This window comes from Typha latifolia, chromosome 11 (genome assembly GCF_019914945.1).
Source record: "Typha latifolia isolate L0001 chromosome 11, TyphaL0001v2, whole genome shotgun sequence".
Classification (NCBI taxonomy): domain Eukaryota; kingdom Viridiplantae; phylum Streptophyta; class Magnoliopsida; order Poales; family Typhaceae; genus Typha; species Typha latifolia.
Genome location: NC_133096.1, coordinates 3,632,554 through 3,776,732, shown reverse-complemented (window position 1 = coordinate 3,776,732; position 144,179 = coordinate 3,632,554). Strand labels below are relative to the sequence as shown.

The window sequence follows — 144,179 nt, the reverse complement described above, 5'->3', positions numbered from 1 at the left end:
TTCTTCGATAGACATATTTTCTAATTTTCTTTCTCTAGCCATGAACTTTGAACCTTCAAAGCTCAAACTTTCTCTTTCCATCAAATTTCTTCACCTCCAACCGACTTTCCACCATTGAGGCATTTCTTCGAATATTCGGTACTCATGTTGTAAAGCTCTACTATCACTTGTAGGAAAAGAGGAGTAGGGTTCTTTCTACATATCAGTAGAATTAAAATATTTTGAACACCAAAATATTAGTGCTACATACCAATTCTTCCATAAACATCTTCTCTGATTTTCTTTCTCATTTAAGTAGAGCCATCTGTTGACCTTGTAGCACTAGTAGATCATAAACTTTGAACCTTCAAAGCTCAAACTTTCTTTTCCCATCAAATTTCTTCACCTCCAACCAACTTTCCACCTTTAAGGCATTTCTTTAAAAACCTTGCACTCATGTTCCAATGCTCAAATACCACTTGTAGAAAAAGAGCTGATGTGACCCGACTTATGGGTCAAGTTGAGTCAGATCGAGTTTGTGTTGCTTGGTTCATTTGCCTATGTAATTGTTTTTGTATTTTGCTTTGGGTGACTAGGATGGGGCTTAGGCCACCCAAGCCATCCCAGCTACAGGTAGCCACCAAATATGTGGTGGCACCTAGTTGGAGCATTATTGATTATTTGGTTTATCTCTCTCTCTTTCTTCCCTCTCATCTTCCTCGAGCAACCTCACCTCTTCTTCTAGCTGATAGCTCGGGCTCACCTGTTCTCTCCAACTGATCTCCCTTCTTCTTAGGACCGGTCCACCTTCTCCCCCATCGTCTCACCTGTTCTCTCCAACTGATCTCCCTTCTTCTTAGGACCGGTCCACCTTCTCCCCCATCGTCCTTTCTCTCTATCTTCCACCTCCATTACACCATACACACTATTTTTACCCTAGCCTTAGAACCTCCATTACACCATACACACTATTTTTACCCTAGCCTTAGAACCTCCATTACACTATCCACACTATTTTTACTCCAGCCTTAGAACCACAACCCTCCATTAGCCTTGACCAAACTCCACCCATACACTGAGCTCCCTTCCATCCAAATCCACCCCTTGAACCAGGATCATAACAAGAACCAAAATACTTCTAACACCAAAGCACTTGGTTCTAGCAGACTCACCCATGGCGTGCAAATATATGAAGAAATGAGAAAACATAGGAGAAAAGCATACAAACATAAATACAAAGTGTCCTTGTCATAATATCCAACTAAGCTTGGAGACAATAGACTAGCAAAATGTCATGGAGAGCAAACTCACAAATCCCTCTCCTCTATTGTAAGAAGAAAAAACAGGACATAAATCCTCTCTTATCTATCAACTCTCTCACATTTGGATACACCTAAGCTCTCGTACAAATGTCTCTCACTTAAGTCAAACCACATGAGTCAAGTAAACTCAAACCAATATAATTCACCCTATGAATATATTGAACCAAACCAAATGAGTATTTGATTTGAACGGTGAATTTGATATCATAAACCCAAGATATAGTAATATTTTAGTGTCCTCCCTCAAGTTAGCAATGAAGCAGTTATGAACGGCTCTCAAGTGAAAGAACAACTTGTCGCTGTCTTTCAAACTCTATTTAGCGGGGTGAAAATATAAATCCTTATCATGTCCACCATAGTAGTCTAGATACCTATAGCTACAGATTGAATGGATGTATTTTGAGTGTTTCAAGTCTTAGACAAAATTTAATTTCTTTTTTATTTACAAGGCCATGAGTGATTGACTCAAGTTACCTAGCAGTAATAAAATCTCTATATGCACTAGTATCTCGAAAAGTTGAATACGAGTTTCCCATCTTTCGGATCTCAGAAACTTTTGTGCACCACCTGTATTAAAACAGTTGACAGTGAGTATGGTTAGGTTGAAGGCCTTACTCAAAGTATAAATCAGCTTGTGTCTGAATTAATAGTTCAGTAGTCTATGCTTTAGTACGTCGTCTGATATGAGAACGCTGCAACACTTCCTGAGGCTTAAAAACAAAATCTATAAGCACTTTCTTTGTCTACAAGTTTACCTTGTTGTTGGCATCTCTTGAACAAGAAGATCGCTCTTGAGGCATTCCAGAGTCTAATTTCCTATTCATAGAAGTGCACGAGTATTTGTCCTGGGCTTTGTTGAGCTATGAACTAGTTTTTTTGTTACAAACTTGCCGTATTATTAGGTTTGGCAATAATCCAAATGTCATTCATGGGCCATACATGACTCTAACCAACTTTCCAGATTTGTCGTATCGTGACATCCACTATTATGGGTAGAGGCCAAGTGGCCAACTGAATCATGAGTCACTGGGCCACTCCTCGAGATCCAACAGAAAAATCTTGGGCTAGGCTAGAATTTAAATTTAGGGTTAATTACGCTAACATCCCCTGAACTATACTCGGTTTTCACGAAGACTCCTAAACTTTTTTAGGTTACAATGTCACCCTTAAATTTTAGAGAAATTTCAATGTTATCATTCTATTAGTGCGCCATGAGAAAAATTAGGCGAGTTAGCTTACGTGACACTTATATTTCTTAGAAATGACCTAGATGCCCTCATAAGTTCTTTAATTAAATTAAGATAAAAAAATATATATATTCTTATAATTAAATTTAACTTATTATCAAAATTTACAGTCTTTCTCCTCCATCATCCTTCTCCCTTCACCATCGCCGATAGCCCTTGCACCATCGCCGACAACCCTTTCATCATTGCTGGTCATCGACATTGCCTCACCATCGTTGGCTTGCGACAGCCAGGAACTAGCCGGCCAACCTCCTTGTCGTCGGCTTGCCCGCCTGCCCCCTTCCCCTGTCTCACTGTCGGCATCATTGGTTAGGGGCAATGCAGGCGGATCCGACTGCAGAGCTTCACGCTTGCGGTGATGGCGAGGAGCCAAGCAGGCTCGTCAACGGCAGTGAGCGAGGCCGTGCTCTCCAGCCTCACCTTCTTGATCGGGCGCCCATGCAATGGCAGCGAGCGAGGCTGTGGGACGGGGAGGCCGCGACGAGCTCGCCACCATGCCACATGGGATAGGAGGCCGTGGTAAGCTCTGCCGCCGCGCCCCGTGGAAAGAGGAGATCGCGACTCACTGCTGCACCACTTGGGAGGGGAGGCAGCGGCACGGGAGGCCGGTGGATGGATATATTAATTAGAGGTATAGGGGTATAGTTAGTCATTATGCGTTTTCCGCGACTACCGTTACCTGTTTCACTTTACCCCAAAGTTAAGTACGACATTGTAACCTAAAAAAGTTTAGAGTCTCCGTGAAAACCAGGTATAGTTCAGGGGGTGTCAACGTAATTAACCCTTAAATTTATCATTAGCCATCCTACTAGGTTCATTGAATCTGGACATCTACTGCTAGGTTCTTAATAGGCTGGGCATTCTTAGCTCTTATATTCTCCAACTCCAGATTCATTGTATCGGGACATTACTACAAAGTTCATCTTGGGCTTGGGCCTATCATAAGGCATCCTGAGCGGACACCGCTACACGTCACTCTAACCTTCGAGCTCCAGATTCATTGTATCTAGACCCTCATTAAACCCCTCACCTGGACGCAATCAGAGATCATTCAACTATGTATTAACAAGTTTTCTGTGTAATGGCACGTGAAACCCGCGAGCCCGCACTTGTAAATCACGAATTGGACGGCGCCTGTTGCTCGTACCCACGCCTCATCAACGTGACACTCTTTTAACGGCTCTGATCGTAATCTTCTGAACCGGTACACAATTCTCGTCCATCTCCTTCGTCCCAAATATCTATATCTATATATATATATATATATATATACCAAGAGACTTCTCCTCTGTTAAACGAAATCGAAGAAAGAAAGTAATTTTTGGGATTCTAAATTTGCCCTCGGGAATAGGAGAAATGACGGCGAAGTATAAAAGGGCGACAGTAGCGTTCGACGAGAAGGCGAGGGCACGGCTGTGTAAAAGGATGGAGAGCGAGCCATCGATGGACGACGCGGCCGAGTTGGCCGACCTGGTGAACGCGTTCTACGAATCGGCGGGGAAGGAAGGGGTTGGAGACGAGAGAGAGGCCCAGCCGGATGGACGGAGACGGAATTGTGGAAAGAAAGGGGGGGACCCGAAGGAGAGTTTGGAGGCTTCGTTGGCCGAGTTGGTGGACGACCACGTGGCTTATCGGATCCGGGTCGAGGTGGAGAGGGCTGTTAGGGATGTCGGGTCTAATTCGGATGGGGTTAAGAGACGGGTCGTGGGTCGGCTCCGTGATAATGGATTTGATGCGGGTAAGAATTTAATCTGTTGCGCTATTTTAAGTATCAATATGAAGTGATATACTCGGAGATATTTGCAATGTTGATTTCTTATAGTGATAATTTTAATTTTCACTTTTTCTTAAAAAATTAGCTTGTTAATTATCTCTTAAATAACAGCCAAGTCAAGTTAAATGTAACAGTTTCAGTTAGAGCTTATCATTGATAAGAATTCGAGAGCTTCAAATGAATGTAGGGTTTAAATCAATGGAAGATGTGAAATTAAGTTTAAACTATTGCAACAAATTTCTTTTTTCAAATTTTGAAAAATATCAATTCCATTTCTCCTCCAGGGCTGTGCAAGACAATCTGGGAGAAAACTGACGATGGTCTCCCGTCTGGGTCTCATGACTACATCGACGTCATCACAAGAGACGGATCTCGATACATGGTGGACATCAATCTAGCCGTGGAGTTTGAGATAGCAAGGCCAACCATTAAGTACGTTGCACTCCTACAAAGTCTTCCGGCGGTGTTCGTCGCGAAGCCGGAGCTTCTCAAGGCAATCATAAGAGTAATGTGCGATGCATCGAAGGAGTCCATGAAGAGTGCATGCATGCATGTACCTCCATGGAGAAGGGAAGAGTACGTGCTAGCCAAGTGGTTCAGTGAACATAAAAGGACCACTAATGGGCCGATCGTCATCGGAAATAAGTACTCAGCCGGTGCGCCGTTGAGCCCGAAGTTTTGTAGGGTGGAGATTGGGTGCAAGAAAATCGCTACGAGTAGAGGGAAGTGGGTAACGGCGTTCAGAGACATGTGATTCGAGAACAACTTTTTTTTTTATATATATAGGGTTCTGATGGAGTGCTATATATTGCTATCTGTTGGATCACTTGAGAACTGATGGTTATGAGAATGTAAGGACTAGGGAAGGTCTTCAATTTTGAGGGGCTTGTTATGTATATTGTGAGCTTTATCAAGATTCATTCTAACATGATTTATTCTAAATGTATACCACTTGAAAAGCAGAAATTAATTGACATATGAGATGCGTGCTGATAGATAGACCAATCTAATATCATCATTAAATTTGGTGCCTCATATATATAATAAAGCTATAACTTGATCCTTGGATTAATGTATCAATGTGAGGTGTTACAGCATATCTGAATGCTGAAAGTGTAGCATCGCTCAAGTGAAAAAAGTCCAGAACTTTGGTTGCTGAACAAAAATAATTTTCTTTTGAACATACGAGGCGCCCCTATGGTTAGAGATTCAAATTCATTGTAGAACAAATAGGCAGACTTTTTTTTTTCTTTTATTCATCTGTCGTTCAGCAATTGAAGATGGCAATTAAGACGACGGCAGCAAATGCACCAGTCTTTGATTCTGAATTGCCATAAAGAGAGACAGACAGCTGACTACATCCTCATTTTCCCTCATCGAGAGAAATGTCAGTTACAAAATTTGGAAGCTGCCTTAATGAATGAATAGTCTTATCATGATTGGCTGAATTTGTAATCTTGACTATTACATATCGAATCCCAGCATTCTCTCTAAACCATTCAAGAACCTTTGCTCCCTCCAGAACATCCTAGACCTGCATAGTTTGGTTGGAAATGCCAATCTCGATATCCTAATTAATTGGATAATTCGTACCTGCAGCAGGAAACAAATATTCTTGCGACCATGGTTCGGCGTTTCACATTAAACATTTTATTTTTTGGTTGGTGTTTGTTTGAAACTAGAGTTCTAAAAGAAAGCACATTAACTGATTGGAAATAAGACTTGTCCTCAAGTTTCTATTCACTGACATGCTGACTGAACTCCTGCCATCCAAATCATTGAGTGGCAAGAATCCAGTTTTCATATGTAACAGACAAGCAGTCCGAATTATTCTCAATTGCATGGATCTCATAAGAGATTGGGTCCATATGCTCAATGGTCTATTCTCTAAAAGGAAAGAGGAAAGAGGAAAGAGGATTACTTAGGTGGTGGTTTGGAAGGTTTCTTTATAATTATGTAATTGACAAATTTTATTTCAAAACATAATTATATTTATGTAATATGTCTAAATTTTATGTAAGAGTATATGCACAAGTTATGATATATTTGACGAATAATTATAAATTGAAATATTAATTTTAAAGCCAAGAAATTTATATATACAAATAATTTAAAGATTTAAATTGAAGATTTTTATGTTATAGAAAATTTCAAGTCTAAGTCGTTCTAAAATGTAGAGGCACTGTATTTTGAGAGCTCAAGTGTTCAAATGTGATGCGAACCAGGTCATGTTGAATCGCATCACGAGGATATTAGGCTTGATGAGTTGAATCTATTTATTTTTAATTAATTTAAGTTTGTCTTTTATGTAAGCCTCTAAGACAAGTCTAATTATGTCATGAAGTCGTTAAAGCAAGTCTAGTTAAATTATGTAAGCTACTAAGGCAAGTCAAATTAATTTATATAAGTCTCTAAGGCATGTCCAATTAAATCATATAAGCCTATAAAACAAATCTTTGTTCAAGTCATGTTAGCCTTTAGAGCTAATCCGAGTAGGACACATTATCCTCGATCTCTATATATAGAGGAGCTGAGCTTCTTTGTTTAATCATCTAAGTATCCAACCATTGAGAAAAGTTTATCTTAAGAGTAGGAATAAGATAATTTGTAAGTAGAAGTGAATTAACCATAACTGTTTATTTCCCTAAGAGTAGATCTAACTTAAAATCTTAATTCTACCTTCAAACCTTTGCCATTATGATAGGCTCTGATACCAAATTGATAGGATCTGGAACCAAAAGATCGGCTACGGAACAATTCCTTAAGATCTACATTTATTGTAGGAAGCAATCCGCGCAACCGTGAGAAAATATTTGTCAAGATATTCTCGGTAGTTAGAAAATTATGAAACTAATTGGGCTCTACAACTTTCCTATTTATGCCCTTCGTAGATTTGAACTATAGTAGGGACAAAAACACAGAATAACGTGGGTGATGGTGGTGGTGATGGGTGGAGTGAATGTTAGGGTTATGGATGGGTATGGAGATGAGGGTGGATTGTGGAAGTGATTAAGGGAAGTAGACAAGGGGAACGAAGTGGTTGAGATCCCAAAGAAGTGGGGTGGCTCGACAATCGAGGGAGATTAGAAACGAGGATAAACCTTGCCAACGGTAGATGTGGAAGGATGGCAAAAAGGGATGAGGGAGACATCTAGAGAGAAGATAGAAGGCAGGAAATCAATAATCCAATAGCATAATTAAGTTAGTTGCCATCCACATATTTATATAGGCTAGCCAACAAGTCCTAAAATAATATGAAACTCTAATTCTAGAGGATTCTCGTCGATCGCGCTCGAACGCGCCCGATCGCGTTCAAATGCACTTAAAAAGCTCCTTCTCTAGATTTACGAACGCGACACAAGCATTCAAACGCGGGCGTTCACAAAGCGTTCGAATGCGGGCGTTCACAAGGCGTTAAAAAATGTGGGCATTCACAAGGCGTTCACAAGCGTTCACAAGGGTGTTCGAACGCGACTCCACCTGTGTTCGAACGCGACCTATAGGAATTTTATTTTAATAAAAATAAACATCTAATGCAATAAGAAAAGATCCTAACTAAGTGTATCAGCCCACCATGCTTCCCCCACCTTGCCCTCAAGATGAAAAGTCAGGGAAACGCTCCAAGATATTAGTCTCCAACTCCCATGTCGCCTCATCAGATGGCTTGCCAAGCCAATCAACTAGAATCTCCATCTCCAATCTGGTACCATATCGTCGTCGGCGCCTAGCAAGTACACGAACTGGCTCTACAATCTCTATCTCCTCTAATGGATTCGATAGAACTAATCCAACGATCTCATGATCTCCAATGCGCTCCCTCAGCAATGAAACATGGAAGACAGGATGTACTCTTGACCCCTCCGGCAGCTCTAAACGATATGCAATCAGACCAATACGCTCCAACACCTAAAATGGACCAAAGTAGCGATGCGCTAACTTTTAGTTTCGCATCGGACATAAGGTCACTTATCGATACGGTTGCACCCTCATAAACACCCAACTGCCGATGTTGAACTCCTGCTCCCTATGGCTACGATCATAAACTTACTTCATGCAGTTTTGAGCAAGTTTAAGATGAGCACGCAACCTCCTCAATGTGGTATCTCTATCCATCAATGCTAAGTCCACCTCCGTCCTATCTGCCGATGCCATTGGATCATAAGCGCGTAACGTCAGAGCCGTGCATCCATACACCACCTCAAATGGAGTCATATCAATGCTGCTCTGGTAGGAGGTATTATAAGACCACTCCTCCCACGGTAAGAACTCCAACCATCGTCTCGGCATCTCTCCAACAAAGCAGCTCAAATACTGCCCAATGCCTCGATTAACCACCTCGGTCTGGCCGTCCGTCTGTGGATGGTAGGCTGAACTGAAGTTTAATCGAGTCCCCTGCAATCTGAAAAATTCAGTCCAAAAGTCGCTCATAAATACACGATCACAATCCGAGACAATCGTGCGTGGCATGCCATGTAATCAAGCAATATCTCTAACAAAAATTTTGCCATATCCAGCAATGAATCGACGATAATATCCAGTCAGCCCCAAAAATCGTCTCAATCCGGTAGTAGTAGTAGAAATAGGCCAAGCGGTCATATATGCAACCTTTTGAGGATCCGCCGCCACACCATCCGCTGAAATGATGTGGTCTAAATACTCTAACTTTAGTACTCCCCATAGGCACTTGGACTTCTTGATCTTTAATTGGTTTTACTCCAATAAATTCAGCACGTCCTCCTAATGCCGCCAATGCTCCAATTCAGTCCTGCTATATACCAAAATATCGTTAAAAAATACGAAGACATACCTTCACAAGAGAGACCGAAATATATCATTCATGAGGCCTTAGAAGGTAGCTGGAGCATTGGTGAGACCAAAAGGCATCACTCGGAACTCGTAATGCCCATCCAAAGTCCGAAATGCAGTTTTGTGCACATCCGTCAGGTGAACTCTAATTTAATGATACCTGGCCCTCAAGTCAAGCTTACTAAATATAGTCACTCCTGCAAGCTCGTCCAGAAACTCCTCGATAACCGGAATAGGATAGTGGTCATTGACGGTAATAGCGTTTAGTGCTCAACAGTCGACACAAAAATGTCATGTCCCATCCTTTTTTTCGCACCAAGAGCATGGAGGATGAGTATGAGCTATGACTTGGTTGTATGAGGCATTTCTCCAATATCTTGCACACCATCCTTGAGATAACTACTTTTTGCACATGTGAATACCGATATGGCCTCCCGTTTGCCGGTGCAGCCCCAGATACAATCTCTATGCGATGGTCCGCCGCTCTCCTCGATAGCAACTCCTGTGGCTCCTCAAATAGTCCAGAAAAGTTATCTAATAAATTAGACAATTCAATGGTAATACCTGAATTTGTTTGAGGCTCATCTCTTGCTGGTCCTAAGTGAATAAGATAGGCCAAATCATACGCACAAGGCAGCCCCACCATAGGCTGCATCGCAAGAATCGGCGAAGACCGAACACCATCAAGCCGCAGATCTTTATTTCCTTGTTTATATTTCATCCACATGCTCTGGAAATTAAATGTGATAGGTCCCAAACTCTGTAATCACTAAGTACTAAGGACAATGTCCGCTCCTTGCAACGCCAATGGATACAAGTCCATAATGATGTCCTGTCCTTGCACCCGTATACTGACTCGTCGGCACAAGCTCTCCGCCCTAAGCTTCGTGCCGTCTCCAATAGCAATATGAAACCCCGTAGTCAGTTCGGCATCCAAACCCAATCTCCTCACTAGCCTCTCGTCTAGAAAGTTGTGTGTACTCCCTGAATCGATGAGGATGTGCACACAATGCTTTCTAACGAGTTCGTCTACCCGTAACGTCCTCGGCGCGGAAGTACCTGAATATGCATGCATCGATATTTAAACTTAGATATCTTCCTCAACGTCCTCCACAACGGCCTCCTCATGGGTCTCCTCTGGACACTCTCCATCGTCATCAATCTCATCATCCTCCTCACGACCATCGATAAGCATCACACTCCCGATCGGTTTAGAACATCGATGACCGGGGGTGAAACGCTCATCACATCGAAAGCAAAGGCCCTTCGCTCTTCGCTCCTCCACCTATGCAGGTGTGAGAGTTCGAACTGGGGGTCTAGTGCCTCTTTTAATGCTGGAAGAAGGTCTCAAAGATGGTCGTGGTCTAGTAGTCGCAGCCACTATTTTTGAAACGCCCATCTCAGTTGCCCCAATTGGTTTTCGCTGCCATCTTTAGAGCCCTATGCTTTTGTTCCATCCTCACAACCTTCTCAAAGGCCTCCTCAAGAGTAGTAAGACATAGAGCACGAACATCCGCTTATACCTCCTCTCGCAGCCCTGAAATAAATGTACTCATCAATGTACGTTCGGGCCATAGTGGCTCACAACAACTACTAACTCTTTCAAACTCAGCTTGGTACTCCAATATGGTAGTCCTTTGAACCATCTTGCTGAATGTGGTAGCAAAATCTTCACATGCCGCTATCACAAATCTGCGTGTAATCCTCCTACAAAAATTAGCCCATCCGATAAATCCACCACCACGAATTACCGATATATACTAATGCAATGCTGTTCCTTGGAGGTGAAAGCTTGCCATCTAGATTTTTGTATTTTCCGTTGTACCTTGACAATTAAAATATTGTTCAACTTGAAACACCCAATCCGTTGGATCACCACCTTAGAATTTTGGAAAGTCCAAGCATGCGGTTCTCACCTGAATAGCGTTGTCAGGTTCGCGAAAGATCCTTGGTTCAGGTCTAAACCTTTGTGCATGTTGATCACCTTCTCTAAATCCTCGAGCATGTCCATCACCATCTCCATAGGGATCAACCTCACCTCCTTATCGATGAAGTGCACCGGTGCCGCATGCCTCTCGGGTTTCATCACCGTCGGTCCTAGGTTTTGTAACGGAGCTGGGGATGATGTGAAGGGCAGGGGATCATTGACACTCATATGACGCACCTGGACCTGTGGGGGTAACGGTTCTATGGGGTCCCATCGTTGGTCCTTCTTGAAAATCCATTTTTTGTCGAGGAGATAACGAAACCAATCGATTCACGACATATTCATTGAATTCATTATGATCCTTTTGTATGTTGTCAACTCTATGCAATAATGTTTGGAACATGCCCCTTAGTTCATCCATATTTGAATCCATAGACGTTGGTTGACTCGGTCTTGCCGTGATCGCTCGAAAGGAATCGGCCTCACGATTAGGATCATCATGCATTGAGTCCTCCCTTGTCGATTAGGAAGATACAGATCCAACCCAATTAGTTTCATAATTAGGAATAATTTTCTAACCCAATTAGTTTCATAGTTTCATAATTAGTTTCATAATTCTTCTTCTCCTTCTCCTCCCTTCTTCTTCTTCTTCTTCTTCTTCTTCTTCTTCTTCTTCTTCTTCTTCTTCTTCTGCTTTCCTTCTTTTTCTTCTTCCTCATCGGCTTCTACTTCTTCTTTTTTCTTCTCTGCACAGTGCTGGGCTCGGCCCAGCACTATAGCAAGCAGTGCTGGGTCGAGCCCAGCACTTATGGTAGATTTTTCTTCTTAATTAATGCAAATAGATTATTTAGACATTAACTATTTTAATCATATTATATATTCTTCAATATAATTTTATTAATGATAATTTTATAATTAATGATTAATTAGGTATTAAATATAAGTAATACTTATATTTATTTATTTATTTATATATCTATTAGATTAATAGATAGATTTGTAAATTATAATTATTAGATTTATATTCTAATACCCTCATCGTATATATTTTAAGTATTTCTATTAATTTTATGATTATTCTACAACAAATAAAATACTAAGCTTATTTAGTTATTTATTTATTATTTTATCGAGTAAAGACTGCATTGTCCCTAATTAATCAAGATAGTGTATGAATTATAAAATTAATTATAATTAGACCTTGTCTATACTTATTTAGCCTTTTATTTTATTTTATAATTATATATTTAGAAATACTCTAATATAAAAGGAAACAGGCCTCTTCTCCTTATGTTATAACTAACATTTTATAATAATAATAGAATTATAATATTTGAATCGTATCTATATTATAGACCTAGTTATGTAATCAAAAATAAAAAAAATGATTTTAAACCTAATAAACCTTTATATTTTAACTGAATTAATTCTAATTAGATAAACGGCTAACATCATACTACTTAAATATTTCAGATCCCGAACCCCCTTATTTGAGACCCCATGGACCTTACTAGCGATGAGTGTCGCTCGGTTACCTGACGGACGTGAGAGATGTGTGGTTTGTGTCTTCTGATCAGACGGTGAGTAGTCTTATCCCTTAGACGCCTTTTTCAAATTATTTATATTATATATTATGTACATGCATATTTTGGCTTCCAGCATGATTATATGACTTTATCTAGAGATGATTACAGTCGAGCATATTTTATCATGCATCTGATTAGGTTGATGTGGGATATGAGCACATTGGTAATATATAGAGATCATGAGAGATGATTCTACTGTTATGATTATTTACCGAGTTGATCTGTAGTATGAGTATGCATGTAATAGATTAGCATGAGTATGCATGTGTTGACGATATAGTTGGAGACTACATTGCATCATTTTCTCTTGATTCCTATTCCACCTAAATTCCTGTTATGCATTAACTTGTTATCGTACTGGATATATGCATTTGATCTGTCATTTAGAAGAAAAGCATGAAATGTGATTGATAGGATAGTTGATAGAAGCGTGAGGATACCCGAGTGGGCGCGAGGGTTAGGACGCGCTTGGTGGATGATTGATCGCTCGACATAGTCGCGATCCTGTTGGCCTTACGTCCGAGGTCGTTAGTCTGTGTGCGCAGCAGACATTCGGACATATGCCGTTCGCTAGGGCATATGTGGCGAGTTATCCTCATAAGGTTTCTATCAACTATGAGGGTGCCCGGTCTGGATGGATGTTGATACCCTTAGCGGATGGCAGGGTATGATTATATTTGAGATACTCCTTGCGGATGGCTGAGTATGCTCTGAGCCTTCGGGCATGATGTTGAGATCGGATACCAGGTGTTGACTGTGCACAGTGGTCTAGGATGATGACATTATACCGAGATGTCGGTAATGATTGATGATTGTGATGTTGAGAAATGCAGATGATTTAATTATTATTTGGTTACCTGATTATCAAATGATCAATATGCATTATATATGGTTGTATTTGATATCAAAGCATGGTCATGGTCGGCATACATCATGTGTCATATTTGAGAGAGAGTTATGATGATGGTATGACATAGAGATTTATTTATACATTGTCGAGGATTATATATTCTACCAGTTATGACATGACATGTTATCTATTTTTCATTTATGTATTATTGAGGAACATTCATATACTCATTCATGACATGATGCTCTTTCTGATTCATATTATCCAGTACATGATTTACTCTCTGTTTGACATCACTGATTCAGGATAAGGTCTATTCACTGAGCCTTTTGCTCATGACTCTTTTTATTTCGTTTCTAACCCCCTCAGATACGTGGTATGTGATAGCGACTTGAGATATCTTGAGAAGATATTTTAGAGCAATGATGATGTGAGCTATAGATGCGAGACGGTATACATGATAATTTACATAGGTATTGAGTTGTACTAGTATTTAATATTTGTACTCTGTTGTATTAGACGATGAATTGTATAATACAGGTCGAATCGTAGTGTACTCTTATATTAGTCATTTTTGTTGTATCTTGATAGTTTGTTATAGCATATGTGGGCCCTGCCAGATTATGTAGTAGTTTAATGTATATTATTATGGACTAGGATATTCATATGTTAATAGGTTTATTTGGTTAATAATATGATTTAATTGGTGATGGGTTATGTGATCATGGATATATTAGGAGGTAGTATTTGATGATGTCATGATTGTATGTGTACAGGAGAGTATCTGTGCGTGACGGGTCCCGCCCGTCCTGTCGCGTGCGCCGCACGTGCCGTATGGGCGTGCACGTGCCCGTGCTGGGCGGGAGGGTGTTACAGACAAGGGAGGACTCAATGCACGATGATCCTAACTGTGAGGCCGATTCCTTTGCAGCGACCACGGCAGGACTGAGTCAACCAACGTTTATGGGTTCGAATATGGATGAACTAAGGGGCATGTTCCAAACATTGTTGTATAGAGTTGAAACATACAAAAGGATCACAATGAATTTAAGGAATATATCGTGAATCGATTGGGTTCGTTATCTCCTCGACGACGAACGAAGTTTTAAGAAGGATCAACGGTGGGATCCTATAGAACCGATACCCCACAAGTCTAGGTGCGTCATATGAGTATTAATGATCCCCTCATACCTATGCCTTCACATCATTCTGGCACCTCGTTACAAAATCCAAGATCGGCGGTAGTGCAACCTGAGAGGCGTGCGGCACCAGTGCACTTCGTCGATGAGGAGGATTGACACTATGAGGATGAGGTTTATCCCTATGGAGTTGGAGATCGACGTGCTTGAGGATTTAGAGAAGGTGATCAACATACACAAAGGTTTAGGCCTAAACCAAGGATCTTTCGCGAACCTGACAACGCTATTCGGGGCAGAACCGCACGCTTAGACTTCCAAAATTCTAAGGTTGTGATCCAACGAATTGGATATATTAAGTTGAACAATATTTTGATTGTCAAGGTACAACGAAAGATGCAAAAGTCCAGATGGGCGCGTGGGCTCAGAGCATACTCCACCACCCGCAAAAGTATCTCAAATATAACCATACCCCGCCACCCGCTAGGGTATCAACATCCATCCATACCCAAATCCAAATTATATCCAAACTCATGAAAGTCCAAAAATTTGCATATTATTAGGTGCGTTCGAACGCGGCTCGAGTGTGCTCGAATGACCTCACTTGATCTTAGGTGCGTTCGAACGGGCCCAAGTGTGTTCGAACATGGTGGCTTGATTTTCACAGGTTGCGTTCGAACGCACAAAAACACTCTTTTGTATGTGTGAACGGGCTGTGAACGTATGTAGGGTGCATTCGAACGGCCCTTGATTAAGTTCGAACATGCGCAAAAACAACACTCTCTGTTTGTGCGAAAGGTTGTGCTCGCGTTCGAACGGCCCGAACGCATTCTCTCTATGTGCGAATTCCTATGTTCGCGTTCGAACGGCCTGAATGCAATCTCTCTGTATATGTGAACTCCTAAGAACGCGTTCAAACACGGCATTCCAACGCGGTGTCAACACGAAAACTTTTCTCTTTTGATCTTGCAATTTTCAATCCAAATACTTTCTAGACTTGTATAAATGCTCATGTACATGTATTAAAACACTTAAAATATTTTGTACACAATTGCCAATACTAAAATCATAACAATCTCCCCCTTTGGCAATTTGTGACAAAATATCTCGTTTACAAAAATTACAAAGTGTCCTAAATGAGCATTCAACAGATGTCAGTTTTGCATGTGGCATCATGTTACCTATCCACTCTTCCCCCTGTATTAAGATATCACCAGCATAATCTTGAACAGCAGGAAGAGGCTCAGAAGATGGATACTCGAACTCGCTATCAGAAAGTTAAAATTTTGCACGGATGACGTCAGAGTCTAAGTACACGAATACACTCGGATAGTGGACCGTATACACCGATCCAAAATAGTGGCATTACTATAAAACTCTCGGACAACCTCCACATACATTGTCCCATCCATCCAACACACTGATAGCCATCCTTGCTTAGTAAACATCTTTTCAATCCCCAGTGAGGCAAAATCTGAGATAACTATAGGCCTTTCACAAATTATCGGACGAGTTCCAATGTTGTCTTTGTATCTGCCTACAACATTTAATGAAGAGAACTTGAGAGCAGAATATGGTGAATCACAAGGAATTGTTTAATCTGTCCAAATAAGAAGTGGTAAGGGGAATACCTTAGATAAAGGAAATGTCGAAAGGTGTGTGCGGGTCGTGTCAATTCGAAAACTTGTTTGACCGATATCTCAAGATTTAGCCATCCAAATCTTTCAATCTTGGATTTGTTGGAAAGCCCTCTTCAAGCAAATTTCTGCAAGATCTAATGGCTAGATCCTCCGGAATTCCCTTTGAAAGTCACGTCCTCAAACCGGTTCAGAACCGTTATGGATTGGATCAAGCCGATTCGTAACGGGTACTAAACAATATGACTTAACTTTGGGGGGGTGGGACCAAAATTCCTTTAATTCACCTATCTATCGCACTAAGAACATAAGTTCCTATTATCGCATGTAATAACTACCTTATAATGTAGGATTATCATTATTTGAAATTTTATGGTAATCAAAGTTTATTGGCAATGTTGTTAAATCTTGGTTTTGTATGTTAAGACCAATAAATTAGAAGTGGGTGAGTGTTTGAGCTTTATCCTCAATGAAAGACCTCTTTGCGTTGGGCATCTATAAGATTTTATTTCTAGAATATTGTCACCAAGAAATGGGTGTGCCAATGGGTCTTTGAGTTTTCTTGAGTACTGATTTATTTATCAGAGATCCAAAATGAAGATTTACTAAATAAAACCAAAAAATACATACAAAAGTTAAACTTTAGTACTTCTCCTTTTTAATAGTTAGGTGTGACCTCATTTCTTTGTCACTTCTTTCTATATTTTATTAGAGTTTGCTCCTATAAATTTTGACTTAGTATCACTTGCTCTCTCATCAAAAACAAAAGTGTTCAAATTACATGTTATAATATTTAAAGTGCAACACTCGAGCTTCCTTTTAATAAGGGTGGATGATAGAATGCTATCTTGTTGCCTATTTTACTGAAAGCTAAATAGGCGCAACCAAAGTTGTTCACATATGACAAAGAATTCTATGCGGAACCCTTGATATGTTATCAATGGCGGCAAGAGCAAGAGCCATCATCCAAACATTGTAAGTGAAACAATCTGGCATTACATCATTAGCCTTCATTTCCTGTATAATGTTAGGGACCTTTTCTAGTTGTTTCATTTTAGTATAGAGGGTCATCAAGCTTTTGTATGACATGGAACTTGATGCAAACCTAAGCCCCTAAGCACTAAGTTTACGCTTAGTAGCTGATGCACCCACTACGCGAGGTGACAAAGTTATTGGCTCGAGGAGTCCCGAAAGGGATGTGAGAGAGTGAACAGTCACGTGGGACGCAGGAGAAGTGATAATCTTACCATGAGTTTTATTATTCTCGGCAAACAAATAGTGCCGCCACTACTAGCATCCGCCATTCTGCTGCTTAGTAGTACCATGGTGATGATGCTGCCTAGACCTATGGTGGACATGAACCCACAACCCAAAATGCTTCTCTGCCCCTTGTTCGAAGAGGTACCTTGTAGCGGTAGGACCGAAATAGCCTCACTACTATACTAAGAGTATAGAGGAGTCTCCATAAACATATAAGTAATTAAAAAAGATATTTTTGAATAAGGGGGCAGAGAGGGGGTGGATAGAGATGAACCTTAGCTCATACTTATATATAAATATTTATATATTTTATAACCTAAACCCATACTTACTTTTCACGGCTATGGCCACCTGCTCAATTATGAATATAATCAAATAAACATATCTCGCTGACCACCGCCTCCCCTTCACTTGTTAATTCCTCCCTCGGTACTCCTAGTGGCCCCATCGACCAATACTCCGTAGCTATCCGCAGACTACTATCACCACCGTGGTACCACCACTGCCGACCATGGAGCGATACCGCGCATGGCCGGTCTCCTCGTCCACCTCCGATTCCCGCTTCTCTTCTCGCCCCTTCCACAAACACCAGCATGCTCATCGCCCCAAGAAACGGAAGCAGAGCACAGTCATCAAACCCATCCCCCCTCCATCGTCCCCGCCCGCAAGGTTTGGAGATCTCCCGTTCGACCTGCTGACGAAGGTGGCTGCCGCGCTCGATGCGCCGGACCTCCGTGCCGCGAGCATGGTGTGCAGGTCGTGGCGGCAGGCGTTGCAGCCGCTGCGGGAGGCCATGGTGCTCTATGTCTGGGGAAAGCGATTCAAGCACGGCCGGTACGCTGGCATGGACATTCGCCCTGATCGCGTTCGTGCCCTTGAGTCTTTCCTCAAGGCTGCTTCCCGTGGGTCCGTCGCTGCGATGGTCGATGCGGGCCTTTTGTACTGGGAGATGGGAAAAAGGGAGAAAGCTAGAGAATTGTACAGGAAGGCCGCGGAGCTGGGGCATCCAATCGGACAGTGTAACCTTGGCATCTCCTATTTGGAATGTATGGTAGAAACTTTGCCTATCTTCTTTCAGTCCATAATCCAGGAGAATTTAATCTGATGCTGGAAATTATCTCTCCATGTCTGAAGTTACTGAAGATATGTTTCTTTAATTTGGTGGCAATTGCATATTTTCTTGGTCCAAAGGTTACCAAAAGAGACCTAATTATCTGATGTCTAATCTCACTTTCCAGTTTTGTACTAGGATACAATAATATTGTTCACTATAGGATAGGAGAGCTGGATGATTGTTGCCTATCCTTTGTCCATATCAAGATTTGATGGTTGCAGTTTTCATTATTAGTTGCTTTCGTTATGTTACAGCTCTTTGTCTATTTTAAATTTGACGTATCAGTTTCAGCTTTAGTTTAGACTGAAATACTAGAGTATGGTCAAAGAGGCAAAAGCTTATAAGAAAATTTAGACAAAATTAGAACTGACCAAAATCATAAATTTCTCAATGTTTTGGTATAGCTTCTAGTTACCACTTTGCCTATTTTATATTAAGATAAGTTTAAAATAAGAAAGGAGAAAAGGAGATATATCTTGAAAGTAGGTAAGATAATACGAAAAAGTAAATGGAAGGTGAGTATATACATACATAGCATGCAAACTATAGTAAGGGAAATATTGGATATATCTTTGAAGACCTTGACCTAATCCTGTTTATTCATAACATTTGTTTATGGTTATTTTTATACTTTTTATTTTGTGGATAAACCAGAAGACCTCGACTTTTAAGGGGCTGCATACCATAGCAACAAATCTAAAACTCTTTCCATGAGTGATCAGGCTGAAATGACATACACATGTCTTTCCTGTGATAGTTATGGATTTTTATTGGAGTTATGGATTTTTATTGGAGTTATGGTCAGTTTATATTGAACCTTTTATTCAATTTATGCATCAAAAACTAGAGTTAGAAGAAATACATTAGCTAGACAGAGAAAAGTGATAAAAGAGTTTTCGGCCTTTCTTTGGTTTTAGTTGAAACTCAATCTTACATTCTGAACTTGATCTTGAAGCAGGAGCAGGTTTCGGATCTGTTCTAGTAGAAACCTTTCCTTTAATTTAATGCTGAAGTATAAGGTTCTAGTACTCAGAAATTCAATTAAAAAGAACTGAATGAGTAATATAGCTTCTTACTCAATATTTCTGGATTTCTGGAGAGATTGGGTGCTCTGGACTCTGGAGCAAGTGAAGTAATGAAAGTTACCTAGCCACAGATGAATACACTTCCTTTTCCTTGATCAGTTGGTTGGGTTTGCCAACTTCATTTGAGTAAGCCCAAGTATGAGTTTTTTCTAGATCAAGTGAAATTAGATGTTACAACTATTAAGTAGTAGATTAGTAGAGCTTGGAAGGATTCTTGGTTAATAAGATGGCAATTATTGCTAGCCTGAAAGAATAGTTGGTTGTAAGTTTTCCCTTCTTTGGGAACCATTCAACTATCAGGATATATGTGAAACCTATAGCAATTATTTCTAGCCTGAAAGAATAGTTGGTTGCTGTTGCTGCTATTCTTCTTTCAAACAATTGTTTCTGTTTCCCTAATGCGATTTTGGATGAATCCCTGCAGCAAAGAGAGTCTTTGTTGCAAAAAGATCTGTTTTTATTATCGCTGAAATCTTATATATAGGAAACCCCTAAAATTTTTAACTTTTAAGCTCAAATTTCAATCACTTGTTCAATTGAGTGTCCCATGCCTAAAATTTTATCAATCACATATGTTTCTTTTTACATCAATATTTGAGTGTTGGAAATAAATTCATAATGATTTTTAAATATATGATATACATTATTGATCAGTTACTAACAATTTAAGCTTTTGGGTTAGTTAGTTATGTAACATAATATTAGAGAGAACTTAGTTTTTTAGAGGTCGAAAGTTCAAACCTCGATTAGCCTTATTTAACCTTATTTGCTATTATCTATTCTTATGCGGTGTGGACAACCCTATACTTTATTATCTTTATCTTCTATGTGTGGTGTATGATGGCTGGGGTGGGTAAAAAGTATAGCCATGTATTGAAAGGCGGTCCCGAGTGACAAGTAGTCAACCCGCCGCATTGTCCTTGGGCAGAAGGGGAGCGCCAAGATGGTCTAGCATTTGTAATATAAAAAATTAAAAATAATCATATAGAAATATAATATATACTAATATAGTATATATACAAATTCTAATAGTGTACTACACCGAAATACTAAATAACATGATCAAATTCTCAAATAATAATAATTCCTTACTATAATAATAATAATTCTATTATGCATCTACTTCAGTAACTGAAGGTAGAATTGGGGTTATTAAAGACTGAAGGCTACTAGGGCTTTAGGCCTACTGATGCTTCTTGGACTTGGCCCAGTTGGAAACATCTAAGTAACAAAGAGGATAAGAACTCACTGCCACCCACCATGCGTCGCCCTTTCCCTATGCTTGTCGACCCTTTCTCCTAAGATCGTTGTCGATTGTCACATGAGGGAGGAAGATAAGGTTTTCTCCTTGGACGAAGCCTTCCTAGATCGACGGTGGGGAATTTCCCCCTCGACAGCGATCCGAGACATGAGACTCTCACAGAAGACATCTACGACCCAAGGCTAAAGACTTAAAGCTTCCGGTAATGGTGCGGCAGCGACCCAAAGGTGCCAACCAACGTATTTCATTGACGAAGTCGCAAACAACAAAAATTAGGTATTTCTAATTTATCCTATTAAACTTTAAATTAAATACGAGGGGTGGGAGAGGATTGATCGGTCAATCACATGGTGGTCACCGATCACTTCGACGGTCTGATCCCACAATGCAAATTCTGATGAAAAGGAATGAAGATGAAGAAAAAGAGGAGGAAGAAGAGGGAAGTTGCTGCGGTGAGGGAAAAAAAGGGAATCTAGGGTTTTATTTTATAGAAGGAACCAAAATTGAATTTGGGAATAGGCCAGAAATTCTGTGGCCATTCCTCTCATCGCGTAACAGACAAGAGGAGGAAAAGGGAGGTGCACATGTAGTGCACATGAGCTCGAATTTCTTTTTCTTTCCAGTTATTACAATGTTAGTGTACCAAAGAGGAGTTAAAGAGAAAAGTTAAATAGCCCGTTTATTGTGATTCACAATAAGTTGTATGAAGATGAGAAGACCCGTTCTTTTCTTTTCTAGATTTGTTAGATGCTGTCAAATGGGTCATCGAAAGTCTCATGAATATTGAACAAAGGATAGTAAATCCATTATTGAAGCCGGTGGGTGAAATATAGAGATGAGAGATCACATTGAGATTTAATGAAGATAGGGATGATCTCAAAAAACTTTATACAAGAACTCATGAGAGGCTATATCAAACTGAGATTTTTCTCATCCTAGTGAATTCATTTTTGTAGTCAAGGATGCCTACTACTTTTTTTTTGTTTAGTTATTTAATTTCTATCCGACATTTTTAAGTTATCATTAGACGTTAGAGTTGTCAAATCAAATAAAATTAGCTTTTAGATCATTTGTGGATTAGGTCTTAAATCGTTGTCTAGAGACATGTTTGTGTTGCTTTGCAGAGTGCGTCTGAAGTAGTAGGTGAAGTACTTGCCTTGGGTTGAATTTTGGTATAACACATCTTTCAATCAACTTCGCAAATGACCTCTTTGAGGTCTGTAAACTCCCACATCAATAATCTAGCTTCCCTATGGCGTTTTTTTCTTGATTAATAGCTGCATAGGTTTGATGTCTTACTTTTCACGATGTTATGTACTTATATTTTTTGTATGCTATTTATCCTCATATAATATTTTACCAAACATGTCTAATACCTCGTATTTCTACTCTTTATCATATATTGGTAGCTGTTTTAATATTTTACTGGTGGTGCTATGAACCTTTTTCGACAGCTGATCCACCAGAGCAAGTGGAAGCTGTAAAATGGTTTTATCATGCAGCGATGTCAGGCAATGCTCGCGCTCAATATAACTTGGCTCTATGTTTGCACAAAGGGCGAGGAGTTGAATGTAATATGCACGAAGCTGTAAGTTATCTTCCTTTGGCGATGCCTTATGCATTTTCAATAATCATTTTAATTCAATACAATCCATTTAGAGCTTTAATTTTTCTATCTCTCAATTTTGCGCTATCCTTTAGAGTAGATTAATAAATTGATATTTTATATTTTTCTAATCATCACAAGTGTGGTTCTAGCTATGACATATCTCATTCTTAGTGTCTCCTATTTTTAGAAAATTAAATTTTAGGGAAATTACAATTGGAAGTAATCTCCTTGTATTTTAAACTTATGCATTTGACCCTTCGTGTTTAGATAAGATGCAACTGTTAGCTTACCGTTAATGGAAAGGTGAAATTATATTTTTATTCTTATATATTAACTCACGGATCAACAATAGAGGGGTACACCTTTTTGGCAGGAGAAGTTATTGGCCGTGATCTAGGGACTAGCAATGGTTGGTACCGTTAAATATAGATGGAAAAAATAACAATTGTATTTTGGTTTAAATCATAGAAGGGTTAAGTGCTTAAATTGAAAATACATGAGGATTACGAGCAATTAAGCCAAATTATGGGAGGGTAAAGTGTAATTTGCCCTTAGACTTTTTATTGCAATTGCTTATTTTGGATCAAAATTTCTTTACGTTTACTAATAAATTACCATGCTGCATTTCTTTAGTGAATAATTTCATCTTAAATGGTAGGATTTTGATTGTAAAGCTACTCTGCTTATGACATACTAGCTTTGAGTAGAAAGGGAATTTACAAACTAAAAATCAAAGATAAAAGAACAAACTAAAAACAAAGATAAAAAATTTAAGTATGCAAATGTATGTACAAATTGTGACAATAATGAAAAACACAATTTTTTACTTCAAGAATGAGAAATGCAAATTACAAGCTTAATGTTTCGTATGGGTATGTTCTGAAGACATAAACAAGAAAAGCAAGGAAGAGAGAGGAAAATAACACTAAGATTTATAGTTGTTCGGCTAAGCCTACATCCACTTTCTTAAAAATTCACTATGCAATAAAAGTATAAAATATTACTTCCTAAAGTGTTAGCAGACATTTACATATGAGATTTATAGCAAAAATCTCTCCTCTTAAAACAATATTTGTTTTGTGTCAAAAAGTCCATTGACATTTTTTCAAGAGATCTATCTGATCCTTCACTCACAAATTAAGAAAGCTCTTCTACCTTATTCACAGATAGTCTCTAAAAGAAAGAATATATAAAGTGTGTAATCACTCACAAAAAAAATGATTTACAAACGAAGCTCAGAAAAGAAAATGTTAAATTGTGATATTCTCTTCTTCTCTAATATAGGCTGAACTAGTTTGTTCGTTCTTGTCTCCCTTAATTTGCTATCCAAACTCTTGCTTTAGTATGAGGTATGAATATCTTTTTATAGGCTTGAAAGGGCTTTCCCATTTGCAAACATTTAAGACTCTTTTGCAAAACTTTCAATATGGCCAGATTAAGGCCAGATCTTGTTCTCTGAGTTGAAGCACCTTTGGATTGAGAAAATATTTGATAGATATTTGAGACTTTTGAGTTCCCTTTCCAACCCGATGAAAATCACATCAAATTGGCAATTGGTTGAAAAATTATAGCTAAGAGGCAAACCTATCTCTAGATAGTACCATGCTAAAATACAGCTATGATTAATCAATTTTTAGGTCTTATTTCATATAGCTGAAGTTTGAATATAATTAATCTGTGTGTATTAAAGTTAATTAAGGTACTTTCCATAGAAAGAGGAATCACATCTATCAGAGCACTCTATAGAAAGTTATGATAAAAATATCAAACATGTGTCAAGACTTTGTTTCTAATACCATTTTGCAGTCTCTAACTTATGGCATAAGTTTGACATATAAAAAGTGTGAATTGTAAAATCTCACTATAGAAAGATGTAGATAAATGAGTCTTTTTTTCAGATAAAAAGAATCACATTAATACCATATACCAATTAAAACTTATATATGGAATGCCAACACATATTCAGAAAGATTTCAGCCTTTGGGTTAAATTGAAAATGTTTATCATTTGCTAATTGCTATTATAAGAAACCTGTTTGCTATCATCAAAATAGTGTACTAAATAGTAAATACATTGTTTATAATTATCAAAATAAAATTCCAAACTCATTGAAGCCTTATGATTAACAGAGTACATATTCTATTTTTTTAAGACTATCTTCTTCATCTTGTAAAGAGTGTTCGATCCTGTCTACGCAGGGTTTTGGAAGGGGATAAGAGTACAACTTTGCCCTCATTTTTTAGGTTGTTTCCAAGACTTGAACTCATAGCCTCTTGGATGCAAGAGGCAAACCTTACCATCAAAAGTGATGCCCTCTTATATTTTCCATCCTTAGTTTAATTGAGGAAGTATATAATTCTTCCATTTTCATTGTAGAGATAAGCCAACATTGGGTGTTCTTCACATCTCAATTTGCATCTGTTATTCTTAATTTATCCTTCCATGGAAGTGTAGACATGGTAAAGTTGAAATACGTTCAGTCTGCAAGATATCTAGTCTTTTGTATTAATACACAAAAGACCATTATCAAATATTTGGAGATAGAAGGTGAGTTATTTTAAGCAATAAGAGTTCCTTAAAAGTTTTGATGCCATTATCTCCTTTCTCATGCAAGTCCCTATAACTTATTCCCTTTAATTGCGAGAACAGAATCTCTCATATATTGTGGCTTCATAATTTTTCTTTCAGCTGAACAATGTGAAGATGTTCATCTATGATTCTAACATCAGTGAGTAACCTTGGCATTAATATTTTATCTTAAGATGTCAAGAATATTATATATATAGCTTAACCCCATATATTGACTCCTTTTTGCATTCTCTTGGTCATCTATATATTTTTTCAAATTCCCATAACATATTTCCCAGTTTGTCCCTTCAAAAATTTCCTCTATTAAATTTCCAGTGTATAATCTCATATTTGTTTCATTGTAAGATTCCATTTACTAGAAGATAAACAACCCGAACTTACTGACTTTTGAATTATGCCCTACCATTGCTATCCTCTAAAGTTTAGAGATATGGAACAATGCTAGTTGGTATTAGATCTTGCAAAAATCAAAACCTTATTACTGGGAGCATCTTCTTTTAATGTCATCGATTTCTTCAAGATGTCTGCAATCGTTTTTAGGCTAAAATCCTAGCTTCATTCTGCTACTCGTCCTACCGCATATAGTAGAAGAGCATTTAAAAGCACATGCATCTGGTTTCAGATTGATTGCCAGTTTGCCACATAAGCAACATATAACAACCAGTGCAGGACCAAAGGGTTCAAGCAGTGTTAAAAGAGATAATTTGTGAATAAATTTTGATGACAAACAATCAAACTTATGGAAATTTCTTTTTTATTTTACTAATCATCCTCTAAATTCAGATCTTGTACATGATTTTGAAGATTTATCAAACATCATCATAAAATCTTGACTTTTTATGATGAAAGATAGGGTATTATGGTCCATATTTTGCAATTTCATGAACTTTCTCAAGTATGTGATTAGGAAGAAATATTGCTTCAATAGTCATTCGGGGACAAGCTGCTTATTGTAGCAGAAGTTTATGGTCTTGGAAGTCTGATAGTCATTGGCCTTATATGCATAGTCCACTGGATTCTTAATTCTCCAGATATGTTTGGGGCATTCATGTTGGTTTCAGAAATATTTTCACATAATATGCGACATCCTGGTGATTCAATCTGCATGATGAGGAGCTTTTAGTGAAAGCTAAGGTTCTTGGCTTCTTGCATACTGTCACATTCAATTTGGGTAAATTAGACTATGCAATTCATCAGTTGGGTTAGAAAAATGCATAACTAGTGTTACTAATTCTAGCTATAAAAAATCCTTCGTTTGTTTTTACTATGCTGTTTCTATTTCCTTCTCATATCTATTCCTTTTTCTTTTTTTCTGTTTTTACTGCTGAAATCAGAAAATTTTGAGATCTAGACATCAGTGACATATTACACAGGCGCATGTATCAGTGTAGTTCCTTCTTCAGGAAATTAGTCTTAAATCAATTATTGTTATTATACATTTGCTATTTATAGTGTTTAAGGTTATATTTGTTTTTCTGTAATTGTCTGGGGTGTTATTTGTTTATTGTCATTGGTAAGGTCTATATATAAGCCAGCTTTTTACCCAATCGGGTTAATAAAGAAATGAAACTTTTTTGAGATCTCTAATGTGAGTTTTGAGTGTGAAACCCTTGTTGAGAATGGAGGTGTGAAACCCCATTCTTTTTCTTTTTCTTTCACCATCATCGTTCCTAGAATTCTAACGATCCAATTGTTTCACATCATTTTGGTATCAGAGTGATGGTTTTTTAGGATTCAAATTTTCTCCAAACCATATTTTGTCTCCGTCCCCTTTTAATTTACCCATGCTACCCATCTTCCCTAACATTTATCACCAGTTCCACCGTGTATAGACGGGCCTGCCTTCTAGGTTCTATGCCGCTCTACACTTGTCCTTCATTCGGCACTTGCATCACGAATATCGGATCATTATCGCATGAGGAGATCATCGTTGTGGAGGAGCGAGAAGAATCAGTCATCATTCCGAAATTGCGAAGTAAGATCCGATCTAACGTGGAGTATTCTTGCATTATCCGATAGTCCGTCATGGCCTAAATCAACCTTCTTCTTTGCCATTAGTGAGCAAAAGAAAAAAAAATTTGCTCAAAGAATTTTGAATTTTCAAATTTTCATGTATTTTGAATTTTCAAATTTTTAAAATTTTGAATTTCGTGAATTTTGAATTTTTGAATTTTAAATTCTAGTTGCTTATCGTTTCCTTGAGATTTCTACAAATCTTGAAAGATTTCAACAAATCTTTTTCCTTAACCCTCTCAACAAATCCTAACTATCCAAAATCTACCTAAGCCTATTCCAAAGTTTAAAATTTTAATTTTCCCCCCAAAATATCAAAATTCCCTTTCTTTTCTTTCTTACCTTATCTACCAAAATTTCAAATTTTAACCTCCCCCCAAAATACCAAAATTCTCTCACCTTGACCAACCTATTAAACTAAAACCTACTTGAACACAAACCAAATCAGCTTACCAACTCAATCATATCTAAATTTATTAGCACCTAACCCAATCCGACCCATTAGCCTTAACCCCAACCCCATTCCCACCTTAGCCTTAAGTCATCTTCAACCTCAACATATCTAGACCTACCTTAATCCCAACCCAATTTCTTCCTTTACCAGACTCCCCATAGCTAATAACTTCCCCACCGACGTTGTCATCGTCGGTAGGTGCTCTCCACTGATGCCGTCATCACTAGTGACTCAATCAATGTCGACATCGCTAGCCCTATTCTCTGCCGCTCTCCAACGCCATCTTCTCTGAACTCCACCATTAACCGTCGCCTGCTTGTAGCCGCCAACCCCTATCCATCGCTATCACGTCCCCATCTACTTCTTCTCTCGTTACCATGATCGGTGCCCTTTCTAAAGCTGAGGACAAGTCTTGACATCATGGAGATTTGGGTGTGAAACCCTAGCTTGAGGGTGAAGGTATGAAACCTATCCCTAAGCATGATGATATTTGGCTTGACTAAGAGTGATAATGTTATGAACCAAATCTAGATCGATTAGGATGTAAGAAAATTTAAAAATTTATATGGACGTAGCCTCGGAAGTTAAGGTTCTAATGGATCTGGTTTCACAAGAATTTGACGTCTGGATAAAAAGATATTAATATAATAGTAGAGTAGAATAAAATATGGCAAAACGGTAAATATCAGACGTTGCGGTAGTCATTGGAGGGTGGTAGACGACCATAAGATAGGGTGGCTACTGGTGGAGAAAGATGGCTAGGGTTTGGAAAATCGGAATGCTTTTACGGCTATGATCTACTCCTAGAAAGATAAAGACGATCTAATGGCTACGATAAAAGATAAGGATGAAAATATTAACTTGGCTAAACTCAAATTCATTCCATGATAATGATCAACACATGTTCACTCTTATTTATGGGAGTAAAATTCCTTAGCGGATTAGATCCACATGCGAAATATCAGATTTATTTGAAATTCAAAACAATAATCTGAAGTTAACTAACTAATTTGACTCAATTTGACTCAACTTAACCCATGTGGTTGGATCATAAAAGGTAAGAGCCTGACAGGCTAGGGTAGCATGAGGAAAGTCTCAGTCTACTACTCGAAGTCACTAAGGACAAGTTTTATCATTAAAAAAACTTGGGTGTAAAACCCTTGCTTGAGAGTGGAGGTATGAAACCTATCCCTGAAACCTATCCTTGAAACCTATCCCTGAATCTGATGATATTTGGCTTGATCGAAGTGATTTGAAGTGTCATGAAATTATTAGAATAGAGCAATCTGAATGTTGTAGGGGACACACTCGACAGAGTCGAGTTCTCTTCCACTCGGAGAGTATGATGCGGACACCAATGACATATTACATAGGTGAATATATCAATGCAGTTCCTCTTTCATGAAATTAGTTTTTAGTTAATTATTGTTCTTATACATTTGCTATTTATGGTGTTTAGGGTTATATTTACTTTTTCGCAATTGTTTACGGTGCTATTTGTTTATTGTCATTTGTAAGTTCTATATATAAGCCAATTTTTTACTCAATCGGGGTTAATGAAGAAATAATTTTTTTTTGAGATCTCCGATTTGAGTTTTGGGTGTGAAACCCTTGTTGAGAATGGAGGTGTGAAACCCTATTTTTTTTCCTTTTCTATCACGATCATCATTCTTAGAATTCTAACGATCTAATTATTTCTCATCATATTGATTCAGTTTCATCCATTTTTCAGTTAATTGATATCATCAGTTGTATCCTCTAGTCAGATTTTATTTCAAAGAGTCATGCTAAACCTTTGCTTCCTATTTTGGAAAAAAGGCTATTAGCTTAAAAAACGTAGGCTGTTTTTCCCTATAAAAATAATCCAGTTTTTACCTAAAATCTTCTCATTAATCCTTGGATCTAATTGTCTGACATTAGCATCACTAAAATTATTGTTTGCCTTTTGAGTTCTCCATTAGAAAGTTTTAGTTAGATGTTTAATTCTTCTTTGGATGGGTTTTTAATGTCTAATATGTCTTTTATTAGGCTCCTTAGCCATTTTATTAAATCCTTATTAAAGTCCTTTCAATTTAGGCTAAATTACACCTAGACCCCTTGAACTATGACCCATTATCACTTATATTCTCTAGAGAAAAAAAAATGTGACACTAAGATCGATGACTGAAAAATTAATTTATAAAATTGCCCTCTGTCCTCGTGCATATTTGGGATGTAGTGAAAGAGAGAGTTTAATAGAGATTGGGAGCAATAGAGAGCACAAAGAGAAATTTGAAGCAATATCACCATATAACTTGGTATTGAGAGAGAAAATGTAGGAATAGGAAAGGGGAGAAATCTCAAAAGAGATTGAGTGGAAGGAGAGTAATAGGAAGCGAGGGAGGGAAATGTTGGGAGAAGAGGAGAAGGAAAGAGTATAATTGTCCAATATAAGTTTAGGGAGGAAGACGAGAAAAGATTCCGGATAAATGAGAGTAAAAATTAATCTTGCATCATTTGCATATTAATTCTGGACAGAAAAGAAAACAGTAGGCTAATGGAAGGGTCCTTTTGAAACATTTGAATTGTTCAGTGGAGCATTGTGGATTGGAACACCCTTTTAGCTAAATCACCAATAACATGCCGTATACGTAATAGTCAAAGTTTATGTGCCACTTGATTCTATCCTTTTGCAACTAAATTCATCAATCAAGTCAGATTTTAATATCTAAAAAAAGTCATACCTAGTTAATTTATCACCTTATTCATGATTAGTTAAGTTAATTAGGTCACTGATAGATTATCAGTGCTGATGAAGTCGCTTATCTTAGTTTTCTAATGTACCACTGCTAGGTTACTTTCCCAAAAATTAATACTTGTTGGCCTATTCACAAGCTTGACCTACGGTTTAGGTCTAAAAATTAAAATCTAAATATTGTTCCAATAGAAGATGTAAAAGCTTCTCTTAAAGGATGAAGTGATAGTTTAATACATACTAAACAAACATAAAAATTGAGATGCTATAAGATCTTGTAGAATGTAAGGTATCGTGTCACCACATTTGCTGGAGTTGCACGCCTGGACTCATGAAAATCATTTTCTAGAAGTGGGGGGTTGGCCAAAAAGTAAAAAAGGATCAAGGGCAACCTAACACTCCAGTAGTCCCTCTAGAATCATTATGATAAATGGTTCTATGGCCTCAAAATCTCCATAGATTTTTAAATAGAATCACTAGGCTTCCGCCTATGTGGAGTTTGAGGAGGAGACATATGTCACCTTACCCTCATCTTTGGAAAGGCTATTTTTAAGACTTCAACTCATAATGCAAAAGAGACGAGCCTTATCGACGCACCAAATGGTACCATCTATCCTAAATAAAATAACTCAATTTAATTATTAATAGAATTCCAGTTTTTTTTTTGTTGTCTTGTTTATCATGCATTCCTTTGTTATTACTATTATTATGGTATTAATTATTATTATTATTATTGTTATTAGTTTTTATTTGTTATTTTATTATTATTATTATTATTATTATTATTATTATTATTTGTTTCTTTATACCCATGTTCAGCTTATCATGCTTCGAATAGAAAAATACAACTTATTGGATGAACTTCCTGTTGTTAGAACATGTTTGCTGCAGTGATCTGTACTTTATCTGCACTCGGTTTTAATGTGTCAAATGTGACAGAAACAACAGAGTTGCTAGCAACTTCTTTTGGAATGATCTACTTTAGATGAGCCATGATCCATGTCTCCGAGCACTTCTTGAGAGTTGACATCTGATTTATCTTACAGTCTCACCACCTCATATATGGATGGTCTACAGTTCCAAGTTAGTGCCGTAGAACCACCATAGCGAAGTGCAGTGATAAGTGAAGGGTATTATCCAGCTTTTTGGCTGGGGCAGATTCATGGAAATCGAAACGTAGTATGTTAATATTGTAATATTTTACTTTTACATGCAGGCGCAGATGTTCCTTTATTATCTATTCAACTAACTGTTTTATGGTTTTCGTTCTTTCGGGGAAAATCTTTTCATTTTTTGTTTCTTATGCAATTTAAAGCTTTGTTGAGCATAAAAACTGTTTATCAATATTACTTCATGGATACTATATGGAACTGAGTAAAGTGTATGATTCAGGCAAAGTGGTATAAACAAGCTGCAGAGGGGGGAAATGTACGTGCCATGTATAATACTTCCTTGTGTTATTTCTCTGGTGAAGGCTTTCCACAGAACACTCTTTATGCAAAAAGATGGATGAAACTTGCTGCAGACTGTGGTCACAAGAAGGCTCAATATGAGCATGGCCTTAAAATCTTTTTGGTATGTCGATAACTTTACATGCATTTTTTTTCCCTCTATTTGGAGATAGTTTGCCAATAATTTTAAGAGGAGCTCTAGCTGCCAGGACTCTTTATTTACAATATAAGAATTAAAGATTTAAAAAATGAAGAAGGAAAAGTAGTCTCTTTTTCAGATTGAGTGGGTCATTGACTTCTGTTCGCCCTCTATACAACTTGTCGCAATATACAATCTGCCGAGATCAGAATTCCTTGCATAACCTTATTGTTATTAGGAATAAATAACAATCGTCTATTGCCCTTGATATTTGGTAATGTTTTAGTGTAACAATAATTACATTATTCAACTTGATTGACTTGCTTTGAGTATTTCTTCTATGCCTATTTATAGGTTTATTTCTTTGCTAGTCAGGGGATTGGGTGAGGGCCCTTGTGTACCTTGAATTGGCCACACGAGCTGGAAACACTGCTGCTTCACATATCAAGAATGTGATTTTTGAGTCACTCCCACAAAATAGTCGAGATCAGGTGATGTCAGTGGTTAACACATGGAAGCCATCACAGTATCGTTGCCGATAATAAAGAATTGGCTGTTCACTTCCTCCCAAGGAACTGTTCATATTAGGGACTAGTATCCTTCTCTTATCTTTTTATTTATTTTTTAATTGAGAAAAAAATATTAGCGACTAGTACCTTGCATGTCGTTACTTCACTTGTAATTATCAGCAAAGCAATGCAATCTACACAGCATGACTGCATCATTGTGATAAATCTGATTTGATAGGAGGGAATGCCTTTTCTCTCTGAGAAAGATTAATCGGATTTTTATCGCAACATCATAGATGTAATACTACAAGTAATCTTTGAAGAACAACTTGCAAGTGATACAGAGGAAATATCATTCCCACCGGTGGCGTCCATTTATAGTACACTACTGTTTGAGTAATGGTGATGTTTTGGTATGTTAAGTGTGTACCTACAAATATAATTTCATGATGGTGGATTAGTTTGAATATACTGTAGCACAACGGTCTGCTGCAGACTTCGATTTCATCTTGATGAAAAACTTGCATGCATGGGAATTTTCTGGATGAGTTGTGATATTTTGGCCGCTTCTCCAAATGTTTATTAGAGTCCATTACCGTCAAATGGCTTACTAAATTGAGGTTTGGAAAGTGATGGTTGTAGAGGGAGATTACTAGTTAGAATACTTTATGGTGAAGTTCCTTTAATGGGGTACCTTTTCTGTCATCAGGACTCTCATGCCTTTCATCTATATAAAAAAAAAAAGGGAAGGCTTAGCAAAAAAAAAAAAAAAAAGAGCTTCTCGGTTATCCTCTCCTCCTTTACCACCTTGAAGTATTTCTCTCCGCCATTTAGAGGAGCCAGTAAAGGTTATGCATCGGAGGGCTTCATCGACTCACTGATGGATGTTGTCTTGGTAGTATCGAAGGAGATTCTAAAGAAGAGGCGTTCTGACAAGGAAAAGGTGAAGATCATCTGAGAAGAATCGTAGGGGAAATGTGGCCAGCATGCTGCGTGACACGGAAATTTCCACCCCTGATTAATGATCAGTGTTGTCTGGAATTGCCGTGGAGCGTCTAAGCATGACGCTCGCAATTGGGTTCTAGAACCATCTGAAACTCTAACCTTGTATTATTTTGTTATTTGAAAAGGCCTTCGTTTTTTTCCTTTTTTTTTTTTGTAGTAACCCCAAATTAATGCTGCTGATGTTGATAATGATAATGATATTATTATTATTATTAACTTTTAATAATACTGATACTATATTCTAAATTTTAATTTTTAATAATAGTAGTAATATTTGTACTATCAATAATACTATTACTCATAAATTATGGTGATAATGGATAACACTAGAGCTATCAGTAAAATTTTCTTTGTATTTTATCTCTTTCTGAAAATTATCTTTCCTGTTTGTATTAGTTGTCTTTTTCTCTCCTTTTGCTTTTCATTCCACTCCCACGGCACCCCCCAATAATGACTAAGCTAAAAGCGACATCCTATATATTTTTTTTACTCCTCTCTTTTCTATTGTGTTATCTTAAGAGATTGTGTCGAACTTAGAGAATTAATTAAGAAGTGTTTTTTTTTTTTTTTGAAGGGTCAGTATATCAAATTTCATTAGATAACTGGGTTACATTCAAACGGTAGAGGTGGAACTAGCCACACCATAGAGGCTCGCTCACTAATAGCACGCCTTGCAAGATAATGGGCGTTGGTGTTGTTACACCGACCCGTAAAGCAAACCCTAACTTAGGGCTTAGAAGACATCTACTTGATACACTCTTGAACTATTGGATAGATAGTCCAACTAACAGTATCCAAGTAACCATTCACAGCTTTAACCAAGATGAGAGGTTAGAGAAGATCCAGTATCCTTCCTTCGATTCTACTGTGCAAACCGCCTGAAGCCCATAGGGAAGAGCTAGTGCTTCCCCGTAGAGAGAAAAAGAGCATTCCTCGAAGAAGATGGCCTTACCTTTAATAAAAGCCGTTGGGGAAGGTGCAAATAAAGATCCCCACTCCTCCTTCAGAGGTGCCTTGTAGGCGGCATCCACCCAGTCGATTACGTCTCCTAGCTTAGGCCCAACAGAATCGTCGTTATCATGCATGGTCTCAAGCACGTCCCAATGGAGATCATCGAAAAGAATAGATCAAGGCTGCATCAACTCCACCTTGTCAAATACATCTTCTAAATTTGGCTTAGCACCTTTGAAAACGGCATCATTCCTAAGCTTCCAGATGCCCCAGAGAAAGGTGAAAGTTTAGGCCATCTGAGAACACAACCTTTATCTCTTCCTCGGAGGGGATTTCATTGAGGGATTCAGCTTCACTTGTAGGAATCTGAGGAAGCGAGCCAATGAGATTAGAGCAAACATTGTTCAAGGAGGGAGAGTTTGTAGAGGTGAATAACTTCTTAAAGTACATAGTGAAGGCCTTCTTTATCGCAGCCAGTTGATGCGTAATGGTGCCATTGTCCAACTTGAGTTGGGATATGGAGTTTCTTCTCTTTCTAGTAGTTGCATATATGTGAAAGAACTTGGTGTTTCTGTCTCCGACTTTTAGCCAGCTGACCTTGGATCTTTGTTTCCAGTAAACTTCTAGCTTGAGATAGAGGTCCTCTAGATGACTTCTTAAAATCTTTTCCTTTAGCCAGTCCTTTCCCAAGCTAGGACTTCCCTGCAGGTGTAGGAGCTCATTTTCTAGAGCCTTAATGAAACACCCACTTCCAAAAATTCACGTGTTCTTCACGTGGAGCATGTCCACGTGATTCCCACGTGATCGGTCAGTGAAATAATCTCACCAAGTATCTGAATAAGTCAAGAAATACCATAATAATCCAACAATAATCCTGGATTATAATATCACAGGCCTCAACAAGCCTCTAGAAATACAAGTCCATCACAAATTTGCTAAAACATAAATACCCTCGTAGGGGCTAAGTCCAATTGAAATGATAGAATAAACAAATGCTAAAAATAAGGAATGAATCTGCTACTCCTCGATGTCTGCATCCTCTATAATCATCTCTGAAATATTTCCACCAAAAATGGCGGTAAGCACGGGGCCCAGCAAGTAAAATCCAATAATAATCTAAGAATATTACATGATAAGTAAAAATGCAACTCATAACATGTCAGGGAAAAATGTACATTATGACTTTTAATAGTTTTCATCATTATAGCTTATTTTACATAGAAATCTACACAGGAGTCGAGTCACAATAACATATCTCACATAGCATTATAAAAATTGAGGGGGACTAATCAACTAGCGGTATTATCGCTCATACATGCCTGACGACGCTGCATATGACCGGTTGTCTGTAGCCATTAGACTAAGGACCCCAGTCGTAGGCCCATCAACACTGTTCTAGTAATTATCGCACAGGGCGAAATCATCACATACGGCTAGTAAGAGCACACAGCTCAATAGACGCCCTGACCCTGCGTCCTCGGGTACCGCTAGAACTACAATCCTTTCCTCTCAATCATCTTTCTAATATCATACTAGTCAAGTCTCCAACTATGGCAGTGTAATCACCTGAATGCTCCACCTGCTACCGACCTCAGGTGTAGGCCGCTAATATGATACTATATAATATACACTCTACCCCTAACCCCGGGTTGAGTAGGTAAAAGGGCACTGCCTAACTGGGACTTGACTAATAGTGATACGTGCACGTGGTGCCATGACTTCTATTATTTAATTAACATAATCATCACAATAACAGATATTATAAACAAATATATAGTCTATCATACATGTGCATTAAGTGATAAATAATACAAGTAAGAACTGACATGTAATTAAATGCAAATATGAGATGTCATATAATATTAATAAGAAAACGACATTTAACTATCACAGGTAAGATATGACATAAGCATGCATTTTTAAAGACTATTATAAAATTCTACTCGCCTGGGGTATTTCTGGAATCCGTCTTACTCTCCTATTCAGTTGGCTCTTCTTGAAGTTCAAGATCCTTTCCGCATAATGCTGAATCTAATAATTTATAAATAAAATAGACATAAAATTAATGAACTTATAAACTAACCATCTTGTTGTGTATATTTAAGTTTGATTCTCTAGGTCCGAGATATTATTTGTCCTAATTAAAATAATAATGGTCATTAGAGCCGTTCACATTGTAAATGTGAAGATAATTGAGAAGACTAATAGATTCAAATACTATTTTAATTTTGTATAGTCCCTAATTTTATTAATAACATGGTTGAGAAAAATTATAATAATTACAATTTAGGTAGCTAACAGAATTTAAGAAAAATAACAGACTCAAAATTAATTAGACTAGGGTTAAAATGTTAAAGATTGGGCTGAGTTCAAGGCCCAGCAAATTAAGTGAGAGTGAGAGAGAGAGAGTGGGCTACAGACCTACCTGCAGCCCACTAGACCAGAGGTAATGGACTGGGCTCAAGAGCCCAGTCAGACAACAAATAAAGAGGCCGACAACCTACCAGAAACCAAGGGGTGGACTGGGCTCCAGAGCCTAGTCCACCGAGACATTTAAAAAAATATAAGAGGGGACTATGGACTTGGGCTGCAACGCAGCCCACGCCACAGCCCACAGAGAGAGAGCGGTGGGGGGCCCAACCTCCACCCTCTCCTCGTCTCCTTGACAGAGAAGGAGAAATAGAGGAGAGGGGTGTTGCTGCCGGTGATCCTCGTCACCGGCAGCCCCCCCGGCTCCAGCAACTTCTCCCCAAGTTGACTAGTTCGACTTGGGCGCAGGAGTGGATAGAACCTCCGGCTAGTGCGGCCGGAGGGGGAAGAGTTGAGGAACTCCATGGCCGGCGGCCATGGAGTTTTCAACTTAGAGCTAGGTGGGCTCGAAGCCCTCTTCTCGGGTACCCACCTCTTTCAAGTGAAGAGGTGGGTCGGCCGAGGTTGACGAGTGAGGCCACCACCGCCGGTGGTGGCCGCAGGTGCCAAAGAAACCTGACGGTGGGAGGCGACATGGCATCGCCCCCCTCGCGCCCCGTGGGTACCCAATTTGGGTACCTACAGCAAGGGGGAAAAATAGGGAAACTTCCCGAACCGGTGGGTGAACGACCCGAGGTCGCCGGTCGACGTATTTCTCCGGTGAAAGCAGACGAAGATAAAATCTTAATTACGCATGCTTAACTAGGCTATTTTCAAATTGAAATAAAGAGGGGATGAAGGCTAACCTGACGATCGAGGTGAGGGGTTTTGGTTGGCTGCCGGCGCTCCGGTGACTCGCTGCCGGTGATGGAAACTTCGATGGCTCGGGAGAGAAAGAGAGAGTAGGGGAAAAGCGAAGAAGAGAAGATTTTGAAAAAAGAAAGAACTCGAGGGGAAATTGGGTGGAGGTTAAATAGGGAAAAGGTGGAGAGGGCAACGGAGTGGAGTTAACTCCACTCCGGCGCCCTTCTCTCCCACCTCTCGCAACTAACTACGAGAGGTGGGGGAGAGGGAAGAAGGAGTCAGCACACGCGCCAAGCGCGTGCGCTGCGGTTAGGGTGCACGCGCATGGCGCGTGCACTTAAATTTTTATTTTTTATTTATTTTTATTTTTTTACGGGTGTTACACTTAATACTTTTGGTTAGACTACCAGCATGGGTGTTAGCCCATCTTCTGTTTTCCTTCATGAGGGAGTTGAGGTTAGAGTAAAGAGGCCTTGAGGAATTGTAGGAGTCTATCCACACCTTCTTACAGCAATAAAAATAACCGTCCATATGGAACCACCAATTTTCCATCTTGAAACTTCTAGTCCCTTCCTTCTAGCAGGAGTGGTTTCCAGTAGGAGGGGATTATGGTCAGAGGAAATGGCAGGCATATGTAGAACATGGGAAGAGGGGAAGAGACAACTCCACGAAGGTGATGCTAGCGCACGGTCGAGGCGAGCCCGGACCAAGCAGCTTTCCATATGTCTATTGGACCAAGTGTACGCTGGCCCAATATAACCTAGATCTATCAACCAGACAGCATTAATTTTGGAGTTGAAACCCTTGAGACGTTGATAGTTTGCCGTAATGCCTTCGGACTTCTCAGAACTGGATATATTGTTAAAATCTCCAATATAGTAGAAGGGGTGAGGACCTGACGCAAAAAGGTTGATGGCGTTCCAAAGAGCCGAGTCCTCCTCATGATAAGGATCACCGTAGATACCTCCAATAACCTATTTAGAGTGAGGTGAGGGCCCTTGAATGAGAAAATATATATCTGCTAGATGTTTCCAAGATTTCCAACTAGACCAAATCGTCTCAAAGGAGCTAGAGGCCTCCGGAGAGACCAATAGAACTGACAACATGAGAATTCTTAAGAGGGAGGGACTAGATGATTTTTTGTGCTTTATCCGATCAACACTTTCTTTCAGAGACAAAGGCAATAGAAGAACTTGAGCACTTTAGGAGGCTAGTAAGGTTACGGATTGTCGAGGCGCTTCCATAGCCTCGACAATTCCAGGCCAATAGTTTTGTCATTGGCTTTGTAGCGAGCCATCTCTCACCGCTTTATAAAAGGACAAATCAATCTCTATTAAGATGGTAGTGCATGCTTCGGTTCCTTTAGAGCTTTTATTGCTGGAGGAGGGGTATAAGTTAGTAGGGATAAAATGACGCTTAGGGAGGGGGGATATTATAGTGGAAGGCTTTCATTTAATGGGAGAGATGGGGGTGCAGGGTGAAGTATTCTCAAGCTGGGGGCTTAAAGCCCTATCCTACAGTAACATGGGAAGGGAGTTTGTTGCATGGGTTTGCATGAGAGGTGTAGTTTGATTGGATGTAAGGGTGGGGAAAAAGTCAATTGGGCAATTAAAGAGCCCATCAACACTTGACTGCCTCGGGATGAGCAATGGGTTGCTAACGTTCGATAGAGCCCTAGCTAAACTCTCCCTTATGTGGACAAGTATGGTTAGGCTATCAGAGACATTCCTTTTGTCTCTTGTCAAGACGGGTAGGGTATCGTTGTTAACTTGGCTCGCGTTGACATTCTGCATCACCGAGAGTTGTCTGAGATTGACAACTAGGGTGAAGGTGTGGCTTTTACTCAATGCATTCGGTGGAAAGGACGGCGTGCCTGACACCTCACAATGGGATGGACTTGTTGGGAGCTAAGAATCGACACGTCCTCCTTTTGAGTTGATGTCGGAGAGCAGAGCCCTTGGGACACCATGTTTGGCGGTAAGGCCCTAGTTGGCCGCCGGAGAGGAGCTGAACTATTATCACCATTACACGCTAAATTCTCCTGCGCCGGTGGAGCAACACTAAGATTGGGGAATCTAGGCTTAAGCAAGTCCAACAGCTGCGCCCTCATGTGAGGTGGAAACTCGTTTCTCGCCTTCACTTCCAAAGCCCCCCCGGTGCATATAGTCGAGGTATTCATGTCCAATGTGACCATCGAAAACACAGTGCCTTGGGAGCCTCTCATACTTGATGAGAATCTCTTGGGTGGTGCCATTCAAAAGGGAGACAGAGAGGATGACGACGAGTGGTTTTGTGATGTCCACATAAATGCGACTGCATATGAACCTTGCCCATTTCACAACATCCTCAGCATCTGAGATGACTAGGTTTCCAATCCGTCCAGCCAGGGCAAGCGCCGTCTTCTGCAACATATATTCAAGAGGGATGCCATGGAACTGCACCCAAAGCTCTACATGAGTGAGGTTCCAATGGTCAGGAGGTAGATTAGGATGTAATGGGCCAAGGACAAATAAGTCTCTATTGAAAGACCAAGGGGAGCCCATCCAGACTTTCCATTTGTCTATCTCTAGCTCGAATACGAGCAGGAACAGGTTCCTTCCTGCCTCTGAGAATTCTAGGGCCCCTTCAAGATTCCAAGCCTTCGTAAGAGCAGTCTTCAACCCGAAAGAGCTAAAGTTTTGGTCTGTAACCAGTTTCCCTACCAGATAGAGACTCAATTTTCGGTTGGGGATGACGCAGTCTTCCTCTAGGTTGGTGAGACCTTTGTTCTTCTCATCTGATAGCAGCTTCGAGAATTTGCGAAGGAGGTCCTCGTCTGTTGTAGTCATAGTAGATAATAACATAGCGAAGAACTAGAGAAACACCACGAGAGGAGTGTTGTCTCTATTTCCTTCTAGAGTTTTTAAGTAGTGGGACAAGCAGACGGGTACGACAAGGTGAGAGAGAGCCACTGGAAGGGGTGAATAGGGAAGGCTTTGAGAGAAGGAGGAAGGAGAGAGGTTTTCAGGCATTAAGAGGTTAGAGTCTAAGGAGAGGGAAGGGGAAGACTGGAGGGGGACTCTAGAGAAAAACATCAACAAGTGTGTTTAGTCATGAAATTATCAACGAAGATATTATTAGTCTTATGTATGTTATGTTAGATAGAAAATTTGTGAACAAAAACATCATATTCAATTATGATGTACAAATATTAGAATTCACATATATGGTGGTACAAAGACGCATATATCTAGGAGTTATGTTTGAAACAACTTTTATTTCTAAGTTCAAATTTAGTCTTTAATCAATGGATGGCCAATTCTTCACAGTAAATCAAAAAAAAAAAAAAATTCCCAATCAATGATGGACAATGCTCAAGAGAAAAGGGAGTTTAAACAACTTGATTGAAATCTTAGTTCTGTTATCCCTCAATTATATCTCACACACACCTTAAAACGACCTCAGTGCTCATAATCTTCACTACTATCTACCGAACCGCATAATGTTCACTATGATTAATATCCTTCTCTCTCCCTCTTCCTATTCTCAGCACTCTCTCTTGATCTATCAGCTAGACCATAGTTTGGAAGAGGGGATATTCAAGGACTACCACCGACGAGCTCCAACCTGTACAAGGAAGCAAGATCAAAGGTTGGTGCTTGCAACAAGGCTTGTAACAAGTGTAGATCCAACCTTTAAGTGCGATTGAAGTAATCCTAAGCCTATTACCGCTATGTTTGTTGTGTGCAATATATTATGTTGGTAGTGCGTTAAAAAAGTGGGGTAACGAAGATCTCGGATGACTACATCAGCACTTCTTGAATATTGGACAGTCCCAAAACTAACTAAAGAACTGTTTGTTTTCGTATATATTTCAAGAAACTACATAAAATGTACAACAGATGTTATCTGAAAACTAATTTTGGTTTATGAATTCTATAATATGGTTTTTCCCGAGTGTCAAGTTAGGCTCGTCTGCAGCATTTGAACATCCATTCAGATTAAGTGGTAGTCAAACGACTCAAACCAAAATCTCCAACATCATAGAAATACTTGAAAACAAATGTCTCCCAAAGTGTTTAGGTATAAATAAAGCACTTGTCACTGAATTTGACCGCCGTTTACTACATGCCAAACTAACATGCAATTGTTAGCTTAAATAGTTGTAACATGCATCATAACTTACCTATTTCTTTCCTTATTAAAATTTCATTTCAGGAATAACTTTTTTTAATTCTGAAATATAACTCCTTATTTTAAAATGACTTAAACATTATAATAACCTCATTCTAAAATATAAATATTATTTAATAAATTACATCTTATACCACATACTAACTCAATTACTAATTTACCCTTAATATTTATCCTATCGACTAATTTTATATAAAATCAAAGAGTATTGATGATAATTTTATAAAAAATAAAATATTTTTTAATACTTTCTTTCACTTTTTATCACATTAATATAATTATTACACCCTTATTTTAGAATATAAGTGACATAGAATACTTATTCCTAGAATAAAGACCTCATCTTAAAAATAACAAAGAAGAATATCTATTCTATAATTGATATTGTTCCTAGAGTAAATGAGGCATAAACTTTGAGAACAAATTTATTTCACAAAAAGATTCGTTTGCGTATCAATAAACATATCCCAGCCAAATCCAGCAAGCATTCCAAGTTAGATGTGCTAACGCGACCACGCTGATATCCTTTTCTCTCTTTCTCTCATTCTCTTGCCTTTTTCCTCTCTCGTTGTCTCTCTCTCTCTCCCCCTCTACTTCTGCCTTGAGCTTCAGACCGCTGAGAAAGCCACCGTCGACACTCTCTCGCTTATAAGCTTCCCTCCCTCTCTCTCTAACCTTCTCTCTTATTATCAAACTTGGGGCCGTAGGAGAACCGAGCAGCCAGCGAGAGGCCAACCAGTGACCAACAATGGTCTTCCCTTCCCTTGCGATGCAGCTCCCCTCCCCATTTTCTTCTTCTTCTTCTTCTTCTTCTTCTTCTTCCTCCTCCTCCTCCTCCTCTTCACTATTCTATTCCTTCCTCATTTGTGAGCTGTAGTGCTAGGCCTATCCTTCCTCAACTGTGAGCCCAGAGCTGTGTTGCAGCAGGAAGGCTTTCATTTTATTTTAAATTTTTTTATTTATGACAATTAGTTATTTAATTATTGTAGCTAATCTAAATTATAGTTATTCTATAAATTAATTTGATTAGACTTATATTGGATATGAATATGTTAATATTTCGAGATGATTAGATATGACTACACTAGTATGACTTTATATTGAGATGATCATTAGCATGAGTATAGATGTGATAGATATATGATGAAGATTGCATCTCATTATTTTTTTATCTTGTTACCACTTAAATTCCTGAGATGCATGACTTATTCTAGTACTGAATAAATCCATATGATATGTCATCTAAAAGGAAAGCATGAGTTCTCACGGATGGAATAGTTGGTAGAAAGCATGATGATAACCGAGTAGGCGTGAAAGTTAGGGCGTGCTTAGAGTTGATTGATCGTTTGATATATTCACGATCCTATGGTCTTATGTCGAAGGTCAATAATCTATGTACGCATGATAGGGTCTACGATACCAAATTGACAGGGCTCGATACCAATGATAGGGTACGAAATGATTCCTTTTAGATATGAATTTATTACAGGAAGCAATTCGCGCAACCGAGAGAAAATATTCACCAAATATTCTCCCGTAGTCAGAAAATTATTAAACCATGTGGAATCGATCCGTAACTTCCTAATCTATATTTTTTTGTATTTATGCCCTTCAAAGATTCGAACTACAACTGAAACTAAAACATGATATATTGCAGATGATAGTGGTGGTGATGGGTGGAGTGGATGTTAGGGTTATGGATGATAATGAAGATGAGGGTGGATAGGTGATGTTGTTTAAGGGATATAGACGAAGGGGAAGAAGTGGTCGAAATCTCAAAGAAGAGGGAGGACTCGACAGACGAAGGAGATTATAAGTTAGGAGAGACCTTGCCAACGGTAGAGGTGGTAGGTTGGTGAAGAGGGAGGAGGGAGATTAGGGTAGAGAGAAGATAGAGAGACAAAAAATAATATTCCAATAGCATAATGATTTTAGCTGCCATCCATACCTTTATAGAGGCTAGCCAACAAGCCAAAATAACAATAATTAACCCTAATTCTAGTGGACTCCCGCCGATCGCGTTCGAACTGTAACACTCACAACCCTGAAAACGTACGTGGCATGAGCCCACACGCCACGTGCGTGACACCTGACCAATTGCTTAGTTACTAACAATCAAATAACCATGTATCAACATCATAAATTATTCACAACATCTAAACTAAGAATAAAATAAGTTTAACTGTCAACAACACACGGATAACCCTCCTTGGGCCCCACACAGGCCACAACACATCATCAAGAGCTTTTCACCATAATATACACACAACGGTGGTATATATATCATTATACAAGTACAAAGTCACCTACTAGAATATAAGACAAGGATAAAGACATACTTGGAGGATGTCTACTAATACATCAAATAAGAGAACTCATCTAGCGCAAAATACTAACCACACACTACTCTTCACCCACTCGCAAGGTCTCTAAGGGAGTATCCTGCTCCACTCGCTCACTTGGCTTTTTGGAAAGGAGAAAACAAAGAGAGTCATGAGCTAAAGGCTCAGTGATTAGACCTTACCCCGAATCAGTGATACCAAACAGAGAGTAAATTATGTACTGGATAATATGAATAAGAATGAAATTAATGACATATATATGAATGAAATTAATTCTCATGAATGAGCATATTATATCCTCAACCAAAAATATATCACATGATGAAATTACCATATAACACCACCGAATATAACGACATATCATGTATAACAATTATGAAACTGGTCACATCAATGATGATGCATGATGCATGCCAACTACTAGATAATCGTATATGTCAGAGCCAGATATAATCCACATATCTCTCACTATCACAATCAACCGTCTCAACTCTGAATATCATCCACCATGCTGGACTACGGTACCCGGCCCCAAACTCGATACACATCATGTCACAAGGTCAGAGCATACCCTGTCATACGCTAAGAGTATCTCTAAAGATAAATCATACCCTACCATACGCTAAGGGTATCTCTGTAGATAAATCATACCTTGCCATACGCTAAGGGTATCTCAAAAGAAAGTAATCATACCCTCCCATACGTTAACGGTATATCAATGATAATTGTACATTGTCATACGCTAAGAGTACAACCATCAGCCATCACCATACTCTACCATACGCTAAGAGTATGTCTAGTACTAGTCCGGACCAGATACCGTTCCAACCATCACATCATATCACATCACATCACATACACATGTACTTTTATGATTTCCTCTACATGATAAATCATATGCATATATCCAGTACGACAACAGATCATGCAACTCAGGAATTTAGGTGGTAAAGAAGCCGAGAGAAAAATGATGCAATGCCGACTCTAAACATGTATCTAACACATGTATACTTTTGCTAGTCTATCACATGCATACTCATGATAGAGATTATCCCGACATAAAAACCATAACAGTATAATCATCTATATATATCACCAATGTACTCATATCTCAGATCAGCCTAATCAAATGCATGATAAAATATGCTTGACTGAAATCATCTCTAGATAAAATCATATAATTATGCTAGAGGCCAAAACATACGTGTACATAAGATATAATATATTCTAATTTGAGAAAGGCGTCTAGGGGATAAGACTACTCACCACTATTGTAAATACCAAACAACCACTCGCTCACGTTGCTACGACAACGATCAAGTCTCGATAGCTAGGTCCACAGGGTCTTGAATAGGGGGGTCGGGATCTGAAATTATTTATAACAAATAATGTCAGTCTTTCTATTCATTAAAATTAACACGACAAGAAAGATAGTTTTCTGGTTGTAATTATGTACTCTTCATTTCTATATTTGTTTTTTTATTTATTAATCATAATTATATTATTTAATAGTGTATTTATAATATAATTTAATCTGACTATTATTCTCCTTAATAATTAAGAAAAATAAGAATTAAGTTACTGTAAATAATTACGTAAGAACATATGTACATAACCCTAATAATTACTATTACCTACTTAGGATTAAAATAGTAATTTATATTACAGGTATTTTGCTAAACATGATATAATTAGAATTATATACTAACTATGAGATAATTATATTTAATTTGTATAAACTAAATACATTAAATTTATTAAGCTAAACTAATTGTGCACATATATATATGTATATATATACATATATATATATAACTATAATTATATATAGTGTTGGGCTCAGCCCAACACCATGCACAACAGGGCGCTGGGCCGAGCCCAGTGCATGGCGCTGCAAGGGCGCTGGGCCGAGCCCAGCACCACTTCCAGGATGCAGTCAGAGGAGAGAAGGGAAGGAGGAGGAAAGGAATAAGAAAGAGAAGAAGAAGAAGAAGAAGAAGAAGAAGAAGATTGGGCCATGGGGGAGGGGTGCAGCCGCTCATGGCCACTCAGCGGCCGGCCTCTCGCCGATGGCTCAATCCTCCAGCGGTCCTGAGAGGAAGCCGACAAAGAGAGAAAGAGAGATAGAGAGAGAGAGGTAGAAAGAGAGAGAGAGAGAGAGATAAAGAGAGAGAGAGAGAAAGAGAAGGAGGGAAGCTCACCGGCGCTAGTGGAGGTGGCGGCGGCAGCGGGTAGAGAGAGAGAAGGGGTGTTTGAGAGAGAGAGAGAGAGAGAAAGAGAGGAAGATGAGAATGAATCCGAGAGAGAGAGAGAGAAAGAGAGAGAAAGAAGCGATGGGGAGAGGGGGCTGCGGCGGCAGCGGTAGGGGCCCACCGCGCCAACTGGCTCGGCCAGGTTGGTCGGGCCGGCACTTGGGGCGCGTGGCGCCCATCTCCGCTGCCACTGCATGGCACGAGCTGTCGTGCCATGTAGTGCAAGAATATTTTTTTAACCTTGGGTTATTACATGAACGCATCCGATCGTGTTCGAACGCACCCGATCATGTTCGAATGCACAAAAGGCATTCTCTGTCGATGCGAACCTAATGCAGACGTTTGAACGCGCATTTTGCGTTCTCTGTTTTTGCGAATCTGATGTAGGTGTTCGCAAGGGCATTCGAACGCGACCCCTTCTGCGTTCAAACGCGACCTACAGAAAATTTATTTTAATAAAAATAAATAACTAATGCAATAAGAGAAGACTCTAACAAGGTGTATCAGCATACCACACTTTCCCCACCTTGTCCTCAAGGTGTAAAGTCGGGGAAACGCTCCAAGATGTCCATCTCCAATTCTCATGTTGCTTCATCGGATGGCTTGTCAAACCACTCAACTAGAATCTCCATCTCTAATCTGGTACCATGACGTCGTCGGCTCCTAGCAAGTACACGAACTGGCTCTACGATCTCTATCTCCTCCAATGCCTTCGGTAGAGCTAATCCAACGACCTCACAATCTCCAATGCACTCTCTTAGCAATGAAATATGGAAGACATGATGCACTCTCGACCCCTCTAGCAGCTCCAAATGATATGCAACCGGATCGATACGCTCTAACACTCGAAATGGACCAAAATAGCGATGTGCTAACTTTTGGTTACGCATCGGACATAAGTTCACCTGTCGATATAGTTATACCCTCACAAACACCTAACTGCCGATGTCGAACTCCTACTCCTGATGGCTACGATCATAAACTTGCTTCATGTGGTTTTGAGCAAGTTTAAGATGGGCACACAACCTCCTCAATGTGGCGTCTCTATCCATCAATGCGAAGTCCACCTCCGCCCGATCTGCAGATGCCACTAGGTCATAGGCATGTAGTGTCGAAGCCGTGCGCCCGTACACCACTTCGAACGGTGTCATGCCAATGCTGCTGTGACAGGCGGTGTTGTAAGACCACTCTGTCCATGGTAAGAACTCCATCCATCGTCTCGGCATCTCTTCAACAAAGCACCTCATGTACTGCTCAATGCCTCGATTGACCACCTTGGTTTGGCCATCTGTCTGTGGATGGTCAGTCGAATTGAAGTTCAATCGAGTCTCCTATAATCTGAAAAACTTCACTTAAAAGTCGCTCATAAATACATGATCACGATTTGAGACAATCATGCGTGGCATGTCATTTAACCGAGCAACATCTCTAACAAAAATTTCAGCCACTGACTTGGGTGAAAATAGATGCGACAATGCAGAAAAGTGCGCATACTTGCTCAATCTATCAACCACCATAAAAATAATAGAATAATCACGTACCAATGGAAGACCTTCTATGAAATCCGTAGAAATGTCTTCTCAAACATGGTTCGGTATCGGTAGAGGCTGTAGTAATCCGGCCGGTTTCAATGTGGGTACCTTAGACCTTTGATAGACTTTGCAAGCACAGATAAAACTCCTCACATCTCGCCTCAATCCTGGGCACGTGCAACTCTGAGATATCCTCCTATAAGTCCTCAAAATATCCTCATGACCAGTCTCTGGAGTTTGGTGGAAGTACTCCAATAATTTCTGCCGCAATTTTTTATTTGCGGGCACCCGATTGCACCGCAGTCAAGCAGCAAACTGCCTCGATTCTCCAACTCTAGATGGTGCTCCGGATCATCCAACACCTATTGTAACAATCTCAAAACATATAGGTCAGATGTATATCCATACCTAAGCTCATCAAGGAAGGGAAAAGAAGAAGAATATGCTGCGAGCTCGGCGGTATCGGGTTGGCGCGATACTGCATCCGCCGCTCTATTTTCCGTTTCCTTCTTGTATTGGATTTCATAATCATACCCCAGCAATTTTGTGACCCATTTCTGCTGTGCTGGAGTGTGAATATGTTATCCCATAAAGTATGGAAGACTCCTTTGATCGATTCGGATATTGAATCGCCTATTGATCAAATATGGCCTCCACTTTGTCACCGCATGTAGAATTGCTAACATCTCTCTCTCGTAGGTCGATAATTGCTTGGATTTTTGTGATAAAGCCTTGCTACGAAAGGCTAGGAGACGTCCTCCTTGCATTAATACAGCTTCTATGCCAACTCCCGATGTATCACATTCCATAATAAACTCTTTGGTGAAGTCCAGTGCCACCCCGGGCATAATCTCTATGCGATGATCCGCGGTTCTTCTTAGCAACAACTCCTTTGGCTCCTCAAACAGTCAAGCAAATTTATCTAATAAATTAGACAAATTAATTGTATTACCTGGATTCATTAGAGGCTCATCTCCTTCTGGTCCTAACTGAAGAAGATAGGCCAAATCACTTGCACAAGGCAGCCCTACCATCGGTTGCATCATTGGAATCAATGGAGATTGAACGCCATCTAGCCGCACATCTTTGTTTCCTTGTTTAAATTTTATCCACATGCTCTGAAAATATGATAAGCTCTAATACCACTTGTTAGGCTCTGATACTAAATTGATGAGATCTGATACCAAATTGATAGGATCTGGAATCAAAAGATTGGCTATGGAACAAATCCTTAAGATCTGAATTTATTGTAGGAAGCAGTCTGCACAACCGTGGGAAATATTTGTCAGATATTCTTTGGTAGTTAGAAAATTACAAAACTAATTGGATTGGATCCTTAACTTCTTGATCTACAACTTTAGTAATTATCCTTTCACAGATTCGAACCTTAGAAGGGATGAAAATACGGAATAACATGGGTGATGGTGGTGGTGATGAGTGGAGTGGATATTAGGGTTATAGATGGATATGGAGATGGAGGTGGAATGTGGAAGAGATTAAGGGAAGTAGACGAAGAGAACGAAGTAGTCGAGATCCCAAAGAAGACGGGTGACTTGATAGTCGAGGGATATTAGAAGCAAGAAGAAACCTTGCCAACGATAGATGTGGAAGGATGGTGAAGAGGGAGGAGGGAATAAATCAAGAATCCAATAGCATAATGAAGTTGGTTAACATCCACATATTTATAGAGGCTAGCCAACAAGTCCTAAAACAATATGAAACCCTAATTCTAGATGATTCCTGTTGATCGCGTTCGAACGCACTCAAAAAGCCCCTTCTCTAGATTTGCGAACGTGACACGTTCGAACGCGGGCGTTCACAAGGCGTTCACAATGGTGCTCGAACGCGACTCCACCTGCATTCGAACGTGACTCCACCTACATTCAAACACGACCTACAAATTTTAATTTTAATGAAAATAAACACCTAATGCAATAAAAAAGATCCTAACTAAGTGTATCAACCCACCACACTTCCTCCATCTTGCCCTCAAGGTGAAAAGTCAGGAAAACACTCCAAGATATTAGTCTCCAACTCCCATATTGCCTAATCAGATGGTTTGCCAAGTCACTCAACTAGAATCTCCATCTCCAATCTGGTACCATGTCGTCGTCGGTGTTTAGCAAGTACTCGAACTAGCTCTACGATCTCTATCTCCTCTAATGGCTCCGGTAGAACCGATCCAACAATCTCATGATCTCCAATGCGCTCTCTCAACAATGAAACATGAAAAACAAGGAGCACTCTCGACCACTTCGATAGCTCCAAACGATATGCAACCGGACCAAAATGCTCCAACACCTAAAATAGGCCAAAGTAGCGATGTGCTAACTTTTGATTTCGCATCGGACGTAAGGTCACCTATCGATACAGTTGCATCCTCACAAACACCCAACTGCTGATGTTGAACTCCTGCTCCCTATGGCTATGATCATAAACTTGCTTCATACGGTTTTGAGCAAGTTTAAGATGAGCACGCAACCTCCTCAATGTGGTGTCTCTATCCATCAATGCTAAGTCCACCTCCATCCTATCTGCCAATGCCATTGGATCATAAGCGCATAACGTCGGAGCCGTGTGTCCATACACCACCTCAAATAGAGTCATGCCAATGCTGCTATGGTAGGCAGTGTTATAAGACCACTCTGCCCATGGTAAGAACTCCAACCATCGTCTCAACATCTCTCCAACTAAGCACCTCAAATATTGCTCAATGCCTCGATTAACCACCTCGATTTGGCCATCCGTCTGTGAATGGTAGGCCGAACTGAAGTTTAATCGAGTCCCCTACAATCTAAAAAACTCAGTTCAAAAGTTGCTCATAAATACACGATCACGATCCAAGACAATCGTGTGTGGCATGCCATGTAATCGATGTGTATGTGACAATGCCGAAAAGTGTGCGTGGCTGAAAATGGATGTGACAATACCGAAAAGTGTGCATACATACTCAATCTGTCAACCACCACAAAGATAACAGAATAACCACACACTAACAGAAGACCCTCTATGAAATCCATCGAAATCTCCTCCCAAACACAATCCGGTATAGGTAAAGGCTGTAGTAATCTGGCCGGTTTCAATGTGGTTGCTTTAGCCCTTTGATAGACTTCGCAAGCACGGACAAAACTCCTCACATCCTGTCTCAATCCTGGCCACGTAAAACTCTGAGATATCCTCCTATAAGTCCTCAACACACCCTCATGACCAGCCTCTGGAGTTTGGTGAAAATGCTGCAATAATTTTTGCCACAATCCGTCATTTGCGGGCACTCGAATCCATCACCTCCTAAAACAATCTCAAAATATCTAGGTCAGATGTACATGCATACATCAGCTCGTCAAGGAAGGGAAAGGTGGGAGATGAATAGGCTGCAAGCTCAGCGGTATTGAGTTGGCGCGATAGTACATCTGCCGCTCTATTTTTCGTTCCCTTCCTGTATTGGATTTTATAATCATACCCCAGAAATTTTGTGACCCATCGCTGCTATGCCAGAGTGTGTATGCGCTGTCCCATAAAGTATGGAAGACTCCTTTGATCGGTTCGGATAATGAATCATCTACCGATCAAATAAGGACTCCACTTTGTCACCGCATGCAGAATTGCCAACATCTCTCTCTCATAAGTCGATAATGGGACGTCCTTCTTGCATTAGTACAACTCCTATGCCAACATCCGATGCATCACATTCAACAATGAATTCTTTGGTGAAGTCCAGTAGCGGTAAAACGGGTGTCGTCGTCATTGCTGCTTTTCAATTTTTCAAAGGCTAAAGTGGCTTCGTCCGTCCATCTAAAAGAGTCCTTTTTCAACAAAGAAGTGAGAGGAGCAGCGATCTTTTCATATCTGGTGATGAATCAACGATAATAATCAGTCGGCCCTAGAAATCCTCTCAATCCGATGGTAGTAGTAGGAATAGGCCAAGCGGTCATACATGCAACCTTTTGTGGATCCGCCGTTACACTATCCGCTAAAATTATGTGGCCTAAATACTCCACCTTTGGTACTCCCCATAGGCACTTAGACTTCTTGATCTTCAATTGGTTTTGCTCTAACAAATTCAGCACATCCTCAAAATGCCGTCAATGCTCCAATTTAGTCCTGCTATACACTAAAATATCGTCAAAAAATACCAAGACATACCTTCGCAAGAGAGGCTGAAATATATCATTCATGAGGCCTTAAAAGGTAGATGGAGCATTGGTGAGACCAAAAGGCATCACTCGGAACTCGTAATGCCCGTCCGGAGTTTGAAATGCAATTTTGTGCACATCCATCGGGTGAAGTCCAATTTGATGATACCCGGCCCTAAAGTCAAGCTTACTAAATATAGTCACCTGATACGATCACACCTCTGGCTATGGAGCTCTGATACCAGCTTGATACGATCTCGCCTTTTTGGTGAAGGGTTGATCTCTTCCAATTCTTGATCTGGACTAGATCTGGCACGGAACTTTGAAATAAGATCTCGAAATATGCCGCTGTCGGATCGACGTGAAACTTTGATATGTTGTAGCTCCAGAAAAGAGATTTCCAAAAAATCTAGTTGCAGGCAAATCGGATGTGGGGATCTCGAGATATCGTCCGATTTGTGGACAAAGGTCAGATGGTCTATTTTGGATCCGTGGATGGAGGCACGTGATCCTAGGTAATGGTGGTTGAAGGTGGACCGGCGTTAATGTGGTGGCACCGGTGAAAAGTGATGGTGGAAGGGTTGTGGTTGATGGAAGGATTAGGGCAAGTGTTGGATAGATTGGACGAAGGGGGAGAAGAGGGCCACCCCTAAGGGACTAGGGTGATTAGTCGGACGAGGGAGGTTAGAAGCGGCATCACCGGGGATTGAGAGAACGGGAGCGAAGAAGACGAAGGAGGCAAGGCAAAAACTCAATCTCAATAGTCAATAATCAATTTAGTTGCCTACCACATCCTTTTATAGGCTAACCAACAACTCAAATTAACCCTAAAAACACAATTTTCGTCGACCGCATTCGAACTCGCCCGACCGCGTTCGAACGCACGGAGTTCGCTCTTTTGGATTTGCGAACGCGATGCAGGCGTTAGAACGCGCAATCGAACGCGCCTGTCGGTATTTGCAAACGCGATGCAGGCGTTGACAGTGCGTTCGAACGTACCACGTTCGAACACACAGTACATTCTCTTCACCACGTTCACAACCCCGTTCACAGACCACGTTCGAACTCACTCCACCCGCGTTCGAACGCGACTTATAGAAAACTTATTTTAATGGAAATTAAACACTAAAACATGAAATAAAAACACTCCTAAAGTGAATCCATGCTCGAGACGACGTCGGTGAAATCCGAATCGTATCAATCTCGAGGGTTACTGAGGTTGGACTTCAATCACGAGAAGCATTGAATCATGGGTTCGAGCGAGCAAGACTGAGAAGAACAAAGTCGTTTGGATAGACGGGTTGTTTTGTGAGTCAGTCTTGTAACTGCTACTATTCTAGTGATTGGTTTTGATCCGAGTTTGGATCCGTGGTTTTTTCCCGTTTGAGTTTTTTCACGTTAAAATCTTGGCGTTCATATCTGCTTTTGTTCCTAATATTTCTACGGACTTTTACTTAAGCGAACGAGTGATATCATTACCTAGTATTTAAATACATACTTGTGTCTAGGGGTTTTTCAATTAGTATCAGAGCAGGTTCTCTCACCTTTGAGAGAGATCAGATAGGCATGGATTTTCATAGAGATGGACCATCATCTATTAGACCTCCTATCCTAGATAGATCAAATTATGGATATTGGAAAGCTAGGATGAGAGCTTACTTGAAGTCTATAGATGAACAAGTATGGTTTGCCATTGTGAACAGTTGGAGTCCACCAATGTACATGGTGGATGATAAACTTGCTGATAAACCGATAGAGTTATGGGATAGGTTAGACTATGAAAAAGTTGGATGGAATAGCAAGACAATAAATACAATTTTTAATTGTGTTTCCTCGGAAGAATTTAGAAGAATTTCTACTTGTGAGATAGCAAAAAAAGCTTGGACAATCTTAGAAAATACTCACGAAGGAACTACGACTGTAAAACTTTCTAAACTTCAGAGGTTGACTACTAGTTTTGAAACTCTACGTATGGAGGAGAATGAGACATTTGATGAGTTTTATGCAAAGCTGAGTGATATAGCCAACTCCAGTTTCAACCTAGGAGAGAAAATTCCTGAAAATAAAATTGTCCGTAAGATCCTTAGGTCTCTTCGAGAGAAGTTTCAGGCGAAAGTTACACCTATTAAGGAAAGTAAGGACATCGATTCTATGAAAGTTGAACAATTGGTAGGAAATCTACAAACATTTGAGTCCAGTCTTTCAAAATCGAGGAAGTCCAAAGGGATTGCCCTATCCACAGTTGAACAAGGTATAGAGGAGTCTGATGATGAAGGTGATTTAGATGTTGAGATGTTAGCCATGTTCGTCAAAAAGTTCAATAAATTCTTTCAGAAGCCAAACAAGTTGAATGCTGAAAAACTTGTGAAAAGCAAAGCATTTGTGAAAAAGAAGAATACTACGAGTCGAACACAGGTGTGAGAAACAACGGTGTCAAACAAAAAAATAAGAATTCTGAGAATAAAGTTCGATGTTTTGAATGTTCTGGTTTTGGACACATAGCACAAGAATGCCCTAATCGCCTTAAGAAGAAGGGTAAAGCTTTGAAAGTTACTTGGGATGACTTAGATGAATCTGATGATGATTCTGAAAAAGACGAAGAAAACTTTGTTGCTTTTGCTTCTTCTCTACTCAATATTGATTCCGTTGTTGATACTGATAGTACAGATGATCAGGATATGTTACCAGCTGAAGAAGATGAATCTGAAATACAAAAGACATATAATGATCTGTACCTGGAGTCATTTAAACTCAAGAAAAGCAATCTTAGACTACATCAATGACTCAAGGTAATCGAACTTGAAAGAATTCAATTTGAGGAGAAGTACAAATTGGAACTTGAACGTGTCAAAGACCTTTCTGAACAACTTGACAATGCAAAAAATAAAATGAAGGCTGATGAAATTGAACTAGAGCGACTGAATAAGGAAGTGACATTTCTAAAAGGGAAGAACAAACTTGGCGAGATCCTAAAGGCTCAGATCTCTGGAAAAGACAGGTATGGTGTTGGATATACTAGTAATTCAAATAATAATAAAACTGTCTTCATTTCTGCAGGTATACAAAAGGAAGAATATCTGAAGTCATCAACCGCATTTACAAAGCAATCCTGGATGAATACTTCTAAACTGAAGGTGAATCTACACTCCTAGATTCAGATTTGTCGAGAGTTTTTGTCATATAAAAAAAATTTGATGCACTCCTAGATTCAATAATATACTCTTGACATATAAATATGATTTTTCTCTTGATTATGAGTTATGATAGTCAATTCTGTCATCTTGCAGTATATTATATCATTTCTGATTTGTTCACTCTCTCGACTTCTATGACAATTAAACTAAATTTAATTCACTCATAACGTGTGTATATTCTTGAGTGAGCATGTCACAATGAAATTTTTTTTAAATAGCTCACTATTGACGTTGATTTGCACAATTTGACCTCATGCTTAGTCATCACAAATGTGTTCATAAAAGATCAATGAAAAGGGCTACGATGAGTTTGTATGAAAGCCATCTTGTTTAGAATCCAGTTTGACTTAGTACATTGCTTGCAAATTAAATAATTTTTTTTTGATGTTTGTGAATATCTTCTTGGACATTGTTTGATATGTACTATAAGAAAAAGGCTACCTACTCATGTGTGAAAGCCATCATTGCACCTATATGGTTAATATATAAAAATAATAATACAGGAAAAATTCCTGTTCGGTTATGGAGAATAAGTCAAAAAGTGGAAATTTAAATATCGGTTTAACTACTGTGTTGTATCATTGTTTAAATAGGAAAGTTTATTTAAGAAGAATGTTTCGTGTTATCTATGCTCACCTTGCATATATATATTGTTATAATCAATCAAGATTAATTTAATTTTGAGTGACGCATTAGAATTGATTATAATATATTTTTGATGATTTGATTGATCTGCGTATGACTTATTTCATTCGATTGTCATATTCTATGTATTGAATCTATTTTGAATTTTTAGAGGTGCATCTCCAAAAAGATTTTTTTATTTTTTCTTAGATTTTTTACTTAAAAAAGGCGTTCGAACGCAAATTTTTGAGTTCGAATGCGGTGACTGGCGCGTTCGAACACGCAAACGCACTCGAGGATTCTTTATATATTGCGTCCGAACCCAAGGGTTTTCATCTTCCATCTTCCAAACCCTAGAAACCCTTCATTTTCTCCCTCTCAAATCTTTAAGATCTTGGTATTTTCATCAAATTTCTCACTACAAACCCTTTTAAAGGGTTGTTCTCCTCCGGATCTAGCATCTTTCGGCCGAATTTATGAGTTTTTATTCACTTTTGCGAGGTATGATCATCCATCAATTTTCCTATTTTTTTATTCAATTAAGTCTCTTGATCTTGATTGATTTCATGCGTTTTCGAGTTTTGATCACGTTAAAGTTACTATCTTGATGTTTTTTGTGTGATTGAATGTGATATCTTAGCGTTTTCAAGTGGATGATGAATTTCATTTAGGGCCTTCATGGTTTCTTGGATTTTTTTTATTTCTTGCTATCGTTTTGTTTGCTTTGGGCATGTATTGAATCTTGCATCTTGTTTCTTTCTCAAGAATGCCTAGAAAAGCTGCAGTTTCCAAGAAACCTAGGCCGCCATCGTCACCTACTTTGGCTCCAAAGTTTTCTACTTCAACGGCTGCCAGACGGTACAAACATAATTTTGGGACCCGTCCTATTATCTGTGAACGACCCGTGGTCATTTTCGATTTTTCTTCTTTGGGGATAGAACGGATATGTACTGAGCGAGGATGGTTATCGATATGTCGGATTAGCGGGACTGCTTATATGGAAGTTGTTCGGGAATTTTTTTGTAATGCCACTATTTTAGAACGACATATTTGTTCTACTGTTCGTGGGGTGTTTGTATACTTGGACTCAGATGTTATTCGCGCTGAACTTCGTCTTCCTGATGGTGAGTTCCAGTACCCCACGTCTGCTCCACTTTCTGATGTCGATGAATATGCTGGCACTGTACTGATCAAAGGGGAACATTGGAAGGGAAACATGATGCCGTATGCGAAGCTGACACCAGTGGCTCGCATGCTTCACCTATTTTGTCTGTACAATGTCACCCCAAGACTCGACATTCCAGTATTAGTCTAGATCGTGCATTCCTTCTTCATGCAATGTTAACTGGAGTTTCTGTTGATTTGGCTGCGGTGATCTATGACTCGATTCTCACAGCTGCCCAGAAAGAAGCAACTCGTGAGGGGTTACTATTTGGCATCTTTATTACAAATTTGTGCACTCAGAGTGGGGTGCGTGTGGATGCTTCAGAATCTTCCCTTACTTCGAACAAACCGTTGGATCGGATTACACTTAAGCGGAGTCAAGCTCACGACCAGTTGTCTCCTCTCAAGCCGTCCTCTTACGCTGCTGGTCGCTCATCGCACCTCGACAGTTCTGATGATAGCTCTGATGGTGACACATCTCACTCTGAGGGAGAGTTACCATAGTACTCTGACCATTTTGATCAGCTTAGTACTCAAGTGTAGGATCTCCATTCAGCCGTGAATGATTTACGAGCTGAGCAAGCTCATTAGGGTACTGTCCTTGACTCCGTGTTGACGATTCTTCAGCGTCAATTTCCTCCGAGTTCCTATTCTTTGGCATTTGTGGCAAAAAGGGGGGGGACAGTGTCTAGGTGTCTAGGTGTGTAGGGGGAGCATGGTAATAGGGGGAGTTTATTAGAGTCTTTCTAATCTTGCTTTATAACTTTGCTTGGAGAAATTGTGATCTTTGTCTGTTTAAGTACTTTTGAACTTATGCTCCATTGATAACTTGTGTTTGAATTGGATTGTTTATTCATTTCAAGTTATTTTCACTTGATCTTGAATTGGTATATGTTTATTTGTAGGGATTGATGTGCAAAATATTCTAGTCTTATTGATTGCTCAATTTGAAGTCTTTGTAATATCTTGTAACCTAGGTGTTTTGTCACAAATTGCTAAAGGGGAGATTGTTAGGTTTTTATTTGTTGGCAATTGTGTACAAAATATTCTAAGTATATTTTTTTATGTATATGAGCTTTACACAAGTCTAGAATATCTCTGGTTTGAAGAATTGCAGATTATTGGAGGAAAGCCGTCAAGTTCACACCGCGTTCACAAACGCATTTGAACGCGTAATCTGCGTTCACACAGACAAAGAGCCGCGTTCACAAATGCGTTCGAACGCGGGCACTGCATTCACATAGACAGAGAGCCGCGTTCACGAACACGTTCGAACGCGGGTACTGCGTTCACACAGACAGAGAGCCGCGTTCACAAATGCGTTCGAACGCGGGTACTGCATTCACACAGACCGAGAGCTGCATTCACAAATGCGTTCGAACGCAACCTGAAGAATTCAAGTTGTCACGTTCGAACGCACTCGGGCCCGTTCGAACGCACCTGAGATCAAGTCATGCCGTTCGAACACACCAACGAAGTTTGATAAAATTGGACTTTCGTGACTACGGATAAGACTTGGATTTGGCTCTATCTTGGAGATCATATATAAGGAGTGTGATGCCCTATCTTGAGGGTGGTTGAAGAAGCATTATTGAAGGAGACTTCTTGAGGCTACATCGGTTCTTTAACTAACAAGGATCCACTCATCTACAAAACTTAATCTCTCGTCTTAAGGGCTATCTAGACGAAAGATCAATCTCGAGGGTTACTAAGGTTGGACTTCAATCACGAGAAGCAGTGAATCGTGGGTTCTAGCGAGCAAGACTGAGAAGAACAAAGTCGTTTGGATCAACGGGTTGTTTTGTGAGTCAGTCTTGTAACTTCTACTATTCTAGTGATTGGTTTTGATCCGAGTTTGGATCCGTGGTTTTTACCCATTTGGGTTTTTCCACGTTAAAATCTTGGCATTCATCTCTGCTTTCGTTCCTAATATTTCTACGGACTTTTACTTAAGCGAACGAGTGATATCATTGCCTAGTATTTAGATACATACTTGTGTCTAGGGGTTTTCCAGATTCGAACTGCAACTGGGACGAAAACACAAAATAGCGTGGGTGATGGTGGTGGTGACGATTGGAGTGGATGTTAGGGTTATGGATAGGTATGGAGATGAATATGGATAGTGGACGTGATTAAGGGATATAGACGAAGGGAACAAAATGGTCGAGATCTCAAAGAAGAAGGGTGGCTCGATAGTCGAGAGAGATTAGAAGTTTGGAGAAATATTGCCAGGGTAGAGGTGGAAGGATGGTGAAGAGGGAGGAGGGAGATTAGGGTAGAAAGATGATACAAAGGCAATAAATCAATATTCCAATAGCATTATGAATTTGGTTGCCATCCACATATTTATAGATGCTAGCCAACAAGTCCTAATAACAATAAGTAATCCTAATTCTAAAGAATTCCCGCCGATCGCATTTGAACATACAAAAAGCATTCTCTGTATGTGGGAACGCGCCCCACCGTGTTCGAACGTGAATTTTGCGTTCTCTGTATTTGCGAACCTAATGCAAGTGTTCACAAGGGCGTTTGAACATGACTCCTCCTGCGTTTGAACATGACGTACATAAATTTTATTTTAATGAAAATAAATAAGTAATGCAATAAGAAAAGATCCTAACTAAATGTATCACATCGTCCTCCTCGAGACCATCGATGAGCATCACACTCCCGCTTGGTTTGGAATACTGATAACCGGGAGTGAAACGTTCATCACATCGAAAGCAAAGGCCCTTCGATCTTCGCTCCTCTACCTGGGCAGGTGTGAGAGTTCGAACGAGGGGTCTCGTGCCTCTCTAACATCGAAAGAAGGTCTCAAAGGTGGTTGTGGTCTACTACTAGCAACCGCTGTCTTTGAACCCGCAAAATTTCCATTCGGCGTTCTACGCGTAAACCGCCCATCTAGGTTGCCCAAATTTGTTTTGCCTGCTATCTTGAGAGCCTTATGCTTTTGCTCCATCCTCACGACCTTCTCAAAGGCCTCCTCAAGAGTAGTAGGACAAAGAGCATGAATATCTGCCTGGATCTCCTCCTACAGCCTTGAAATGAATGTGCTCATCAATGTCGGTTCGGGCCAAGGTGGCTCACAACGACTACTAACTCTTTCAAATTCTGCTTGGTACTCCAATATGATCATCCTATGAACCATCTTGCTTAATGTGGCAGCAAAATCTTCCAATGTCGCTATCCCAAATCTACGTATAATCCTCCTACAAAAGTCAGCCCAACCGATAAATTCTCCACTACGAATAACCGATCGATACCAATGCAATGTCGTTCCTTGGAGGTGAAAGCTTGCCATCTGGACCTTTGTGTCCTCTGTTGTCCCTTGGCGATCAAAGTATTGCTCCACTTGAAACACCCAATCCGTTGAATCACTGTCTTAAATTTTGGAAAGTCCAAGCATGTAGTTCTCCCCCAAATAGTATTGTCGGGTTCGTGAAAGATCCTTGGTTCAGGTTTGAACCTTTGTGCATATTGATCTCCTTCTCTAAATCCTCGAGCTTGACCATCACCATCTCCGAAGGGATCAACATCATCCTCAAAGTGCCAATCCTCCTCATCGATGAAGCGCACCGATGCCGCATGCCTCTTGGGTTCCACCACCGCCGATCTTCGGTTTTGTATCGGAGGATCATTGACACTAACATGTCACACCTGGACCTGTGGGATATCGGTTCGGTGTGGTCCCACCGCTGGTCCTTCTTGAGGCACCGATCTTCGTCGAGGAGATAACGAAGTCGATTAATTCATGACATATTCTTTTAAAATGTTATGATCATTCTGCATTGCATCAACTCTATGCAGCAATATTTGCAACATGCCCCTAAGTTTATCAGGTAAGCCCATGTTCACACCCATGGACGTTGGTTAACTCGGTCCTATCGTGGTCGCTCCAAACGAATTGTCATCACGGTTTAGGGTTATCGTGGATTGAGTCTTCCCTTGTCGATGTGTTCTCTATTGATCTCCTAGTTGATGCCATCTTCCTTGTTTCCACCATTAATGGAGGTCTAAGGCTCGCCTAGCTTTGATACCAATGATAGGGTCTACGATACCAAATTAATAGGCTCTGATACCAATGATAGGGTCTACAATACCAAATTGATAGGCTCTGATACCAATGATAGGCTACGGAATGATCCCTTTAAGATCTAAATTTATTGCAGGAAGCAGTCTGCGCAACCGAGGGAACATATTCACCAAATATTCTCCTATAGTCATAAAATTACAAAACCAAGTGTAATTGATCTGTAACTCGCTGATCTATGTTTTTTGTATTTAGTCCTTTGTAGATTCGAACTGTAACTCGGACTAAAACATGATATATTGCAAATAATAGTGGTAGTAACGGGTGGAGTGGATGTTAGGGTTATGGATGATAATAGAGATGAGGGTGGATGGGTGATATTATTTATGGGATATAGACGAAGGAAAAAAGTGGTCGAGATCCCAAAGAAGAGGGAGGACTTGACAAACGAGAGAGATTAAAAGTTAGGAGAGACGTTGCCAACGATAGAGATGGTAGGTTGGTGAAGAGGGAAGAGGGAGATTAGTGTAGAGAGAAGATAGAGAGGTAAGAAACTAATATTCTAATAGCATAATGATTTTGGCTATCATCCACACCTTTATAGAGGCTAGCCAATAAGCCAAAATAATAATAATTAACCCTAATTCTAGTAGACTCCCGCCGATCGCATTCGAACGCACAAAAGGCGTTCTCTATCGATGCGAACCTGATGCAGACGTTCGAACGCGGGCGTTCAAACGCGCGCGACTACATTCGAATGCGCATTTTGAATTCTCTATTTTTGCAAATCTGATGCATGCGTTCTCTAGGGCGTTCAAACGCGACCTATAGAAAATTTATTTTAATGAAAATAAATAACTAATGCAATAAGAAAAGACTCTAACAAGGTGTATCAACGTAGTAGATATTCGGACACATATCGTTTGTTATGGCATATGTGGCAAATTATCCTCATATGATTTCTATTAGCTAGTTGGGTACTCGAGTCTAGATGATGATGATGCCCTTAATGACTGGCAAGGTATAATTATATAATTGAGAGACCCTTAACAGTTGGTTGGGTATACTCTAAGCTTTTGTATAATGGTCTGCTATGATGATGTCATATTGATACGATGTTTATTGTGATATTGAAAATTGCATATGATTTCATTATCATTTGATATATATGATTATCAAGTAGTTATCGTACTTTAGATATGATTGCATTTAATGTCATAGTATGGTCATGGTAGGCATGATAACATTTATTATATGTGTTATGATAATGGTATATTTGGAGATTTATTTATATATATTATCGAGAATGATATACTTGATCAGTCATGGCATGATATCTACTATATATTTAATATTATTGAGGATATGTTCTATGCTCATTCATAGCATGATACTTTTTTTTATTCATATTATTCAGTATATGATTTATTATCTATTTAGCATCACTAATTCGGGATAAAATCTCTTCACTTAGTCTTTAGCTTATGACCTCTTTATTTCTCCTTTTCAAAAACCTAGGTGAACAAGTGGAATATGATACTCCATTAGAGACCTTACTAGTGATTTAGGAGTACAGTATGGTTAGTGTTGTATGCTAGATGAGTTATGTTATATGATGTACCAATTGACTTTCAAAGTGATATCTTTATCTTTGTCTTACTATAAACATGTGACTTTGTACTTAAAGTATTATGTATACACAACTATTGTGTATATGTAAAAGTGAGATGCTTTTGATGATATGTTGTGGCCTGTGTGGGGCCCTATTAGGATTATCAATATGTTGTTGATATCCAGATATGAGTTATTCTTAGTTTAGATGTTGTGGATAAATTATAATGTTGATACAATTTTTATTTCATTGTCAACAATTAACCAAGTTATCAGGTGCCTTACACGTGTTGTGTGGGCTCGTGCCATGCATGTGTTTAGGGTTTGGGTGTTACATTTGGCTTGAACAACAACAAGGGCTCAATCCGATCGAGCTTCAAACTCGTGAGGTAGAACCGTGATTACCATGTGCCTACTGGTCAATCTTTCAACACAATATATAAGAAAAAAAGTCCACATTTTCACAGATAATACAGACAAAAAAAATTCATAACACTAAGACCACAATAAGCCCAAAATATATATATCCATACAAATATAAATCAATGCCCACATAGTTGCAACAAGCCATCTTGCTTAATTTATATGAATAGAATAAAATAAGAGAGAAGACTAAACACTAGTCTTCGCTAGATCCTCCATGGGCCCGAGTCATTTATTAATATGAAAATAATTTCACCAAACAGTGCTGAGCATAAAGCCCAGCAAGTATCCATTACTATAGTCTAAAAGTAGTGCAATGAATGATACAACAATAAGTAAATATGAATATACACATCATAGTCTAATTAATGCATCAGTATCTCATACTCAACATGTTCATCTAGTGTGCACATGCGTTAGCAATCGATAACCTATCAAGCAGTAATTCGGACTATCAAGCCCTCAAACTCGAGCTCACACCGAGTTCCGCCCATAGGCCATGTCAATACTATACCGCATGATATACATCATCTCAGACTTGGTCATTGGCTCATGTAGAGCTACGCTCGTAAGCCACATCAATATTCACCCCAAGGGATGGTAGACACTAGTGGTAAAATTGCCAGCCCATCACCCAATGAACAATATGACTGAATATCTGTCATCGTAGACTAAGGACCTCAGTCGTAAACTTATCACAAAAGTCAGTATCGCATATTGATACTTCCATCCGAGCCTTCAGCTCCACATCATTACACCACCATACGAAAATTATGAGCCAAATTTATGAATACCCTCACCCTTTGTTATTAGGTACCGCTAGGTCTATATCATCCTACCCTTCTCTCTCTTTATCTTAAATATCTTAAATGGTATGACTTTCATCGATCGACATAAAATCGCCATCGCTTGGCAAAATGGTTGCCTAATTATCTGTGATCAACAAACTAAAACCTCAGGCATGGGCGCTATATATATATATATATATATATATATATATATGTATAATAGTATCCCCTAACCTTGGCTGGCGAGGTGTCATGTACTGTCAAGGTGCAGCGGTCACCCCTTTTATAGTCATGCACGTATGCAAGTGGCATGATATTATACAACACAATAAACATAATAAAATGCACATCATTATCATGTTTTACATGTTAAAAACACATGTTCATGCCCAATAAATATGTATAGAAATCATGATATGTAAAATCTTATCGAACAATAAAATAAATTAACATGCACGACATGTAATAATAATAGTAAGGAAATCGTATGCACATGAATGATATGAATATGATGATATCATAAGATAAGTTATTTTACTCTCTATACTACTACTAAATTATAGAAGTTTCACTTGCCTAAACCACTTTCTTAATACTAGCTACAACTGCACCACGGATCATTCTCATATGGTACAGAGTTTGCCTCGATAAGGAAAATAATAAAAAGCATAAGAACAAATACCTACTACGAATTAATTAAATAACCCTACTAACGTCCAATATAGGCTTTGGTAGGTCAATTTAAGAATCATCTTATTTAATAGTCAAGTAGAACTAGCATAGTTGTACTAAGGCCTAACGCGTTATTAAACGTAATTAAAATAATTTACCTCAAATTACCGTTCATACCATTATTAACAATTCACAGTGAATCACATAGTCAACATTTAATGAATCAACTTCTTTAGATAGGGCAATTTGCTTACTACCATTTCGCTACACTAATTTGTATTAATTCTCCGATAGGAGCAATTAATACAGACACACTCAGACCATCGACTCCTTTGATAAAATTGCTTTAACCCAAAATTATAATCCACAATGCTAAACCCTAATTATAGCTCAATCCCTATTAAATTAAACCAATAAAATCAAATAATAGTGGTACTCTTATACCGTTGCATCATTTATTAATAATGGTTTATAGCATTTAACATAACAAATAAAACCACTCTCCCTCGATAATAATAATAATAATAATTATTATTATTATTATTATTATTATTATTATTATTAATGCTCAAGTTTGCCAACGATAATTAAATAAAAAGACTAAGAATATGAAACAAATTAGAGAGTCATTAGTCTACTTGGGCTAACTCAAAGCCCGAAGAGTCTAACACAAATCCACTAAGAATGGGCCCAAAGCCCCAAAGCCACAATATTAACCCACCATGGTCAGGCCGAAAGCCCACACTAAAAAAAAAAAAAAAAAAACACTTGGGTTAGGCTATAGCCCAACACACCACCAATTTAGGGTGGGTTGCCTACAATCTCACCCACCACAAACTTGGGCTAGGCTGCATGCAGCCCAACCACACCACAAACTCGGGTTGGGCTGCACCTTGCTCGACCTAACACGTGGGCTTGATGGCACTTGGGCTGGTTGCACCCAGCCTGAAACCGAGACACCCCACCCTTTCCTCCTTTCTCACCTTGATCGAAAAGAGGAAGAAAGGGAGGGTGGCTGCCACCACCACGGGCAGCCAAGGCCAATAGGCCAATCGTTGCCCCATCGATGGAGGAAGGCACCCACAATGCCTACTCGACTGGTGGGGAAGATAGCAACAACCCATCGACGGGCAAAAACTCAAATGACAAGGGGGAGAGAGCTGCCGACAATCCCTGCTGTTGGGAAACCTAGTTGACCCCACCGACATGCTCCCCTCGACAAGCAAGAGCTAGCCGAGGGGAAGCCTAACTACCAAAGGTGGCCGGTGGAGAGAATCCACCTCACCTCGACCATCAGCCAAGGGAAAGGGTTGCTCGGTGGCTCCAGTCATAAGGGCGTCAAAGAAAGCACCGAGGGCATCCACACGAGGAGAGGAAGCTCACAGGACTGGTGCAGCAAGGCACAAAGTTGTCAGCCGGTGTGTAACAACCTATCCTTGAAAAAAAAATCAAGTTCTATTATGGGCACGACGTGGCCAGCCTCATGCCTATGCAGCTGGGCATAGCGTCAGGGCCGCGGCGGGCCCCAGCACCGCCGCCAAACCCCCTCCCCCCCCCCCCCCCCACCATCTCTCTCTCTCTCGCTCTAAATATCTCTTTCTCTCTCTCTCTGTCCCTCTGCCGACGTCGGCCTGCGACCACCGCCGCCGCCGCCTCCACTAACTCGGTGAGCCTCCTCTCCCTCTCTCTCTCTCACTCTCTCTCTCACTCTCTCTCTCTCTCTCACTCGCTTGCTTGCACTCTTAAACTCGGGCTCGTCGGAGCCGAGCCGCCGGCGAGAGGCCGACCGCGGGCTGGCCGCCAACGGCCGGTGCCCTTCCCGCCGGCGCCAAGTCCTCCTCCTCCCTTCATTTCTTCCTCTCTTCTTCTTCTTCTTCTTCCTTCTTTCTTCTTTCTCTTTCTTCTTTCTCTTTCTTCTTTTTCTTCTTTTTCTTTCTTCCTTCTTCTTCCATTCTTTTTCTCTCATAGCTCCTCCCTTAGCTTCTAGAACAGTGCTGATCTCGGCCCAGCACTATAGTAAGCAGTGTTGGGCCGAGCCCAGCACTGGTGACATTGTTTTATTATCTACTTTATTTTATATTTGTTTATTTATTTAATTAGGTATTACTTCCTTAATTAATTTAGATAAATTATTTAGACATTAATTATTTTAATAATAATGTATATTCTTCAACATGATGATTATTAATTATAATTAGTATAATTAATGATTAACTAGGTTATAAACTAGATTTATGTACTGATATTCATAATATATGCAATTTAAGTAATCTTAACAGTTTATTATATACTATCGTGTGTAGAATAAGATACTAGTCTTATTAATTAATTAATTAATTAATTATTTTGCATAATTAAGTAAATACTATATAACTTCTAATTAATCAAAATAGACTAAGAAATATAAATTTATTATAAATAGATCTTATCTATACTTATATCCCATTTATAATTGTTTAGCTTTTACTTTATAATTATATATTTAGAATATTAAATAAAAAGAAACAAACCTTTCTCTATATATTATAACTAGCATTTTATAATAATAATATGTTATAATATTTGAATTGTACCTTTATCCAGTACATGATTTACTCTCTGTTTGGCATCACTGATTCGGGGTAAGGTTTATTCACTGAGTCTTTTGCTCATGACTCTCTTTATTTTTTTTTTAACCCTCTCAGATATGTAGTACGTGATAGCGACTTGAGATATCTTAAGAAGATATTTTAGAACGATGATGAGGTGAGCTATAGATGCGAGACGATATAGATGATAGTTTAACGAGATATTAAGTTGTACCAGTATTTGATATTTGTACTCTTTTGTATTAGACGATGATTTGGATAATACAGGTCGAATCATAGTGTACTCTTGTATTAGTTATTTTAGTTGTATCTTGATGGTTTGTTGTGGTTTGTGTGGGTCCTGCCAGATTATATAGTGGTCTAATGTATATTATTGTGGATTGGGATATTCATATGTTAACGGGCAAGGCTTATTTGGTTAATAGTATAATTTATTTGGTGATAGATTATGTGATCATGGAAAGGTTAGCAAGTTTATTTGATGATGTCATGCTTATATGTGCACAGAGACTATCCTGCACATGACGAGCCCCGCCCAACCTGTCGCGTGCACCACGCGTGCCGTGTGGGCGCGTGTGCGTGCACGTGCCCGTGCCGGGCAGGGGCGTTACAATTCAGGTGGTATCAGAGCCTAGGTTTAAGGATAATCTGGCAAACCATCAAGTATAGTAGTTGTCGATTATGTTAGTGTTACGCTAATAATCAATCTTTACGAGTGGAATACTAATTGGTTGAGATAGAGATCTAGGTTGTGATGTCGAGATTATTAATTTTTGATACTTGACGATATTGGTAGAAATAATTTGAGATATTGGTGATATTGATAGAAATAATTTGAGATATTGGTGTATTGAGAAAATTATCTAAGCGACTAATGGATAGGAAGAGATATTACTAAAATCATGCATTGATGTTATTGATATTGAGGTGTTATAGGCTGTGGAGCATAATATTGGATATATAGACTTGTTCATATGTTGTGATAAAGTATAGAAATTTATAAATATATTTCTTATATATTTCTTATAATAAAATTATAATATAACATCACCAAATATAATAACATATAATGTATAACACTTATGATCAAGTGATAGTAGTCTCAATAGTAATGATGCATGATGCATGCCAACCACTAGATAATCATATATGTTAAATAAGATATAATCCACATATCTTTTACTATGTGGACCATGATTTCTAACTCTGAATATTATCCACCATGCTGGACCATGGTATCCAATATCAAACTCAATACTTGTCATGTCATCATGCCACAAGCTCAAAGTATACCTATCATACGCTAAGGATATATTTAAAGATAATTATACCCTGCCATACACTAAGGGTATCTTAGTATTAGTCATATTCTGGCATATGCTAAAGGTATCTCAATAATAATTATATCCTATCATATACTAAAAATATATCAATGATAGTTGTACTCTGTCATACGCTAAGAGTACAACTATTAGATGCAACCTTACTCTATTAGTCCAGACCATATACTATTCTAGCAATCACATCACATATATATAATTTCATGATTTTCTTCTACATGATAGGTTATATGTATTTATCCAGTACAACAATAAGTCATATATATCAAAAATTTAAGTGGTAAAAAGTCAAAAGAAATATGATGCATTACAGTCTCCAATCATATATCCATCACATGCTTGCTTATACTACAAATCAAATAGATCAATAAAATATACACAAGATCCATCTGTAATCATTTCTAAATCATCTGCATATTCATGCTCAAGATCAACTTAACAAATGGATGATAAAAAAATGTGCTCAAATGTAATCTATTTATATAAGATCATATAATCATGCTGAAGACCAAAACAGAATGCATATATAATATGTAATATATTATAATATAAAAAAGCTCTTTAGAGGTAAAACTACTCACTATTACTATAGTTACCAAACAATTGCTTTTCACGTTTGCTACACTAATGATCAGTCCTTACTAAAAAGGCTCATGGGATCTTAAACAAGGGGGGTGGGATCTGAAAATATTGATAACATATAATATTAGTTTTCCACTAATTATAATTAATTTGACTAAAAGATAAATTCTCATTGTAATTACATATTATTGATCCATCCTAAATATCTTATTTGATTTATAATTGGCATTTCTATCTCATCTTATTAATAATTACTATGATTGTTTTATTATTTACTAATTGTATGTATATAATGAAGTCATTATCCAAAGTTTAGGGATTCTTCTATTATTCGATTCATAATAATATTTATTAGATTAGTACAATTACATATATATATATATATATATATATATATATATACAGACTTATTGGGATTAAAACATACTAACTTAATTTAAAATAATATATATATAATAACTCCTCTGCCTCGGCCATCCATAGCAGATACCCCAAAAGGTGCAGTTCTAGACGATGCTGCAGCGGCCGTAACCGGGGTGGGGGCAGCACGTGGACAGTCACGATGGATATGACCAGGCTGCCCACACTCGTAGCACAGACATGGGTTAGGGCAATCTCATAGATGATGACCATATTTGCCACATCCGAAGCAAGGCCGACCCTGACTTGGCGGTCCCCTAGGAAATCCATTTCCTCTACCAACTGAGGATGGCCTACTCACACTGACTTGAGACACTGCCTAGCTGAGTCCTCCAGATCCCCGTGAATCAAATCGGTTAACAGATGAACCAGTGCTAGAACTTCCCCGATAAGGATGGTAGGAAAGGTGACACTGTGTCTGCGAAGGCGGTAGGCGCTGGCTTGCAGAAAAGACCCTAGAACTCCCGCCTCGCCCAGATTGGGTTCCGGATCGCCGAGCTTCCATAGCCCTCTTCTCCTGAATCACCCCCTCAAGTGTCATCGCCCTCTCCACGGTATTAGCATAAGGGATGAGGCCTGCTGCCTCCAAACTTTGTCGTATAGCATAATTTAGCCCATGCTTGAAACGTCGAGTTTTGGCTGCTTCATTTGGAACTTGATGGGGTACAAAATGGGCTAAAGCATTAAATTTGACCTCGTACTCTGCTACCGTCATAGGACCCTGATGTAAATGCAGAAATTCTTCTTCCATCTTTTCTTTCCTCCAAGCTAGAAAATGCTTTTGATCAAAGGCATCCAGAAATAACTCCCAAGTGATGACAGCGTCCCCTATCCTTGATTTTATCAGTCTTTCTGTAGCTTTCCACCATTGTTCTGCCTTACCTCGGAGCATAAAGGCAGCAAAGGCTACCTTCTGTTGATCATTACATCCTAAAGTATCCAACATTTTCTCTATGTCCGATAACCATCCACTAGCCTCCAATGGATCAACACCTCCACTGTAAATCGGGGGGTTTAACTGCATAAACTTATTTAAGGTGATGCCCATTGTAGGAGGCGGCTTAGAGCTCTCTGCTGATATGCCAGCTCCTCTACCCCAAAGGATTTCCTCAATAAGTCTTTCTTGACTGTCCAGGAGGCGCGAAATAGGATCACGCTCCTCTAGAGACGGAGGAACTTCTGGGGTCTCAGTAGGGGCCTCAGCTGTGGAGGTCACCCTAGACTGTGAACCTCTGCGACGGGGTGGCATCTTTCTGTAGAAATGATCAAATTCATCAACTGATTAGTGATCAAGTAAAATTCTAAAATTTATCTCTTGCATAACCCTAAGACCGCAGCATTTTCCTAGACTCAAGGTGACAATGTACAAAAGCTCTTGATGATATGTCGGATACTTAACAAACCTAAGCTCTGATACCACTCTAAAATGTGACACCCAAACTCTAAACACGTGCATGGCACGAGCCCACACGGCACGTGCATAGTACCTGACCATTCAGTTAGATACTGATAATCAAATAAACTTGTAGTAACATCATGATTTTATCCACAACATTTAAACTGAGAAAAACTCAAGTCTAACTGTCAACAGCATACAAATAACCCTACATGGGCCCCACACAGGCCACAACACATCAGCAAGAGCTTTTCACAACTACATATATACAACAGTGGTATATACATCATTATACAAGTACAAAGTCACCTGCTAGAATATAAGACAAGGATAAAGACATACTTGGAGGATGTCCACAAATACATCAAATAAGAGAACTCGACTAGCGCAAAACACTAATCACACACTACTCTTTACCCACTCGCGAGGTCTCTAAGGGAGTATCATGCTCCACTCGCTCACTTGGTTTTTGGAAAGGAGAAAACAAAGAGAGTCATGAGCTAAAGGCTTAGTGATTAGACCTTACCCTGAATCAGTGATGCTAAACAGAGAGTAAATCATGTACTAAATAATATGAATCAGAAAGTAGCATGATGCTATGTATGAACATATATATATATATCCTCAATGACATATATATGAATGAAATTAATCCTCATGAATGAGCATATTATATCCTCATCTAAAAATATACCACATGATAAAATTACCATATAACATCACCGAATATAACGACATATCATGTATAACAATAATAGAACCGGTCACATCAATGATGATGGATGATGCATGCAAACCACTAGATAATTGTATATGTCAGAGCCAGATATAATCCACATATCTCTCACTATCACAATTAACCGTCTCAACTCTGAATATCATCCACAATGCTGGACTATGGTACCCGGCCCCAAACTCGATACACATATCCATGATCACATACCATGTATCTGAGGGGGTTAGAAAATAAATAAAAAGTGTCATGAGCAAAAGGCTCAGTGAATAGACCTTACCCCGAATTAGTGATGTCAAACAGAAAGTAAATCATGTACTAGATAATATGAATCAGAAAGTAGCATGATGCCATGTATGAACATGTATATATATATTCTCAATGACATATATATGAATTAAATTAATTCTCATTAATGAGCATATTATATCCTCAACCAAAAATATATCACATGATGAAATTACCATATAACATCACTGAATATAACGACATATCATATATAATAATAATGAAACTGGTCACATGAATGATGATGCATGATGCATGCCAACCACTAGATAATCGTATATGTCAGAGCCAGATATAATCCACATATTTTTCACTATCACAATCAACTGTCTCAACTCTGAATATCATCTACCATGCTGGACTACGGTACCCGGCCCCAAACTCGATACACAACATGTCACAAGCTCAAAGCATATCCTACCATACGCTAAGAGTATCTCTGTAGATAAATCATACCCTGCCATACGCTAAGGGTATCTTTGTGGATAAATCATACTCTGCCATACGCTAAGGGTATCTCAGAAGAAAGTAATCATACCCTCCCATACGCTAAGGGTATATTAATGATAGATGTACCCTATCATACGCTAAGAGTACAACCATCAGCCATCACCATACTCTGCCATACGCTAAGAGTATGTCTAGTACCAATCCGGACTAGATACCATTTCAGCCATCACATCATCACATCACATCACATACACATGTACTTTTATGATTTCCTATACATGATAAAGCATATGCATATATCCGATATGACAACAGATCATGCAACTCAGGAATTTAGGTGGTAAAGAAGCCGAGAAAAAAATAATGCAATGCCGACTCTAACCATGTATATTTTTGCTAGTTTATCACATGCATACTCATGATAGAGATCATCCCGACATAAAAACCATAACAGTATAATCATCTCTATATATCACCAATGTAATAATAACAAACATGTTAGTTTTTCTATTAATTAAAATTAGCCCGACAAAATGATAGTTTTTAGTTGTAATTATGTACTCTTCAAATCTATATTTGTTTTTGTTATTTATTAATCATAATTATATTATTTACTAGTGTATTTAAAATATATTTTATATGTCTACTATTCTCTTTGATAATTAAGAAAATAATAATTAAGTTACTGCAATTAATTATGTAAGAGTATACGTACATAACCCTAAAAATTTCTTAGGATTAAAATAGTAATTTATATTGCAGGTATTTTGCTAAACATGATATAATTAGAACTATATACTAACTATGATATAATTATATTTAATTTGTATAACTTAAATACATTAAATTAACTAAGCTAAACTAATTGTGCATATCTATATCTATATATATATATATATAATAGAATTATATATAGTGCTGGGCTCAGCCCAGCACCATGCACAGCAAGGCGCTGGGCCGAGCCCAGCACCATGCACAGCAAGGCGCTGGGCCGAGCCCAGCGCTTGGCACTGCAAGGGCGCTGGGCCAAGCCCAGCACCCCTTGCAGAGTGCAGCCAGGGAGAGAAAGGAAGAAGTAGGAGGAGAGGAAGAAGAAAGAGAAGAAGAAGAAGAAGGAGAAGAAGAAGAAGAAAGAAGAAGAAGAAGAAGAGGAAGAAGGTTGGGCCATGGGGGAGGGGTGCGGCAGCTTGTGGCCACTCAGCGGCTGGCCTCTCGTCAACGGCTCAATCCTCCGGCGGTCCGAGAGAAAGAGAGGTAGAGAGAGAGAGAGAGAGAGAGAAAGAGAGAAAGGAGGGAAGCTCACCGGCGTTAGTGGATGTGGCGGCGGCAGCGGGTAGAGAGAGAGAAGGGGTGTTAGAGAGAGAGAGAGAAAGAGAGGAAGATGAGAATGAATCTAAGAGAGAGAGAAAGAGAAAGAGAGAGAGAGAGAGAAACGGTGGGGAGGGGGCTGCGGTGGCGGCGGTAGGGGCCCACCGCGCCAGCTGGCTCGGCCAGGTTGGCCGAGCCGACGCTTGGGGCGCGTGGCGCCCAGCACCGCTGCCATTGCATGGCACGAGCTGTCATGCCATGCAGTGCAATTTTTTTATAACTTGGGCTTGGGTTATTACAACCCCGAGGACTATCGCCGACCCGTCGGCACGACCATCGCATACAGATCATTCTAGGGGATGAACCAGCAAATGTTCGACCCTATTAGTACCCGCATGTCCAGAAGGAAGAGATCAACAAATTGGTGGTGAAAATGCTCGAGTAAGGGATTATTCAACTGAGTAGAAGTGCTTACTCATCACCGGTGCTGCTGCTTTGGAAGAAAGACAGGAGTTGGCAATTTTGCATCGACTACCGAGCCTTGAATGTGATCACCGTCAAAGACCGGTATCCAATACCAATGATCGAGGAGTTGCTAGATGAACTCACAAGGTTGGCTTACTTCAGCAAACTTGACTTAAGAGCGGGGTACCATCAAATCCGCGTCGAACCGGAAGATGTGCACATCTGAACTCACGATGGCCACTATGAGTTCTGAGTCATGCCGTTTGGGCTCACCAATGCACCGACCACCTTCCAAGGACTAATGAATGACCTTTTCCGCTCGCTCTTGCGTCGGTACGTGCTCGTCTTCTTTGACAATATTCTAGTGTATAGTAGAAAATGGAGCGAGCACTTGCAGCATGTGCATGAGGTGTTGAATATCTTGCGACAAATCTAATTAAAAGTCAAGATGAGCAAGTGTCTTTGGGGAGAGCCATGAGTGGAGTACTTGGGACATATAATCTTAGCGAGGGGAGTGGAAGCCGATCCAAGTAAGATCAAACACATGGTGGACTAGTCGATTCCCACTAATCAGCGTGAGGGGATTCCTTGGGTTGATTGGGTACTACCAGCGATTCATTGCCAACTACGGCAAGATTGCTGCCCCGCTAACCTCCTTACTCAGAAAAGGAGGGTTTCAATGGACGGGCAAGGCGACGGAGGCCTTCGAAGCATTGAAGATAGCCATGTCTACCGCACTGGTTCTAGCACTATCAGATTTCAACAAGCCCTTTGTGGTGGAATGCGACGCTTCGGGTGAAGGCATTAAAGCAGTATTGATGCAAGAGGGCGGACCCATGACATATATGAGCAAGACATTGTCAAATCGATCACGACAGCTATCAACCTACGAGCGCGAAATGTTAGCAATTCTACACGCCATCACCAAATGGTGACCCTACTTGATTGGCCAACAGTTTACTATCCACACGGACCAGCGTAGCTTACCCTACTTCATAAAGCAATGCGTGCACACCCCAGCACAGCAATGGTGGGTCACGAAACTCCTTGGGTATGACTACGAACTAGTCTACAAAAAGGGGATCGAGAACCGAGCAACCGATGCCCTTTCACGCCAATCGAACATAAGTGAGCTCGCCTCTTTTTCAGCACCAACCTTTTCTCTATTTTTAGATATGTGGGGAACCAATGCTAAGGATTAAATCATGGAGGAGCTTGAGTCAGAGTTCAAAGATCGCTTCCCTAATTTCAAACCTTGAGGACAAGGTTACGGAAGCGTGGTGGATTGATACGATTCGGACTTCACCGATGTCGTCTCAAGCATGGATACACTTTAGGGATGTCTTTGTTTTTTTATTTTAGTGTTTAGTTCCAAAAAAAAATAATAATAAGAAGTTTTCTATGTGTCACGTTCGAACGCGGGTGGAGTGCGTTCGAATGCGCTTGTGAACGCCTACATTAGGTTCGCACATCCAAAGAGTGTGAATTGTGCGTTCGAATGCCTGCATCGCGTTCGCAAATCCAGAGAAGTGAGAAATATGTGTGTTCCAACACGATCGGGTGTGTTCGAACACGGTCGGCGAAAATGTACTATTTAGAGTTATTTTGAATTGTTTGGTTAGCCTCTAAAGGTGTGGATGGCAACCATGGAGTTATTATTGATTAATTGAGTTTTTGCCTTGTCTTCTTCGTCTTCTTTGCTCCCGTTCTTTCGATCCCCGGCAACGCCGCTTCTAGTCTCTCTCGACCGACCAATCACCCTAGTCCTTTAGGGGCACGGCCAACTCCTCCCCCTTCTTCCAATTTATCCAACACTTGCCCTAACCCTTCCATCACGCATAACCCTTTCATCACCCATAACCCTTCCACCACCACTTATTCACCGATGCCACTCCATTAATGCTAGTCCACCACCATCCACCATCATCTAGGATCTCGTGCCACCATCCACAGATCCTAAGACAGACCTCCTGATGTTTGTCCACTAATCGGACAATATCTTGAGATCCCTACATCCGATTCACCTGAAACTTAATTTGTTGGAAAGCTCTTTTCCGGGGCTACAACATATCAAAATCTCACACCTATCCGATGACAGTATCATTTGGGATCTATTTTTAAAGTTTCATATCAGATCTTGTCTAGATCTGAAAATCGGAATAGATCAAGCCTTGGCCCAAAAAGGGAGATCGTATCCACTGGGCTGCAAGGGAAGGGAAAGACCGCTGGTGACCACTTAGTGGTCAGCCTCTCGCCAGCGGCTCGGTTCTCCGACGATCTCGAGCTTGATAATGAAAGAGAAAGAGAAAGTTAGAGAGAGAGAGAGAAAGGAGGGAGGGAAGCTCACCGATTAGAGAGTGTAGACGATGGCTTTCCCGATGATCTGAGGTTATACGATGATGCTAAAGGGAGAGAGTGAGAGGAGAGAAAATTAAAGAGAGAGAGAGAGAGCGGGGGTGGTGGTGTGGCAGCCATAGAGTGGCAGCTAGGGCTTGGTGGGGTGTGTGGCACCTCCACGTGTCGCTATGACATAAGCCGCTGGGGCTTGGTGGGGTGCGTGGCACATGCACTATAACCTATACATGCAAGCATGCTAGGCATGAGGCTGATCACAGTGTGGCCGGTCGTGTCATGCCTAGTATTCTCATTTTGTTACTTGGGTTATTACAATTTTACTTTTGGATGGAAATAGTGATAAATTCAAAGTGCTCTAAACTTTTTCTTTATATTTTTACTTATATCTTTCTCGTTTGATGTCCAATTAAGCTTTGATCAAAATTATTGTATTTGTTTCTTTTTCATCTTCATAATGACACATAATATGTCCAAAATGAACTATTGGTTAGAAATTTATGTCCTTTGAAATTGAGTAATATGATGCTAAACAATTTAACATTTTTAAGGATTAAATGCTTAATTGTTCAGTATTTTATAAGGAATAGATAAAATCCTCTTTGCTTAGTAAAACACTGAACTATTTAGTAAATTATTTTAATGATGGACTCATATAAAAAACACTGAACTTATTAGCGTGTTATTGACAGCTATAATGAAACATAGTAAAACAAAACCCCTTTCAATATTAAGTTTGGGGTGTTCTATATTTTGGTAAATAAAATTTGGAAGCTGGATAGTTTGGTCAAAAGCTTTGTATTAGGCTAGTAGCACTTGTTGAATTTTTGGTAAATGTTGATATAACACACTACATGTAACACCCCAATACAGCTACATTGCTCTCACAAGGCTTACCCCTCATGTGAGGGTCACATGGGGATTTAAAAGCTCGACAACACGCTATCAAAATAAGGATACGAAATACATTACAGGCCACAGCAAATCCATCCATAATACAATAGAAAGAGGTAAACATCCTCAACAAAGGGTACACACTCAAAGTAGCTACAAAATAGGGATATAGATCCCTGAATATAAATTTAGAATAAAACACGAAATTAAAAGGCCTATTGCCCTACTAGCTTGCTGCTGCCAAGCCTCCCGCTAGGGTGTAAGTCAATTTGTATCCAATGTCAACACGAAATGAGTCTAACGCTCAGCAAGTGGTACTATCCCTAGTTATTCATCAGCAATAATATCACACCCGACTCAAAACAAGATACTGAAAAGTGCGCTATATAAAGCAATATGCATCGTAACATAGAGTACACGTGTCAATAACTGGCAAGCATGTTCCAACAGGATTACAGTTAATTATCCATTCTTTATGCATGATACACCTCCTAACATAGGCTCTCAAGGGAGGGTAGATCCTAGCAGTAAAATCACTTACCCATAACCTGGCGAACAGCATGATCGGTCGTCCGCTTGTACAGATTAAATACCCCAATCGTAAGCCCACATTGAGGTCGGTACCGTGCATCAATACGACCCTCTATGCCCGTGGCTCCACATCATCGCACCATAGTGCGGAATTCTCGTGAGCGACGCTTTACCCTACATCATTGGGTATCAAGAGTTCTACGTCATCCTACCCTTACTTTCTAGTTTAAACACCCTTAAGGGACTGATTCTCATCAATCGATAGTAAATCGCTTATCGCCCGGCGAAATGGCTGCCTGATTGTCTGGGATCCATAGACTGTGTAATAACCCAAGTAGTAAACAAAAATTTGCTACGCACGATGCAATCGGCCACACTATGGCCGGCCTCGTGCCCAGCATGCTACGCATGCCATGGCAGCGTTAGAGGTGCCATGCACCTCCACCAAGGCCGCCCCCCCCTCCGCGCATACCGATGGTGGTGTGTGCATAGGGGAAGGGCTAGCCTGCCCTCCTCTCACCTTGGCCTGACAAAGCACCCCTTTGTCAAGCCAAGGCCTAACAAGGTGAGGAGGAGGGGAGACTTGTGTGGCACGTGCCCCGCCTCTTTTTTTTCGGTGTTATACTACAACTTTATCATAAGAGTGCTGGCAACAAAGAAGAGTTACTTATATTTTGACCCCCTCAACTAGCACACTGTATCATGATGTGATTCAGACTCGTTCGGATTACCTCGAAAGACATCGATGGATCGAGTTTAGTTGTCTTATTCATTATGCTTATGTTGTTTAGTTAAAGTCTTAGTAGGTTTAGATTTTATTTAATTAGCTAAATTCAACTCTACGTAATTTTGAAAAAATATTTAGAAATATTTATCCAGTTTTAGAATATTATAAAGCCACACGGATAAGATTGGCAACATCTTGATCTACAACTTTTATATTCAAGGTTTTCCTAGATTTAGAATCTATCTATAGAGAAACGAAGGCCTAATCTGAGAAGGATATGGTTTAGTTAAGTTTGTTTAAGCTCTTTTGATTTAATCTCTATAAATAAGGTCTTATGACTTATATCTTAGGCATGCTTGAAATTAAGAATTAATTAGCTTTTGCCCTTATATCTTTCTCAACTTGGCCACCGGCCTCAACATCTCCCTCCTCCATCTTCACCAACCAACACCACCTCTTCTGCCGGCAAGAATTCGTCTATCTTCTAATCTCCTTTTTCTGTCGATTCCCCTAATCCCTTAGGACATGCCTACTTCTTATCCATTTCTTCTCTCTATCTTAACCGTCTCTATCTCTCATATGATTTTATCTTTATCCACTACCACAGTTGTAAACCAATCATAGTCTTCAACTATCTATCGCATTCGTAAGCCATAACCACTAAATATTGCAAACCACTTCCATCAATTACTTGGCCTCCACTCCATCATCATCTCCATACTATACCTAGGAATTTGTGCCACCACCCACAGAATCCCTACAACCAACTTAAGACCTATATCCCACAATGATAAGCTCTAATACCACTTGTTAAGTTCCAATACTAAAGATAGGATACGCAATGATTCCTTCAAGATATTCGTCAAATATTCTCTGGCAGTTAGAAAATTACGAAACAATTGGGTTAGATCCATAATTTCCTGATCTATAACTTTTGTATTTATTCCCTTTGCAGATTCGAACTGTAAAAATGACGAAAATACAGAATAACATGGGTGATGGTGGTGGTGACGGGTGGAGTGGATGTTAGGGTCATGGATGGGTATGGAGATGAAGGTGGATTGTGGAAGCGGTTAAAGGATGTAGACAAAGGGAACAAAGTGGTCGAGATCCCAAAAAAGAGGGGTGGCTCGATAGTCGAGGGAGAATAGAAGTTAGGAGAGGCCTTGTCACGGAAGAGGTGGAAGGTTAGTGAAAAGGGAGGGGGGAGAAGTTTAGAGCGAAGATAAGAGGCAAGAAATCAATAATCCAATTGCATATTGAATTTGGCTGCCATCCATATATATATAGAGGCTAGCCAACAATACCTGAAATAATATGAAACCCTAATTTTAGAACTTTCCTGTCGATCGTGTTCGAACGCGCCCGATCGCGTTCGAACGCACCAAAACATGCTCTTTGTAAGTGCAAACGCGATGTAGGCGTTCGAACGCGAGTGTTCGAACTCGCTCGATCGCGTTCGAATGCACAATATGCGTTCTCTGTATTTGTGAACCTGATGCAGACGTTCGCAAGGGCGTTCGAATCGTGACCTATAAGAATTTTTTTTTAATGAAAATAAACACCTAATGCAATAAGAAAATATCCTATCTAAGTGTATCACATAGATATGTCTTTCTTTGACCTTTTGTGACTATTTGGAAGATATATCTAACTAAACTTCGTGTCTTATATTTATTGAAAAGCTTTGTTCTAGAGCAACAATATATCAAAATTTCAAAAGGATCCAACAATTAGATCAACATGTAATATCACACTCAAGTTATGTCCTCAAATCTGTCAAAAATAGTTACTAATCCGATCAAGTCGGTATGTAACACATCACTTTTGCTCCTCTCAAGAAAAAAAGTGGACATATATCCCTTAAATTATCTAACTGTATCACTAAACTCCCTCTATCAATTGAAAGACTGAAAGTGATATAGTGATAGTTGAGAGGGGTTCAAATTATAAATTACCCAACAAAGAAACGCCCAACCCGCGGGCTAAAACCTTGTGTCTTCCATCCCTCGCCTAGCTCTCCTCCTCTTCTCTTTCTCATTCTGCTCGGCCTAGGCAAGCCAAAATCGGGTCCGGGTTTCCAATTACAAGGTCCAGGCCGAAGGGCCTTCAGATTCGGCTAGCAGCATCCCCCCGTTCACTTCTCCGGAACCGCAACATTTCTTCGCCGTCATGGCGTGGTGCGATGAGGTTAAAGAGCCCCGTCTATTAATCAGTCCTGGTGAGTTAAGAATAGCTCTTCATATTTCCGATTCACCTGAAGCATCATTGTAGCATCTCTGATACATTGTTTATACTCTCCCTTCTGCTGCGTGGAAAACTTTTTTTTTTCTTTTTCTTTTTGCCTCTTTAGTTCCATGGCTTTTCTCTGCTATATTTATGTGCGATCTGCTCTTCACGGATTCTGGTTACTTTTCTGGCTAGTGATTGGTTGATTTTGGGTTTGCGAGGACAGAAAAATCACTATTTTGATGAAATGTTTGTATGTGTATATTTTTGTTAAAGACCATGGATTCCAATGAAAATGGAAGAGATACTTAGTAAAAACTTAATGTGGGCTGAAAATGAATGACGGCGGAATTTGGTCAAGATTGGGCTACCTAAAACGATTAACACACGGCCTTTGCGCCGAACCAGAATCCCTAGCCTATCATTACTTAAAATAGTCTTAAGCTCAGAGAAAGTTTCACCTGGCTCAGACCACAAAAAATCGGACTGATTAGACCTAGAGCAAGATTAGCCGACTAATTGGCAGCTTGATTGGTTTCATGCAAAATATGAAGAAAAGATGTATGTCAAAAGTTTTTAATCAGCTTTTTACGGTCTTAAATCAAGTTGGTCATTTGCCATGGGGTAAGATCGATCATGTTTGCATAAGTAAACAAGCAGCTTCGAGTCCATTTCAATTTCCAGGTGGGTGATTTCCAAATTCCGAGCAATCTTAAAAGCCTCTTTCAGTGCCATGGCTTCTGATCGGAAGGCATTCAGAACACTGGTTGGTTTGGCCCTTGCATGTAAATCCATTCCATTAGAATTACGAAATATTCAACCAATACCACTGCTTTGATGTCTCAAAGGAGCCATCAATATTCATGCGGATCTAGCCTTGGCTTGGCACTCTCCAACATACTAAGTTGATGGCACCAAGGGCTGTGTTTCGATCCTTTACGCCATAGTGCATGTATTCATAAATCATGAGAATAATGTTCCTCCATATGAGATAAGCTGGGGACCTCCTTGAGTTGAACATGGTATTATTTCTATTTCTTCCATATCTGCCATAATGAATTAGCAATAATGGCTAGGAGGAATATCCTTTGGTCCTTGTCATACATATCATCCTCATTCAGCCAGTCACCCCTAATCCAATTACTATTGAAATTAGAAGTGGTACCAAATGTAGACACAATAGTCTCACTATCAGAATTGCAAATTATGCACATTGGATTCGTGGAATTATCAAATTTTCAAATTTTATCTTTGGTTGGCAGTCTCTCCCAAATCATCTTCCACAGAAAGGTGCGGATACGAGGAGCAATGGAAAGTTTCTAGAGGAATTTTCGTCGGGTTTGATCATCATCTTCATGAGACTTCTAATTTTGCAAGAAATGATAAGCAAACTTAGCGGAGATCAGACCTTTTGGATCCAAAGTCCAGACCCACTTATCCAGCTTTGGCTTGCTTGGGAGCAGTAAGGCAGCTATGCCATTAGCCAAGAAAGGCTCAAACTAGAGATAAAGTCTGCTAATATTCTGCATCCCTGTTAAATTAATCTAGCCAGTTTCTTAGCATGAAATCTGATATCCATAGTTATGTAGATTCATTTCCTAGAAAGTGACATTAAAATCTAAGCATCACTAATAATCATGGTACTTTTACCATCCCCAATATTCTTAGAGAAACCTTCTTTAAAGTCAACACTCACCTTATTAATGAGGTTGAAAATGGCAGAACAATTTTCTGTCTTCCTTTTCCTATCCCAAAGATTCAACTTATCATATTTGTACTGCATCAATTTAGCCCAAAGAAGATCATCAGCATTCAAAATTTTGCAGTTATTAGGGGCTACAAAGCCTTTTTAGGGATTTTCAAGTCTTTGATATTTAAACCTCCACAATTTCTTGGCAATTTAACAATATCCCAATTTGTAAGCTGACAACCATTATCTTTGTTATGTTCCCATAGAAAATTTCTAGTGCACTTAGTCACAAAATCAATAACTAACAGAGGAATAATAGAATTACTTAACTTGGAAATAAGAATAGCATTAAGAGTAGAATTAATAAGCATGATCCTACTAGGTTGAGATAATGTATCTCTTCTTCACCCATTAAGCTTAGGTTGGATAAGATCAATGGTATCTTTGAAAGCATTAGCTCTCAAGCGCTTAGGAGAAATATCAACCCCCAAGTAATGAAAAGGAAATGAGTCATGATTGATTTGCAAATCATTTTTAATGTCACAAATAACAAAAGGATTAGTCTAAGACAACAAATAGAAAGCAGATATGCTTTTGCTAATTCTTTGATAAGTTAATTTGCCATAATCATGAAAAATGTCTAGAATACTAGTGCAACTCTTACTGCCTTAGTTATGATAATAATGTCATCATCATACATCATATGGCATATTTTGCAATTTGCATCAACAAAGAAACCATCAATCTGACCCACACTCATTTTAGCATTTAGCATGGTTGAAAGGATCTAAGCAGTAAGGACATTGGGTCTCCTTGCGTAATAACACATTTGCCCTTAACCTATCGAGAAGTGGATCCATTAATCAAAAAGGAGTAATCAATAGAAGTAATGCAGGATTTTATCCATGAAATCCAAGTGTCCGGAATACAGAAGTAAGACTCTCTTACGCTTTTAAATTCAATGGAATGCATAGTTTCATGAGCTAAAGCAATATTGTCCCCAATATACCTCCTAGCTATAAAAGCTAATTATTCAAGACTAACTATTTTAGGCAGCAAAGGTTTCATTTTGTTCACCATGAGTTTGGTTAACAGTCTATAAATGACGTTACACAAGGATATTGGTCTAATATCAATAACTCTAGTAGGGTTCTCCTTATTGGGGATCAAAGCCACATAGGTTTAGTTCTATGAGGTCAGGATGCTTCCAATGTACTTGAATTGTCTTAGGGCATTGCACACATCTGACCCCACAGAATGCTAATAATTTTTGTAAAATTCCATATGGAGCCCGTCAGGCCTAGGGCCTTCCCCAAGGGCATACTCCACATATTGCTATTGATTTCATCATTCGAGAAGGGTAGATTCAGTTCATCACAACACTTTTGAGGTATTCGGGGTAATATATTCCAATTCCAATCAGAAACATCAACATCATCATAATTGGCCCAAAGGTTTTATAAAAGTCAATGAAAGCATTTTGTATATCATCAAATCCAAAACATGGGAACTAGAATCAAGCAGTAAAATATTAATTCTATTACGTCTATGCCGATTAATGACAACAGTGTGAAAGTACTTGTAGTTCTTATCCCTAGCCTCAACCCAATTATCCTAGCCTTAGCCATCCACTTAACTTCTAGTTGCCTCATCAATGCAGCATGCTGGTTGTAGAGGCTTTGGAGATAAGGATTACTAGGGGGAATCAAAGGCCCCAGGTGCTCCATCAATTCAAGATTTTTGATCTGCTTGGCCACCTTCATAAGGATTCTCTAATTCACTATAGTTCTAGTTACATACATTTCTCCTTAACTCAAACAATTTATGATTTAAATCACTTGGCCTGTTAATACTATCAAATCGTAACAGAATACTCAAACAAAAAATGTTCAAATCTAAAAGGCTGTTTACGAAATTTATCCTTAGGAAAAATCTCAAGGAAGAGAGGAGCATGATCGGAAGCTGAACGATGAAGATTAGCAACTTTAGCCATAGGGAATCTTTGAAGCCAACTAGTGTTGGCAAAAATTCTATCCATACGACACCAGACCTTGACACCCTCATCCCTATTGTTAGACTAGGTGAAAGGCGGTCCACTAAAGCCAAGATCAATCAAATGAGAGCTGGCCAGACTATTAGCAAACTCCCTATCAGCCATATCTTTAACGAACCTTTCTTGTCTTCTGGGTTAAGCATAGTATTAAAATCACCCCCACATATCCAAGGTAAATCAGAATTTGCAATGTAATTAAAGTCAATCCATAGAGATTTTCTGACAAGATAAGATGTGCTAGCATAAATACTTGAGACAACACTTGAAAAGTTGGAAATTTAGATGTCACCAGAGCATTAATGGCTTGGCACGAGCCCTTAAGAGCAATAGTTATTACCACGTCATTCTTCTAAAGCATGATTATGCCATCAGAGAGACTATAGCTAGAGACCGCATACATATCCCAGCCTTTACTGAGTCTTTTGGCCACCTTCATTGCTTTATCTTCTTTAATTCTTGTCTTTAACGGAAACATGACAGAAACAGTGTGAGTTCTGATAAATTCCCTTCACCTATTCCGAGTCGCCTTTTTACTTGCCCCTTTACAGTTCCAGAAAACTAAATTCATGGAATAAGAGTTAAAGGATACTTCCCTCATACATGCTCGTCTCAGTAGTTACCACCTTTTTAACTTTTCTTCTGGCCAGTTTGGCCTTGACACTAGCTCCTTTCCTAGCTCTGAAAGCCTCGTTAGATGCTTTCAATGCTTTCTAGAACTCTATTATTTTTGCGGTATTTCCAAGCTTCATCAAGAATCTTCCTAGCTTTTGCTTTGCCTCTCAAGCCCTTTGTTTCCTCGGGACTATGGGATAAGGATAATATGGGTGCCAAAGCCTCAATGGCTCTAGCAACCATGTTCTTGTAAATCTCTATCACTGAGGTGTGCTGCACCTCCTCCTTATTGCTAATCTTCTCTTGGGTGAAGGGTCAAGGTCCATACATAATGTGTCAGGAGAGGAATTAGAAATACCATTATTTGGAGTGAAAACCGTACCTGGCCTTTCCTCCCTTCTTGAAGCTTCAGCAAGTTCAAAGATAGCCACCTCATAACCTCTAATAATAATGAAACAGATATTTCATCTTTTAGGTAGATAGCGCCTTGTGGCTCTAAGGGGTGCATTGAGCTCGACAATTGAGAGGCCATTGTACCTGAAATATGACCAGTTTTACTCGTTTTAGCCTTGGAATTGGTAGCATCATAATGGAGTGGTGTAGAGGACCTCGAGGAGAGACGTTTGGCATTAGTAGCATGCAAAGGCGGGCCAGTGCTTCAGCTCGCTATTTCTTCATGAATTTCCAAGAATCATGCTCATCAAGTTTAATCTAATCTTTGATTTTTAAGTTTTATATTGTTAATTTTTATAGACCACTCTTGTGATATAAACACATAATATCATCTTTGTAGCTTATGATGCTCTTCAATGCTAGAAAATGAATGATAAATCTAGTGAGCCCGAATCTTATTATCTTTTTGTCACTAGTCATTTGTCTAAGTAAATTAAAAATTCAACTATGGTCATATATAAAGTTTGTCAACTTTTGATCTTTATGCAAAACCGTCTTAATTTTAGGATCTTCGATAATATCTTCAAACATGAGTTTAATACGATATGTTACACATGACGTCCAATATAAATGTTATCGTTTCATTATAAGTAATTGTTCAACCGGCTTATAATTTGCCCTATTATTAGTAATCACTTAGACTATTTTTTTTTTCACTTACTTTTTTTATTACGTTATTCATCAATCGAGAAATAGAATTTGCACTTTTAAAATAAGCAATAACATTCACAAACTTCAAAAATATTATTTTCATGCATAAGTACTCTAAGATATTAATTATATTTTTCTTATTCAGTATAGTCCACCCATCACATATTAAGGTGAGGTGAGTTAAAATTAACCCAAAGTGTTAAATGAGTACTTTTTTAAATGCTATGGTCTTTTACTAGGAAAAGTTGTAAGGTACGGTTCCAACGGTTAATAAACCCATAAGGTTGAGTTTTATTTTTCTTGTGTGTGTGTGTGTGCGCGTGCGTGTATGCAGGTTTCCCTTTTTTTATATAATATGCATTAAGGGTTGACTATTCAAAAGCGTTACTTGATTTTTGTGATTGTTTTGCAATATGTGCAATGTTTGCACTTGTTAGTTAAGCTAAATGTGAGAATCACATTTTCCATATGCTAGTGGTTTTTGTGTTTAGACTTGTTGACTGATGGTTCTTATACTATTTTTTAGTATCTATCTTCTTGACTGATAATTTTGAACTGTAAATTACCTGTAACCATCAACTTATAATATCTCTAATGTCCTTTTTTAGTGCCTGTTGCTTCAAATGAAGAAGGATGTATCATATCTTTATGTCATCCAAAATCAGGTACATTGGGCTCGATTAAAGAACAATTCCAGTACTTTGTCTATACATATTAATTTCATGTGTAAACAAAGGCATGTTTAGATTTTATAATGTTATTGTTTAATATTTAACTGCAAAACTTTACAGTATCTTAGTCTTTTTTTTTTCAATTTCTCTTTTTGTAATGTAACCTCTATGTCACTTGCGAAACATAAAGGATTTTTGCAAGATAAATCCGTATAGTGCTTGCTTTTACCAGTTAGAGCAGTATCTGTAATTAATTCTCTGTATATGGAAGTTTCACATCTAATGGCCTTTGTACGTGTATCTATGTGCAAGTATATATGTAGTACATAGATTGACATGAAGCAGTAAAATGTGCTTGCAATTAATATACTAAAGAAGTAGCATAATGTAGAGATACAAGTTATTTGAATTCAAAACATATCAGAAAAATGTAGTTTAACTCTTATTCTGAAAATGTAAAAGACATGTCTTTTTTTCATTAGGCAGGAGAAATCCAAGTTACTCAATATTCAGAAAAACAGAGAAAAGAACTTGAATATGTTCATAGCCGTTGCACAAATATGTATTTCCATGACATCTCATTGTATTGGAATAATTCATTACTACTTTCTGTTATAGGAAGTACCTTATTGAAGATAGAGTGTACTATACATAGATTGCGATGCAATTCTCCCTAGTAGCTTTAATCAAATATACTAGGACTTGAGATTGAATTCTAGAAACTTCAGGCAGATAAGATCATAATATATCTTGGAACATTCATCATTGAATCACGAGGTATGTTTGCTTCTTTGTCTTTGTCGGGCCCTTAACCCAATTGCATTAGAAGGATGAATTGAAAAAGCCGCAAATCTAATAGGACTTGTTCATGGTATAATTAACCACATCTTTATTGGGAAAACACTTATAACAAAGCATCTAAAACCATATCGTAGGATTCAGATTCACAAGTTAAGTTTTTATTCAAGTCGATCTCCTCGGGTTAGGGCACCCAATGTGAGCGACGAGAACGAGCGAGCGCAAGGTCGGTGGCAGCGATGAGCACAAAGTTAACGGCGACAACGAGCCCATTCTCTCTTATTTTCTCTTCCTCTCTTGCAACATAGCCAGTGGTCAGCACGGTTCGTGCCTGTGGCACGTCCATTCTTTTGTGTCAATCTAGTGCTCAATTGATGTGGTACCTAACCTAATATATTATTTCTCTATATTAAGCCGATATTGTTTGGCTTGCTCTGTCAACTTGAGTTTGGTGAACTTAACTCTACGACTCCCAAACATATCATATCAATGAAACAATTGGTCTATATCGCTTATCCATTCTTGAAAAGCCTAGGGTCTAGTCTAACATCATAAGTGCCTCAATCTTAACTTTCCTTGTGATATCATCGTCTTGATCATAATAATCATGTCGCTCTCGCATAAGAACATTAATTTCCTTATCATGCATAACCTCGAAAGGAAGTCCTTATATTCGGAGTATTATGAAATAGGGACCAAATCAAACTCGATCCTGCCAAAGTTGTTGCCATCAATGATGGCCATGCTAGTGGCACGTGCCGTGCCGTGCCGTGCCACCATCGGCACGAGGTGCGCCAAGCGGCACAGGCAAGCATTTAAAATATTTTAATAAACTTTTTAGGATATTTAAAGATGTTTTTCGGTCTTTGATACGTCAATCGTTAGTTTTTAGTTTAAATATATGTATTAAAAGTTTAAAACCTATATTATAATATTTTATATTAGATTATTTTTGTAAATAACATATTTTATTAAAAATAAAGTAACAGTTAAATATAAATATTATTCAACACATACTATGATTGAAGACATTCAGTAAAACTAATATTAATGATTGAATACTCCATAATATAATTGAACACATAATATAAGTCGATAATAGTTAATAATTAAAATTAATATCTAATTGAATAGAAAATGATGAGGAGAATCAAATATTTTATTTCTTGGCACAAGAATAACATGAGAATGTTGTATTAAATACTGCGGATCTTCTTCAAAACTCATTTACCGATAGTATTGCTCGTTATAACGTCTTACATAGTCTTCATACAAATAGAAATTTTATAATTCTCTTATGATATGATATGAATATTGAACATGCACGAGAATGAACGGCACCGATACAGGCACAGACACACCATAAGCATATGCAGATTGTAGATATAGAGTATAATAATGGTGTTCTGGCTTTGGTGGGTGTAATTGATATGATGGTAATTATAATGAACTCATATTATCCTATGGGTGGACCTCTTCTAATGTCCTGTTATGTACAGACTCAAGTTCTCTGTAAAAAGAATACTTCTCTGAGAAAATTGTGTAATAGGGATATATGTTTCTTCTCCATTATCACCGCTACTAGACTGAGTCTCGTTATTATCACCATCACGGCAAGTGCCGGTCGGCACGCGTGCTGACCAGCACGGCCATCCATAGTTGCAATGATTCCTAGAGGCATTAGGAATATTTAGGATTCTTACTTGGAGGCTTTCCTATTGTTGTTATTTTCCTTTCTTTTATTTGGGGACTTTCCTTTGGAGTTTGTCGCAATGGTTCCTAGGGGCATTAAGAATGGATTCCTAAATTTATTTAGGATTCTTACTTTGAGGCTTTCCTATTGCTGTTATTTTCCTCTGAGGACTTCCTTTTGAGATCTTTTATTTGGGGACTCTCCTTTGGAGGTTGTCGTTAGAAAAGGAAATTTTATCTTATGCTGTTTATCCAAAGCCTATTTTAACTCTCATCTCCCATTTAGGAGAGCTTATAAATATGAGAGGAGATGAGAGTTAAAATAGGCTTTGGATAAACAGCATAAGATAAAATTTCCTTTTCTAACGACAACCTCCAAAGGAGAGTCCCCAAAACCAAAACCAAAAGAACTTAGAACTTGGAACACACAAAACCAAAAGAGCTTGTAAGAGTAACAACTTTTAAGAGATCTAGTTTTGAGCTACGGTGCAAATATAGAGAGATGTGAGTCTTGTAGATAGAGAAGAAGAGGGAGAACATGAGTTCTTCGGTTGGGTTGAGAGTGGTTGTTCCTTGTATTCTCTTTTTGAGATCTACATAGTAAAGTCTGAGAGATCTCTGTGGATGTAGCCCATACTGGACGAACTGAACCACGTAAAAAGTCTTATGTCTCTTGTGTGATTGCTTTTGTATTTCTCTCAATGTTCCATTTTGCTAGACTCCTATGATATTCACAACATAGATCTGGGTGTCTATGCTCCTCATCTACTTGTAACTCATTATCATGGTAGGTCTAAGTGGAGCATTCCTAACTCTTTAGCAAATAGATGCCATGGGATCTCAAATCTCAGTTCATGCTCACCAGAATGTGATTGATTAGCTTAGGGATCTTCTTTAGACTCAGGGTATTTATGATATTTCTTTGGTTTGCCTTGAAGATGGCAATTTAAGTTCTTCAACCTCACGCTCTAAATCAGTAACCCACTGATTTAATTCCTGCAATAGATTGTCTCTTGAATTTTATCAGCCATATCACTCTTGCAAGTTCGTCTAGAATAGGTGGTCATGCTCCATAAGCTTGATCAATGGATAATCCAATGTGGCTCTAATATTCCTTTCCAAATTATTCAATTGTATAATTGAAGCCAATCGTGGTGGTGTGCCGTGAAGAACTTGCTTTCTAGCTTGATATTTGTGCCCATTGTAACTTCCTTTACCATTCAAAAAGTCAATTTTTGATTTATGCGCTACTAATATTGTCATGACCCAAAATCAGAATGACTGGCCATATACCTCAATACACTTGTAACACATAAAGCCTTAACAACATTTTTTCTATGTCCATAATGATAAGCTATTTAAATATCTAAATCTAATAAATAGACTCTAACAATAATGAAAATGACCAAATGTCACCACTAATGTGTCTCTAACAATATTAAAATAACAAAATATTTAGAATATAAAGACCAATACAATTGAAAGGTAAAAGAGATAAATCCCAAGTGGAGGTAAGGTCCTAATATATTTCGCTTAGACACTATGCTGACCAGTCCTTGAAATGTTAGAAAGGGGATCCCATGAGCCAACAACTATAGCTCATTGAATGAGATCCATTCGAAAACCAAATAATTCCGAAATTTATAGACAACATTAAAATAAATCCAAGTCCAACAATCTGAGGTAACAATTTCACTAAGCATGCTTATAACAATATTAATAACAGCGGCGCAAGTAATAATAATATGAGTCATATCTCATAACATGTTTAGTATTAATATACTGAATTTTTTCTAATATTAATAATACCATATGTCTCAATTAGGTTAAATCTCTTGTGGATCCATATTAATTAGAAGCCATTTTGAGAGCTGGGTGTCTTTTTCTCATAGCTGATCCAATTATGATTACTATGAGATGTTATTATGTGATAAACACACTTTGTCTCTTTCTAAGAGTCATCAAGAGCATAGTTTTCAGTTTCGGTCGATCCCGAGTGGGATCGGCCGAAACGGATCGGGATTAGCTATAGCCGATCCCGATCTAGGCCGAAACCACCCAGTTTATAGCCACCTGCAGCAGAAAGTAGCAGCTAGAGAGAGAGAGAGAGAGAGAGAGAGAGAGAGAGAGAGAGAGAGAGAGAGAGAGAGGGAAAAAGGAAGAGAGAGTGAGGGAGGGAAAGATAAATAGAGAGAGAGAGAGAGAGAGAGAGAGAAGAGAGTCCCCACCCCCCACCCGACCGAAACGGGTGGGAACGGGTTGGATCCGACCCGGGAGACATCAATAATTGATGTCCCCACCCCCCACCTACCTCTCTCCCTTTTCTCTCTCTCTCGTTTCTTTTTTCTTCTCTCTCTCTTTTCTTTCTTTCTCTCTTTCTCACGGATGGATCTCTTACTCTCTTTCTCACCAGCGACTGAGTAGTGAGTAGATCTCTGCCTCTCCGGTGACCTCGACCTTCGGCGACGTTCTCCGACGAAGATTCGACGACCTCAATCTCCGGTGACTTTGGGTAAGTTTTTTTTTCATTGTGCGGCGAGTTTGCACTTGCGGCTGACGGTGCTAGATTGCTATCACCGGCCTCAAAGACAACGAAGCAAAGCGGTAGCGGCGGAAGAATTTTCTTTCTGCTGCGGCGAAGACTTGGTGCTGCTTATGCAGTTATGCCTCATAAATTTTAAATTATTTTATATTTTATTTTAATTTTTGTTTATGCTTTTTAGTTGCAGAGCTAAAATATCAATGACTCCAAAAGAGAAGTCATATGATACCGACATTAGGTGGCAACATTGCAGCACTATTGGGCAAGATAAAAGACACGTTAAATGCAACTGGTGTGGAAAGGAAATGAGTGGTGGTGTCAGCCGTTTGAAAGAACATTTAGTTGGAAGACAAGAAAATGTAGCAGCTTGCACTTAAGTGTCTTTGGAAGTTAGGAAGCAGATGTTGGCTCATTTAATTGGCAAAAAAAGGATAAATAATCTGCACAACAAAGAGAGTCAATGATTTGCGAAGAATTGATGCATAATCCTGTACACATTGATGATGATAGCAGTGAGCAAAGTGAGGAGGATGAGAAGGAGAGACAGATTAGGAGGCAATGAAAAAGAATAAAAATATGCATAGAAAAGAGGAAGAGATGAGAAGAAGCATTAGGTAACTTTCAGAGATTTAGATTAGTTAATATACGAGGAGAGAGAATATGGGGGCAGCAGTTCTACCCATAGGACTCTTGGTGTTACAGCAGAGTCTGAAAATATTGGACCAATGGATACATATCTTCAGAAAAAAGGGGTCGTACACAGACTTCAATCAAGACAGCTCTCAAAAGAATTAAAAATGCAAACAAATACATCTCTATCTCTAAAATTTTCTTCTACAACCATATTCTTTTCAATGTAGCTGATAGCCCTTACTATCACACTATGGTGGATGCTATACAATCAGTAGGGCCTGGTGTTCCCCCTCCTAGTTCAAATGATATTGCTACTAAATATCTTAACTCAGAGGTAGATGAACTTCATATACTTATATTGAGACATTTAAACGGTATTGAGATGAATTTGGTTGTACACTGATGTGTGATGGGTAGAGTATACAAAACAGAAGAAATATAATTAATTTCTTAGTGTACTCTGGCATGGGGACAATATTTTTGAAGTCTGTGGATGCTACTGCTCATTTTAAAAATGCAGATTATATTTGTCAGTTGATGGATGAGGTGGTACAAGAAATCGGTGAAAAAAGAGTAGTCCAAGTGATTACTGATAATGGGGCAAATTATAAAGCTGCTGGAAATTTACTGATGATTAAAAGACTTCATTTATATTGGACGCCATGTGTTGCATATTGTATTAATCTAATGTTAGAGAATATTGCAAAATAGCCTGAAATTGACATGATCATATGTGAAGGTCAGAGGTTAACAAATTTTATATATAACCATGGTTGTGTTCTTAATTTACTCAGGTAGATGACTGGTGGTAGGGAGATCATCAGACCCGAGGTCACTAGATTTGCCGCTCACTTTTTAGCCTTGGAGAGCATCATGCGCTACAAGGATGATATTATGCGGATGTTTACATCACGAGAATGGTCTATAAAAATTAAGAATATGAAACCTAAAGATAAATCTTTAGGTGAAATTTTGAAAAATATGGCTCTTGGAAATACATTTTGAGATAATATTATAATTGCCATCGCAGAATTTGAGCCTCTTGTCAAAGTATTAAGACTTCTATACAGTGATGACAAGTCTGAGATGGGTTTCTTATATAGGCAATGGACATAGTTAAAGAATCAATAAAAAAAATGTGGGCCAAAGTTTTAGGAAGTGGTGAAAGATGATTGATTCTATATGGAACAAACAACTATATAGAGATATACACGCTGCTGGTAAGCATGCTTTTAAGTTTTAAGTTTTAATTTACTTTTATTTATGAATATTTAAAAATTTGAATGCTTACAAATTTTAAATTTCTACAGGATATTTTTTTAATCCAAGATTTTAATTCTCTAAAAATATCAATAATGATAGTGAAATCTTGTTGGGGGTTAGAAAGGTAATCAGCAAGCTTGAGTCCGATATTCATAAACAAATCCTGTGCGATAAAGAAGTGAGTTATGATTCAATTAAATAATTTTATTATTATTTGTTTCATATTTTAACTTTCAATATAATCAATAAGCTAATAATATATTTCTGATTTCAGATGGAGAGATATAGATTGAGAGCTGGGCAATTTAGTACTGCTAAAGTTCTTTGCCTATATCTCATAACACTCCAGCTGAATGGTGGTCTATTTATGGATGGGAGGAGACACCAAATTTGACGCCAATAGTAAAGAAGATTTTAAGTCAAACTGTGTCTTTATCATAGTGTAAAAGAAATTGGACTACTTTCTTCTTAATCCACACATTAACACGCAACCGATTAACAATGGAAAGATTGGAAAAGTTAGTTTTTTATCATTATAATATGGGATTGAGGGAGAGAAATTTAAGAAGAAAGGCATAAAATGAACAACTGATTGATTTAAATCATGTTTTTGATGAAGAAGACCCCTTGACTCGATGGATCAGAGAAATAGAGGACAGTTTATTAGATGACAGAGATAACCCATGGTTAGATGAAATATTGGGAGAGATCACGACGAGGGTAGAGGCTGATACGAGTCATTCAGCAGCGAGAGATAGTATACCTACTAGTACTATTCATAGTCCTAATGATACGTATGGTGGTGAGATCATTCCATCTACATTTGTTGAGGAAAGTCAAGGAGGTATAAGGAGTGAAGATAGAGAAACTGAGGATATATATACTTATCAGTGACGTCGTCATGAGATGTATTTTGGTTCCTATGATTATGGTACATCGAGTATTTATTGTTTGAAACCATCACAAGATCCATATGTTAGTTATTATCCTCAGTATCCTCAGTATTCTCAGGCACAAGATCCAAATGCTGGTTATTATCCTCCTCAAACGCAAGTCACACGACAAGATTCATACAATATGACTAGTATGATGAAATCACTTTTTAGAGCATCAGGTCCCAGACATCAATATTTACAAACTTAGGGTGATTATGATGATGAAGACTAGAAATTTATGAGAACTAATTTGGTATTCATCAAAGTTTTAAATTTTGAGTAAGTTAATGCATTTTTTAAAGTTTTTAGACTTCATATGTTAGTAATTTTTGTTTTCTTATTTTTTGTCATTTTTTCTAAATATTTCTGCATTTTTAAATAATATTTAAAATCTTATATGATTAAAAAATAGTCCAATCCGATACGAACGGCCGATACGTATTGTTTTTCTGGACGGCCGATACCGATCCTGATCCCGATACTGATCCCGATACTGGGAACCTTGGTTAATTCAAACCTAAAGGCTTGGGCTAGCTACAGTTGGCTTGCAGTCCATTCAAACCAATTAATGGGATGGGTCCAAAGCCCAAAACCCATTAAGGGCTAGGCTGCTGTTAGGCCTTAGCGCACAAAACCCAATAAAAGGTTTGGGCTTAAGATCCAAACCCACTAATCTCACGGATAAGATGCGAGCTAGCCCGTAGCCCACGATTTATTAATTCGGGTTAGGTCATTTGGATCTGAACATGAGTGTGGAACTAAATTAGAGGTGGCTGATTTTGTTGGTGAACATGAGCCAGTTATTTCTATAGATTGGATTCATAATATTGATACCCACTTTAAATGGTACTGTACCAGCTATTAGATGAACAACAAGTATTGTTTGCACAGGCTAAGCTCAAAGGAACGCCTTATATATGGTGGAAGAAATAAATGCAACCCTCTTTTACAAACATACATAGTTGGAAGGATATGGAGATACTTATAACACAGTATTGTGCCTCCAAATTGAAAGCAACAGCTTCATCTACAGTTTAATCGGCTTTTGCAGATTACCTGTCCTGTAGAGGAGTACGCCTCCAAATTCTACAAACATGCAATCATATCAGAATTTTCTTTCGGTCTTGCATCTAATAGTCTTTGCTCTGGTTGATGCGGTACAAACTGCATATCAGATGAAAGAAAAACTAAAAAAAGTACTTGAAAGTCGTCCACATCCAATTCTTTCACATCTGAACAATCACAAGAAATAAGTAGATTCAAACAGCCTTTTGCTTTTGCTATAGGTAGCAACAAGGTAACTCGCACATCAACAACTCAAAATAAGTCGAGTACAATGTCTAAATCCAGAGCTGAAATTTAACGATTCATATGGAACGGATATGACCAAGGATGGCCATGCCGATGATGGCACGACACTTGGTAGGGCATTGGTGTGTGTCAATACGTGCCGATGTGGAGCCCATTTTTTTTTAACTTTTTCTTATTTTCATCGACATCAGATAATTTTAGTGTTATTCTTGTGTCGGCAAATGAAGTCATTATCATCAATACAATTGAAGATTAACAATATTTAATGCAACATTATTGTATTATTCTTGTATCGGTAAATAAAGTCTTTAATCCTCCCTATCATTCTACGTTCAATAATATGGTTCATCCTAGCTGAGCCAAATCAGGGGCGAAGAAGGCCTTAGGTTCAGCGCCTAAGGTTTAAATCCAGCAAAAGCAATAAAGGCCCTAGATTTATGTTATTTACTTTCAGATTAGACTTGTTTAATTGAGTTGTAATTCATTTTAATTTTATTTATGCTCTTAGATGCCTATTTGAGTTAGTTAGACCTAAGCTCATCAAGCTAGGTCTAGTTGAGTCAAGTAGGTAGCCACCATATATATTTGTGGTGCGTACCTAATTGAATTATCTTGGATTAATTAAATAATTTTGAGATCGTCCATTTCTTTGTTTAACTACCTCCAAGCGTTGGCTGACCTAGCCACCACCTATGGTCGACAACCGTTGCTTACCTTCTCAGTTGACGCCTCTCAACCCTAAGAGGCTGCCTATCCTTCTTCCTATCCCTTTCTCTACCACCTAACACCCTACACTTCATACTGTCACTTTCATCTCCATTATTACCCTACCTAGGTCGAGTACCACCACTACCTCGTTGACCTTCATTCCACCATCCGGCACGACCATTGTTGGGTATGACTCCTCTCAACATTCCAACCAATTGATAGCTTTTGCTGATATTTAGCAAATATCATTGCAAATGCTAATATTTAGCAAAGGCAATGGAAATCTTCTCTCTCAATACATAAGAAAGTGGTAATGATAAAGAAGTCCCAGAAGAGACATTATCCATCATTGCGTTGTTTTTTTTGCTCTTTTGACCACTCAACAGGCTCTTGAATCAGAAGATTGGAGGGAACTAGTATATCCAAACCTGGGCGTGATATAATGGTCAAACTTTTATGAATATGGTTGTAGGAATGCAGTCAATAAACCCAATCTGAAGATAGAACCACATCCCAGATTTCGAGTCCATACAAATTTGCTTTGGATCAACAATACTAATTTGAAGGTTCAGAATCATTGCCTTGTTACATATTTTATTGGGGACCTAATCGCCATTGTTCAATGCGATGTATTCCCGGTCAAAGTATGTAAATATTTTCTTTTTTTGTGTGGTTATTTGACTGTATGTTGTAGCGTGATGGCTTTGACAATATATACTCTTTTCAACATGGTATTCCAAGTTTCCAATGATGATATATCTACCAAGTAAAGAACCTTGATCAACCAAATTGAAGCAAGCTGCTAGAACCTATCTACTACAGCATGTTGAACTCAAAGGTGATGGCATTTTGGCCCTTTTCCTGCTTGACGGGGTCGTGTTTTTCTCAAATAGGGAGAATTGAGGGCGCATCAATCAAAGATCGGCTTTTGCATGGCAAAGGAGGTTGTAATGGGCATAAGAATGAAGCTAGAAAGCAAGTTCGTTGCTGCATATCACTATGACTAGCATCGATTTTACAATTGAATAATTGGAAAGGAATATTGAAGCCACATCTGACCATTTGGTCCATGCGTCTAGTTTTTGGAGCAACAATAAGATCCAAATTTGAAGAATAAGTCAAATACTTTGTTACTACTCTTTAGTTTCAGTTTGGGGATGTTTTGGAGATAAAAAATAAATAAATTTTATATTAGATTACTGTTCACGAGAATAGATAGTAGCACGTAAATAGTGATTGAGGGCCGAAAGTGTTGTTCATGGTATTGTTGTGTCAACAGTAACTATGACTTTTCAATTATTATTTTAATTTCGTAGTCCTATTAGGGTTGTTTAGTTTAGGATTTGTGTTCTATATATAGAGGTCTTAATTAGGCCCTAGGTATGTGCCAATGTCTATTTGAGAAAAAAATGGTCTTGAAGCCAAGATTGCGTCGATCTCGTCTCTACCTCTCTCTTTCTTTCTCTTCTATATATTCTTATCCTGTATGTTCTATATTTTTCCTCTTCTCTAATTGCATAGAGATATTTCCCTCGTAGTTTACTTTCCTATTAATTATCACATATCTATTTTAGACACTAAGATACATTTCTTTCCCTTCCCAATTTCCTAGGTAGGACGACACAGAATACTCTTGATCTAAACCCTAGATTTCTTTACTCTTAGTCCCATCACTGCATTGTAGGACACCCCTGCTTTGTCCTACATGAACACAAATGGAAAGTTCAGTGTCATATGACCAAGTTTGTTCGGCCTCTCGGAATAGGCCTTCGAATATCTAAATCATTGTGAACTTAGTTTGTATCAGCAAATTGTGCTCCACTTTATTATGTGCAATACAGTGATGGTAACATCTCAAAAGCATTTCTCTATATGCATGGCAGAGGATAATGCTACTCTGTTTGCCTTGCAAAAACTTTACTATGATGGTAAACTATGTGCAATAACTGGCTTAAATAAGGTCTTTAGTAAAACTGATTAGGGTTTTCATTTGCTGTTTCTCACATCTTCTGCTCTGAAATTTCTTGGCTCTCTCAACTTTGGAATGTTTTCCTACAGTCTCGCATTTAACAAGAATATATAATCAATCAGTTGAAGTATGACCATTTCATACTCATTGAATGACAATACACTGATTATCTTAATATCCTTCATATTAACAGGAGAAGCAACATCTTATGTGTTAACTGATGGTCAACTTCATGAACTTAATTGGTTCAAGCAGCCATATGGCTCTTGGTTTTTAGGAGATTATGTCTGTGAAGGTATGGTTAAGCAACCTTACTTCCTTTTTACTTTGGTACCCTGCATCAGATGATTGTTTTTCTATGTTACAGATGGAAGCTTGTATATTTCTACTCCTATTGACCCTATTTTCATTCTCCTACCAATTTTTGACGCTGCTCGTATGCAGGTATGTTCTTTTAAACCTTGATCTTTGAACAAGAAGTCATATGATCATTTTGTGTGACTGCTTCTTTCTTCCATTTTCTTTATGTACTTGAAGCTGTCTGTAGGTTTCTATGTTCTTGTGAAGTTGCCTTTGTGATAATAAATGTGTCTATTGTTATGCGTAAGGTGCTAAGTTACCTGCTTTATCCTAATTTTAAACACAATCGTCAAATATATTCCTTTTATTTTAATTGGGGCTGAGTTTGGTTGTGAATGTGGTGATGGGAGTGACATTTTTTTTTCACCCTTTTGTTGGAAAATCAGAAGTGTGAATTTCTATTTGGTTACTACTTTCTTATTTTAGTGTAGCTATTCAAAGGACGAGGCAGCTTTTGATGTTTAAGATTTACCAATGAAAAAGTGGGCGGAGGTGATGGAGAATGGGAAGATCACTTTGGTGTACTTATACTACAATGTATGAGAAGTTCACAACAACTATGGCCACGTTGTGCCAGTGGGGTGCCGGCACCACTCCCCTATGTCGAGGTGTGCTGCCCTGTGTTGACGTGTATTCTTGTCTGTATTGATTGTGTTGCACATTATGGGTAAGGTATCGAGCGGCACGTTCTGCTGCCTCTTGATACCTATTTAGCTTACTCTTTTGAGATCTATTTGCTCATAGGCTTGTTTCCAAGCTAAGAAAAAGAAAAGGAAGATATATCTCTTGCTATTTTGTTGGTTTAAGAAACCAGATCCTGAATGAATTATCCTAGATTTAACAAAATGAAGCTAGATCTATCCATTCTACCTAGATCTAGCACAAATTGCTAGATTTATGTAAAATACTCTCCAAAACATAGGAATCTTATGCAACCCAAAATTGTGAACAAGTGTTGGAGAATATATGATCAAATAAAAGGCAAATGAATTCAGTAATACAAAGAATAGAAGCATCAAATGATCATAAAGCCTTCCATTAAAATTCAGCAAGATCAAATGTCAGATAAAAAAAAAAAAAATAGGGGTTGAGAGAGGAGGGTGCACGTGTTCTGCACGTGCAGCCTCTCCCCTCTCCCTCTCCGGCACGCGACGAAGCGCAGGGCAGAATCGCGCCTAATCCGGATTGGAGTAGATTAGGATTTTTTTTTATCCCTAATCTATAAATTAAAAACCCTAATCCCCTCTCTCTGCTTAACCATCTCAGCACCCTCCCCTTCTCTCTCTTCTTCTTCTCCTCCGTTTTCTTATCTTTTATTCACCGTCGGAGTCACGCCGTGGAATCGGCTTGCCAGAGCGCCGCCGGAGCCAGCGGAGACCATCACGTGACTCCTTGGTAAGCCCTCTCCCACCCCTCAAGTTTAATTTTAATTTAATAAAGTAAATTAGAAATACCTAAATTGGGGATTTCGGTTTCGCCGGCAACTCTCGTTGGCCAGCGGCTTCGGGTCGCAACCGCATCGTCACCGGAAGCTTCGTGCTCCAAGCCCGGTGTCGGTGATGTCTTCTACGGAGCCCTCGTGGCTCCGATTGGCGTTGGCTTCCGCGTCGGCCGTCGGTGGTGAGTTCTCCTCCACCTCGTGAGGTCGACAGAGGAAGAGTGAGAGGGAGAGGAGAGGTTGAAGGTGGTCGTGAAGGGTCGTCGGCGGTCACCCTCTCCCTCAGTCCTCTTCTCGCGTTGGTAGCGAGAAAGGAGAGAAGGGGTTGGCTGGGCTCGGGTTTAACCCGAGCCAACCCCTTTTTAATTAAGTTCGGGTTCGGGTCGGGTTTGGATTTCGGATCCACATATCCGACCCGAACTAGTTAGTTGGGATGGGCTGCGGGTTGACCCGTAGCCCAATCCATTATTTTGGTTGGGCCTTGGCCCAGCCCAATTAGCTCCTTTTCTGGAATGGGTCGGGCCAGCAGTAGCCCAGCCCAATCCAATGGGTAAATTTAAACCCATTTTAGTTCTTTTTGGTTTTTAAAAATATTGTTATTATTCAAATTAAAAATTTGATTATTTTTTTATTATTTAAGGTGATGATTTTTAGTACGTGAGCTAGAGATTGAGATTTCGTTATCTTGCCTAGACTCAGGTGAGTGGGTTCACTCACATATTTATTTTATTATATTTCGTATCTTTGTCAGACCATGTAAATTTTCTATGTGCAAATTATTTATTTCACCCTTCCGTGTAAAAAATTTAATTGTTGCAATTTCTATGTGCAAATCTATTTATTTCATCCGTATGTACGAAAATTTAATTATTATATTTTCTGTGTGCATTTAATTACTATACTCAGTGCATCACAATACTTCGTGCAAATATTGAAATTTGTGAAAAGAAAAATGAGACTAGTATTGGTACAACTTAGAGAATAGTCCCGGTATAAATCGCTTGCGATTTTCTATGGTGACTCAAGTCTATTTGGAAGTCCAGGGGAAAGTCCTAAATTAGATCACTGCGGTGACTTTTTTAGGTGACTCTGGCGGGGTTAGGGAACAGTCTTAGGATGAATGAGAAAATTTTCTAGGTGACTCTACTTCTCTCAACGGTTAGAGAAAAAGACAGAGTGTGTTGATCACGGGGTGATACCATCTGATGACCTTAACCGAATCAGCTATGAAGAAAAGTTCCGAGCATCATCTCGAGGTGACTTCTAGTTGATGTGGATCCACAAGGTTTAGACCCATTGAGACATATGACAGTATAAATATCAAAAGATGTTAATATGTTGAAAACGTGCAAGGTTACAAGTTGTGACATCTCTCTATTGTTATCATTGTTATTATTTAGAGAGCATGCCTATTGCATGTTGTTATGGATATTGTTGCTTTTAGTTTAATTTATTTAGTATTAATATAATTTAAAATTTATTTGGTTTTCGAGTGGATTCCACTCACTGAGCTTTAGTTGTTGGCTCATGGGTTCTATTGTTTTTTTTTGTATTTGTTTATCTATTTCAGGTAATAGTCAGCGGGGCGACTGAGTGAGATTTACCCGGACTCCACCTCCACTTAGGATTCACCTATTTTTTCCGCCCTTTTGCTTTGGATTAGAAGTTTTATTCATTTAGTTTAGAGACTCAAAAACATTAACATTGTTTTATCTTTATTGCAATTAGTTATAAAATTTAATAAAGCACATTCTTATTTTATTTATTTATTTTGCCATCGTACATGTAGAGAGTATTAATAAGGCTTCGTGCATCTCAAGCATATTGAGATATATGGCCGGTCATGATTCCTATTTTGGGTCGTGATATCAAATCTTGTTCAGCTTAACTTAACAAACTGACAAAATGAATTTATAACTGAAAGATAAGGCCAAAGAGAACAATTGATTGACTATTAGACTTAGATCAGTCAAGAATGACTAAAGATAGGTCTAGGCTTCAAGAATTCATTGATGGCTGCATAATTTTTTGGTGGGACAAAAAAAAAAATCAGAATAAGATATATAAACAGTAGCAGAGTATTGTTGGATCTCACCTGATATGAAGTACAATGTTTAGCCTTAAGACTTGCATTCATCTTTTACTCCACACACTAATAGTCCACAAAAATCCTTTATCTAGGGGCTGTATAGAGTTTATAAAGAGGAGGAGAAGACCAAAGGTAAAGGAGAGTTAAGGAGTTATGTTAGGAAGTCCATAGGTTCTTTGGGAAGTCCAAATTAAGAGTTTTGTTGAGAAGTTGAAAAGATTTATGCAACCCACTAACCTAACCTAGCCCAAGTTGACTACCTAGACTAATAATCAATGACCAAGCAAAATGGCGTGAATTTCTTTGCGCATTAGGCTAATACAGTGATTGTTCGAATAGAGCAAGTAAATAAAGTAATAATCTAATTGAAAATTGATGTCACATCAAGATGAAAGGAAAAACACAATTTTGCTCCAAATTTCAAAAATTATGAAATTAATATGTCAAAATTGTTCAAATTGGTCAAAATTGGTGTGGGGCTCCACGAGTTGATTTTGGCCTAAATTTTACAATTTTCAATTAGTATTTCTACATAATTAGAAATTTTTTGATGACATTGTTTTCCCTCAAATTTCCCCCCTAAATTATGTAAATTCTAATCATTAAAAATGGTAGATCATTAACTGGATTCAAATGATAGTGCTAATCTGATACGATTTAGACTTCACCGATGTCGTCTCGAGCATGGATTATGGGTGTCTTTTCTTATTGTTTTAGTATTTTATTCAAGAGAAAAATAAGATTTCGTAGGTTGCGTTCGAATGCGGGTGGGTGCATTCGAACGTGCTTGCGAATGCCTGCAGGCGTTTACAAATACAGAGAACGGGAATTGTGCGTTCGAACGTCGCATTCGATTGCGGGTGGGTGCATTTGAACGTGCTTGCGAATGCCTGCAGGCGTTCACAAATAGAAAGAACGCATTTGGTGCGTTTGAACTCATTTGGTGCATTTGAACGCGTTCGACCCCGTTTGAACGTGATCGGCGGAAATCCACTATTTCTAGGGTTAATAATTATTATTTTTGAATTGTTATTTAGCCTCTTAAGGTGTGGATGGCAACCAGAAAGGGGATATTGAATGAATTGAGTTTTTTCCCTAATCTTCTTCTTCTCCTTCTCTCTCGTTCCCTCATCCCCTGGCTCCGCCGCTTCTAGCCTCCCTAGTCCATTAGGGGCGGCTCACTCTTCACCATTCTTCAAATCTCTCTACCCTCGCCCTAACCCTTTTCATCATTAGATCTTTATCCGTTGGCCTTGCGGGGTGTCAATATCGTCTTGGGGACTCAATGGCTTCAAAGCTTGGGCCCGTAACATTTGATTTTACAAACCTTACACTTGCATTTCAAAGGATGGTTGGAGAGTGCTGTTGGATGGAAATCAACCGCGGCAAGGGCCAGCGTTGCAACCACTGTTAGGACTTCCATGTGCAGGGTACCAAGCTCTACTCTTGCAAATGGCTATTGCTGAATTCGAACATCCACCATCAAATGGAATACCCGCTGACATGAAGGAACTGTTGCAGGCTCTTCGAGGAGCCTCGAGGACTGCCACCAACCCGTCAACATGACCACCGAATTCAGATCATTCCAGGGGCTGAACCAGCAAATGTTCGGCCGTATCGATACCCATATGTCTAGAAGGAGGAGATCAGCAAATTGGTGGTTGAGATGCTAGAGTAAGGGATCATTCAGCCGAGTAGGAGCGCCTATTCATCGCCTGTGCTGCTGGTTCGAAAGAAAGACGGAAGTTGGCAGTTTTGCGTCGACTACCGAGCCTTGAATGCGATCACCGTCAAAGACCGGTACCCAATACCGGTGATCGAGGAGTTGCTGGATGAACTCACAGGGTCGGCTTACTTCAGCAAGCTTGACTTAAGAGCGGGGTACCATCAAATCCGCGTCGACTCGGAAGATGTACACCAAATGGCGTTCCGGACTCACGATGGCCACTACGACATCTGAGTCATGCCGTTTTGGGCTCACCAACGCACCGTCGACCTTCTAAGGGCTGATGAATGAACTTTTTCGTCTGCTCTTGCGTTGGTATGTGCTTATCTTCTTTGGCGATATTCTGTTGTACAGCAGGAATTGGAGCGAACACTTGCAGTATGAGCGTGAGGTGTTGAATATCTTGCGACTAAACCAGTTGAAAGTCAAGATGAGCAAGTGCCTTTGGGGTGAGCCACGAGTGGAGTACTTGGGTCACATAATCTCAGCGAGATGAGTGGAAGCCGATCCAAGCAAGATCAAACACATGGTGGACTGGCCGATTCCCACTAATCCGCGGGAATTGAGGGGATTTCTTTAGTTGACGGGGTACTATCGACGATTCGTTGCCAATTACGACAAGATTATTGCCCCGCTGTCCTCCTTACTCAGAAAAGGAGGGTTTCAATGGACGAGCAAAGCAACGGTGGGTTTCGAAGCATTGAAGACAGCCATGTTTATTGCACCAGTTTTGGCTTTGCCGAATTTTAGCAAGCCCTTTGTAGTGGAATGCGCCGCCTCGGGTGTAGGCATTGGAGTTGTTTTGATGCAGGAGGGTAGGCCTGTGGCATATATGAGCAAGGCATTGTTGAACCAGTCACGACAATTATCTACCTACGAGCGCCAAATGCTAGCAATTCTGCACGCCGTCACCAAATGGCGACTCTATTTAATTGGCCGACAATTTACTATCCACACGAACCAGCGTAGCTTACCCTACTTCATGGAGCAACGTGTGCACACCCTAGCACAACAACGGTGGGTCACGAAACTCCTTGGGTATGACTACGAGCTAGTCTACAAAAAGGGGATCGAGAACCGAGCCGCCGATGCCCTTTCGCGCCAACCAGACGCAAGCGAGCTCGCTTCCTTTTCAGCACCAACCTTCCCTTTATTTTCAGATCTGTGGAGAGCCAATGCAGAGGATCGAGTCATGGAGGAGCTCGAGTCAGATATAATGGATCGCTTCCCTAATTTCACACCATGAGGATAAGGTGGCGAAAGCATGGTGGATTGATACTTAACCGATGTCGTCTCGAGCATGGATACACCTTAGGGGTGTCTTTTCTTATTGTTTTAATATTTTATTCAGAGAAAAGTAAGATTTTTGTAGGTTGCGTTCGAACGCGGGTGGGTGCATTCGAACGCACTTGCGAACGCATGCAGGCGTTCACAAATACAGAGAACGGGAATTGTGCGTTCGAACGTCGCGTTCGAACGCGGGTGGGTGCGTTCGAACGCGCTTGTGAACGCCTGCAGGCGTTCACAAATACAGAGAACGCATTTGGTGCATTCGAATGCGTTCGACCTCTTTCGAACACGGTTGGCGAAAATCCACTGTTTCTAGGGTTAATAATTGTCATTTTTGAATTGTTTGGTTAGCCTCTTAGGGTGTGGATGGCAACCAAAAATGGGATATTGAATGAATTGAGTTTTTGCTCTAATCTTCTTCTCCTTCTCTTTCGTTCCCTCATCCCACGGCTCCGCCGCTTCTAGCCTCCCTCGATCGGCCACTCACCCTAGTCCATTAGGGGCGGCTCACTCCTTCATTTCTTCAAATCTCTCTACCCTCGTCCTAACCCTTTTCATCATCTATAATCCTTCCACCACCACCGTACTCACCGGTGACACCCCATTAGGATCCTGTGCCTCCATATACGGATTCAAAGAACAGACTCCCTGACGTTTACCCACTTTTCTAAAGATATTTTCGGATCCCGCTGTCTGATTCTCCTAAAATTATATTTGTTGGAAAGCTCTTTTCTAGGGCTACGACCTATTAAAATTTCACGTTGATCCGACAGCTATATCTTTAGGAATCCTCTTCTAAAATTCTATGCAAGATCCTTTCCAGAATTAAAATTGGGATAGATCAAACCTTAATCCAAGGGGAGATCGTATCATAATCTAGTTATTCTTAAACTGGACCATATTATGTGTTGAATCACATTTCTATTCAATTATTGCAATATCTTTAACAAAATAGATGTTTTACGACATTATCTAAGGCTAAAAGCACTAATGTAGGCTTTAATAGTGATTTTATAACTCCCCACCAACAAAACATTCTACTGCCAAAGTGCCCACCTCCTCTCTTTGCAAAGTGCACATCACTGTAGATTACTGATTAGTCAATAGTAATTACTAAATACTAATTACTGTCGTTGATTATTGCACATCACTGTAGATTATTCCTATGCTAACTTGCTAATTAGTAATTACTGGTTAGTGTGAATTATCAATTAATTATGTTACATTGACCAGCTTACCATAAATGTAATTGAATTGTGTAACTATGTAATTTACCGTGATTTGATTTCTTGGATTAGTAGTAATAATCTAATCTTGATTATTCGAATTAGTCTGAAATGTAAATGCATAAAATTGTAAGTGTGAAATTTTTTTATATGTCTACATTATCTAGTTTATTACAAATAAATTAGTAATAAAATTTTATAGACACTTTAATAGTATATATTATATATCTTATATAATTATTTTATATATTAAAAGTGCTAGATCTAGTTGCATAGGTCCCGCAGATGCATTGTTATACTATTGATGCGTTTTGCCATGGGATGACTGCCCACATACCATCGGCACCTTTCAAAATATTAGTTTTTTTAGTTTATAAATTTAATATAACATGAAACTATACCATATGATATACCCAATTTTATTGTTCCGTAAAAAAAATATATTTATATCAGTGAGTACTTGGACCCCCAAATCATGGGCAAAAAGTTTGCTTTCTTTTATTCTGTGTTCAAGTTTTAACTAAAACCAGAATAAGACAATATGTTAAGTTTTAAACAGAGAATATGTGGTTGCATATTTTGGCTGATTTCATGTGTTCAATTATTTAATCTGGTCTAGAATTCCTTACTTGGAAGGAAGTTGATTCTTAACATGTTTGCTGGATTTGTGATTAAAAAATTTCAGAACAATTGAGTGATTTGTTGGTGAGTGAAAAGTGAAAACCATCAATATTGATTAAATTGAGAATGAAATATTAACTATATAGAAGAGACATATTCTAGACATGCTATAATTGTCGACAACACAAGTAGGACCTGCAGATTTCATCTGTCAAGGCCCATTTTCTGCATCTTTTATATGTAATATTACATTTACCAATTATATAGCAGCTTGAACATGAACATATAGTCGTCCATCTTATGCAATACATGTGCATATAATGTCAGTAAGCATTAACTCAGGCATCAGTGATAGATCAGTATTAAAAGTTCCCATCTTTAAGTAACTTATTGTCCAATGAAAACAAATCAATATTGTAGGAAGGAGGAACTTAACAACTGCAGTTATATTGGTTTGTATTGGCTTGATCTTGATGACTGCTGAGTTAATCAAGTCGAATTATACAAGCAGCGAATCTGGTAACGCTGTAACTTTTATTGTTTTTGTTGGTTGTTTGCAATTTGAATTGGCATACTTATTTTTCTTCCTCCATTTTATGAGAACATATTATGGACAAGGTTATAGAGTTGCATGAACTTTATCTTGAATTGGGACATTTCCATTTATTGGCTAATTGTCATTTTATGGAGGTTTTCCACTGCTTTTGTACCATATTAAACATTTATTATGTTAAATGATTGATGTGCTATGCCGGACAGCAGGTTTATATGCTTAAAGCAAGTATTTTATTATAGGAGTTCTTCAGTAAGTACCAAGTAGTATGTCTTCATTAGTTACCTTTCGATTGTCTATGGCTCCCTTTTCTTTGTAAAATGATGCAAATTTTTCCTCTTTCCTTGTTGCAGAAGGATAATCATCAAGGTGTGTTTAGACAATTAGATGAAATTTTATTTGTTCATGGGTATCCAGGTTATCAACAGCTTATGTCAATAGCACAAGATTATATGCAAGTGGTTTGTGAAGTCAAAGGTAATTCTTCATATATAATTTTGCAATTGATATTTATTAAATTTGGTTAGATTTGTATTTTATATTGTGAGGATAAACTTTCTAAGAGTCTAATATTGTCTCATTGGATTATTATTAGTTAAATTCCTTTCCTTTTCTCCTTACAAGGGGAGACCTTGTCAGGGTAAGAACTTTTTATCTCAATGGTATATTATCAATTTCAGGCATAATCAATTTCAAGCATATATCAATTTATTTAAACATGGTGAGTGTGCCTACTGATAAGTCGTTTCATTTTAATTTTGAGATGTCAGATGATGTGAACTGACCACTAATAAAACGTGGCTAGAGCTGAGGATATGATACGACTAATGATGGGGCTGGCCGTAGGGTGGAAGTGATGATTGAGGTCGATAATGTTGGTAATTTCATGTATTTAACATGAATTTTTATCAACTTTAAGCTAAGTTTTAAGTGGGTCCCACACATTATTAATAATGGTTTAATGGTGGAATTAATTTAGCTTAAAGAGTATTTTATTGTCATATATTTACTTAGTCAAATCCATGAAGAGAAGTGAATGAAAATTGGCGCTAAAGTAGGTATCTTGGTAATGAAAAATAAAGAGAAGTGAGTTTAGTACCATATAGGATATTTGAGAAATGTTAGTATAGTATATAAGTGACAAACTTCTTATAGGCTTTGGGCCCCAAAAGGGGTACCTATTTTGTGGGGAAAACTATACAACTTAACTCACACGCGCGCACTGCCCGGCCCGACTCGGCTTGGTTTGGTTTGCATGCGCGGTCAAGTCCAATTTAAATTTTTTGCTTCATACGGGTTCAAATCTAGTCTGGTTTTGGTTCGGGTTAGTTGGTTGGTTGAACCTGCCCGAAGTCGAAGTGGTGTGTCCCTTCGATTAGAATAGTTAATCAATTGGTTGAATTCGAAATGGTGCATCCCTTCACAATATAACTGTTAATTGATTTTAGACCTGAAATGGTGTATCCATTCGTGACTAGTCGCATCCCTTCGTCGAGTCTATTTAATTCTATAAATAGGTTGTCAGTCTGCATAATTTTACACACAACAAAAAAACTTTTGGATCATTCCTTCTAAGTCTACATTTGAGATGGTCATATGTGAAGGTCAGAGGTTAACAAATTTTATATATAATCATGGTTGTGTTCTTAATTTACTCAGGCAGATGACTGGTGGTAGGGAGATATCATCAGACCCGAGGTCACTAGATTTGCCACTCACTTTTTAGCCTTGGAGAGCATCATGTGCTACAAGGATGATATTATGCGAATGTTTACATCACGAGAATGGTTTATAAAAATTAAGAATATGAAATCTAAAGATAAATCTTTAGGTGAAACTTTGAAAAATATGGCTCTTGGAAATACATTTTGAGATAATATTACAATTGCCACCGCAGTATTTGAGCCTCTTGTCAAAGTATTAAGACTTCTATACAGTGATGACAAGTCTGAGATGGGTTTCATATATAAGGCAATGGACATAGCTAAAGAATCAATAAAAAAAATATGCGCCAAAGTTATAGGAAGTGGTGGAAGATGATTGATTCTATATGGAACAAACAACTATATAGAGATATACATGCTGCTGGTAAGCATGCTTTTAAGTTTTAAGTTTTAATTTACTTTTATTTATGAATATTTAAAAATTTGGATGCTTACAAATTTTAAATTTCTATAGGATATTTTTTTAATCCAAGATTTTAATTCTCTAAAAATGTCAATAATGATAGTGAAGTCTTGTTGGGGGTTAGAAAGGTAATCAGCAAGCTTGAACTCGATATTCATAAACAAATCCTGTGCAATAAAGAAGTGAGTTATGATTCAATTAAATAATTTTATTATTATTTGTTTCATGTTTTAACTTTCAATATAATCAATAAGCTAATAATAAGCCAAAGTTGCTGCAGCTATATCTCATAACACTCCAGCTGAATGGTGGTCTATTTATGGATGGGAGGAGGCACCAAATTTGACGCCAATAGCAAAGAAGATTTTAAGTCAAGTTGTGTCTTTATCACAATGTGAAAGAAATTGGACTACTTTTTTCTTAATCCACACAAAAACACGCAACCGATTGACAATGGAAAGATTGGAAAAGTTAGTTTTTTGTCATTATAATATGAGATTGAGGGAGAGAAATTTAAGAAGAAAGGCAGAAAATGAACAACTGATTGATTTAAATCATGTTTTTGATGAAGAAGACCCCTTGACTCTAGGGATCAGAGAAATAGATGATAGGTTATTAGATGATAGAGATAACCCATGGTTAGATGAAATATTGGGAGAGACCACGACGAGGGCAGAGGCTGGTACGAGTGGAATCCACTCGAAAACCAAATAACTTCTAAAATTTATAGTGTTAAATAAAACTCAAGTTCAACAATAGAAATAACAATTTTCTAACAGGCATGCTCTTAAAATAATGACAATGATAACAATAGAGTCATAACTTGTAACCTTGCTCAGTTTCAACATATTAACATCTTTCTAATGTTTATAATGTCAGTTGTCTCAATAGGTTTATACCCTGTAGATTCACATTAACTAGAAGTCACCTCGAGATGACGCTCGTGACATTTTCTTATAGCTGATCCGATTAGAGTCATTAGATGGTATCACTATGTGATTAATATGCCTTATCTTTTTCACTAACAGTTGAGAGAGGTTAGAGTCATTTTAGAAAATTTCTCATTCATCCTGTGACTGTTTCCTAATCTCACTAGAGTTACCTAAGAAAGTCACCGCAGTGATCTGATAAAGACTTTCTCCTAGACTTCCAGATAGATTAGAGTCACCACGGAAATCCGCAAACGATCTATACCGAGACTGTTTTCTAAGTCATACCAATACTAATTTTATTTTTCTTTTTACTAGAATTTATAATTTGCACAAAGTATGGCGATGCACTGAGTATAAAGATTGAATGCACATAAAAAAATATAACAATTAAATTTGCATGTTAGAATAAAATAAATAAATTTGCACATCAATTTAGATGGTCTGACAAAGGTATGAAATATAATAAAAATAAATATGTGAGTGAATCCACTCACTTGAGTCTAGGCAAGACAACTGAAATCTCGAATCTTTAGCTCACGTACTAAAAATAACCACTTTTAATAATAAATAATAATAAAAATTTTAAATTAAATAATATTAAGATCTTCTACAATTTAACTCAAAAAAATCAATTTGGGCCAAAACAGGCCCAATCGGTTGGGCTGGGCTGCAGTTGGCCCACAGCCCACCCAACCATACCCTTAAATGGATTGGGCCAACGGTCCAATCCAATTAAGTTAATGGAACCAAGTTGGGTCCCTTGGATTCGGATCAAACCCGACCTGAATCCACACTTTAGAGAAGAAGGCCAGACTCAAGTTGCTCGATGATATATTTAGTTAGGATCTTTTCTTATTGCATTAGTTATTTATTTTTATTAAAATAAAATTTATGTAGGTCGCGTTCGAACGCCCTTGCGAACGCCTGCATAAGGTTCGCAAATACAGGGAACGCGTAATGCGCATTCAAATGCGGTCGGGCACGTTCACACATACAAAGAATGCCTTTTGTGCATTCGAACGCGATCGGCGAGAATCCTCTAAAATTAAGGTAACTTATTATTTTAGGACTTGTTGGTTAGCTTCTATATATATGTGGATGACAGTCAAATTCATTATGCTATTGGATTATTGATTTCTTGCCTCCTATCATCTCTCTAATCTCTCTCCCTTCTTCCTCTTCACCATCCTTCCACCTCTACCATTGGCAAAGTATCTTCCAACTTCTAATCTCCCTCGACTATCGAGCCACCCCTCTTCTTTGGGATCTCGACCACTTCGTTCCCTTCATCTATATCTCTTAATCACATCCACAATCCACCTTCATCTCCGTACCCATCCATAACCCTAACATCGACTCCACCCGTCACCACTATTATCACCCACGTTATTCCGTGTTTTCGTCCCAGTTGCAGTTCGAATCTGCGAAAGGCGTAAATATAAAAGTTGTAGATCAGGAAGTTACAAATCTAATCCACTTTGTTTTGTAATTTTCTGACTACTGGAGAATATTTGACGAATATTTTTCTACGATTGTGCGGACTGATTCCTGTAATACATCCAGATCTTGAAAAGAATTATTGCATAGCCTATCTTTGGTACGAGAACCCATCACCCGAGTCTGCCTTCTTCAACCCGAATGGGGATCAACGAGGGCGAGAGAGAAAAAGAGGAGAGAGAGATGCCGACGGCCACTACCGACGACGGTCTGTCGGCCGCACTCTAAGCTCCCCGACACCCTCGTGACGCTGCCGTCCTCACGAGGTGGAGGAGAAACCACAGAAGACGATCGACTCAATGGCCGACAGCGACCGGAGCCACGAGGGCTCCAAAGGCGAACGTCCACGACACAAGGCCAACGACAAAAAGCTTCCAGTGGTGGAGCGGTAGTGACCAAAGCTGTCGGCAGGCATGATTCGCCGACGAAGCCCGAAATCTCACAATTTAGGTATTTCTATTTTAACCTATTAAACTTGAGGGATAGGAAAGGCCTTACCGAGGAGGAGCATGACAGTCCCTTGTTACTCCAGCGATGCTCCAGCAGTTCGAACCCACGTCGTGATTACGACGTCAAGAAAGAAGAAAACGAAGGAGAAGAAGAAGATGAAGAGAGAAAGGAGGCTGGGTAAAGAAGAGAGAGTTAGGGTTTAATTTTAGGGTAAAAATTCAAATCTAAATTAGATTTGAATTCGGCGAGATCTCTGCGGCCACCTCGTCGCGTGCTAGAGAGGGAGAGGGGAGGGGGTTACGGGTTGCACGTGCAGCGCATGTGCACCCTCTTCTCTCAATTTTTTTTCTCAGTTCTTATAGTTTCAATGAAGGATGATCGCATGTGTTCGCTTCAAGATGGTGGAGCGACTCCCACTCGAGGTTCAGACAAAGATATGTCAAAGTACTTGAGTGCGGTGGTACCTTGAATCAAAGGATCAAGACGAGATTCGGTTTTGGCATTTGTGCATCAGGTGGGCACAGCAGGGGGTTGGATCTTCTATCCAAGCGTCGGAGACGAGTTTGATACTAAAGAGACGGCTGGTGGACTCATTCGCTTGGCCTTTTACCTTGCCATTTGACCTCTCTTCTCGTGTGAGACGAAATGCTCAGTGACAACCTCTCAATTGTAAGGAGACTGATACCAAATCCCCTTTGGTCTTTGCCAGGGTCTGTATTGAAGTTAATAAAAGCAAAGAAGCTCCCTGAGAAGGTTTGGATCGACGTCGGAAATGGAAGCTAAAAGGAAGAATATGTCACAACCTTACTCTCTTTTTAATATAGTCAGGCTAAAACTCAAGCGGACTCCCTCTCCCTTTGTCTTTTTTTCGTTTTGCTAATCTTCCCCTCGGGTGGACAGATCCTGTTGCTGAACAAGCAACTGTTGCCTCCGCCAGTTTCCTTTATTTGCTACCGCTGTTGGGGGAAAATGGCTCCAAAGTGCTCGAAGGCGGACCTTGGCTTATTGGTGGTCGAGTTCTCATCCTGATAAAATGGGAACCTCGTTGGGGCTTCGCTCACTGGAAAAGGCTTCCGCGACGGGAAAGTAGCTACTACTTAGGAAATGAACATAAAGTATCGAGAAGTCCCTCACAGTCAGGTGCGATGCAATTGCCCCTATTGCCCTTGTTACACAAGACGCCAACAAAGAACCTTGGTTCCGTTGCGCCTTGTTTCCGATACGACCATTTCGTGCGGTTTGATCCATTTCCCGATCGGCAAAATCCGATAGTTGATGAATGAGGTGGTTAAGAAAAAAAGGTTAGCCGAGGTTGGGATTGGTAACATACTCATGTAGAATGCAAATGAGCTAAGAAAATATAAAAAATGGCATATACATAGATGAATCGAAAGACAGATAGATATCGAAGTGCGACAGCGAGATCCCCTGGCCCCATATCTTTTCGCTATTATCATGGAGGCCTTTACTCTTCCTTCTTTCTGGAGGGAAGTTTGATTATTCTCATTAAGCCCATCTTAGGTCCTGAGCAAGGGGAAGTGGAGTGACGAGAGATGGCCTATATGATGTTTCCAAACACCTGAACTTAAGTCCTCGGCTTCCATTCCATTAGTCGATTAATCCATTTCGAGGGTTTCCCGATAGAAAGATTTGAAAAATAAGGATTTTGAGGAGGAGCTACTATTGAAGTATACGTTTTCTCGAATGATGACGAGAGTCACAAATAGTTGAAAGCTAATGGAATGCTTACTCGGTGTTCTTAGAATATCCGTTGTTTGCCTTTCCGCTCTTCAATCAGACGCTCTTGCCATATCAGCTCTTGCTATTTTGGGAGCACTGGATATAGAACCCTTGCTGGTGGAACCAGAACAGCCCGATGAACTGCTGCAAGGTGAACTGACTGGGGGGCAGCCATGAAAGGCTGACTTTCTTAGGAACAGCCATCTGGGCGAGAGATCGTCAGATAAACCAAACAGCCGACCAACTGTCTGTGCTGCGCCGAACTACTCGATTCCTTTGGACTGCTAGTCGCAGTTGGGGGGCATGGGATTGACCCATTGATGGGAACAAGGGAGGAAGGAGAGGGTTCGCTTGCAAAAATCGAGGCGCCAGGATCAGACGAGAGATAGATATGAGTTTTCGTCAGCTAGTTAGCTCCCATTGGGAACAGGACCAGAAGGGGTTTGGTTTGATCGAGGAGTCCTAAAAAGTGTTCAGTGCAGTGACTCAAAGGAAACCCAAGATGATGGTTTGACACAATAAGCTCAGCACCTTGACGAGAAGAAGGATGGAACTGATGGACTCATCCTCTACCTGTGCTTGCAGCAGCTGCTTCAACTTGTGCTTCCCTTGGGAGATCCTTCAGGCACTCGGAAAATGCAAAAATAAAAGACCCGGAATTCTTGACTGACACCCTTTCCTGCCTTACAGCTCCCACTTGCTGGTCAATCCAAAGACGGACTCTTCTAAGACTGGCCTGATTGGACCGTTCTGCCTACTGGGCCTGGCTGCCCCGCATCTTCCACATATCTTGCTCATCCGACATGGCATGAATCACCGAACCTGCACTCAGGAAGAGTAATGCTTTGAATTGCCCAAATAGCCCCTTCCATTCTCTCTCACAGATCTCTCTGAGGAGCAGCAGTGAGCTCACTGAGGGTTCTTGCTCTCGCAGTCTTGTTCCCCGGTCTCTCTAAGTGACTGGTGTAGCGCCCAGTTGAGGCTTGTTCGTGTGGACAGCTAGTAGCGTGATCGAAGCCCAGATTGCGTGATTGCTCGAACGGGGTACCGTGACGTGGATAGGTCCGTTCAACCTTGCTTGATCCTTTCATTCCCATAATTGAGTCGCCACTTGTTCAATCATCTCCCACTCCTTGCTCAATCGATCTTATCCATATGGTTTCATATTATTTGGACATCTTATGGATATCTGATGAATATTTTCTCAGAATTGGGTAGAACTTAACGAACTTAACTATTTAAACAAGTTCTAGAGGTTTCTTACTCAAACAATTAAGGAAATTAGCACATACAAATAAGTAATGAACAACTAGGACTCTGACTAAATCTCATAAGCTAATAAAATAAATTAGGTAAATAGATTCGATTCATCGAGCCCAATGCCCTCCAAGATGATCTGATTAGGTCCGAATCACATTATTCTACCACGCTTCTCACCTTGTCCCTAAGTTGAGAAGTAAAGGGTAGTCCCATCTCCTTAAAATTGATAGTTTTAGTCACCTCGAAAGTGCTTTTATAATATTTTGATATTGTGGCTTCCCCTCAACTTGTCCTTAAGGTGAGAAGTAAAGGGTAGTCCCATCTCCTTAAAATCGGTCGCTTTAGTCGCCTCGAAAGTGCCTTTATAATATTTTGATGTCGTGGCGCTCTTGCTTGATACCTGGTCCGAGGAATACGTGCTCTGATACCAATTGATGTGAATCAGCCTAGGTGGTATTCAAGCTTTGATACCAATTGATGTGAATCAGCTAACAATTATAGCTCAGTGAGTGGAATCCACTCGAACCAAATAAATTTTAAAACATAATAATGCTGAATAAATTAAACTAAAAACAACAATATCCATCATAATATGCAATAGGCATGCTCTCTACATAATAACAATGAAAACAATAGAGAATGTCACAACTTGTAACCTTGCACGTTTTCAACATATTAACATCTTGATATTTATACTGTCATATGTCTCAATGGGTCTAAACTCTGTGGATCCACATCAACTAGAAGTCACCTCGAGATGACGTTCGAGACTTTTCTTCATAGCTGATCCGGTTAGGGTCATCAGAGGGTTGATGTGATCAACACACTCTGTCTTTTCATCTAACCGTTGAGAGAAGTTAGAGTCACCTAGGAAATTTTCTCATACTTCCTAGGACTGTTCCCTAACCCCGCCAGAGTCACCTAAGAAAGTCACCGCAGTGATCTAATTTAGGACTTTCCCCTGGACTTCCAGATAGACTTGAGTCACCACGGAAAATCGCACACGATTTATACCGGGACTGTTCTCTAGGTCGTATCAATACTAGTCTCATTTTTGTTTTCACAAATTTCAATATTTGTACGAAGTATGGTGATGTACTGAATATTACTAAATGCACACAGAAAATAAAACAATTAAATTTTCGCACGTACTGATGAACTAAATAAATTTGCACACAGAAAATTTACATATTCTGACAAAAATACGAAATACAATGAAATAAACATGTGAATGAACCCACTCACCTGAGTCTAGGCAAGACAACCAAAATCTCAAATCTCTAGCCCACGTATTAAAAATCACCACCTTAAATAATAAATAACAATAACATTTTTAATTAAAATAATTATTAAAAATGTTTATACAATTTAACCTAAGAATAATTAATTTGGGCTAAAATAAGCCTAACTCAATTGGGCTGGGCTGCAGTTGGCCCGCAGCCCACCCAATTAATTCTTAAATGGATTGGGCCAAGGCCCAATCCAAATAGATAATGGAACCGGGTCGGGTTCCTTGGATTCGGATCCAACCCGACCCGAATCCAACACTAAAAAGGAGAAGATCAGACTCGGGCAACCCGAGTCTGTCTTCCCCAAACCGAAGAGAGAGAGAAAAAGAGAGGAAAAGAGAGAGAAAGAAGAAGAGAAAGAGGAAGACGTCGGCGACCGCCACGGCGAAGGTTCGCCGGCCGCACCCCTGGCTTCTCAACACCCATACAGTGCCGCCGTCCTCGCGAGGTGGAGGAGAACCCGCGAACGGCGGTCGATCCCATGACCGATTCGGATTAGATGAAATCCCTTCTTTCCCGCTGCGCACCGGAGAGGGAGAGGGAGAGGGGAGGGGCTGCACGTGCAGAGCACGTGCACCCTCCTCTCTCAACCCAATTTTTTTTTTTTTTTTCTGGTCCTAACAATGCATCTCAATATGCTTGAGATGCACGAAGTCTTATTAATACTCTCTACGTATACGATGACAAAATAAATAAAATGAGAATGTGCTTTATTAAATTTTATAACTAATTGTAATGAAGATAAAAAAAACAATGTTAATGTTTTTGAGTCTCTAAATTAAATAAATAAAACTAACAATCTAAAGCACAAAATCTAAAATAGCAGAAAGGTAAATAGGTGAATCCTAAGTGGAGGTGGAGTCCGGGTACATCTCGCTCAGTCGCCCCGCTGACTATTACCTGAAATAAATAACAATACAAAAACAATAGAACCCGTGAGCCAACAATTATAGCTCAGTGAGTGGAATCCACTCGAAAACCAAATAAATTTTAATTCATATTAATGTTGAATAAATTAAACTAAAAGCAATAATATCCATCACAATATGCAATAAGCATGCTCTCTAAATAATAGCGATGATAACAATAAAGAGATGTCACAACTTGTAACCTTGCACGTTTTCAACATATTAACACCTTTTGATATTTATACTATCATATGTCTCAATGGGTCTAAACCCTATGGATCCACATCAACTAGAAGTCACCTCGAGATGACGCTCGAGACTTTTCTTCATAGCTGATCCGATTAGGGTCATCAGAGGGTATCACCCTATGATTAACATACTCTGTCTTTTCCTCTAACCGTTGAGAGAAGTTAGAGTCACCTAGAAAAAATTTTCGTTCATCCTAGGACTGTTCCCTAACCCCGCCAAAGTCACTTAAGAAAGTCACCGCAGTGATCTAATTTAGGACTTTCCCCTGGACTTCCAGATAGACTTGAGTCACTACGGAAAATCGCAAACGATTTATATCGGGACTGTTCTCTAAGTCGTATCAATACTAGTCTCATTTTTCTTTTTACAAATTTCAATATTTGCACGAAGTATGGTGATGCACTGAATATAATAATTAAATGCACACAGAAAAATAAAACAATTAAATTTTCGCACGTACGGATGAAATAAATAGATTTGCACACAGAAATTGCAATAATTTAATTTTTACATATAAGGGTGAAATAAATAATTTGCACACAGAAAATTTACATGGCCTGACAAAAATACGAAATACAATAAAATAAACATGTAAGTGAACCCACTCACCTGAGTCTAGGCAAGACAACCGAAATCTCAAATCTCTAGCTCACGTACTAAAAATCACCACCTTAAATAATAAATAATAATAATATTTTTAATTAAAATAATTATTATTAATCTTTCTACAATTAAACCCAAGAATAATTAATTTGGGCTAAAATAAGCCCAAATCAGTTGGGTTGGGCTGCAGTTGGCTCGCAAGCCCACCCAACTATTACTTAAATGGATTGGGCCAAGGCCCAATCCAATTAGCTAATGGAACCGGGTCGGGTTCCTTGGATTCGGATCCAACCCGACCCGAATCCAAATACTAAAAGGGAGAAGATCAGACCTCGAGTCTGTCTTCTCCAAGCCGAAGAGAGAGAGAAAAAGAGAGGAAAAGAGAGAGAGAGAGAGAGTCCATCGGCGACCGCCGCCGTCGGCGGTCGGTACCCAACTCTAGCTCTCCCCCCTCCCCCATACGGTGCCGCCATCATCGCGAGGCGGGGGAAAACCCGCAAACGGCAGTCGATCCCATGACCGACGGCGACCGGAGCCACGAGGGCTCCAACGGTGAATGCCCATGGCCCGAGGCCAACGGCAAGATACTTAAAGACGGAGCGGCTGCGACCCGAAGCCGCCGGCCGGCCAGATTTGCCGGTGGAGCCGAAATCCCAAATTAGGTATTTTTGATCTATCCTATTAAACTTTAATTAAATTTTATGGGTGGGAGGGGGATTACCGACGAGTCGCGTGGTGGTCTCTGATAGCTCCGGCGGCGCTCCGGCGGATCGATCCCACAACGACGACTCCGACGGTAAGGAAGAAGCGGAAGAAGGGAGGAAGAAGAGAGAGAAGAGGGTTGAGATGGTTTTTCAGAGAGAGAAAAAGAAGAGATTATGGTTCTAATTTATAGATTAGGAAAGGATCAAATCTAATCCGATTCGGATTAGATGAAATCCACCCGTATCTGCGCTTCGTCGCTGACCGGAGAGGGAGAGGGGAGGGGCTGCACGTGCAGAGCACGTGCACCCTCCTCTCTCTCAACCCATATATTTTTTTTCTGGTTCTAACAACTATTCCCAACAATAATTAATTTGGGCTAAAATAAGCCCAAATCAGTTGGGCTGGGCTGCAGTTGGCCCGCAGCCCACCCAACTATCGACGGTCACTAGCCAACTCTAGCTCTCCCCTCTCCCCCATACGGTGCCGCCATCATCGCGAGGTGGGGGAAAACCCGCAAACGGCGGTCGATCCCATGACCGACGGGCGACGGAGCCACGAGGGCTCCAATGGTTAGTGCCCACGGCAAGATACTTCAAGACGGAGCGGCTGCGACCCGAAGCCGCCGGCCGGCCAGATTTGCCGGTGGAGCCGAAATCCCAAATTAGGTATTTTTGTTCTATCCTATTAAACTTTAATTAAATTTTATGGGTGGGAGGGGGCTTACCGACGAGTCGCGTGGTGGTCTCTGATGGCTCCGGCGGCGCTCCGGCCGACCGATCCCACAGCGACGACTCCGACGGTGAGGAAGAAGCGGAAAAAGGGAGGAAGAAGAGACAGAAGAGGGTTGAGATGGTTTTTCAGAGAGAAAAAGAAGAGATTATGGTTCTAATTTATAGATTAGGAAAGGATCAAATCTAATCCGATTCGGATTAGACGAAATCCACCCGTATCTGCACTTCATCGCTGACCGGAGAGGGAGAGGGGAGGGGCTGCACGTGCAGAGCACGTGCACCCTCCTCTCTCTCAACCCATATTTTTTTTTTTTTTCTGGTTCTAACATTTTGGATTTTAATTCATATGACCATTTGTTAATTCTTGCTTACTATGTAGGCCCATATAATGCCATTGTTGTTATCAAATAACCTCAAAAAATGGGTTCCAAGCCTATCCAACAGATAACTCTTGCACAAGCTTTTAAATGATTAAACTCATAAAATCAGCCCATGTAGCCTTAATAAACCCAAATTCACCCAATGCGAATTAGAGAATAATAGCAAACACTTCTAATTCATACAAAGAGTATAACTTAGAATCATGTTTAACCACAACACCAAGCTCTAACAGAAATTTAGATTTGAAAACCATTTTTAGCTAACAAGAATGTATAGTAGTAATATATGTATCAACCTACGAAGAGTTCAAATTTCCATGACAAGTTCAAATCTAATAGCTGGAAAAACATGTTTCACAGAACATTGCATAGAGGAGTAACTCAATTCTACTCATTCGTAATTTGCACAATTTGTACTAAAAATCTTTTATTTTGGTAGTAGGAAAACTTGCTCTTATTAAGCATATTACATAGATAAGAACTAGCCCTATTCACCTTAATAAAAAATTTAGATAGTCAGATCTTGCCCCAAAACTTGACTTAGGAGATCCTTTGAATCCTAATTTGAAAAGTTCAAAAAACACTTAAGGTACTATCTACATTTCAGCATTCTCAAATTTAACCAATTCACTATAATATTACTAATGTCTTTCCAACTCTAACTTTCCATAAATATGATGTATTCAGCTAGTTCTAGCTGAAATATAATTAAGTTACTACTCAATTATGTAATCTAATAACGTACTTCAAAATTTAGACTCACAATAATGAAGGTCAACTAATTTGGACAACACTATATGCAAAATACTTCTTGTAGACAGGATAAGAAACCTAAAAATCTGAATAGAGAACTTTAACCTAACAATACATAATTCTAGTTGAGCTGCACTCTTGATATCTAATCATTAGAAATAGCACATAGGGATCAAAAGATCATCAGAATCCATACCTTAATAGTGAGAATCCAAAATTTAGCCACTAAATTCCCACAAAAGGCCTCATTTGGGTAGTCTTTCTTATTTCTCCTTGCTCTTCTAGTCTTCTCTCTCTTTTCTTCTCTCCAATTGAGAAATAGACTATAGATGACCATTGTAAGTGTTCTTATCCTCCCCTAGCATAATGGAATGAGGAGTCATGTTTTTTTCAACATACCCACATAGACTTATATACAATTAAGTATCTTAGTTTGTTGAACTACACTAAAACCCAATAAAGTAGAGTTCTAACTTAATGAATACTCACTTAGGTAATTATTCTTAAGCATGGAGCATCAAGTCAATTAGCTTACTAATTGGATCATTAGCACTAATCTAGTCATTAATTCAAGAAATCTATAGCACAACATGATCTCCTTGAAGAAATATTACCATTTCTTTGATTCTTGTCATGCTTAAGTAGCTTCTTTAGGATCTACAGAATAAGATTACTACTTGGAAAATGACATTTTCTTCTTCAAAGTCTTCTTATCTACCTTTTGATGGATATTTGTTGCTGTTGTGCGTTACTCGAAACTTTAGTTATGTCACAAGACAGATTATCATCCCTTGCACATATCCTATGTGGCTTTCTTAGTTATAGTGGGGCATTCACTTTTGTTAGAAATCCTATACTTTTCCTTCTGAGATTGGCTAGAGCACAACTCAATAGATAGAAGACTTGTAATGAATTGACATAATTTTTGCCACCAGCCGTCAACCTAACGTAAACCCTCTAAAAGTGGTGCTTACTTCCTAGACAAAGTAAAATTTAAATTATAGAGAGATTTGCAAGAGAGAGAAGCTACTAGGCCAATTAGTGGGTACATATATTTACCTTCTTTTTAGGTTCATCCGACATAGAATCAACCTCATGCACATGCTACGTTGCTCTCATGATGTAGGAGTTATACTATCTATGGCTACTTTAAATACTATAGTTATATATTCACCCTTTATATTAACTTCTCTTGTTGCCTTCTACAATAAGCTTACTTACTGAATGGGAATGTAAAAGCATAAATAATTTAGAAAATTAGAATAGTTTTCATTGATGTATTTCCTTTGTGTTCCCTTGTGAGCCTTCTTTGGCTCATATCGTCTCAGAGTGGCAATGCTCACTATTAAGCCAACTACTCTGGACAACTATCTCGAATTTTATGCATAGTGTATGACGACATATAATGAGATAAAAGTAGGTTTCCTTTTGCCTTTTTGAGTGAGATGCAAGTCGGATCTCATAATGCAATCTTTAGTTAGTGTAGAATGAAAATTTTAATATTGTTGTTTAGATTACAGAAGATTATTAATGTCATCTTGGTATTTATCTGCAGAAATTGGATCGACAAAGTTCTATAGGCTTGATGATTCTAAGGTTTTAACTTGGTTATGCTGTAAGGTGTGCCTTTTAGTTATTCCAAATTTCCTATTTCCTACTTTAGCAATTTGGGATATTTTTATTACCAATTGATTGAAGTCACTTAACTATAAACTGGCAATGCACATGAGTGTCAGTTGCTATTAACCTGTCATTATCTATGTTTACTCTTTCGTATATGTAACTTCTATAATGCTAGTCATTGAGGAGTATATTTATCTTGCAATACCTATAAAGCATGTGCATTAGTGAAGAAAAAAGTTGGATTTAAGATGCTAGTATATCTTTTATTTTAAGATATTTGTTAGCAATATTTATATGCACTAGAAGGTTGAAAGTTACTCGTTATTGATTGTATAACATTCACCATAATGTGATAATATGAGTTATCTGCTACATCTAAGGGAAAATGGTTATAAAAGAAAAGTTTCGAGATACCCTATATACTTCTTTGCAATTTTGGTTCTTTTGAGAGCTGTCTTTATAGTGGTTTGTGTATAACCTCTTTTTCTTTAAAGATATGCATTCATTAGTCCCACAATTCTAGAGTCTCTTTTATTACCCGAAGTCCTCACACTACAAGACTCAATCCCTGCTAGGCTTGACATAAAATTACTGCTCACATATATAGACTGCACTAGATCTGTCGAAGCCACTAGTGCTTCTCAATTCTCATCTCCTCTTTATACTCTTTCTTCTCTTTCATTGTTTTCCTCATTAGCATCTGCTTATCAACGATTTTTCTAGTTTTTAACCCAAACCACTTAATTAAACTAAGTTCTTGACTAATCCAACAACCAATCAAATCGACTAACACAAGCTGAAATAAAACTAAACCAAATGCTGAAATAAATAACTAGCTAGCTAAATGACTCAAGCCATGAGTCTAATATCCATGAGGTGGTCCGATCTGACCCGAATCATATTATAATAATGACATAAGTAATAACAATGTAAGTTATATCTCATAACATGCTTAGTATCAATATACTAAATTTTCTCAATATTAATAATGTCAATGCCCTATAGATTCATATCAACTAGAAGTTATCTCGAGATGGTATACGAGTTTTTTTTTTCATAGTTGATCCAATTAGAGTCATCAGGGTGTATCACTTATCACACCTTGTCTTTTCCTCTAAAGGTCATCAGGAAGTGTCACTATTGTAAGAACCAAAAAAAAAAAAAAAAAGAATCCATGAGCCAACAACTATAGCTCAATGAGTGGAATCCACTCAAAAACCAAGTAATTTCAAAAAAGCTAAAATCAACAGTATACAAAACAATTTGCATTAGATATGCCCTTTAAATAATAACAATGATAACAATAGAAAGTTACAAGTTGTGGCACTGGAATAGTGATATCCTATCTCTGATGGCTGGCCGCAACTTACCCTCGAAAAAGCTAACTTTCTCTTCCTCGCTCGCTGCTATATGTGGAACAAATCGCAATAGCTCGGTGAACCTCGCCTCAAAGTCCACCACAGATATGCCTCTCTGTCTCAGCTCAAAGAACTCATCATGTTTCTTTTTCTTTAAGGCCCGAGGATAGTACTTCTTGAAGAAAATCCTCTTAAAGTTTCCCCAGGTCAGCTCCTTCTCTCGTCCAATATACTGGCGCTCAATTATCTGCCCGATCCTCAAACATATAGGTCGTCAAGGCAACCCTTTGATCCTTAGAACAATTCAATACTCGCAATATCTTTTCGATTCGCAACAGCTATACCTCTGCTTCAATCGGATCAGTAGTCCCTCTAAAGGCAGGTGGAGATGCCTTCAAAAAAATTTCAAGCACTGTACCCCTATCTAGATTAAGGGGCCTTGACTCTGATGTAGCCGGAGTCTGCGATGACTGTCCTCCAATAGCCTGAAGAAGGGTCTGTAGCTCTAATGCCAACATTATCACGACCCGAAATAGGAATCATGACCGGCCATGCATCTCAATATGCTTGAGATACACGAAGCCTTATTAATACTTTCTACGTGTACGATGGCAAAATAAATAAAATGAAATAAACATCTGCTTTATTAAATTTAAATCTAATTGCAATAAACATAAAACAATGTTATTGTTTTTGAGTCTCTAAACGAAATAAATTTATCTTCTAATCTAAAGCATAAAATCCAAAATAGCGGAAAAGTAAATAGTTGAATCCTAAGTGGAGGTGGAGTCTGGGTACATTTCGCTTAGTTGCCCCGCTAATTATTACCTGAGATAGATAAAAAAGTAATAATAATAAAAAGAATTCATGAGCCAACAACTATAGCTCAGTGAGTGGAATCCACTCGAAAACTAAGTAATTTCAAAAAAACTAAAATCAACGGTATACAAAACAATTTGCATTAGACATGCCCTTTAAATAATGACAATGATAACAATAGAGAGTCACAACTTGTAACCTTGCACAGTTTCAACGTATTAACATCTTTTCAATATTTATATTGTCATGTCTCAATAGGTCTAAACCCTGTGGATCCACATTAACTAGAAGTCATCTCGAGATGTCGCTAGGAACTTTTCTTCATAGCTGATCCGGTTAGGGTCATCAGATGGTATCACTATGTGATCAACACATTCTGTCTTTTCCACTAACCGTTGAGAGAAGTTAGAGTCACCTAGGAATTTCTTATTCATCCTAGAATTGTTCCCTAACCCCGCCAGAGTCACCTAAGAAAGTCACCACAGTGATCTGATTTAGGACTTTCCCTTCGACTTCTAGATAGACTTGAGTCACCACAGAAAATCGCAAGCGATTTATACCGGGACTGTTCTCTAAGTCGTAGCAATACTAGTCTCGTTTTTTTTTCACTAATTTCAATATATGCACAAAGTATGGTGATGTACTGAGTATAATGATTAAATGCACACAGAAAATATAATAATTAAATTTTTGCACATACGAATGAAATAAATAAATTTGCACACAGAAAATTTACATGGCCTGGCAAAGGTACGAAATATAATAAAATAAATATGAGTAAACCCACTTACCTAAGTCTAGGCAAGACAATTGAATCTCAAATCCCTAGCTCACGTGCTAAAAATCACCACCTTTAATAATAAATAACAATAACATTTTTAATTAAAAAAATATTAAAAAATTTCTACAATTTAACTCAAAAATTAATAATTTGGGCCAAAATAAGCCCAAATTAGTTAGGCTGGGCTACAGTTTGCCCGCAGCCTACCCAACCAACACGTAAATGGATTGGGCCCAAGGCCCAATCCAATTAACTAATGGAACTGGGTCGGGTTCCTTGGATTTGGATCCAACTCAACCCGAATCCAACAACTTAATGGGAGAAGGCCAGACTCGGGTTGCCTGAGTCTGTCTTCTCCAAGCCGGAGAGAGAGAGAGAGGGAGAGAAAAGGAGAGGAAAAAAGAGAGGAAAAGAGAGGAAGATGCCAGTGGCCACCGCGGCGACGATTCGTCGGCTGCACCCTTACCTCCCCAACACCTACACGGTGCCGCCGTCCTCGCGAGGTGGAGGAGAACCCGCGAACGGCGATCAATCCCATGGCCGACGGCGATCGGAGCCACGAGTGCTCCAATAGTGAATGCCCACAGCACGAGGCCAACGGCAAGACGCTTCCGGATGGAGCGGCAGCGACCCGAAGCCACCGGCCGGCCTGATTTGCCGGGTGAAGTGAAGAACCCAAATTAGGTATTTTTGTTTTACCCTATTAAACTTCAATTAAATTTGACGGGTATGAGAAGGCTTACCAAGGAGTCATGTGGTGGTCTCCGCTGGCTCTGGCGGCGCTCCGACAGGTTGATTCCACGGCGTGACTTCGACGGTGAGGAAGAAGAAAGCGAAAGAGGGGAGGAAGAACAGAGAGAGGGGGGGATTAGGGTTTTAATTTATAGATTAAAAGAAAATCAAATCTAATCTGATTTAGATTAGATGAGATTTTCTCTTCGCCTCGTCGCGTGCCGGAGAGGGAGAGTGGAGGGGGTTGCACGTGCAGAGCACGTGCCCCCTCCTCTCTCAACTCCAAAAATTTTTTTTTCTGGTTCTTACAACTATGTGATAAACTCACTCTATTTCTTCCATTAACTGTTGAGAGAGATTAGAGTCATAGTAAGAAGTTTTTTGATCTAACTCGGGATTGTTCCCTAACCTCGTTAGAGTTGCCTAAAAAACTCATTGTAGTAATCTAAAATAAGATCTCTTGGATTTTTAGATAGACATAAAAAATTATAAGCGATTTATACCGGGACTATTCTCTAAGTCATACAAAATATCAATTATGTTTTTCCACCAAGGAGGTCAATAAAATTGCTATTTGCATGAAATATAACAATGTATTAAGTCATATTTTGTACATAGGAATATGATATTTAATTTGTAGAGAAAGTGCATGATCATGTAAAAAACACAGTACAAGATGGATAAAAATATGGGTGAACCTACTCACTTGTGTCTAGGTAAATTGACTGAAATCTCTAGTCCACGTGCTAAGAAAAATCACCACCTTTCATAATAAATAAATAACATATTTTAATTTAACCAATATCATGATTTCTATAATAAAATCTAATTTAATTACAAAGTGGGCCAAGTCTAATCCAAGGACTTAGGGTTGGGCTGCGGCTAGCCCGCAGCTCACCAGTCCAACTAATGGGTTGGGCCCGAGGCCCAAACCCCTCAAAAAATTGAATTGGACTAGGCTGCGCCCATAGCCCAGCCAAGTTTTTGGTTCGGGTTGGGTCAGTGATGACCTAACCCAACTCGAAATCCAAAACTCATAAAGGGTCTAACTCGAGTTGAGTCCGAGCTCAACCTCCATCTCTCTTGATGAAGGTCACCACAAAAGGGGAAAAAGAGGGAGATTGCTAGCGATCTCCATCACTGGAGATCCATCGACTGTGCCAACACCTTCCTTGCAGTCTCAGCAACTCAAATGAGGAGAAGGTACATCGACCAAGCTGACCGGCGGTGGGAAGTACCCCATCCATGGTCGACGGCAATCCGAGCCACGAGGGCTCCAAAGGAAAGCACTCACGATACGAGGCCAAAGGCGCGAAGCTTCCGGTATAGGAGCAGCGGCGATCTGAAGTCGTGAACACCAAAATTAGGTATTTATAATCTACCCTATTAAACTTTAAATTAGGGAGCTCCAGTTCTTTTTTTTTTCAGTTATTACATTTCTCTCTTAAAAGTTTTTCCTTATGAATCTACTCCATTCTCTACACCTATTTGATCATAGCCTTATGATCCTACAATTTTCTTTGTATCCAAGCTTCCAATTAGTCATCTTGTGCCGCCATGGCGGCACGACTTTAGTGAAGCAGTAAATCTGATAATCAAAATCTAGGTTTTGGTGGAATGTGGAAGTGCCAAGAATGAAGATGGTTTTTTTTTCTTGAAGACTGGTTTGCTAATTTCGTCATATATGATGATGAGAGGCAGATTGGCTTGTTTGAAGAAGATATGCACATGAATGCCTATTGAATCATTGATGGTGGGTAAAAGTTTACCAACAAATTTTCCATTAGGAAGGCATGCGAGAGGCTCTCAAAGACTATATCTGTCAACTAAGAAAGCCATCATCTTCATTTACAAATCACTCCTATCAGATTTGTAAAGCAACCCTTTTTAAGTTTTAAACTAATTCTAAGATCCTAAAATCCTTGTTTAGTTTATCTTTGGTCTCTATATGTTGTCTTAGATCTATTTTTAACAATGTGACCCCTTCCCTACACCTTTTCTAATCATAGCCATATGGTCCTTCATCAATGATTATTTATTAAATCATTTATGTTACTCCTCACTCAAGTTATGTTGTGGAGGTACATGCAATGCAAATTGTACAACTAACCCATTGTATATGAGGCTACTAGAGTGGGCACTCTTTCATACAACCTTCAATAATGAATTGCATTTTATAGAAACAAAAGATTTACTTATGCTGTTGTTTGTCATATAATTTCTTTCTTTACAGGTACAACATTTAAAAGAGACGTTTCCAAGGCTGGGTAAAAATTATGCTGCCCAAGAAGAAAGAGACATATGTATGTTGTTATAATTTTGCATCTATATTGCAGATCTACTTTCACTAGATGACAGCGATTTAATTGCTAATTACAGTGGAAGATCCGTCAGTTTTAGGTCCTGTTTGGACACAATATAAATGATTAATGTTCCCATGATCGGATCTAGTCCAGTTAAGGCGTTTTGTCCCAGATCGGCACATTTCGGTTGAACTGCATGCAATATGCAACGGTTTTGACTGGTCTGGCCAAAATGAGCTGAAAGGTGGAATTGGGATTGGCCAAAACTGTGTTCCATGATATATATAGATTTGGGAGTAAAAATAGCAAATAAGAAAACACGACAGGATCATGAGAAAAGTTTTCAGATTGGTTTGTACATAATGCTACAGTACTTGTCTTTTGGATAAAAAATTTCTTTGCGGAAGTTCCCCACTTTGTTTGAAGCGTTGTTGATGCGAATCCCTCTAGTGTGAATCTAAATGATTGTCTGCTTTAATCTTCTAGTTACTATAATATGTTTTTCTTTTTCTCTTTCTTTCTTCCTTTCTTTCTTTCTTCTTTCTTGTATCCTTTGATTCTTATTGTTGAAATCATAAGAAATCTTTTTGGGTCTCAATACTATAGGAGTTCATACTATCAAGTACAATAGCAACATATAACAAATGGATTTTCTTTGTCTTTGGATCTGGAAAGTATTGTGTTCCCCTTTTCTTCCCATGGATAGTCGTGCCGCAAGTGGCACACCCGTGCATGTCTGGCACGACTGTGTGCCGGTTATTGTACCATGAGAAGCTTTTTTTTTATTTTTCTTATTTTTATTAATCATTATCAAATTAACTAATTAGTTGATCATTTAGAAGGCTTAGCTAAAATTAATGATAATGAGACTAGGATGATAATGATGATGGTGATGGTGATGGTGATAATAATGAGAGATATTATTTTTACTGCAGTGATGATGGAGATGAGACATGTGTTTTTGTTATACAATCTTTTGAGAGAGATTATTTTTACAAAATATTAGGAGACGTGCACTCACAGGATAATATGAGTTCATCATAATTACCATCATATCAATCACCCACCATAGTCAAAACACCCTTATTATACTCTATATCCATAGTCTACATATGCTTATTGTGTGTCTGTGTATATCCGATACTGTTTATTTTCATGCATTTTCAATATCCATATTATATCATAGAATAATTACAAAATTTTTATTTGTATGAAGGCTATGTGAGACGTTACAACGAGCAATATTATCAGTGAATGGGTTTTAAAGAATATTGATAATATTTAATATAATATTCTCGTGTTATTCTTATGCCGACAAATGAAGACTTTGATCCTCCTTATCATTTCACGTTCAACTAGATATTAATTTTAATTATTAAACTATTATCAATTAATAGTATGTCTTCAATTATATTATGGAGTATACAATTATATTATAGAGTGTTCAATCATTAATATTAGTTTTAATGAATGTCTTCAATCATAGTATATATTGAATAATATTTATATTTAACTGTTGCTTTATCTTTAAGGATAATGGTAACCCTACCATTAACTAGTTCATTTTAATTTATTAATTTATTTATTAATCTCATAGTAATAGAAATACATGTCATTACGAGATAAAATTTGTAACTTGCTATCCTCTTGCCTAGTAGGCAAAGATCTACCTCTGATCCTACTCACATTGAACTTAGTGCTCAGGTAGCTTAGCCAATAGTAGATTAAGAAATATTGGACGACGATGTGGGGGGGGGGGGTTTCCGAGGAATACAAATAACCTCCGATTTTTTTCTAAAATAGGTCATTTACAAAAATAATCTAAAGATAAAATATTATAATGTAGGTTTTAAACTTTTAATATATATATTTAAACCAAAAATTAAAGATTGACAATCGAAAATCCATAAACATCTTTAAATATCCTAAAAAGTTTTATAAATGTATGCTAGTGGCATGTAGGGGCATGCCACCGGTACGCAGGGGTGTGCCGTTGGCACAGTGGGGCGTTCCGAGGCGTGCCGATAGTAGCACGGCATGGCACGTGTCACCGGTACGGCTATTGTTGCTTTTCCATAATTCCAACTTATAAATTTTCCAAGATGACAAAGACATTGATGTGATGATACTTAGGATAAGCCTAGTATTTGAGACATGGTCTTCGAACTGAATCTCAGAATTAATTGGATAAGTGTCCAATTCCTTATGTTGTTCTGCATCTATTTTGGTTTCGGAGCTATATTGTCCTACATCACAAGAATTGCTTAAAAACGCTGGATTGTACCAAGGCCTTGATTCTAGGAAGAAGACTAAAAACACATTATGTAACCATAAAATAGCTGTAATAGTTCTGTCTTTTGTCTTCATCTAGAATTTAGTAGAATGCTTGTTGTCTTTATTGCAATTGTTATAGTTCAGACCCTGCAGTCGACCTGCTCAGTCTGTCCACTGTAATTTGCTTCTAATGCCCAGAAAACACGCTACCGCAACCTGACACATAGGTACACATCTGTTTATCTAACATAGTTATAAAATGAACAAACTTCCCATTAATCAAATTTAACATCATAAATAATCTAATCACAAGAAAAAAGAAAGGGTTTTTGTGTTTTACCATTTTGTTTTCTTAAAAGAAATGGAATTTTATCTTTTCTACTACTGGTATTAGAATAATTTAACTCAGAAGTGTTTACTGGCATTAACAAATGCAAAGGTTGGAATGAATAGGTCCAAAACACATGGTGTGAAACCAGATTAAACACAAATCATCAGATGTTCGATTTAGATTTTCCTTAGGTATAATACCGTCAAGCTCAAATTTAGAACCTGTCCTACTCATCAAATTGGATCAATTAAAGACTTCAACTGGACCAATCAATAGATTAACTAAGTACAATGGATCTACGCTGTTGTAGGAGCATACATAAATTGGCAGATCTGATTCACAGCATAGGTAATATCAGGGATATGAAGGCATGGAAGGAGATTAAAAAAGGGGGTATGTTAGTCAAATAGAGAGGCCTCTGGGCCATAGTTCAGGACTCTAGTAGTTCTTGCATTGGGCGAACGAAAGCCTTAAATAATGTTGTTTAGTGTAGTATTAACAAGAACCCAGGGAAAGAAATCCAGTCTTTTGGCTGTTGTAGTAACTGGTGTACACAAAAAAAAGTCATTTCTGCAGTAAGGTAAACAAGCCAATTGAATCAAAGACATTTATGCTTTTCTTTTTCAATCATTTATGCTTGACTTTATCTTGACTTTTTGATTTGATAAAGCAACGAACGGTTGGTTACTGCTGAACTCACTTGGGTGCAGTATCTTCTTAAAGACCTTGGTGTTTCTTTCTATGCCACCTATGTTGTTTTGAGACAATGTTAGTGCTACTTATTCAGCTTTCTTCGATCCTGTCTTTCATGCTTGAACCAAGCACATTGAAATAGACGAAGTACAATGGATCTACATCCTAAACTCAATTATATCTGAAATTGACTCAACTCAAACTTAAATTTCTTATGCAAAATCAATCAATCAAATTCTTCTGCATGATCTTCTAGTTTCTATGACATGTCCTGTTGATATTTCTGTCTAACCAAAGCATGTGTTGTTTTATGGGGCTAACATATGTGTGAATGGCATAACTATAGTGACGTTAGTCTGCTTCAAATTATAGTTGTGAAGCTTCATTTTTTCTTACACAAGGGACTAATACTCCTTAACAACCTATTAATGAGTAAGGTTTTAACTCATTATGTTCTTCCTCGCAGTGAAGGGCACTGTTCTAATATTGGGTGAATACTTGAAGGATGACCGTTGGTTAATGCTCCTCTTCAGGCAATTGCAGTTACTTCTCTCACCATGGATACACCTACTGAAAATATCTTCATGTTATTTTCATTAAATTTATTGTTGCATTTTTGAAGTTGACTAAGAAACTAGTTTGCAGGTTAGATGCACAACAAGTGTTTAACTCATCTGAAGTTGGAGCTGCTTCAGTATTTTTAGAGAATACTCCTGTATCTGTTGCTAGTCCCTTGGAGGTACTCCTGAGACATTCTACAACTGCTCTTTTATTATGTAGAAGCTTACTACTGTTTTTCCTAAAAATCTGTTACTTTTGTTTAAAATACATTTCTAGGGTAACATGGGAAATGAAAATATTTCATCAAGCAAAGGAAAGAAATCAAAAAAGTTGAAGACAAAAGTTGATTCACAAAACATAAAGGACATGTTCCGGAGGGCAACTAGAAGATGAATCTGAGGAAAGCTTGACAGAGAAAAGATGATGCAGCTTTTTCATTCTTTAAAGGATATGTTGAGCATCTTCAGTTTTCATAGCAAGAGTCCTTGATGTTGAATTGGTATGCCATATCTCCCTAAGTCATGTTGTGCCTTTTAGTTTGTGCTGGTGTTTTCCGTGAGCACTCTTCCTTGTAGAATTTATGTCTTATTTTACAAGCTAAACTTGTATTTTTTTTTTTCGTTTCTTTTCTTTTCAGAGCCTGTTTTACTGAACCTTTAGAATAGATATAGCTGGTCAATGACTTCGATCGATAGAAATATCAAGGCCTATTCCTGTTTGAATTTGAACTCATGTGAGATAATTTTGGTTACCAAAAGAATGGAACTGCTTACTCTTAGCAATATCCGTTTTGTTGTATACGAAGAAAATGTTGCATGGAACCACTACGGCAATTCAGGTTGACGTTAGTACAAGATTGCTGGAAGGAATCTAGTTCCTCCATATTGGGAAGAAAAGAAGAGGGAAAGAGAGAGCAGAAATGGATAAACTAAATATAATCTCCAACTCAACTTTTGATTAATTTTTAAAATTGCACTTTTTAATATGAAGGTTTCTTTTGCATCACTGTATAAGGCACATCAACACTAGATCCGACAGCTGCACTATCAATGCATCTGGTGGTAGTTTATGTTAGTTGACAGGTGTGTGTTTATGCAAAGTTTGTTAGGCATGATATGCAAAGTTTAAGGCTAACAAAATAATAATAATTGTCACAAAACCAGAAACAACAGAAACACAGTAGGGTCCACTGTCTCACTAGATAGAACTAATACTGAGCGCTTCCACTGGGGAATTGGACAATTTGTATATCATATATCAAATATTGGGTGAGCTCAATGCTTACGCCCAATTAGTGGTAATTATTTCGAGCATAGTAAAGTAACCAATAAAATGCATAAATATACCATATACGTATTCATTTGTACCATGGTGTCGTGCGTGGTGTATCAGGTCAACATGGAATAATACATGGGATATGTATATAAGGAATGGCACAATACAACTCTCGCACAAATGCACAGTTCATCTCAATTCATCTTGTGCTCTTTTCACATGTCCATGTCCACCTCCCACATCTAATACTGGGCCCACCGGACATACTTTCTTCCAAAATAAGCATCCCATGAGAGAGAGAATAAACCCAAGTGGCAAGTGGTCGCCTATGCCCAGTGAATGATTCATTGACTGTCTGCAGTAATAAACTAAACTTAGTCACCATAATAACCACCCAGAGCATGAGTCAACGCGCCATTCCACAACACTAAGCCACTAGGTTCTACAAAGGTGCTCTCACCTTATGCCAATTAGGTAGAGCCAGGTCCACATCATTCTACGCTCACATTTTCACATTATATTACTGCAATGATTATGAAATTAATCTGAATACTGCGCAGTTCTAGAAAAATAATTATAAAAATTTCATATAATGTTTGAATATGAATCCAAATGTATTTAGATTAGTGACACCATGATCAACATTTTTCATATCTAACCCTAGATCTATCTTCAAACACCAAAACCGTAGCCACCATTAGCCACCCTACTATATGGTCGTCCACCATCACCTTTGGCTATCTGCCACTCTTCGACGACTGCTGCAACGTCGGATATTTTCAATTCTATCCCGTTCTGATCTTCTTCCACTATTTTATTTTTAACTTTCCATTCCAACCTCTGATTCACATGAAACTAAAGTCATTAGAACTCTAACTCATGAGATCACAACACATAAAATATCATAATTTTTTTACGTCCATATCAATCTAGATTTGGTTCGTAAATTTGGTACCAGAGCTACCATCTCTTGGCCATTGGTGAACATGCAAGCCAAGACAAATCTAATGGAGATCACTACCATGGAGAACCAAGAACTCATCTCCATATTAACTAGGTCTTCCTCGGTGCCACCACCACCACTAGAAATCGTCGACAACAACCCACCTATATGGCGACAATGATATATGAGTCCATAAAGGAGATATGCAAATATAGGAAGAGAGCCGGGAAGAGTGCCAAGAGGATCGAAAAGTCTCTCCAAACTATGAAAGCAGCAATCCTATCTACACAGCACCATCCCATGCTCCTAGCATTGCTAGCCACGATGAAATTGGCCCTCCCATGGCCATTATCTTCAACTTGCAACAGAGGAGAAGAGCCTGCCCAAACCGTGGCCAAACCACCACCTCCAACTGCAAAGGAGTCCTTGCCACCTCTATAGAGGCCCCAGTGCTGCCACCACAAGACAACCCCATCTCTACCTTCAAGCACCAACAATGGTGAAACCATGGAGACCATCCAAACTACGAAAACCACTCCTCCTTTGGCCACGATAAAGCTTCCTCCACCCTTACACACCATCCTATCGCAACCGCGACACTAATGAAGCCTCTATCGATGGCAATGATGTCGTCTTTCCTACTGACGGTGGAAGTTAGGGCCAAAAACCCTAGCTTTCCACCAACGATGATCCAAGCACTTTCAGCCCAAGCCACCACTACTAACATCTTCCCTGGACCACTACACCCGATCCATGGTCGTCGTTCATGACAATACCTATCGGGAGACCGCCATCGATAACCTCCTTGATTGTAGCAAAATCGCAGCTCATGGGCTTAGGTCTACCGTTCCTGCGACAATTGATAGCCAAGGTCAGCTTCCATGGGCGAACTACCATCCAGCGGTGGCCAACACAGCCGTCGGAGACCGCCATGGCCACTGCTGTAGCAACTCGAGCCCAAGCTTAGTTTTTAGCTTCCATCGTCGATCACCGTCGCTCTACTATCACGAGGATCTACCGGACACCGACTGCCATAGGTCAGTAGAAACCTTGTCCAACCATCGTCAATGCCCATGTAACCCATAGTGGCGCCCCTAGTTCAAACTTTTTAGCCCTATGGTAAGGGTTTTAGCTATTGAGTGGAAAAGATGAAGTGCACATATCTCGAGGTGAGTTGAACTTTTGCAATCGGCTTGACCATCTCGTGTGAACTAGTTGGGAAGCCATGAGAGTTACATGGGGCCTAAGTACGAGCTCGAGAATGACTAGTGGAACAACCTAGTGGACCTGCATCAATTGACTGAGCTAGACTTACATGCAGACTCGTGGATTCATGAGCACGACGTGCTAGAAAATCTAGCTCGCATACTACTCACCTTCAGGACAATGTGTCAAAAGTGTGGTGGATTGTTACGATTTGACCATGTAGGTTAAGCTAGTCAAGTTGAGTCAAGTTAGTTTGTTTATTATTTTAAATTCAAATAAAGCAGATAATTTGTATGTGGATCTAATCCACTAGGACTTTGCTCCTTTATATAGGAGTGATCATGAGTTGATTATAATAGTTGATTGAATCTTGAGTTTAGCCAATTTTTTCTTATCGTCTTTATCTTTTATTACAATCGTTAGATCGTATTTATCTTCATATAGATCATAATCCTAAATCTACCTTTCAAACACCCAAACCATAGCCACTGTCCTCCACCATGAGCCACCCTACTATACAGCCGTCCACCACTACCCTTGGCCGTCCGCACTCTTCAACGACCGCTGCAACGTTGAATATTTCCACTTTCGTCCCGTTCTAACCTTCTTCCATTATTTTATTTTTAATTTCATCTCGACCTTTGATTCACGAAAACCAAAGCCATTAAAACCCTAACTCATAAGGCTACAACCATAAAATTATTATAATTTTCTTACATCCAGATCGGTTTAGATCCATATGAAAGGCAATGACAGATCTAAAATTACCATCAGATTACTGGTGAGGGCTGTGACAAACATGCCTATTCACAGCTCTATTCCGTCACATCCACCAATGTCCTCTAATGATGTCATGATCTATCCATCTACGAGATAGCCACTTCAAATTGAAGAGCAACCGACACACTCACGAGTAGATACCATGCACTCGCAACCACAGAATTACGCAACTCTATGCATGATCAAAGGATGATCACTCCAACCCATGGCAACCATACCAAAGGGCAGTGGAGGAGCCTTATCATGATCTAAGAGTGTTAGAACATGGAGACAATCGTGAATGATCTAGTCACACATTGTGACCAATAATGGATCACTGATCAAGGCTGCTGCAATCACACATGAGCAAAACCCTCCCTCCTCCACAACAGTGCAAGCTTGACGAAGTGGTCATATCACTCATGGGAGAACCATCATCACATGTGGATCTACTGTCTATTGTGAACCTCGACTCTCAATCGATGCACCGGGAGGCCAGCAGCGGTTACAGGCAGCACTAGTAGTGGAGGATCTACTCGACGGCCTACCTTGGAGGAGAGGACTTGCATACATATGGTCGGAAGGGACATCTATCTCGGGATTGTCCTAGCTCTCGGGAGGTGACTTGTCATCATTGTGGACAGGCTGGACATATTCGACCCCGTTGTCCTCTATTAGCTGGTGGGTCAGTCACTATGACTACGCCAACTATTTCTGGAGCCTCAAGAGCTAGTACTACTACGAGTAGAGGATGTGGCGGGATACGATCATGGACTTCTAACAGAGGTAGAGGCGGACGTACTGGACGAGTATTTGCTATGACAGAGCAGGATGTAGAGGCATCTAATGATGTGGTGACAGGTAACAATTAAATATGCTTCTTCAGAATTTACAATTTTGCTTAAATAGAAGTCAAATTATTCCTTATTTATTTCTAAAAAAATAGTAATAATGATGACATGAATTATTACTAACTTAATCAAAGAAGCTTTGTTTATAAACTACTTATGCAATGGCAAGCACTATGACATTATTTTCTCATACTTCTAAGATTTTATTCAATCCTAGGGCTACTCATTCTTTCATTTCTACCTCATTTCTGAGATATGCTGATATGACCCCAGAGCCTCTTGATGAACCTCTGCTCATAGCTACCCCAATGGGTGATTCTTTGGAGATTCGTCAAATTTATAGTCCTTGCACTCTGACTTTTGGTGAATGGGATTTTAGAGCATACTTGTTACTCCTTGAGATGAATGATTTTGACTTGATTTTGGGTATGGACTGGTTAGTCGCTTATCATGCCAGCATTAACTGTTACAGCAAGGAAGTAATTTTGCAGCTTAATGATGACATAGAGTGTCGATTGTTTAAGGATCGACAGGTGGACCACCCGTAGTTAGTGGCAATCATGTCCGATGAGTCTAGTAGGGCCCAAGCCTTAACTGACTTACTGGTGGTTCGAGAGTTTCTAGATATTTTTCTTGAGGACATCTGAGGGCTTCCACCAGACAGGGGAGTCGAATTCACCATTGATTTGATTCCAGGAGCTGGATCAGTCTTTAAGGCTCCTTATTGCATGGCTCCAAAAGAAATGGAGGAACTTAGAGGACAGATTGATGATTTGCTAAATCGGGGATTTATCAGGCCTAGCTCATCACCTTGGGGAGCCCCAGTTCTCTTTGTTAAGAAGAAAGACGACACCCTTCTTCTTTGCATTGATTATCGGCAACTGAACCACTTGACTGTGAAAAACAAATACCCTCTACCTCGTATTGAGGACCTTTTTGATTAGTTGCGTGGAGCTCAAGTCTTTTCGAAGATTGATTTGAGATCTGGATATCATCAGCTGAGGTTCCAGAAGCGGGTCTCCAAAATCACTTTTCGCACTTGCTATGGTTTGTATGAGTTCTTGGTTATGCCTTTTGGGCTAACTAATGCTCCAGCTATCTTCATGGACATAATGAATTGAGTCTTTCGTCCATTTTTGGATCGATTTGTTGTGGTTTTCATTGATGATATTTTGATATATTTGGCCTCAGAATATGAGCATGAGGAGCATCTCTAGTTGGTATTAGAGATTGAGGAAAGAAAAGTTATTTGCCAAGTTTTCAAAATGTGAGTTTTGGTTGAATGAGCTGGTGTTTCTGAGGCATGTGGTGTCAAGAGAAGGCATCCGAGTTGACCAATCCAAGATCACAACAGTCCTGGGTTGGAAACAGCCAAGCACCGTGGCAGAGGTGCGTAGTTTTCTTAGACTAGCTGGATATTATCGGCGCTTTGTGGAGGGATTTTCAAAAATCTCGAGTCCTCTTACTAGGCTGACTCGAAAGGACCAGCGTTTTGTGTGGACGGATGATTATGACGAAAGCTTCCAGGAGCTGAAGAGGAGACTTACTTCTGCACCTATTCTCATAGTGCCTCGTAGTGGAATGGGATATCAGGTCTACTGTGATGCCACACACATGGGCCTGGGCTATGTTTTGATGCAGGAGGGCAGAGTTGTCGCTTATGCTTCACGACAACTCAAGGATTATGAGCGTAATTATCCCACTCATGACTTAGAGCTGGCAGCAGTGGTCTTTGCATTGAAAATTTGGAGGCACTATCTTTATGGGGAGAAGTGTGAGATTTTCACTAATCACAAAAGCTTGAAGTACCTTTTCACCCAAAAGGAGCTGAACTTGAGGCAGCGTAGATGGCTTGAACTGGTAAATGATTATGACTGCACTATTAGCTATCACCCAGGAAAGGCAAATGTGGTAGCTGACGCCTTGAGCCGGAAGTCTACAAGCAACTTGGCTTGTTTGATCATCCAACAGGAGGGCATCTTAAAGGATCTGTAAAGGATTGATATTCCTATTATTTCTAGCAGAGCAAGCTCAGGACTTTTTGCTCATTTGGTGGTGAGATTGACTCTAGCTGAGAGGATCCTAACTACACAAGTGGAGGATCATCACCTTCTATAGATAATTCAGCAAGTCCAAGGTTCGGGCAAAGGGGGTTTTCGTATTGATGATACAGGAACCTTGAGGTTTGGAGATAGATTTTGTGTGCTAGATGTGAGTGAACTCTGAAAAGAAATTTTGGAGGAAGCTCATCAGACTTCTTACAGCGTCCACCCTAGGGAGACGAAGATGTATCATGATGTTCGCAGGTCTTTCTGGTGGACAGGACTGAAGAGGAGCATAGCAGAGTTTGTTTCCGATGCACGACATGTCGCCAGATAAAAATTGAGCACCAAAGACCTGTAGGGACTCTCAGACCTCTGCCCATTTCTGAGTGGAAATGGGAGCATATTACTATGGATTTTGTAGTTGGGCTGCCGAAGACTATAAAGAAGAAAGATTCCATATGGGTAATTGTTGATCGGTTGACCAAGTATGCTCATTTTTTTCCGGTTAACACCACAGATTCCATGGAGCAGCGGACTACCTTATTTCGAGATGAGATCTTTACTCGCCACGGGGCTCCTGTGTCTATCACCTCAGATCGGGACCCTAGATTTACATCTAGATTGTGGCAGCAATTTGCTAGATCTCTGGGTACCAAATTGCAGTTCAGCACAGCTTATCATCCTTAGACCAACGACTAGTCAGAGCGGACGATCCAGTCATTGGAGGACATGTTGCGTACTTCAATTGCTAATTTTGGACTTAGTTGGGATAGGCATCTTCCTTTGATTGAATTTGCCTATAATAATAATTATCACTCCAGCATTGGGATGCCCCCATATGAGGCTTTATATGGTCGGAGATGCTGGACACCTATCAGCTGGGATGAAGTGGGGGAGCGGAAGATACGTGAGCATTTGCGGGCAGCCCAGAGTCGACAAAAGAGCTATGCTGACCGATGACGGGTTTGGACCCGTCAGTGGCAGTGCCCTCTTTTTAGGAAACTTGACCAATGAGACTGCCCGACCACCCCGTAGGCTAAGGAGCAAAAGGAGGACGATGCACCCGGGCCGCATTCGAACGCACCAACGAAGTTTGAAAATCTTGGACTTTCGTGAGTACGGATAAGACTTGGATTTGGCTCTATCTTGGAGATGATATATAAGGATTGTGATGCCATATCTCTAGGGTGGTTGAAGAAGTATTTTTGAAGTAGACTTCTTGAGGCTACATCGGTTCTTCAACTAACAAGGTTCCACTCATCTACAAAAGTTAATCTTTCATCTTAAAGGCGATCTAGACGAAAGATCAATCTCGAAGGTTACGAAGATTGGACTTCAATCACGAGAAGCAGTGAATCGTGGGTTCTAGCGAACTAGACTGAGAGGAACAAAGTCGTTTGGATCGACGGATTGTTTTGTGAGTCAGTCTTGTAACTACTACTATTCTAGTGATTGGTTTTGATCCGAGTTTGGATCCATGGTTTTTTCCCGTTTGGATTTTTCCACGTTAAAATCTTGGCGTTCATCTCTGCTTTCATTTTTAATATTTCTTCGGAGTTTTACTTAAGCGAACGAGTGATATCATTGCCTAGTATTTAGATACATACTTGTGTCTAGGGGTTTTTCTTAGCGAATGGGCAGGGTATGATTATGATTGAGATACCCTTTGCGGATGGCTGAGTATGCTCGAGCCTTCGTTGCTGGATTATAGGATCGGGTTCTAAATGTTGACTGTGTACATTGGTCTAATATGATAAAATTGTTCAAAGTCGATATTGATGACTAAGATATTGAGAAATACATATAATTTTATTATCATCTAATACTTGATTATCGAGTAGTCATTATGCACATCATGTGTGGTTGCATTTGATACCATATTATGGTCATAGTCAGCTGCATTATATGTGTTATATTTGAGAAAGTTATGATGATGGTACGACATAGAGATTTATTTATTCATTGTTGAGAATTATATACTTGATCAGTTATGACATAATATCTATAATACATTTATATATTATTGAGGATATATTCATATTCTCATTCATGATATTACGCTCCTTTTTTATTCGTATTATTCAATACATGATTTACTCTCTATTTGGTATCAACTAATTCGAGGTAAAGTCTATTTACTAAGCTTTTAGCAAATGACTCTTTTTATTTTTTTCTAACCCACTCAAAAATGTGGTACGTGATAGCGACTTGAGATATCCTAAGAAGATATTTAGAGCAATGATGAGGTGAGCTATAGATGCGAGGATGGTATAGATGAAAGTTTATATAGAAATTGAGTTCTACTATTGATGGATATTTATACTCCATTGTATTAGACGATGATTTATATAATACAGGTCGAATTATAGTGTACTTATGTATTAGTTATTTTAGTTATCTTGATGGTTTATCGTAGCCTATGTGGGCTCTACCAAATTATGTAGCTATCTAATATGATTGTCATAATTTATTTTGTAATGGATTATGTGAGCATAGGGGTGTATCTATGTGTGGCAATTCCGCCCGTCCTATCACATGGGCATGCACATGCCCTTGTCGGCAAGGGCGTTACACTTGCCGGTTGGGTTATGGCCAACCTGAGTGGCTTGTTTCTTTTTCTTCTTCTTTTTTGCTGTTGCTGCTCATTTTTTTCTATCTCTTAATTTTTTTTCTATACAAATTTTTATAATCATTCTTTAATCAATAAATAAGAGATTAATTGGTGATAGTAGTGAGATAATTAAGATGAGTTAAATAACCAAAAATTTGACTCTCCATAATTATTATGAATTATAATTGTAAAATATGTAAATTTTGCTCTATATAGAAAGTGTATAAAAAAACAACGAACGTTGTTTTGCTATTCTTCTTCTTCTTATGTTGCTCCAAGTTTTTATTTCTTCTTTTTTTTTCCTTTTTTTAGCTACTGCTCCTCCTTTGTTTTCTATCTCTTAATCTTCTCTTTTTTTTATATACAAGTCTCTCTAATTACTTTTTAATTAATAAAATAAGAAATTAATCAGAGATAGTGATGAGATAATTAGAATTATCTAAATAATAAAAATATGACTTTGTAATGGTGAAATATGTAAATTCTGTAGTAAATAAAAAGTGTATAGAAAAAAAAACAAATTTTGTTATTATATTTGTGAAAGTTATTAATATGTTTTCTTCTTTTTCTTCTTCTTTTTTCTTTTTGTTCTGTTGTTGTTTCTTCTTTTTCTTTTTTTCCTCTTCTTAATCTACTTCACCACCGAAGTTGTTAAAAGACAACGAATTGTATATAGAGAAAAAATACAAGTTGCTAAAAAACAATGAAATATAAATTCTCACAACTAGTTCTGATTAATATTTTAATTTTATTAATTAAAGAGTGACTAGAGAGTTTGATATAGAAAAGAAGAAGAATAATAATTAAGGCATAGTAGAAGAAGAAGAAGAAGAAGAAGAAGAAGAAGAAACAATAGCATAAAAGAAGTAGTAGAAGAAAAATATATATATTAACAAATTCTGTAAATATAATAACAAATTTTATTGATTTTAACAACTTTCAATATTTATACATTGTAAACTTTATATATACTTAACAGTTACAATTTACATAGAAACAAATAATAATCATATAGAATCATACTTTTGGTTATTTAACTAATCATAATTATCTCACCACTATCTCTAATTAATCTCTTATTTTATTAATTAAAAAGTAATTATATAAACTTGTATAGAAAAAGAAAGAATGATTAATGGATAGTAGAAGAAGAGAAAAAAAAAGAAAAGGAAGAAGAAGAAGAAACAATAACAGAAAAGAAAGTAGAAAAAAAA

The 144,179-nt window shown here is 38.9% G+C and overlaps 5 protein-coding genes and 1 long non-coding RNA gene across 8 annotated transcripts; 4 read left to right on the top strand and 2 right to left on the bottom strand.

Annotated features, from left to right (window-relative positions):
• The first annotated feature begins 3,716 nt into the window (after nt 1–3,716).
• LOC140798060 (uncharacterized) lies at nt 3,717–5,250 on the top strand. Its single transcript, XM_073151791.1, has 2 exons — nt 3,717–4,286; nt 4,607–5,250. Exons 1-2 carry the CDS (start codon nt 3,905–3,907, stop codon nt 5,074–5,076), a joined length of 852 nt encoding a protein of 283 aa, XP_073007892.1. The 5' UTR covers nt 3,717–3,904; the 3' UTR covers nt 5,077–5,250.
• A 12,611-nt stretch (nt 5,251–17,861) lies between these two features.
• Nucleotides 17,862–32,865, top strand: LOC140798011 (F-box protein At1g70590). 2 transcript variants are annotated; one of them, XM_073151724.1, is made up of 4 exons: nt 17,862–18,570; nt 22,439–22,572; nt 31,776–31,958; nt 32,345–32,865. In XM_073151724.1, the coding sequence occupies exons 1-4, from the start codon at nt 18,036–18,038 to the stop codon at nt 32,513–32,515; spliced, it is 1,023 nt and encodes a 340-aa protein (XP_073007825.1). In that variant the 5' UTR covers nt 17,862–18,035; the 3' UTR covers nt 32,516–32,865. The 2 variants fall into 2 exon arrangements, with proteins under 2 accessions (XP_073007825.1, XP_073007826.1); XM_073151725.1 differs by having other exon boundaries at nt 17,868–18,570; nt 32,328–32,865.
• Nucleotides 32,866–34,690: 1,825 nt separating this feature from the next.
• LOC140797724 (uncharacterized) lies at nt 34,691–38,373 on the bottom strand. Its single transcript, XM_073151360.1, has 2 exons — nt 38,176–38,373; nt 34,691–35,140 (listed from the first exon to the last, which is right to left on the bottom strand). Exons 1-2 carry the CDS (start codon nt 38,371–38,373, stop codon nt 34,691–34,693), a joined length of 648 nt encoding a protein of 215 aa, XP_073007461.1.
• A 1,359-nt stretch (nt 38,374–39,732) lies between these two features.
• Nucleotides 39,733–40,479, bottom strand: LOC140797722 (uncharacterized). Its single transcript, XM_073151359.1, has one exon. It carries the CDS (start codon nt 40,477–40,479, stop codon nt 39,733–39,735), a length of 747 nt encoding a protein of 248 aa, XP_073007460.1.
• Nucleotides 40,480–80,594: 40,115 nt separating this feature from the next.
• On the top strand, nt 80,595–134,057 carry LOC140798089 (uncharacterized). Of its 2 annotated transcripts, none has more exons than XM_073151823.1 (10): nt 80,595–80,884; nt 86,960–87,016; nt 99,067–99,168; nt 99,241–99,317; nt 108,530–108,653; nt 123,356–123,420; nt 129,347–129,416; nt 133,181–133,247; nt 133,360–133,453; nt 133,552–134,057. In XM_073151823.1, the coding sequence occupies exons 1-10, from the start codon at nt 80,836–80,838 to the stop codon at nt 133,666–133,668; spliced, it is 822 nt and encodes a 273-aa protein (XP_073007924.1). In that variant the 5' UTR covers nt 80,595–80,835; the 3' UTR covers nt 133,669–134,057. The 2 variants fall into 2 exon arrangements, with proteins under 2 accessions (XP_073007924.1, XP_073007923.1); XM_073151822.1 differs by having other exon boundaries at nt 133,181–133,256.
• LOC140798091 (uncharacterized) lies at nt 99,700–108,497 on the top strand. The gene is made up of 3 exons (XR_012110778.1): nt 99,700–99,841; nt 101,312–101,370; nt 108,044–108,497. It is a non-coding gene; the product is annotated as an uncharacterized lncRNA (long non-coding RNA).
• Nucleotides 134,058–144,179: the final 10,122 nt, after the last annotated feature.

Coding starts and splice junctions, on each gene's coding strand:
- LOC140798089 (XM_073151822.1), top strand. CDS start 80,836: ATGGCGTGGTGCGATGAGGTTAAAGAGCCCCGTCTATTAATCAGTCCT. Junction 133,257..133,359: donor CTCCTCTTCAGGCAATTGCA/GTTACTTCTCTC, acceptor ACTAGTTTGCAG/GTTAGATGCACAACAAGTGT. Junction 133,454..133,551: donor CTGTTGCTAGTCCCTTGGAG/GTACTCCTGAGA, acceptor ATACATTTCTAG/GGTAACATGGGAAATGAAAA.
- LOC140797724 (XM_073151360.1), bottom strand. CDS start 38,373: ATGGAAAGCTGCTTGGTCCGGGCTCGCCTCGACCGTGCGCTAGCATCA. Junction 35,141..38,175: donor TTGGTGGTTCCATATGGACG/GTTATTTTTATT, acceptor CTACACCTGCAG/GGAAGTCCTAGCTTGGGAAA.
- LOC140798060 (XM_073151791.1), top strand. CDS start 3,905: ATGACGGCGAAGTATAAAAGGGCGACAGTAGCGTTCGACGAGAAGGCG. Junction 4,287..4,606: donor TGATAATGGATTTGATGCGG/GTAAGAATTTAA, acceptor TTTCTCCTCCAG/GGCTGTGCAAGACAATCTGG.
- LOC140797722 (XM_073151359.1), bottom strand. CDS start 40,479: ATGACTACAACAGACGAGGACCTCCTTCGCAAATTCTCGAAGCTGCTA.
- LOC140798011 (XM_073151724.1), top strand. CDS start 18,036: ATGGAGCGATACCGCGCATGGCCGGTCTCCTCGTCCACCTCCGATTCC. Junction 18,571..22,438: donor TGGCATCTCCTATTTGGAAT/GTATGGTAGAAA, acceptor CTTTTTCGACAG/CTGATCCACCAGAGCAAGTG. Junction 22,573..31,775: donor AATGTAATATGCACGAAGCT/GTAAGTTATCTT, acceptor TGTATGATTCAG/GCAAAGTGGTATAAACAAGC.